Source organism: Perca fluviatilis, chromosome 8 (genome assembly GCF_010015445.1).
Source record: "Perca fluviatilis chromosome 8, GENO_Pfluv_1.0, whole genome shotgun sequence".
NCBI classification, from domain to species: domain Eukaryota; kingdom Metazoa; phylum Chordata; class Actinopteri; order Perciformes; family Percidae; genus Perca; species Perca fluviatilis.
Window position 1 is genome coordinate 39,240,392 of NC_053119.1, and position 144,179 is coordinate 39,384,570.

Sequence of the window (144,179 nt, forward strand, 5' to 3'; positions counted from 1 at the left end):
GACGCTGACACTCTTTTCAGATCACTATCAGAGCATCGGCTTACTAATGGGAGCACCGCTGAGCTGCTTTCACATGGGAACCCCCAGCCCTTGACCTTCATCATCTGTCAGGGAGTTCCAGGTTTCCTCTGCTGAGAAAAGACCACACTGAAGGGTTAGGATGGATGACATGGACTCACTGTCAGTGCCGGCTGAGGGATAAAAGGGAGAGAGATAGCACTGCGTGAAACGCAGGGGGTGTGAACACAGCATTAAAGCAATAAAAATAAAAAATGAAAGATAGGATGAAAGGAATATGTATGAACACACTGTAATCTGGAGTGGTGCTCAGTCATGGAATGATCGCACATTTTATGTTGCATTCAAACTCGGTGAGCATCCAGGATGCAGACAGCCAACATGTGAGTGGAGAGAAAGCGGAGATGGTTGCAGGGTTCCAGCCTGGATGACCCTGTGCTCAGCAGCAGCATATGGTTTCTTCAGTATCAATAAGTGAAGTCCCAATTGTTATGTTGTCATGTTGGAGAAGGCCACATAATACTGAGGCTGTTGACCCTGTGTGTGTGTGTGTGTGTGTGTGTGTGTGTGTGTGTGTGTGTGTGTGTGTGTGTGTGTGTGTGTGTGTGTGTGTGTGTGTGTGTGTGTGTGTCTGTATCACCAGATGTAGCCTTTGAACTTCATTATTGATTTGGCTCTTAAAGTCTCTCTCTCAATCTCTATGACTCCCTCTTTCTCTTACACACAAACACACACACACACACACACGCACACACACAAACAACCACATATACACACACACACACACACACACACACACATAAGACAAGCAGGTTTACTGATGACTTACCTTATAACCTCAGTTTGTAAATTATCCGTATGAATATTTAAGCAGAGCCATGACTGTTAACACTGTGTGTGTGTGTGTGTGTGTGTGTGTGTGCGTGCGTGCGTGCTTGCGTGTGTGGCGAGATATAGTGAGATGCACATAGAGAATATGCATTGGATCTGCTATGAATATCTAGAAAAAGATAATATTTTTCAATCTCATCATTAGATCAGACACATACCTTTATCTATATTCCTACTTTAATATAACTATTAAAGAGAAGGTTGAAAAATGGCAGCAAGGAGGACAGGAGAAGGAAACAAATGGAAATGAGTCAATGTAATACCATCTAATACTTAAAAACTTAACCAGCAACTATTACTCTTGTTTAACCTCTGTGAAGTTATTTAATATCTGCCTGAGGATTATATTAAATTCTCTAGGTTTATACTATTACTTTCACTTTTTTAGAGCAACTTGTAATGACTTAGAGATATTATGCCATTATTTCTCCTCTTTTTTATTGAATTACCAAAACTGCAATATAATGTACAAGTATGAACTGTCACTCACATTTTTAGCCATGCTTTTTTTATACATGATAAGTCATGATGAGTCTCGTTCATACAGAGCATCGGCAGTGTAGCTTTCAAAGTGGTTTTTGTGCAAGGAAGTCTCTTGGGCAAAAGGATTCTACTGCTTTTGCTAAACTTGCACATATAAGGCCTTCTGCACACTGCCTGCGTGGCGTGAGCGTAGCGTTTCTGTAGCGTGTCAGTTGCATGGCGGCTCAAGCAGTAGTATACTTCATGTTAAACATAAATATATACTGATTTGATTACAGCAACGACAACGTCGACAGTATTGACGGCAAAATAGGCTACAGAATATTTCGTTCTGTATTGACAGGTGCTATATTTGAAAATCAATAATTATTATTAATTACAGTTATATCTGCATTTATTTCAAAACCTAGAGACTTTCAAACATCAAAATGTCATTTATTAAATGGATTTGTGTTAAAATGACATAAACATCTAGAAATAGGACGTCGGTCCTATTTCTAGCATACATGCGTTTTCGGCGTGCCTGAGACGTGCGTGTCACGCAAGCAGTGTGTAAGCACTAACCTGTTAACATGCCCAAATAAAAACGGACACGCCACGCAGCTGACACGCTCACGCCACGCAGCCAGCGTGCAGGAGGCCTAAGACAAACAGAAACCCTGCAGACAGGGAAAAGCAAAAAACCTAACTTTGCTGCCAAGCAAACAACGTCTTGGTCAAGGAGGCCGCCATATTTGGGGCCCGCGGGCCGTGTTTGGCCCGTGCACCCTTTATTTTAGCCCGCCATGGCATTCAACATGCTCATGCTTATTCTCCTCTTATTTTGAAAGTGCTGTAAAATCCTAACCATTTATCATACAAACATACATTTTGTGCAGCTAAAAAGTACATCTGAGTTTTATGGCAATGTACAGTGCTGTTAAACTTCACTACTTATATATATATATATATATATATATATATATATATATATATATATATATATATATATATAATCTATATGAAAAAGTTAGGTAATCATTTTGTAATTTTGTAATTCGGATATTCTGTTTTGTTTTTTTCAATACTGTAGAATAACAGAATACTTAAAAATGAATGCCTAATCGAAATGAAATACATGTTGTAGCAGTGTGCACACACACACACACACACACACACACACACACACACACACACACACACACACACACACACACACACACACACACACACACACACACACAGCTGTTCTGTTTCAACAATGTTAAAAAGGTGCATGCCGAAATTCACCGTGATTTTTTTCCGGGATTTATAAATAAATAATCTAAAATAGTGTAGTGATGTGATATATGATCGGGCTTCTGCACAGGGTGTGTATTTGGAAAACTGACCGGGTGCTCTAGCCCTTCCACTTCCTGCCTGGCCTGTGCGTCCCAGCTGGTGGAATCAGAAGCATTGTCTGGTGAGGCTGTGATTGGCCTGAATGCAGCGCAGGCGCGCCTGGGGGAATACAGGGGTTTCTGTATTAGCAATATGATTTCTATGATAGTACAAGCACAATAACATTTGATTGCATTAAAAAACTCCTCTTTACCAAACAGGACAATAATGTACTCGTAGATTGAACAAAGTGACTGAGTTCAGTGTTTTCAATGAAAACTAAAGTCGGCTTGAGAGACCAGCACTTTGTGGAACAGATCTCTCTTGAATAGAGAGGATCCAGAGCCTGGTAAACTCCATGAAGTCAGATAGAAAATCTAAGGAAATCAACAACCCAGGCATGGACTTGAATTCTTATTTCATTCAATACATCTGAATTCAAAATCCATATTTATCATCTTTAGCTTACTTTGAGCGTCTTCTAGGTGCACCCGCGTACACTCTGCAGCCCGCTGTGACCTGCACTCCCGCTTTACAGCCACGTCAGCACTGACTGCCTGCGCTCCGCCTCACAGCTTAATTGTTTCATACTTCATATCCCAAATCAACCCTGAGTTTCACATCGATAGTAGTACACACACTCACACACACACACATGCTTTTTATTTGTGCACATACACACACACACACACACACGGAGTGCACACTCGAGCCCCTGCGCCACATGTATCACTCACTGTAGGCCCTGGAGCTTTGTTACAACTGAACCACTATCCAAACTGTCAAGTGTGTGTGTGTGTGTGTGTGTGTGTGTGTGTGTGTGTGTGTGTGTGTGTGTGTGTGTGTGTGTGTGTGAGTGAGTGTGTGTGTGTGTGTGTGTGTGTGTGTGTGTGTGTTGCAGGGCTTGAGGGGGTCATTCAATTTTAATTTGAAATGGGATTTCTCCCTGTCTGCTCAGCAAAACAAAAGCAACAGAACAGAAAAAAAGGACCTCAACTCAATTATGCTTCCATGGTCTTTATGTGGGGGAGGGGAGGGTTAGAATATGTCTTTGTCTGAATTTCTTTTTGACTTTGACTAAAAACCTCATACAAGTCCTACAGCAGGGCAACAGCAAAGTTACTGTAGCATTCCCAACTGGGGTGTAACTAAGATATTTTTCCTGAAAAACTATTTTTTTCTCAGGCTAAAAATGCGAAAACCAGATATCATCGATATTTCAGATGTCCACTGTACAGCAGAGGAACGGTCCCCAAAATATCTGAAACACTTGTGTGTGTTTTATTTACCTAGTTACGCTACCAGATTTGAAAAAAAACAAACAATTGCAGCGTTCACATGTATCTATGTAGGAAAGCTCCCCTATTATTTAGTTTCTGTAAAACTAAAGGAAATGTGACGTTAGTACACGTTAGTTAGCCTTGTCCCTGCAGAAAAAGTCATTCTGTCAGGTTAACATTCAGCTTGCGCTTAATCTTCCCCAGCTAAATAAATTTAGGTGTGAATGCTGATTATAAAACAAAAACATCAAGGTGTTCTTATATTGAATATTAATCAAAGTAATTTATTGGAGCTAGTCTGCACATTAAGGTAACATTTTGGAATCCCGCTGTACCAGATAGCAGTGCTTACGTCAGCCATCCCGTTACTACGCTAGGAAGGTCCAACCAGTCACGTAAAGGGGCCTTTATTGGTATTATGGAAACAATGTTTGCACACCCTGCCCAAAAATGTACAGCCTTCCTTTATTATAGTGTCTTGAGTTATAGAGGACTGACTTCCGCGTGTTGTACTGTTACTGTTTGTTGACACTGAATGTAGTCTATATCCACGACGTTCCACTTCTGGGATTGCTTCAGCTGCCGCCTGAAATTCCGCCAGATGTCCCTCATTTGGGCCGGATATCTGTCCCCTTCCTCTTTCTTTGTTGGCGTACTCCTCCTCAGATCTCTGCAAGGTAAATCCAGACAGCTAGCTAGACTATCTGTCCAATCTGAGTTTTCTGTTGCACGACTAAAACTACTTTTGAACGTACACACGTTCCACCAAAACAAGTTCCTTCCAGAGACTATTTAGCAGAGGCACCGTGGCTCCGTCCGGCGCTTAGCACCGCCCAAGACAATTGTGATTGGTTTAAAGAAATGCCAATAAACCAGAGCGCTTGTTTCTCCCCTCCAGGAATGCTGTGTGGACTAGCCAGACCTTCCTTCGCAGCGCGGTGGAGGAAGGTTTGGCATTGCAAGACTACACTGAATGCAATGTACTGGAGTCCGCACCCAGTGCCACATGCCCACGCCCACTCCCAACTCCCCGGTCCCCAAATTTCATAATTTGAAAATTTCACTTCACTTCATAATGTTGTAACATCACTATGTCACTTTACTTTGACGAGACTGCACCGGTCTAAGCTGGAATTATGTTCCACCATGAAAGCCATTCAGTTGTTATAGCCTAACTATGGAGATGAAGCAGCCAATGGGACGTCTATATTTCCTGAAGGGGGCGTGACTTGAAAGGGTCTTGCAGGCTGCTGACAGATTGTGTTGTGTAATTTTATTGTTAAAGGAATTATGATTCTTTGAGTTTTGTTAATCATTTGAACATTTTTATATATGCATCGTGTTCAAAAATGCTCACACTGTTCACTGAGCTGTGATATGGAAATGGAACTAGGCATTTCGTAGACCCGACGGAAACACCATGTATGTGTGAACTAATGTATATGTCAAGGTCACCAGTGGGTGAAAAATACTGTTTTCTTATAGGACACAGAGTGTTGCTTGAGGACTTTTGTCCAATGATAATAGAGTATTGTAGAGAGACAATTTCCCATAGGATAAGGAGAGATATGTTTTTGGCTGCATTCCAATCAGAAAGGATTTTGTTCTGTGACAGTATAAAATCAATGTGCACAAACTTCTCTGTGGGAGTTGCTGGGAAGAACCGATCTGTTGAGACCCTGATACTTTTTCTCTGTAACTTCCCTGTAATTAATCACATAAACTTTATGTGATAAACACAATTCATAGGTGTGTTTTGGGCGTAACATGCAATAAACCAATCAGAGATCATCTCCCATTCCCTTTAAAAGCCAGGCGCCTTTGGACCTCGGAGCATTGCTATTATGATGGAGGATTTGCACCGTAATATTTTTATTTGAAATCTGTTGCATGTGTGTGTGCTGCTGCGCTTCCCTGTGTGTGTAACAAGCATAGTGTGCGCGCGCTGTGCACGAGCCTAGGAGCATTTTACTAATTTGCTGTTAAAATAACAATGAAATGCTGCGTTATTGACTTTAGACCAGGTTTTTGTTGGTCAACAGCGCAATCACTTAAACGACGCGGGCGCTGGACGGGAAATTGACAACTGCGTCGGTCTTAAACTAGCAAAGACACTTGCGTCTGGCCTTGCGCTGCGCTGCGCCGGGTGCAAGATAGGGCCCTCGAGGGCCCTATACAAACACAGAAGCACAGAGAACACTGATCAGTGTTTTCTGTGTTTGTATATTGAGTCCTAAAGTGCATCACTGGAGAGGTCAGAAATCTCCATAACATTATCACAGAAATGTTTCCAACTTTCAACACATGGGGTAAGATTTTTGCTGAGGCTTCTTGAAGTATTGCCTCACAGCATGCATTAGATTCATATTTAATATCACTAACACTATTTCAGTTATTTTACTTCCCAGTATCTCTTCTAGTCTATCACGACATATGATGAATATAAGGCTACTGTCTGAGAACAGGAGCTGTTCATCTTACAGCGTGTGAGACATTTATTCATCCCAGGACTCACCTTATTAAGACGTACGAGTATCCTGTCACGCGCTGGCACAAACAGGACCCTGTCAGCCACTGTGGGACTCATCATTTCAGATCCCATCTTATGATACTAAAAAGACAAAGAAAATGGATCTGCCAGTGAATTCGATAAACAAAGGTTTATGGGTACTTAAATGGACAGTGCATCTATCCATCCAGATAAATTGTTACCCTCAGTGGCTTTTGGTTTGTAAGATGGCTGACCCTGTGAGCAGTGAGCAACTGGTAGGCTGGCTCCCTGTGAGTCAGCAGCAGCAGGAAACAGATGAAGGCTGTTTCCTGTGCGGGGGGGATTCTCAACCCTGATTGAGACACAGAGTCTGAATGCGCTGTACATGTTTAAGAATGTTTTTAAAACCAGAATAGTGTAATACCGGCAGATTGTGAATAACTAAGTACATTTACTCCAGTACTGTACTTAAGTCCAACTGTTGAGGTACTTGTACTTTACTACATCTTTTCTTTTCTTTAGTACTTTAACTACATTCTCCTGATTATACTTAACAGACTTTTACTTAAGTTACATTTTAAATGCAGGACTTAAATAAACATTCTACACTCATGACGATTGTGATTGGTTTAAAGAAATGCCAATAAACCAGAACACGTTTTTCAGACCTTCCTCCGCAGCTCTGTGGAGGACCGTCTGGCAATGCAAGACTACTCCGATCTCTCTCTCCCTTGCTCGCTCTACCGCACATTTCCCATTTGAAGCGCTGAGCGTTTCGCTCACGTCATTCACATTCATTCATTTGACTGCGTTGAAGGATCAGTTTGGCGTACGAATGAGTGCGAGAGCGGCGGGGCACAGAGATGAGCAGAGAGGAGGCGATGCTTGCAGCGGAGAGTGGGAGAGCTTCACGCAGCGTGTGCAACTCGGATGAAGGCTACAGGCGAGTTGTGGAGGAGGTCTTGGCTTCCACCGATACAGATTTATCTTTAGACCAAGGCGTTGAACATGCACTGCCCACAGTGTTTCACCACTGATCTGGAGATCTTTTGTGCTGTCGAGGGCTCTATATATTTCTCCTCAAACAAAAATACTAAAAGCTAACCAGAACAGGCAGTGTAGTCCTGAAACAAGTCATCATTGAGTTCTAAGCTCCAAACAGAGAAGTACCAAGCATGCAGTGGACTGGAAGACAGTGATTCTGTCTGATTACATTCTTGCCTGAGCTGTGGATAAAGTCCTTGGTCCTCACCCTAACCCTTTGCTTTTTATCGTATCAGTTGTCGGTATCGGCTGATACGCAAGTTCAGGTATCGGAATCGGTATCGGAATCGGTATCGGAACAGAAAAAACTGTATGGGATCATCTCTAGTCCTCATGGTGGCACTGATGCTGCATCGCTGACCAATCACTGAGGAGCAGCTCAGTGATGCTTCATCTGTGTGCTGCTGCTGCCACAAAGTGGATCCAAACTGGAATCACTCAAAGCTGGGGTAGGCACTTTATCTTTCCTCCTGGCTCTGTTTTCAGGGAGATTTTGGCAAATCACAGGTCACTTCAGATAGAGAGAGCGTTCCTATTGGCTGTAGTGTAACTTCCTACAGCTCAATGAAGATAAGACCGAAGTCCTTGTTGTTGCTCCGGACACTGCAGATTATTCAGCTTTTGCGGTCCTTTTCCTCAGCTGTACAGTCCAAACTGAGAAATCTTGGTGTGGTATTTGATAATAACATGGATTTGGATCAACATATCAAATCACTGACCCGCACATGTTTCTTTCAATTTAGAAACATTACCAAGCTTAGAGCTGTAGAATGCTGTTTCGCATTCTGAGCTTGAGATGATCATTCATGGTTTTATATCATCCCAGCTTGATTACTGCAACTCCATTTTCACCTGTCTCAGCAAGGCGTCCCAGGACCGTCTACAACTGGTCCAGAACTCTGCTGCAAGACTGTTGACCAAGTCCGGCAGGATGTCGCACATCCCTCCAATTTATTGCATTGGCTTCCAAACAAGTACAGGATGAAATTTAAAGTTTCTGGTTCTGCCTTATAAAGCTTTGCATGGTCAGGCCCCTGTTTATATCTTGGACCTGCTCCATCCGTACACTACTAACAGGTCCCTCAGTTCTTCTGACCAGGGATTACTGGTGGTTCCAAGCACTCGTTTAAAAACTAAAGGTGCCTATGGAGCGCTCTTCCTACTGTCTCGTTCTGCAGTCTCTGGTGAAGCTTTTAAAAAGCAGCTGAAGACGCACTTGTTTAAATTAGCATTTGACTTTGTTTGTAACTTTGGGTTTTAGGTTTTAATCTTTAAACAATTAGTTTTAGCCTTTTCAATTATTTTGTCGGATCTTACTGTATTTTTTACAAATGTTTATCATGTGAAGCACTTTGTGACTTTGTCTTTAAAAGGTGCTATATCAAATAAACTTATTATTATTATTATAGTGAGCATGCACTGTCCTGACAGAGACGGCTGCAGGAAGAAATGTGTGAGAATGATTAGTTTTGCTAAAAGTACACCTGACCCAAGACTTCCCCAGCACTTTCCAAACTATTTTTTAGGACAGAGATCTTCAACAGGGGGTCCGGGACCCCTAGGGGGTCCTCAGAGTCACTGCAGGGGGGCCACCAAATTATAGTAAATTTTTGAAGGTTTTTTCCACATTAAAATGTCTTAACATTTTAATTAATCCAATATATATTATTAGCATGATAGGCTTACTGGCCTATAGGTAAGGTAGTCACTAAGGTAGCCATCCTGAGGATTCAATGTGCCACATGTACAGTATGTGCAACATATAAAGATAATTTATAAAATCATGCCCACAATAATTATTTTAATAGCTTAGTATTCTATGCACTAAAAAGGTATGTATAAAGGCTTTAGGTTGCCCTACACTTTATTTTAGGCCCAATTTAATATGCAATTTAATTTTATACAATATACAGCAGGGGTCACCAACCTTTTTGAAACTGAGAGCTACTTCATGGGTACTGAGTCATACGAAGGGCTACCAGTTTGATACACTCTTCTGAAATAATAAATTTGCTCAGTTTGCCTTTAGTTATATATGATTATGTTATGATGTTATAATTAATGATCAATGATACTCATCTATGTGAAGACACTGATCATGTTAATGATTTTTCACAATAATTATCAACAATGACTTAACAAGGTGGGTAACAGATAATATCAATATTCAATTTTCATTTTTAGAACAGACCCGAGGGTTACTCATGTGGTCCTTGGGGGCTACCTGGTGCCCGTGGGCACCGCGTTGGTGACCCCTGATATACAGTATGTAGTAGGGGGTCCCTGCTCCGTCTCTTTTTCAGTTTAGGGGTCCTTGGTTTAAAACACGTTGAAGACCCCTGTTTTAGGAGATTCACTCATACAATACAAGACAATTTAAGGACTTTCATCTCGCATTTTGTCGAATGTCCCTCAACCAATATAAACTGAAATACAGAGAAGTATCCACCAGCATCATTACAATCAACATTTAAAAAGGTCTCTTATCAGTTCACTTTCCGGTTCTTCCCCCCAAAACCCAATTAGACCTTATTCTAGATTTAGAAGGCCTATATTAGTAAACTCTATGACGCAATTAATAAGGGGGGCAAGATACCACTTGAACCTCTTAAAAATCGATGGGAGCGGGATATGGGTGCGTCTATTTCCGAGGAAGATTGGGATCAGGCAATCCGAAGGATACACTCCTCTTCTGTATGCATGAGACATTGTGTTATCCAGTTCAAAGTGGTCCATCGCCTGCATTATACCAAAGAGAGATTGTCGAGAATTTATCCAGAGCTTAATCCAGAATGTGACCGATGTAAACGGGAAACTGCTGACCTATTCCATATGTTCTGGTCCTGCCCGAAATTGACTCCATTTTGGGAATCCATCTTTGACGCTTTGACTACTGTGTTACACTGTTCGCTTATTCCTTCGCCTCTGATTGCCATTTTCGGGGTTGTTCCAGCTGGTGTGCACTTGAGCGCCACCCAGGCAAACCTTGTGGCCTACTCCACTCTGCTAGCCAGAAGGCTAATATTGTTCAAGTGGAAGGAGGCTTCTCCTCCTGCCTTTGCGCACTTGGTTTTGGAGGTTTTGCAATCACTGAGAGTAGAAAAGATCTGTTACACCATGAGAGGATCCACTTCAAAATTTTACTTGACTTGGAGGCCCTTTTTAGACTTTATAGATGGGTTGGATGCTCGGTTACTAACCATAAGGGATGAACATACAATCTGATTTCAGCTGAATATCCTTCATCCTTTTTTGCTTGCATTAGCGTTCTTGCTGCACTTAACTTGATTTTTATTTAATTTTAATTTTTTTAATTTATTTTTTTCATTTCTATTCTTTCTCTTTTTATTGTTGATGTGTGTAACCCTTGGTAATTCATATTACTCTTGACTGCCTGCGACCTGGGGGTGGGACGGGTGGGATGGTGGGAGGGATTTTGTTCAAACCTATGCGACCTGTGATTGCTACATAAATTGTGCTGTTTGTAACTGAAAAATGAATAAATAAACCTTGTTTAAAAAAAAGGTCTCTTATCAACAATGACTTTTAAGATCTTATTGTAATTCATCCCACTGTGTATATATTTGTTTAAATTTTCACTGCTGTGTAACTAGTGTTACTTAAAGGGTTGGTATTATTATCAGGATTGAGAAGCTGATGATGACACTGATGACGATGTTGATGAGAAGCATGTGAGGAGTAAGATGTGATGACAGGCATCGGACCACACTGGCCAGCAGATGTCGCCACAGAACAGTGTGCCAAGCACCTAGAGACAGAGCTGTGGTCCAGTGCATAGACACGGCCCAAACAACAGACACAGTAATGTAAGGACCTGCAACACATTGGGATGTTTGGGGAGTTTGTTGGGCAACCGATTCATTTTATGAATTTTAAGAAATTACGGTCGAATTCAGGTTCTTCGTTGTCTTCTCTGCAAGCAGTAAGGCTTGTTTATTGATCACATCGCAATATATATATATGTACTGTATGAATACATTTTCTTTAATGGTAGCAGCAGCAGTTACACAGCTGGAGTGGAGCATGCAGTGCTGTTAACTGTAATGTGTGTGTGTGTGTGTGTGTGTGTGTGTGTGTGTGTTGTTTTTTTTTTTGTTTGTGTGTGTGTGTGTGTGTGTGTGTGTGTGTGTGTGTGTGTGTGTGTGTGTGTTTTTTATGTACTGACAAGCTGCATGGGTGTTAACAGTCATTATTACCATACTTTATTCTTTTCCATACCGGGTTTGCTTTCAAACAGCCAGAGGATTGTGTTGTTGTAGTGAGACATTTTGACATCATGATGGTGCTGTTTGTCCATGTGTGAGTCACGCTGACATTCTTCAGAACCCCTCATACAAAGACGTCGTATCACATGTCCTGTGTTTAAATATTTGTATACTGTATGTTCATGTCAAGTTTCCCTTAGCAAACGATGAATGAAAATCCACCATTCACGTACACTTTAATAAATCGCAGGTTATTTCTATACATATGTGTGAATATGTGAATGCAAGCAACCTCGGGAAGACATAAAGCAGCGATGATCCAGAAAATCTAAGGTTTGACAAGATGACTGAGGGGGAACAAATCCCATTCTTCTTATTTTACTGTAACAAAGTAAAGTTACTTCCACTGTTGCACTTCACTGTTGTTTTATTCAGGGTATCAGTCATTTTATTTCCATTTTATTATAATTTATTTTCTGTACATGCATGATCATTTATGACCCTGGAGACATCTACTGTAGCAGGAATTACCACAAAGGAGGTTGGAGTACGTGCCAGATTTTGTCCCAGGTGCAAGATGCAGTACAGATGGTTAGTTGAGAGCAAAATGAAGTTGGAAGATGGGTTTGGTCCGAGCAAGGCCGCCTGAAATAGAGGGAGGAAGTAGGCAAGAGGCCTAGAAGACAAAACTATAAAACATGGGTTTTGCATGTATCTTTAGGCTGTCAGTGGGCCCCGCCCCCCTGAACAACCAACACAGCAATCATCCAATCACGTGCTGCAGGCAGACACACTGATATGCAGATCCTATATATATATATATATACATGTTGTGTATGTGTGTGTGTGTGTGTGTGTGTGTGTGTGTGTGTGTGTGTGTGTGTGTGTGTGTGTGTGTGTGTGGGTTTCTTGTTTAACTACATTCGTGGGGTCCAAAAACCGGGAGTCCAGTATACTTGTGGGGTCCCAACAGCCTTGTGGGGCCCAAAATACTGGACCCCACAAGTTTAAAGGGCTGTTTGAGGGTTAAGACTTGGTTGTAGGATTAGGAAGAGAATTAGGTTATGGTTATGGGGGTAAGGGTTAAGGTTAGGCATTTAGTTGTGATGGTTAAGGTTAGGGTAAGGGGCTAGGGATGCATTATGTCAGTGATGGGTCCCCACAAAGATAGTGCCACAAACCTCTGTGTGTGTGTGTGTGTGTGTGTGTGTGTGTGTGTTTGTGTGTGTATGTGTGTGTGTGTGTGTGTGTGTGTGTGTGTGTGTGTGTGTGTGTGTGTGTGTGTGTGTGTGTGTGTGTGTGTGTGTGTGTGTGTGTTTGTGTGTGTGTGTGTGTGTGTGTGTGTTTTTGTGTGTGTGTGTGTGTGTGTGTGTGTGTGTGTGTTTGTGTGTGTGTGTTTGTGTGTGTGTGTGTGTGATCCACCCTGCATTGTTAACCTGGAGGCCAGCCAGCACTGAATGCAGCCACGTGACACAGATGAAACCTGTCCTTTAGCGGTACCACCTGTCACGCACCGACACACAAAACAAGCATCCTCTGGCTGGAGGCCGGGACATACCACACATAACGAACATACGTGAGCCAGACATGACCTAACGCACCTTGCAGTCAGCGTGACTCACAGGACTAAATTAAGTCTTCATAAAGTCTCGCCTCGCTCAGGTATGCCACGTATTGTCTGTATGGAATGGAATCGTGGTTTCTATTTAGAGGAGGGACTGTAAATATCAGTTTCAGTCGGGGGAAGAAGGGTGGCACTGGAATAACAATCAAAACAGGCCCATCAGATGAAGGGTATTGTAGTCAGGTCTATCTCTCTCCCCCAGCGGTGGAAGAAGTATTCAGATCCTTGACTTCAGTAAAAGTATTAAATACCACACTGTAAAAATACTCTGTTACAGTAAAAGTCCTGCATTGAAAATGTTACTTAAGTAAAAGTCTGTAAGTATCATCAGGAAAATGTACTTAAAGTATTAAAAGTAAAAAAATAAAAAATCCTCCCATTTAAGAAGCTGTGAAGGATCCAACCAGTTGTGTGTTTAATGGTCTAATCATCTCAGCTGGACTTGTAGCCGTTATATTGTCGGCTAGTTTACTTTAGAATCAAACATCAGATGTTATAAACTACATGTGTTTTGTGTGCGGAAATCTGAATGTGTAAAGTAACTAGTAACTAAAGCTGGAACAGATGAATGTAGCGGAGTAAAAAGTACAATATTTTTCTCTGAAAGAGACATGAAAGAGAGAGAGAGGAGAGGAGACATGAAAAGGAGAGAGAAGGAATGAGATGAAAAGCAGCAGCAGTAACCGGTCGGCTCGGTACGTTGCCTGATTCACATAGCTGACATTCCTGCTCGCATGCTATCTTTGTCTCCGACGCCCCCAGAGGAAGAAGCAGAACCGCAGGAGGACAGAGTGGAGGTGTGAGTCAGGTTGGAGCTCATTAAGCCTGCATTAGCTGCTTCCTGGGTGTGGCTGCAGGATCCAGTCACACACAGTCCCTCTTTGTCTCATCACACACAGCACAGAGCCACCTACCGCTGCCACACGCTGGCGCAGTATTTGTGTATGAACTGTGCCAGTAAGAATAGTTACTGTATTTCTGTCCAAAACATTTTCTCAGTATCTCATGGGAAACAGAGTGCAGTAAACGGTCCATTCATATACATATTCAGAGCTGTGACAGAGACTGCATAGTTCCAGCTGGATTAACCTGCAAGGGGGGCTAAAACCTAATTTGGCCTGGGGATGAAAACCAGCTGTGGGCCCCTGATCCGCCCGTTCCTCCCACTCTCTATGCACTGTGTATGTGTCCTGGCGCCTTTACAGCCAATTGGACCTGTCAAAGTCAATTTACTGAACTTAGGAAGTCTCTTCTGTGCAACAAGTTCTCTAAACCATTTGGCGATAAAGGTTGTTTGCCCCCCCCCCATCTAGTACGACCCACAGGAGCGTTTCCCATCCTCATATCTAAACCAGAGAACGGTCGCGGTTTTGAGACACGTCATGGTAACACTTTATAGTAAGGGTACATGCATTAACATGAATTCATTCATGTAGTACTTCATGAATTATCAGCAATGTACAAGATAGTATCACATGCTCGACTTAATGCAGAGACACTATGTTAATTAATGCATCAATGAGGGTATTACAATCATCACGATTTCTGATTTCTGAATGATATTCATGTCTTCTTCATAGGTAAATCTGCAGCTAAAGTGACAGCTAAAGAAACGGAACTGTAGTGTTGTAATAACAGCTAACTAAACATGACTTCTTCATTACTTCATCATGTTTGTGGCCCTTAAAATGCTGACCTAAAATTGATAAATAAGATATGATCAATCATCTTTGTGACCCCTCAGAAAAATGTCAGGTGTACAGACACTTAGAAGTTAGTAAAAAGATAAAATGCATCCGTTTTGAACTACTTTAACCACATGTTTGCCAATGATGAAGACATGAACATCATTAATAAATCCCAACTCATGATGACTGTAATACCTTAAATTGATGCATTAAGTCATGCATCAGATCCTTGTACAACAGATAGTTCATGAAGTACTACATGAATGTAAGTCATGCATGAATTCATGATAATTCATGTACCCAAGTTCTGCGTAAGGACACAGGTTGGGTTGAATGTGTCGAACAAACAGGACTTTCACCAAACTTGAACATTTTTGGCATTCTATCTTCAATATCATTTCAGCCATTCTTCAAGTCCAATTATAACCATGCCCCCTACTAGCTATTTTTGGTATTTTTGGCAGGCAGATGTTGTTATCTTTGCTACTCTGCTGGCAAGGCGTAGGGGGCTGTGAGGATTTCAAGGAGAATAGGATAGGATCCTATTCTCCTCGAAATCCTCACAGCCCCCTTCTGTGTCCCTGTGGCTGAAGGACCTTATTTTCTTTCTAAAATTAGAGAAGGTGAAATTCACTCTCAGAGGGAATACTGAGAACTTTTTCAAAATGCTGGAACTCTTTTATTACTTATTTCAATGAGCTACAAACACTTCCTTAATTAGGGTGTGCATTCACCCCCAACCACTTTTTATTCCATTGTTTTTATTTTTTTATTTTTTATTTTAATTTTAAATGATCACTTAATTTGGTTTCTCAGTAAATGTTTGTTTGTGCTCAATGCTTGTGCGCCATGTAAGACCTATATCGGGGGGTGGGTGATATGGGAATGGGGATGGTATGGGCTTGGGAAAAGGAATCTTTATTTTATCCTCATTTATGTTGTATTACTATTGTACAATGTTTGAAACTATTGTCCTGACTTCATATAATAATAAAAAAAAACAGGACTTTCACCCAGGAGACTGGGGTTTATGTCACAGTCACTTTGAAATGAACTGCGTTTTGTCTGAGTTATGCAGACCCCAGTCCATCTTAGGTCACGTCTGTGACGTCCTCATTTTAGTAATATAATAATATATCTTTATTTCAGACTCCAGACTAGGGGTTTCAGACAAGTAGTCCATAGCAGTTTTAGGTGACTCATTTTAAGCCAATCCCTGATGTTTTACTAACCCTGACTAAGTCTTTTTGTTGCCTAAACTTAACTTGTTCTTTTTACAACGTTATATTCTTCACTGTTTCATGTTACTAGATATGACAATCATAACCCGGACTACGACAGAATATTAACTGCTAATTATTAGCCCAACAGCAGCGTGGCTAAGACCAACAACAGAAGCTAAAGTTACCCACAATCCATCAGGTGTATTTCAACTACGGATCTAATAGTAGCCCAAGATACACAACACACAACATACACAACGTTTACTACGTGTTTAAAACTGCCCCTGGTTACGTTAAATAGAACGGTCGTATGTGTCGTTCTGGTAATGGACCTATAATGTTTAGGTATAAGGATGTGTTACAGACTGCACATGTAAGACACATTATATTATTATTATTATTATTATTATTATTATTATTATTATTATTATAATACATTATAACCAGGACCTCAAAACTCAACCAATTCTCCTACTGTATGCTGACAGACTAAGTGCCCTTGCTGTGTTAGTGTGCGGTAATTTCATTCAACATATTTATTAAGTAGTGTGCTAAATGTAAGCACATATCAATTAGATGTAATAAAACCCAGAATTTTGACACAGAATTTTCACCCTACCTGATATTTCAGGATTAGATAACAATGCATGTCCTGCCTTATTATTTCTGTTCATATTGGCAGCAGTCTTTACAGAAGCAACGTTTTATTCTGTATAATCCACAGAACACACTGGATATGGTTTTCATAGGGACCATTTTTTGTCGAAAGTAGTTTTTACTTTTTGGATCGTTAAGAGTGCAAGGGTATTCTTCCTGGAGAAAACAAATACAGCCCCGATGTCGTCCGAGCCTCTGTCCAATCAGCATCACCTGTGCTTACTGACGGGAACCTAAATAACCTGTGGCCAGCCTCGGCCTGAGCAAAACACCAAGTAGACTTAAACACATACAACGTGCATGTACTGCATGTGCAAAAACTACAAATGAGGAGAAACATTCCTTGACATTTCCTTCAGATTTCAGCTGTCAGTCAGAGGAATCCTGAGGCTTTACAGTAAAACACAGTTCACTCAACACTGAGCCTGGGTCATCACACACACACACACACACACACACACACACACACACACACACACACACACACACACACACACACACACACACACACACACACACACACACACACACACACACACACACAAACAAACTGTGTAGCAACAAGGTTCTGGCTGACTATAGATCACCCTGTCAATCCAAGTCCTGCCCTCTCCAACTCTCCTCACATTCCTACAGTCCACCATCAGGTGGGAGGCCGCTGAGAGGCTGAGAGAAAAGGGGGAGGGCATACGAGGAGCAGAGGGATGAGAAGAGTGTGAAGGCAAGGTGAAAAGAGGGGAAAAAGAGGTGAGGACAGAGAGAGAGCAGGGTGAAAGAGGAATAGAGTTCAATAGAAGACATGAAAGTTTAGGCTAAAAACAACATATTTTCATTTTCCGCTCGCTCTCCTTCTCTTTGGAATGCATCCTTATCTGGAAGGCTTACATGTTGTTGGTAATTACAGCCTCTTACGTAAGCATGAAGGGCCTGTCATCACACACACACACACACACACACACACACACTGGCCCCAGTACGGGCTGGTACTGAGAATGATTAGGACGGGTAAGCACACGGTGTAAATCTGGAGGAGGAAAAGAAAGAGGTGAAAAGCTCAAATGCAACACAAACACACACACGCACACACACGCACACACGCACACACGCCAAAAACAGTGTTCAGTCTAAAAGCATTTACGCACGTCACGGTGAATCATCTAAAAGTGTGAATGCAGATAATAGCAGTCTGACGTGTTCTGATGTCTGATGAAGACAATGTTTGATCTTCAGTGTGCTGAACCGAGACACGTCGAGTTATTCAGTGCTAGTTTGTTCAGTTCAATCAGTTGTGATAAATATTTCTATCTAGTTCTATCAGTTGGAGAGAACACTGGAGCATTGTTTGTCATTTCATATTTGGCTCACAGAATAAAGCAGTGTATTTCCCAGCCGACAGATTTGTTTCTGTGTTCTCTCACTGACGAGATCTGAAAGGACAAAAACACAGATAACACGAGCCAAAGCACACAGGCAGCGGCATGTATCCCAGCCTGCCATCAGAAGACAACAGCTGTGTTACACCACGTGGAATACGTACTGTAACTATAGGCCATAGGACAGGGTACTAGAGATAAGCCCTGGTCACTCCTGTGATTGGCTGTGATTGCACAGGTTGTCTGTGCTCACCATGTACATCAGCTGCGGTTCACCTCCGTGGACAGTAAAGGCTGCTGTGCACTCCAATATTACATATATTGTCCCAACTAGAGCCTGGCTTTACTAGTCATGTCCTGCTCAGGTGGCCACCATCACCTGAAACCATGTGTTGAGGCGCTTTAACCCGCAGGGCACAACAAGTATCAAGTCCAGTCATCTTTCTTTCTACAGCACATTAAGAACAACAGAACCGAGTGCTTTCCAGTCGAGGCAGGTGGTTTAAGATCAGCTACATATCAGGTGGTGTGTTTGACAACTGAGCGGTTTCCATTCTCTTCATACCTGACCTGTGTGTCAACTCTAGGATTAAACACTACAATGAGGGGTGACAACTGAACTGTGTGTAGGCTCAGAGGGTTGCTTATGTAGCCAAAGTGACAATCACACACACTCATACACACACGCAAGCACACACACACACACACACACACATGCACACACCAGACAGATACTCAGTGAGAGTCAGAGAGATGAATGTATACATAGATTTTGATGTGAGTTAATGAAATGTATGAGTGTGTAGCAATGGGGATAAATCAGCTCATAATACAAATACAAAGTTATAATATGAGACACTGTCACACTGAATGTTTTCTCTTGGGGAAATTACTGGAATTGTTGGGTCTTTGTAAAATATAGAGTGTGGTCCAGACCTACTCTATCTGTAAAGTGTCTTGAGATAACTCTTGTTATGAATTGATACTATAAATAAATTAAAATTGAAAACAAAATACATCATCCATTCAAATTTGTGTTTAGAAGTTTGAGAGTCTTAATATATTCTTTGAATTTGACATTAAAAGGCAGTAAAGTTGGGCGTAACATTTGCTATTTTGCATTTTTATCAAATGTAGGCCTACCAAACAAAACCAATATGTTTACAATGAACTCAGTGTTAAATTTCTTATGTTCAAAATATCAAAATTATATTTTTACATTCAATTTTGATATTTTGATTAACAATAGCATGGGCTATGTCATGTGCCATTTGAGTCCAAAAAGTAATTGAATGTAGCCTCTATCAAAGATAGATGATGACAGATTTGATTTCAAAATCTAAGAATGTAGAGAAATATATATTTGTAGGAAATATTGTGTATGAAGTTTTAATGTGCACTTCCTAAATCTTATTGGTAATACAGAACTGATATGGTGACAGCCTTGCCCTCTGCTAATCAGTACATTTTACTGTATACGTTTATGTTGAGGTGTAGCCTATAGTGTTAGTGAGTGCTTCAGCAGCAGCAGTGCTCTTTGGCTTAAATGTCGTCAGGCCCCGCCCCCAATGCATTGCCCCGCCCCTCTAGTGTCTTCAGCACCAGGCCCCGCCCCCTCTGCTGTCCACAGTGCCGTCAGCAGCAGCGGGAGGACGGGTTACACCGGCACTTCACATCCCACACTGGATTTACCGGACTCCACCTGTCGCGAGCGCTCTGTTGTTTTTCCTGTCCGTGTCGTAAACGCTCTGACACAGCACGGCACGGCACGAGACACAAACACAGGAACGAGAGCTGGGAAAACCGAAAAGAACATAAACAGGTGAAATAATGAGCGCTGCGGTTCTCTGAAGGATTGTTCCGCTTAACCGAGGACCGAGGAGGAAACAGAAGCATAGCCCCGGTGGATGGGTTTTATCCGCAGTGCCTGAGCCGAGCAGCAGAGCGGCCGAGCGGGGAGCACCATGTCCAGACCGCCGCAGCCGCAGCAGCAGCACCGGACGCCGTTCAAACTCACCGACAGTGTGGTGGAGGTCAAGAGCAAAGTGAGTAGGGGCTAATGGGGGGTGTTCGACTGATAATGTAAGCGGTAGGCTAATAATGAGAGGATACGGTAACGCTCCACAGACTACAGCTACATATTAACCCTCTGCTGTCTCTTTAAACTCACTGCTCGACGCTGCTAATCAGGGGAATATATTCTGTAGCGGATGAAAAGCGATGGGTTTGCTGACATGACAGGCGGCCTACAGGCTACCCCCACCACTGTTTTAATTCCGAAATATTCCGTCTCTTCTCTGTGTCAAAACAGCCTCTCTATACTCTGTCTCGCTGTCCTTTGTCCCGTTCAATTATTCTGCATGTCCCGCCAGCCTGTTACTCTAATGGCCTACTGTAGACTACTTTCAGTGATGTGTAGCTACTGTCTACATATATACCACAGTATACAGACAATATACAGTGGGCCAGGTGTTAAGTGCAGGCTATACTTACTTTGTAAATACACACAGGCCTACGCAGTGTCCGTAGCCTACTGAAGTGGTGCAATTGTTGGGAAGTAATGGTACTTTATCAGAGTATTTTCATTTTGGGAGGCTAATTTTGGAGGAACTAATGGAGGAAATATGTGTGTGACAGCTGTAACTTTGCATATTAAGGTGCATTCATAACATTCAAAACATAGATAAGTTTGTTTGAGTGTGACCGATAGATAAATAGGGCTGTCCTGGATTGAAGAAAGTCTCAGTCGACTTACACTCCTATCAGTTGATTTCATGGACAGATCTAAAACTGAGTTTCTCCACAAATAATCATGCAAAAGCACCACTTTAAATATTGTGTTTTACCAGATATGTGCTCACACGTTTCTTTAATAAATCATTCAGCATGAAAAAGCATAAAAAATGACTAAATGGACTAAAGAAATCTTAGTCGACAAAGACCAAAAGAGGGCAGGCCTAGTGAAAACGGTTTTAATTTTCATATAATTATAATAAATATACACCTAAATCACTATAGGCAAGGGATAATATGCAGTCAGTATTTATTATCCTTATATGAATCTATTCGCAGTTATTCATTGTATTTTCTAATGTATTTGCTAATGCTGGGCCTTACAGTTCCATCAGAGACAGCACAGCCATCGTGTCCCTATGTTCTTTGACTACATTTCCCTTGGTGTGAACACCAGCAGCGGGCTATATAGAGTATTTGGAGCAGCTCCAGCATCAACAGACTTATTACAGAGGAATGCATTAATAATGTGCCACTGTGGAAGGAAGCACGCCTGCTGTCACTTTTGAGTCGACTACAGTTAATGAGCGAGAATAAATATGGTCAGCAGGTATGCAGGATTTGTAGTTAGTTAGTTAAAACTCGCTATTGTGCTGTCACTCTCTATAATCTGAACTGCTAACGAGCATCTCTGCCTCTCTATGTAACACACATCTGGAAGAGAAGAAAATGATGTTCCCAAAACAAAAACGCTTGTTTTTAGGATGTTCTTTTGGCCCCAATCCTGATTCGAGTCCTATCTGCCTAAACCGAGTCTGATCCCAGTCTTATATTTACCTACATATGGATTAAATATCATGTGGAAATAACTGGAGTGCAGACTTCCCCAGGCCATTTGATCCAAACACTATAGGTCCTGACTAAAAGCTATGTTTGTGTATACTGTGAATATTGTGCACACTGTCTGTTGGTGTGTCTCATATGTGAGTCAGCGTGGAGATGACAAACATCTGTCATCTTTGTCATTGCTGCCAGTAAACTATTAATACATATAATTAGCTGCATAAGGCTGAACACAGTGTCATAACTTTACTCAGATGGAGGTGAGTGGTGACTGAAGTAAATATTTTGGAATTAAGCACATTTGTGCTGCATCATTTTCTTAGTGCATCTTGCTGTAGCAGCAGTTTATAGGTACAGGTATACAGGTTTCTAGTGTTTGATTAGTGGAATTCATCCACCACTTTCACATCAAGTCTAAGTTGTGATGAAATGATTTGGAGTCAGAGCCTGTCCAGCCTTCTTCCGGCACATAGTCATACTTAGACTGTTATACTCTAATAATTTGGACCAAAAACGGATTTATTTACACAGTTAGGCAGCAAGTCATCCATTCAGGTGACTGATTACATTTCAACTGCTTGAGGTTGCTGCGTATGTTAATGCTACGTTGTTAAACTGATTAGCAGCATATCACACTAGTGATTCATATTCATGTTTTCATCTTAATCTGAATTATACAGGGTGCTACTGTTCCTTTGTTGCATTAAGAATGGCTTGATTCACTTGTTTAATGCACACCAACACAGTGAGTTTATGCAACAGTCCTGTTAAGCTATTTACATAATTATATAAGCCTGCCTTTTCCTATAATAATCCATTTTACCAGACTAAAGTATTTCCAGGGTTTAAAGGACCAACCGGTATGCATCTCCCAGCCCAAACCAACATGTTTACCGTGAGCTACAATCACACACTTTGTCAAACAATCATACGCATGTGTCTGCACTAACATCACATCATGTTGTTGATCACGTAAGGCCTCGCTCTTAAATTACTAAATGCTGTAATTAAGCAATTCCTGCATCTGATGCATCCCAGCGTCCAGGCATTTTGCCTGAGGAGTGACAAAGTTGGGTAGTCCAGAGAGAGATCAGATATTTAGACTGAAGAAAGTTAGATTGGAGCTGTGTGAGTTACATGTCCAGAATGTACCTTAAAGAAGACTGTGCAAATGTTTAAAAGAGCACGGTGCACAGGAATGGATCAGAGATGAGGCATGTGAGATTGTGCAACACTGTGTGATGTAAAGTGTAGGCGCACACATGCAGTACCTGTCATGCCAGCTCCACACAACAATAGACATGTTGTCCCCTGAAAGGACAGAACAGATGAGCTGAGAACAGGTCCAACCCGACCGCATTTCAGATGCTGGCATTCAGCCTACACAATCTTCTTCTCTGTTACGATGCATTCAGACAAAAAAAAAAGCGATCGGGCGATTTGCTGCAGGGTTGTGTGTTTTGTGTGACGTCCTTTTTGTGTTCTTTAATGTAGCACAAGTACACTTTATATTTCACAATTAGTGTTTTCTATCAGTCCGTTTACAGATGTTGCGTTTCCGACAGCACTTGAAGGCAGCTTCATTTCACAGGAGAGAGAGAAAGAAAAGAGACGAGCGAGACATAGCAAGTTGTTGTTGTTGCAGGAAACATTCAGCTATTACACATACTCAGAGCTTGTGTTTGGTGTTGTTAAAACTTTCTTGTGGCAGCGATAGAGGCAGTGATGTTTCCTGTTTCCTGTACGGGACTCTCACACCTCCTCAAAACACACCCACAAGTCTGATCCCTGGTTACACTTCCTCAAAAGTTAAGTCGGTCTGAAATTTTTGCCCGAGGCCCGCAGTGTTTTTTTGAGTGTACCCCGGCGGCAACCCCCCGCTGGCAGCACTACACGTTCGGACTGCAGGCGCAACGGCGGCTGGACCTGGCTCCACTGTTGCTGTGTCAGAGACGTGACAGACTACACGTTGGTCCCCAATAGAGCTAGCCTGGTCCTACCAGACTGGTACATTTCATATGTAGAGTCTGGCCTCTCTCCATTGACGAGTGTTAACGTCCTTGAAGCGGGACTCTGTTGAAGTTTAAAACTATTGGATCTGCCCAGAGCCACTCTGGATCGGCCATAACCAATCGCTAACGTTTGGTCGTGACGTATGTCATGCGCATGCGCAACAAAAGGGGAGACCGTCAAGGCTATTTGCATTAGCATCGCTAGCGTTAGCCGTAGCCAATTCCTTCACCACTAACAGAGCGAGCTGGAAAATCTAACTTTTCCCGAACCCCGAGGGGAGGAGGGCCACAACATCATGGCCACCAACACAATTCAGCAAAGATCGTTCTTGCTCGGGCTTTAACTTCTGGATATTCGGTGGCGTTGCCACAACAGACCGAATGGCTCGCTCGCATCTTTCTCCGCCGCGACTCTACCGCACGGCCTCAACGTCATCGTTCTCAGCCACTCCCTCTGTTCGCTGATTAAGCGTAAGTACGTAGGAGGGCGGAGCCAGGCTACAATAAAGCCCGACCGAGAAAGGATTTTTAAGGCCGATATTGATACAAATATTTGGTGATTTAAAAATCTGATATATTGGCCAATATATGGGACAAACTATGCAACGCCAACTCTCATAACATGGTTAAAGGGTGTTTTTGTCCGTTTTTATTTAAATTTTAAATATTCATTTATTGGCCATTATAAATGCCGATAGTTTGGAAAATGCCTAATATTGGCCGATAATATCGGCCCGCGGATATATCGGTTGGGCTCTATTCCCCGACCAATCACTGCTTGAATAAAATGTCAAGAAACAAAGGTGTCTGAAGTGGTGTGTATAATGCTGGCTGTCCTCTGTTTAACAGTTTTCCCCACAGCACTAACAGCATCATTGCTCTTTCACTTTGCCATGGTTAGAGTTGTGTGCTAAACATTGCGGAATTTCAGTTTGCATATTTTCAAATGCCAGTGTTTTTCTATCTTCACATCATTTACTCCAGCTGAAAGCCTACTGCAGGCTGCACTGTGACTCTGTAGCAGGACCAGACCGATGCTGAGCAGCTTTAGCTCTCTTTGAACAGAGAATTAGTTCACGCAGAACTTAAAATAATCAATTCTTCAATTAAAATCAATCTTTTTTGAGTAATCTGATACATGAATAAAATAGTCGTTTTGGTGTCTTAACTTAACGGTCGTCGCCATATGATGCTCAACTTTTGTCGGCTAAACTCAACTGTAGTCTGGCTGTCGTCCACAGCTGCAATATATTGTTTTAGTCCTGTTAAGTAAAACATACCTTTCCTAATTCTCAATGTAAACATTAACCTAGTGCTTTGTATAAAAATATTTAATGCATGCATAAATTGGTACTGTAACTGAAATTTACCGAACCTAATTGATACCGAATCGGAAATGTAGTCGAATCGGCACCTTGTGAATCAGAATCTAATTCCCAGCCCTACTGCTGAGCATCAGCTGTTTCCTTCACGCTTCACCATCCGTGGCTCATTTAGCAGCTGCTTGGCTCACCAGCTCACTAATAACATCCAATCACATGTATACAGGTGTAGAGTGTAGCCAGTATATCCTGACACTGCTCAATATCACTCCGCTGAGTCCATTGCCGTTTGCTGCTACAGCCCCTCCCGCTGTGCCCAGCGTTGGGTCATTTAGATTTAACTAAGCAGAACCTTTTCCACCAGAGGTAACTGTGGAGCTACTTGTTATGATCTAATTCCTTAATTTACTGCAAATGCCTTTGACTGAACCTGAACACAAGCACAGTGGCTCAGCCTCAGGATACACATCTGTGTAAGGATTTTTTCTTAGCAATGGGGGCAGGTCTGAACAACAACCCCCCCCCGTCTGCCCTATTTCTGATACCGTGGCGGCAGAAATTTTGCCATGGTGGGCCGCCACTCCAAAATCAACATAGAGGAAACACTGGTGAGTCATGTCCAACTTCTCCCCATCGTGCCCAAAGCTCAGGCCTACAACCCAAAGCAGCACTCCTATCTCTGTATTGATCACGGTAGCTGTAGCGACGCTGCAGGACGGCATCGTGTGCCAAGAGGAGATTTGTTTAAAATGTAAAAACTGTGGGCGTGCTTCAGGCCCTGAAGTCACTGAATGCTGTCACAACAAGTGTTCACCATAATTACATCCACGTGAGGTATGTGACAAGGCTCGCCAACATAATGCTTCTTCTCCTTACTGTTTGGAGAATGCTTTGAGATTCACTGACAGCGGAGTGAAAAACGTCAATACTTTATACAGCAGCAGTGAGTACGGCATGGCTGTACGACAGGGAAAACAAAGAATGGTGATTACACGCTCTGAAGAGGATAGATGGCAAACTGACTGGTTGTTTGTAAAGAGAGGTACCTCGGTGTTAAACTTCCTTACTGATGGAAGCAAACTGACCTCAAATTATAGAGAAGAAGGTGAAACACTTAAGACTACTTACCAGTTCAGATGTGTCACAGGGTTAGGGTGAAAAACAGAGTGTGTGGAAATGTAAGGTTAGGGTTAGCCTTGACACCTAAAGCTTTGTTAGGAGAGAGGACACCTACAGTAAAGTTTCCGTCTTAGTGAAAGACACAACACAAGTTCTTAGAAAACTGTCAAGAAAAACCGAAACTTTGCATCAAATATCTTACGTCTTCTTTGACCTGATTTTAAAGTGCTCATATTATGCTCATTTTCAGGTTCATAATTGTATTTAGAGGTTGTACCAGAATAGGTTTTTGAAGTAAAGGCTGGACTACAATAGAGCTGTTTGGAGCAGTTGGTGAACAGTGTTTTCTGTTGGAGATGGTAAATCCCTTTGGGGTGGACTTTTGGCCTTTTCACTTTGTAAACCTATAACATGCACAAAAATATAACACAAAAAGGGAAAAAGCCAAAAAGCATAATATGAGCACTTTAAATCAACATTTCCAAATGTACACTGGAGCTGTTTGTTTTTTAGTTTTTTAACATTTGGCTTTGTTAAATAAATAAAAAAAGATTTGTAGAAAAAACTGCTTTTTACATTTTCCAAAGTAATGCAAAGGCATTGAAAAAAGGTATTCAGGTCTATTATCGGCTATACCATTTAACATACTCAGCATGTAAAGTAACTATCTATGAGACAGACTGTGTCTGTTTCTGTGTGGGAAGTTGTATTTTACTTTCTATTGAAAATGTGTCATTAGGTAGGCCTATGTGTAATGCCTTACTTACTGTAATGTTATTTCAGGACCAACATGTGCGTGATTTATTATTAGTCAGCCATTAAAATACGTGCTCTCTCAGAAATGTTGTTGAAGAATTGTGCAACCATGAGGCCTGGGGGGTCAGCAGGGTTTCTAACCCCGGCCACATGATCTTACCGCAGTGTTGTCTGACTGTAAGTATCTGAGAGTATTTCCTTCTTTATGTTAGTGGTAGCAGCAAGACACACACATTCAGCACAGCATGTGTGAGTGAAACTGTGACCTGTAAACAGCGATATGATCTAGTGTGTCTCAGCTGACAGTGTGTTAACTTGAGGTCCTTGTCTTCTTCAGTTTGAGGCAGAATACCGCCGCTTTGCCCTGAAGAGGAACGGCCCGGCGGGCTTTCAGGAGTTCTACCGCCTCCTCCAAACCATCCATCGCATCCCCGGTGTGGACGTGCTGCTGGGATACGCCGACGTCCACGGAGACCTCCTTCCCATCAACAATGACGACAACTTCCACAAAGCTGTCTCGTCAGCCAATCCGCTGCTCCGCATTATCATAACCAAGAGAGGTAAGACCGTTAGAGACAGACTGAGGGGCGCAATGGAGAGAAAATGTTTTAGAAAGCTGCAAGCGGCAACACAGAAGGACAAGCAAACAGGCGAGTTTTCAGCAGGCACTGCGCTAGTAAAGAAGAAAAGGTGGGAGAAAGTGGCTTTCAGGATCAGTCTGCTCCGCTTTCTCTTAAAGGTCCCATATTCTGCTCATTTGCAGGTTCATACTTGTATTTTGGGTTTCTCCTACAACATATTTACATGCTTTAATGTTCAAAAACACTTTATTTTCCCCCTACTGTCGGTCTGAATGTACCTTTATTCTTCCTCTGTCTGAAACGCTCCGTTTTAGCGCCTGTCTCTTTAAGACCCCCTCTTGAAAAAGTCCAGTCTGCTCTGATTGGTCAACGTTTCCATGTCTGAGTCTCTGCTCCTTCATTGCAGCTGGGGAATGTAGCAGCACTTTTTACATATATATATATATATATATATATATATATATATATATATATATATATATATATATATATATATATATATAGATAGATAGATAGATAGATAGATAGATAGATAGATAGATTGATTGATAGATAGATAGATTAAATAAATATTGAAGAAAGGAGGAATCGGATTATGCCAGTCTTAGATTTTGGTCAAACCTGAAGTTTCTTTCAGGGTTTAGGCTATCTGTGTATCACCTAAAGAGGCTTTCACAGCGCCGCGCGGTAACTTACCGCCTCCAGTCAAAATGGGGGGGGAAGCGGTTTGGATCACGTCAGTAGGGCTATGCACGTGCACAGACTCTGCTGCTGATCAGAGTTTACCGCGCTGATCTTCTGGCAGGTAATCGCCGGACGGCAGGAACCGCTTTTTTAAAAAACACTTTGCTTTTTGAGACGTTTAAGTCATTTCCACTTGCGGCAGATAAATATGTTAGCTGGCTCTATTATTTATCACTCTGAAATACTGTGAGTTGGATATAATAAAGAATTCATATCCGAGTCAGGAATGATTTCTGTGGCACATGAAGGATGTTTCTGTTGGCTGGGATAAAACAAACTTCTACGCCATCATGTATTATCTGACTGATTATTGTCTACTGACGTGTTGTTGTCTCCCAGCACACCTTCTCATGCTGTGGCTTTGTGTCTTGCATAACCCATGATGTAATGATGCTAATCTGCTGCTTAGCAGGCTGCTATTGTTGCTACCGAATCACAGCCAGCTGCTAGTTTAATCAGATGAACGGAGTGGTCTGAGAGAGAGAGAGAGGGAGGGGAAGATGTTTGGGACAGAGAGAACGAGAGGAAATCAACCAGGTCAAGTTTATTTGCCATATGCAATCGCAACCACATTAGAATTAAACCCTACCGTACTAACCTTAAGAGATCAGACGGACAGCATCAGTATGTTAAAGAACATAGCGTACAAGTTAGAGGACAGTAAAAACAGTATAAATAGGGCCGACAACCGCCTGATTCAGTTAATTCAGTTTTGAAGTGCATGTGCATTAGGGGTGGTACGGTTCAGAAAAAACCCCGAACCGCTCGGTTCGCTAGTCTCGGTTCGGAGCATGTGTGTACCACACGGTTCGTCAGTACACTGTTAAGCTGCACTAACCTCTTACTGCCGTAGTGCCCACTTTATACACCTATGTTAAAACACTTACTGTAAATGACGAGCGGGATGGGCGTGACAAACGCAACCCATGGCAGCTGATTGGACGATCGCGTCACATGGGTCTGGCTGGTCCCTAATTTCAAAACAGACTGTCATGGCGGCTCGTTCAGAATACGATCTCATATTGTACTAAAATAGTTCACTGAAACGTGTTTCTGAAAACATTTTAAGCGAGAAATAGGCCATGCAGTTGCTGAATCTGTCTTCATTTCAGATCGACAAAGGTCAGTTTAAAAGATTTTCGTCAGATTTTGAGAGACACCGAGCCGACCGCTCCTCAAGTGGAGTGGGGTGCCGCTGCACGTCACGTCACATGCAGAAATGTCAAGTGGGAGAGAGGCTGACCGGAGCTGTAGGATGCGCCAGCGTCGTTTATAGTCTGGTGTGTGGGAACATTTTGGATTTCATGGTACCTATGATGAAATAAAACAATATATAGAACTGCCACTGTGTGCATGTATATTCTGGAGTGTTAAAGATTAAAAGAAAAAATAACAAGAACCGTACTGAACCGAAAACCGTGACCCTAAAACCGGGATACGAACCGAACCGTGGGTTTTGTGAACCGTACCACCCCTAATGTGCATAGATGACACCTCTCAGCATGTGAGAAATAACCTAAAAAATAAGTTAACCTGGCAACAACCATGCATTTAACATTTGGAGTTGTTATTGAAGCTGAGCACTGCACTGGGGAAGAAAGAAGGGGTGGAACGGTTTATGAAGCGGTGGTGTCTGCCCGGAGGAAGGAGAGCAAAAACAGAGTGGCTGCCAACGCCAGAGGCACCAAGCCTAGAACATTAGATATCTTCTAGGGGCGGCAGATTGATACCGGTCAGGTTGAATGCTATTCAAAGATTTTCCTTTTGGACAGTACGATTACCAAACCATACTGTCCAGGAGCTGCTAAGGCTACATTTACATTGTTGGTTTAAATTCATTGGTTTAAAATGGAAGATCTTCTGCTACGTTTCCCCCTCTCATTCCCCCTGCTCTGGTGTTTCCCCCTCTCATTCCCCCTGCTCTGGTGTTTCCCCCTCTCATTCCCCCTCTCATTCCCCCTGCTCTGGTGTTTCCCCCTCTCATTCCCCCTGCTCTGGTGTTTCCCCCTCTCATTCCCCCTGCTGTGGTGTTTCCCCCTCTCATTCCCCCTGCTTTGGTGTTTCCCCCTCTCATTCCCCCTGCTCTGGTGTTTCTGAGCCCCTAAACCAGAGACATTTGGAAACACTTCTGACCCGTTTAGGTTTGGAATCTGCTGGGTTGTGTTGCAGTCTCAACGCAAGCGGAGACCTTTGGCAACACCGACGCCAACTTTTCTCCTCCTGATTGGGTCTTATCGGTCACAATGTCTCGTTCTCTGAGACTAAAGCTACTAGTGTTACCATGGCAACTACCAGCAGCGGGCGGAGTCTCCACGCTGCCTCCTGTTTATGTCCAGTATACCAGAATGTTGATGAGATATGAGGTTTGGGCGTGTTAGTTTAAACGGAGATTAGTTCTTCTACTGGAGCTAAAAACACTTGGTGCACGCAGATCGCACTGAGCTTAACAACCGAAACGCAGCGGTTCAAATGTAGCCTGAGAATGCTTTCAATAACTATGGTGGAGTTCCCACAGTTAAAAAGCTAAAAATCTGTTCACAGACCGCATCACACAGGCCGAGTTACTGCAGTCTGACGGAAAGATTATACAGTTTAGCTTTAACATCCTGTTTAGCAGGGCCGTTCATTTAACTGCATCAAATCCAAAACAGTCCATTCTTAAACACACACATGTTGCATTAGGAATGGCGTCATTTAATCTTTGTGTTTCAGAAGCTAGCCTGCACGATATTACAAACCCAATTCCAAAAAAGTTGGGAAAATTGTGAATAAAAACGTGTCAAATTTCAATATTTTATTCAGAATACAACATAGATGACATATCAAATGTTTAAACTGAGAAAATGTATCACTATAAGGGGAAAATAAGTTGATTTTAAATTTCATGGCATCAACAAATCTCAAAAAAGTTGGGACAAGGCCATGTTTACCACTGTGTGGCATCCCCTCTTCTTTTTATAACCGACTGCAAACATCTGGGGACTGAGGAGACAAGTTGCTCAAGTTTATGAATAGGAATTTTGTCCCATTCTTGTCTAATACAGGCTTCTAGTTGCTCAACTGTCTTTGGTCTTCTTTGTCACACCTTCCTCTTTATGATGCGCCAAATGTTTTCTATGGGTGAAAGATCTGGACTGCCGGCTGGCCATTTCAGTACCCGGATCCTTCTTCTATGCAGCCATGACATTGTGATTGATGCAGTATGTGGTCTGGCATTGTCATGTTGGAAAATGCAAGGTCTTCCCTGAAAGAGACGACGTCTGGATGGGAGCATATGTTGTTCTAGAACTTGGATATAACTGTCAGCATTGATGGTGCCTTTCCAGATGTGTAGGCTGCCCATGCCACACGCACTCATGCAACCCCATACCATCAGAGATGCAGGCTTCTGAACTGAGCGCTGATAACAACTTGGGCTGTCCTTGTCCTCTTTAGTCCGGATGACATGGCGTCCCAGTTTTCCAAAATGAACTTTTATATTTTGATTCGTCTGACCACAGAACACTTTTCCACTTTGCCACAGTCCATTTTAAATGATCCTTGGCCCAGAGAAAACGCCTGCGCTTCTGGATCCTGTTTAGGTACGGCTTCTTTTTTGACCTATAGAGTTTTAGCCGGCAACGGCGAATGGCACGTTGGATTGTGTTCACCAACGATGTTTTCTGGAAGTATTCCTGAGCCCATGTTGTGATTTCCATTACAGTATCATTCCTGTATGTGATGCAGTGCCGTCTGAGGGCCCGAAGATCACGGGCATCCAGTATGGTTTTCCGGCCTTGACCCTTACACACAGAGATTGTTCCAGATTCTCTGAATCTTTGGATGATATTATGCACTGTAGATGATGATAACTTCAAACTCTTTGCAATTTTTCTCTGAGAAACTCCTTTCTGATATTGCTTCACTATTTTTCGCCGCAGCATTGGGGGAATTGGTGATCTTCTGCCCATCTTGACTTCTGAGAGACACTGCCACTTTGAGAGGCTCTTTTTATACCCAATCATGTTGCCAATTGACATAATGAGTTGCAAATTGGTCCTCCAGCTGTTCCTTATCTGTACATTTAACTTTTCCGGCCTCTTATTGCTACCTGTCCCAAGTTTTTTGGAATGTGTAGCTCTCATGACATCCAAAATGAGCCAATATTTGGCATGACATTACAAAATGTCTCACTTTCAACATTCAATATGTTATCTATATTCTATTCCATTCCTTTTTTACTCACAATTTGTACAGTGTCCAAACTTTTTTGGAATCTGGTTTGAAGTTGAAACAAAACAATCTACTCACCCAATCCCTTTCTGTTCCATCCCTGCAGTCCTCCTGTTTATAGGCCACATCCCACAGCTGAAGTCATGCAGCAGGACTCTCTGAGGCATTTAGTGGTGACGATGCTGTTCTTTTGAGAGTTGTCAGCTTTTTCTAGATTTAGCTCTAGAAGTTATTGCAAAATATAGTGTCTCTGTTATAATATATTGCACTGCATCAGGACATATTGCTGTGTGAAGTGAATGTGTCACATCTATGAGGTTGTAAATAGGGCTTGGAACCGAACTTAGATACTTTCAGGCACCGACCCAGTTGCCTTCAAAGTATTGTGTGTGTGTGTGTGTGTGTGTGAGGGTGAGAAATTGATGGCAGCCCATCTGGTGTTGTAAACCATTAGCTACTGAGTGGGATTATTTTACTCTAAAAGACTTCATCAATCATATCTGTGTGTGTGTGGATACAGTATGGGAATCACGTCTACCTGCTTCAGGACTGCAGTGGTATCCCAGGTAACCACCTCATCCTGTGTTAGTGTTACTGTACAGCGGTAGCCATGGTAACAGTTTTTTACTACAGTGGTAGTTTTTGCAGGTAGAATCATCCAGAAGGCCACACAGTGCTGTCCTGCTGCTTCCTGACTGAGGACAGTAACTTTAACCATTGTCATGAATGGGTTCGTATGATATCGTAGAAAAACATGTGCACAACAATCTGTAAGATATCTCACGGATATTACAGTGCATAAATACTCATCGCTATATTTATGAATGGTTCATGAGAACAGCCTGCTGCTTGGATCAGAGTCTGTGTGTAATGTTAGCATGAGGCTGAAGATGGATCTGCAAACATAAAACTAGAAGTAGCAGTAATGTTTGGTGTAATAATCAATGACGTCGCTGGGGAAGTATTTTTAGTCAGTTCAGTTCTTGAGCCGACAGCAGATTAGTGCTTCATCCTGTTGGGGAAAGGTACTGTGTGTGTGTGTGTGTGTGTGTGTGTGTGTGTGTGTGTATGTGTGTGTGTGTGTGTGTGTGTATGTGTGTGTGTGTGTGTGTGTGTGTGTGTGAGTGAAAAGTAAAAGAAAAATAGAGAGACAGAAATAGGAAACGAGCAGGTGGAGATACAGAAGGAAAAGCGGGGGGTGGGCAGAGGGTGCCACAGAAATAGGACCAACGCACAGACAAACGAACACACAGCATACGGCTGACATGCTGGTGTCTATAAATGTGTGTAGAGATGTATTTATATGATGTTCCAGCTGTGAGATGCTCCCCCCGGTCCTCTGACTGAAATCTCCAAGTATCTCTCCGCTAGATAGAGAGCTGGCTGAAAATATCTGTGTACAGCACGACGAGAGGACGAGGAAATCAAATATTTATACACAAGCAGCGAGATGCAGGGGCGGAGGGAGGAGGGAGACAGACGGAGAGAATCTGAGAGCAGAGAGGAAGAGGTTTTCTGTCTTGGTACTCTGCCATCACAGTGAGAGGAACTGAGTCAAACTGGAATGAGTTGATACAGTATAGGACATAAGGAAGACAGGAAAGTGTTGGCACTCCTCACACTGACTGGAGAGTATCAATGAGGAGGAGATGTATTGATGCAGAGAAAAAGAGAAACTTTCCTATAGTTAGCTCCTATCCTTCCCTGTTGGTGAATCGTCTGGGGATGATCGTGCTTGTCAGTACAACTCATCCTTTCTAAACGGAGGTGTGTTTTAAAGGTGCAGTAAGTGATGCTGCGTGAAGATGGAGATTTGAATTGACCGGATATTTGTCCACAGTTCGGCTGCTGCTGCCGTGGCACTGAGCGGTTACCAGGTTGGATCAGAGTGCGGTTCCTGACAGGCGTGAACCAGGAAATACTAAACTAGTTGAACTGTAATTAAGTCGGTCACGCAGTAACGACATGATGGTCGCGGTTGCAGAAAACGCCACTAATGAAAATACTTCAATCCTCTTTATGTAAAATTCATCTTTAACACTGTTTATGGTACTTTCAGCATTTCCTACTATAATTTATAGTGTGTGGTGGGCTGATATGTTATATATTCAATATGAATGATGCAATAAAGAACAGCAGCACTCTTCCTGCTGTGTGTTGTAGGCAGGACAGGTTAGTGAGTGTCCACTTGGCCTTCACTATAGCTCCATGCGAATGAAGTAAATATCGTGGAAACGCGGTTCTTTAAGACATTGCGATAGAAATGATACAGGAAAATAAATCCAATCAAAATTTTTCATGTATCATTGTATCACCCAGCTCTCCCTAATTAACTGTAGCCTAATGACACACAGTGGAGAGGCTTTATAACGGTTTGGTAACCTGTGGGGAGAAAAATACACTTTCATCTCTCAAAGGGAAGCGTGAGATTGCATTTCCCAGGTGTTGTTGTTGTTGTTGTTGTTGTTGTTGTGAGTAGGTGGTAAGGGTTAATATCTCCCCCTCTTAGCATGAAGGGTGCTCTTGTGTTTCATGTCGCGCCCTCTCTGTCTCTCTCCATTGTACACCAGCCCATCGTAGACCTGCACTGGATCAGCCATATGGCAGCCTGTTGGGCTCCAGATGGTGGGCACTACAGAGAGAGATCACTGTTACACACACACACACAGGCGCACACACACACGCACGCACTCACTCACACACGCGCGCACGCACACACACATCACACACACACACACACACACACACACACACACACACACAAGCTTATGACAGCTGCAGATCACAGACCCATGATGCATCTGGGACAGACAAACACAGAGGCAGATGATAACATGATGATATCCAAATGATAAATTGTGAATGATTATCTATAACTATTAATCCATCACTGAGTCTTTGTCTCTCTGTGAGCTGCAGGAGTCTACCTAACTTTCTGTCAGGCAGCAGCTATTTATTGTTCTCAGAGTCTGCCAGGGAAGAACGGCCTTCATATCAATAAACTGAGCCCCGACAGTTATAACATATACACCTTTCATTATGTTTACTTTAATATTCTTTGGGCTTATGCAATACAGATCTTTATTGACATAATGAATATACATTGTCAAGCTTTTGGGGTCCACAGTGCAAAAAATACATAACTGAATGTGGCTTTACTCACAGCTTCTAATATGTGTGTCTCTATAGGAGTCTTTCATGGTTAGCATTCATTAGCTATCCTCTAAAGCTAAACACCAACTATACCTTCATAACTTTGACCCTTACTATAACCTAATTTTAAATGTAGGTTTAAAATCAACACAGCAGCTTCTGAAAATGTGAAAACCAGCAAGATTGTCTTGACTTTAATCCTCTGATTGGTTCCCACAGACACACACATGCTAACATGAATACATTCTGATCTAATTGCAGAATCCAGTTTCACATAAAACCCACACGGAGCAGCTTGTGTTGGCTGACTGAAGGCCACACGGACAGACTAATGCAACAGATATCCTCTACTTTATAGCTCGGAAACATTTGGACCACATTTCAATATGAAATCTGTGAAGTCAATTAACAATTATTTGCAAAATTCAGAGAATATAAACACTGTGAAACCATCAAAAATGTGTCTCTTATTCACAGCACTGCTGCGCAATCTCTCTTTTTCACTCAGTCTTTTAAAAATGAGTCTAGAAACCGACAGCAATGCCTAACTTTACTTTTAAAGTTTTCAAACAAAGAGAAATGTTCTCCCTTTGTCTGAATTGGTCTTAAATCGATATCAGAGCACTTCCTTATTTTATGAATGAAGCGGTGGGTGAGTTGAAGCAGCCGGGCTGTGTGTGTTTTTGACCAATCGGCAACGGTCAGCCCTACAAAACCCCACTCTGTAGCTCCCTGTACTTTCAGAAAGTACTACCCTCTGATCAGGGACCTTTTGGGGGTCCCTTTTCCCTCAGGAAAGCAGCTATAGAGACAGACATCCATTTACACCTACAGTAGTTTAGAGTCAGCAGTGAACCTGGCCTGCATCAGTGGAACCTGGTCTTTGGACAGTGGGAGGAAATCCCACGCAACACAAAATACTATCTTTATGTACCTCGCTGTTTTCCAGGCTAAAACCAGTTGTGTATATCAGGACAGTTTACAGAATATTTTGACTTTGGACTTTGCCTTTGTTTTGGATGATGCTGTACTGTAGGATTTACATGGATTATAATGTTAATCAGATTCTGTGTGTGTGTGTGTGTGTGTGTGTGTGTGTGTGTGTGTGTGTGTGTGTGTGTGTGTGTGTGTGTGTGTGTGTGTGTGTGTGTGTGTGTGTGTGTGTGTGTGTGTGTGTGTGTGTGTGTGTGTGTGTGTGTGTGTGTGTGTTTAGAGGGGGGCTCAGCAGTGTCTGTACCTCCAGGCTTTAGTCTGGTCCTTCATGCTGAGCTTCTGTCCGGAAATGCACACACTCTCTATATGCAGACTGTGTGTGTGTGGGGGGGGGTTTGCCCTTACATTAATGGTGGATACTGCTCTCATAGAGTTATAAACATACTCATGCAGTGAGAGAAACAGTGTGTTACACACAGACAGACACAGACAGACAGACAGACAGACAGACAGACAGACAGACAGACAGACAGACAGACAGACAGACAGACAGACAGACAGACAGACAGACAGACAGACAGACAGACAGACAGACAGACAGACAGGAAGAATGTGGTATGAGGAATGCAGCAGGTCAGGTATTTGTCTCCAGCAGGGAGCCGCCTTCACTTTGTCTGCTCTTCTTCCTTTCTAGCTCAACAAAAGCCCAGTATGAGAATGGGCAGTTAATGTGTGACATGCTTCATTGACATGCTTTTTTTGTCATTTTCTCATTCATTGTGACAACAAACTGTGGAGAGAAACATACATACATGCACATGCAAGAACCTGATGCCCACTCCCGTCAGTGAATCTAACAATTTTCATATAAAGACTGCTCCACGACTCTCTCACTGAAAAGAACTGCAGTCCTAGGTCCTTCAACAGGGCCGGAGTCTCCATCCCTACACACCACTGCATTTATTGATGTTGCATATTGTGTCAAAAATGTAAAGTCAAATTTAAACATGCATCTGCAAACTATTCTGTTTGCCAATGCCATCTGTAATGAGTTGATAGTACTTAATTTATATCAAAAGAGAGTTTACAAAGAGGGTCCCAGATAAAACACAAAGGACATAAAGACCAAAATCAGAGTAAATGTTAGCACACAGAAGCCATTGAAAATATAATTTACAATTACCTTTAATTAGCATATTAAAATTGGTCGGTGCATGTGTTGATATGTATAGTCTGATCATTGGTAAACAGATGACGTAATGACATGAAGTTGTTTGTCATATTCCCTTCAGCTTTATGGAATGCGGTTGTACAACGTGCTGATAGAATGTAGTTGTGCTGGCGTGCTGCAGACCATCTGCAGTCTGGCTGCCAGCAGGAGCCAGACTGACTAACTCTCGCTGGTCGGCTCACAGCGTAAATCATTTTGATTCCTGACATACAATACAGCACCACAGAAGGCTGTCTTGTATTTTTATCTTTTGAATCAATATGTGATATGTAAGACTTGTTTTTTGTTTAGGATGTTCTGATCTCTAGGGCTGCCCCCTCTGAGTCCATTAGTCCACTGATGATCATTTTGCTCTTTAGTCAACTAGGATTTCTGTAGTCCATTAGAATCAGAATCAGAAAATAAGTACACGACAAGTAACACGCTCCTGGCTCTCAGGATGTTCTCTCTCTCTCAGCAGTCTGTCTGACTCCCTCAGTGCTCTCCCTGATCAGAAGGTGAGCCACCTGTGCTGTTGGCCCTGCCCTGATCTCTGACATCACAGCAGGTGTTCTCCCTCAGCTGGCAGGCACACGCAGCTTTTACATAAATCGTTTCCAAAGGCTGGCGAGGAGGCTAATGCCTGACATGTTGGTTTGTCTGGCTCAGGATTCCTAGCAACACAGGCATACAGCAGACAGATGTCTGTCTGGGCGGTTTCTGTGCTTTTAACATGCAAGCACAATGACAGAGTGGTAGATGTTTGGCACACAGACTGTGTGAGGTTTTAACAGTTAATTAGTACAATGGTGATAGAAACAAAAAAATAGTTTTGTAAAGCTGTTACAAAGTCTTACTTACTGTATTTGAAGCATGCCGTGTGTGGCTGTCCAGTGTGTGTCAGTATGGCTGTGGATGATGTGAGAACAGATGGCTGTACATAGGGGAGGATGGTAACCCCAGTCTCTATGGCGTTACATGTGTTTGACCTGGATCGATGCAGGAACATGTGGAGGTTGTGATGTGGCCCCACTGCTTAGCCACATCAGAATCTATTCATATATTTCTTTGGGATGGTATCTTATCGTTACAATATAAAGTGTTGTGTTTAAGCTTTACCTATGGAAATGTGAATGAATGTTAAGTATGTATGCCTTATTTCACGTGGAGCAGGTGATTGGTGCAGCCACCTCCTACAAAAGACAGCTTCATAGTATGCAACACCATTTGCCTGACGAAGGTCTCGTACCAAAACGTTGCCAGCTATTATTTTTATATTGCCACTTGTGACCTAATTCTCATGCTATAGATGTGCAAAGTATTTTTCTGTTCGTAGCACTGCTTACAGGAAAACATTGGAAGGTTTGACTACTACCGAAACCAGATACAAAGCATGTAGAAAGATTGGTTTTCACAACAGCAACATAAAGTGAGGTGTAGCACCACTGTCTGGCACAGAGCTTCAGAGGGTGTGAGAGCTGTCACCTAGTCATGTGACGGGCCAGAGAAACAGAAAGGTGTTCCATTTATTATATTAAATGGCTCTGCCCAGTCTGCATGTTCTCAGTGATTAGTGGGTACCTCGGTAGTCCTGTCTCCCCTTCAACATCTGCTTTTCACCCCTGTGTGAGTCAGATGTTATATACGTGTGATGTACCGTATCGTTCGAAGCTTCATTCATAACGTTGACTTTCAAATTTTACATCAATGATTTTTTATTTTTATTTTGCATGTCTATCTACTTAAAGCCGGTTTCTGCACAGTTACACATAAAGATCCAGTTCTGGAGGCGGACTTTTCAAATAACTCCAGAGCGTTGTTTCTGTCGTAGCATAATGTTGCTATAAGCCTCGATTAGGACTAACTCGTTTAATCCGATGAATCACTTTGTTCAAATTGAGGATTTTCTTTTTTTGTGTGTGATGACGTTCTAAAATATCACGACAGACAATTGAAGCTTCATTTTAATAGAAGCTGTGAATGTTTTGAAAAAAATAAGACATTGGATACAGCCAGATATCAGTGGATGATTGGATCACATCCGAGTCACATCTGGAATGGATTAACCCTTTAAACCTTTAGTCTGGCCCCGATCATCCCCGTCAGTAGAGCACACAGCAGTCCCAGAAATCACTCCTGTGTGTGTGTGTGTGTGTGTGTGTGTGTGTGTGTGTGTGTGTGTGTGTGTGTGTGTGTGTGTGTGTGTGTGTGTGTGTGTGTGTGTGTGTGTGTGTGTGTGTGTGTGTGTGTGTGTGTGTGTGTGTGTGTGTGTGTGTGTGTGTGTGTGTGTGTAATCTGCTTCAGAGTCTGAACCTCTCCACGGCTCACTCAAACACGGAGCTTTCTAGTCTTCCACAATTTAGATATTCTTCTTTAATCAATCAGGACAGTTAGTGATCGCTGCAGTCCAAGTCTCGCATTCAGACCGGATGATACAAAAATTACATTCTAATATTGCTGTGAAAATATGATTAAGAGAGTTTGTCATATGATGCATTGAATCCTTACTAAGCCATACAGTGACCTTTATTACCAGACAGGCCTGTTCTATTAGTCATCATTCTATGTTTTTAGATCTGCTCTGTTTTAATTTGCTGTTGATGCAAACTCAACACGTCCACGTCAGCTTGATAAATTCAGTACAATGTACGTTTGCACAACATTAACAAACTAATCAATGTGCTGCTCTGGATTTCTGTTTTACAGAAAAACTGTTTTAGTTCAGTACTTATTTCAAATTGCTTCCACTTTGGCTTTTCTCAGATTGCTGTCAGACAAACCGTACAGATGTTCCAGTGGCTTTTGGAATAGAATACAATACACTTTATTTTCCCCGAGAGAAAATTTGTCTTGGTCATAGTGCTACAATCTGTTGCTTCACAACACGAACATGTAACAGAAAAAAACATTCTAAAATCAAACTTAAATGACGAAGCGAAGCATTTTAGGACATCATAATTAAAGTGTAAAGTGCAAAAAGTGCTGGTGTATTTTTTTTTTAATGTGGAACAGAAAGGAAGGGAGTATTATGCACCAATGCCAGTTGGTTATCAGTAGGGGTGGGAAAAATAATCGATTCTTAGATGCATCGTGATTCTCACTAGAACGATTCAATGCTCGACTCTGATAAGTTAATAATCGAAAAAAAGAATTGTTGATTTTTATTTAACAGTTACTGTCTCCAGACAAGTACAAATCAGAAAACCGAGTGACTGAAAGAGGATGGGACAATGGACAACAACTTAGAGTTTAGGCAAGAGTGCAGAAAAAAAAACTGCAAAAATGGCCAAAAGGGAAAAAAATATTACATTTTGTGTATATATATATATATATATATAATATATATATATATATATACACACACACACACACACACACACACACACACACACACACACACAATAAATCAGAAGTTCACCTTAAAACAATACGTGTCACTTGTGAAGTATTAATGGTAGTAGCAGCATTTGTACAAGTAGAACTAGATTGTGAAGTTTAACTGTCAGTAGTTTGAGAAACAGTTTCTGTTTGAGCAATAACTGTACTAGTAGTACTAAGTGTTGTTGTACTGATAAAACTTTAGCAGTAGCCAGGAAAGTGTTCTTAAGAGATGAAGTAGTGGAGGAAGAAGTGAGGTATATTCATGTATTGACCTCTCTGGTCATCTGATATGTTTTTGGTGAAGTCATCACTGATGAAGCTGCGCAGGGAGAGAGAGATATGGAAAACAAACAAGAGAAAGAAACAAAGCGGAAAGAGATGTGTGCACAGGGTGAAGTGTGGGATTAGAAAAGGATGTGGATACATAAATATCCCCGTGCACATACGCTCAGAGATATGGATCCAGATATGACATTTGATACAGAGAATAATATTTTTGGACTGAACTGTGTTAATGTTCCTCCAAAACAAGAACGAAGGAAAACATTCAAATGTGCTGTTCCACCTGATTTGATTATAGAGAGAAAGGTGTGAGTCTGTCCCACAGCAGATGCAGCTTCCCACAACCTGATCTGATCACTGCATTCAGCGAGGGGCTTGAAAGTCCACTGCCATGGGGCCTGCACTAACAATCAGTTACCAAACTATGTGCATGGTGTATGCTGTGATAGCATTAGAGTTGGACCAGTATCAGAAAAGCCTCCGATACCGCCAAAAACGCTGGTATCGGTATCAGCGAGTATTGGAGTTAATGCAACGATCCAATACCACATAATGTACTCCAGAAGAAGACATATTTAAAGTAGTTTATTTCTGTACTTTTTCCGTTATGACTTGCTGTCAAACTGGATAATAAAAGAAAGTTCTGTGGCATTCACTGTTTGTGTTTTTTCATTTTTCACAAAGAGTTGTGTGCAACTAAGATAGAAATTCTATCGCATCCATACAGGGATAGTAGTATACAGCTGTTGAAACATAATAAAATATATATTTTTAACACGCTGGTATCGGATCAGTACTCTGTATTGACCGATACCCAAGTTCAGGTATGGGAATGGTTATCGGGAAGCAAAAAATGGTTTGGGACCATCTCTAGTTAGTATTGCTGCTGCTAACACCCAACATACATGTAACTTACAGTAAATTTTCACGATGGGGGGTGCGATCACTACTGTACTGTAAGTCCAGGATCTACAGGTACACAAGCAGGATTTTGAAGTTTCTATCATATGTGTACTGTTGAAATATCCCTTTAATGTAAAAGTGTAAATGTTGAAATGTTTTTTATACAAATAACTAACTGTTGCCTCCATCCTTCTGTGTCTTCTTTAAGAGGATGAACCGGTAGTTTTTGCCACCAACTCCCTTCAGAGGCGTAAAAAGGGGCTGGGCTTGACCGGCCTGCGCACCCCCGGCTCAGGCTCCACCCACTCCAAGAACAGACAGGGCCTTATGATAGGCCTGCCGCAGAACTTCCGACAGATCTCCTCCATCATCGACGTGGACATCTTACCCGAGACACATCGGCGGGTACGACTGCACAAGCACGGTACCCACAAACCCCTGGGCTTCTACATCCGGGACGGCGTGAGCATGCGGGTCACACAGCAGGGCGTCGAGAAGGTGAGACAAATGACTCCATTACAGTAAAGAATACAAGATTTACATTTTGAAGTTGTATTAATTGTTAATAAGCATGACAAGTGAATATGAATGTTGGTGTTGTCATACAGGACAATAATTAAAGTAGATAAAACATACAACACAGCATTCAAAGCAATAAATATAAAAAAATGTATAATATACTTTTACAGTAGAAATGTATTGTGAAAAAGGCAACCACTGAAAAATACAGCACAATCAGCGGTGTCACGGTTTTGATTTTAAATCTAAAATCGAACGAAATGAGCTTTTGATTGCCACTATCGAAATCAAAAGCATGATCGGCGATTCCCCCAGCATATTATATCTCTCCACCCCGCCTGAAGAAAACAACAACAGTCACAGCATAGTTTAGTGGCTGGCAGCATGCAGCCATAGACACATGGTTAGCTTAGCGGTAGGCCTCTGCCGGAGTCGGAGGTGACAGAGAAACAACCGAACAGAAAACCCTCCTGCCTCCCTGAAGTCACCGTGTGGCAACTCAGTCACTCAGTTAGTGATTTATAGAAACAAGCGGCCAAAGTAAAACGTGTGGGCTCCGACGAGACTCCATGGTGCATTCAAGTGCACCTTGTTATACTAATGGTGCATTCAACTGCACCTCGTAAACTCTGAGAAACTCATAGTGTTGTTGTAAAGAACCCTTCTGCCATCTAGTGGCTCCTATTGTGACGTTGCCATCCCTGCTCAGAATGGTCAGAATGGTTCCATTTTACCATCCCCCCCCCCCTCTTTCCTGACTACAAACTTCTTCCATCAGGAAGAAGATTCCTTGTGCGGAGATGTAAAACAAACAGACTAAAGTTATCGTTTATTCGTTTGTCTGTCATGCTGTACAGTACTATACGGTAAATCTTAGCACAACAGAGCAAAAGTGCAATAAATACACCAGCACGTTTTGCACTTCGCACTTTAATAATTACAGTCACTATTAAAGATGTCGTATTGTCTGTACAGTCATGTGTGTCCTTCTTTTATGTCCTAAGATGCTTTGTTGATCTTATGTTTTTGTGTTGATTTTATTTTATGTAAAAAAATGTCTGTTGATTTTGAGATTCCTGTTACATGTTTGTGTTGTGAAGCAACATATTGTAGCACTATGCCCAAGACAAATTTCCCCTTGGTGACAACAAAGTGTGTTCTATTCTACTCAATTCTAAAATGTTTAAATCAAAAGTCAAATCAAATCGTGGATTCGGAGAATGGTGCCACCCCTAAACACAACCCTGACTAGACCATCTCATTCCTGGGATCATGTATCAGTATTATCTCTAATGGAAGGACTATGAACACAGTTAGTGTTTCTTCAGTATATTAAACCAATGCAGACAACATGCTTACATAAAAATAAGGTTATTGATATAAAAATATAGCAAATATAAAAATAACATGCTGTATGTGTCATAGATTTCGTGTATAGATGTAATATTCTCTCCATCCTGCTGTAGGTCCCGGGGGTGTTCATATCCCGTCTGGTGCGGGGAGGGCTGGCAGAGAGCACGGGGCTGCTGGGAGTTAATGACGAGATCCTGGAGGTCAACGGCATCGATGTGGCGGGGAAATCTTTGGATCAGGTAAAAGACCTCCTGGAGACCGGCCAACATATTTAAGAGGATTGGTTGTTTTTTCTGCAGGGTTACCAAAAGCTGAGAATTTGTTATTGTGAAACCAGCTCAGCATACTTCATACAGTAACACACAGTGTGACGGGAAGTCTGTCCCATTACTTTAAACTAAAACAATCCATTGTTCCATCTTAATTCAACCGATCTAAAACCTGCAGCATTGATCTAAGGTTACAAAAATGTTGTCTCTAAAATCAGTCAATAATCATGGTAAATGATCGTGATCTGTAAATAGCTTTGGAGCCCTCAGGTACAGCAGGCTGATGAAATGAATGAAACAGATCGAAGATCCAACACGGCATTAACTGATGCTGTTAAGTGCTGTGATCTCAATACAGCATCAAAAGAGGAGAAAAGAGCAGCATGAAGTCAAATATCTAAATAAAATTAATCTAATAAAATCAGTTTTTCAGACTTGAAGGAGAAGGAACTGATATTCTTTTGTCTTTGACATCCTGGGAGTGTTGTTTTCCTCTTTCTTCAGGACTAAGATCATCTATCTGTGATTTCAGGTTACAGACATGATGGTGGCCAACAGCCACAACCTCATAGTGACGGTCAAACCCGCCAACCAGAGGAACAACGTGGTGCATCGTGGGAGCAAAACCTCAATGGGCAACTCGGGTTCTGTGGGCTCAGCCGGATCGAGCGGCTCGGCTCTGTCACATGACTCGCCAAGCCCCGCCTCTCAGAGCAACCCCATCACTGCGAGGTACACACACTCACACACACACACACACACACACACAGCACTTCACTGTAGCACCTAAAGTCAAATGACTGAAGCATTTACAAACTAGTCTAAAGTACTTACAACAACTATTCTTCTATGTCACACCATCAGATTATGCACTGAAGTGCAGACGTGAACACTCTGTTTGATCATAACGTGCATCATGTGGACCGTTCTCCGCTTCAGTAGAAACACTTTGGTAATTTCTGCTGCCTTCGTTCCACACACAGCCGCGCTCACTCAGCGGAGCAGCGGCCTTCAGCGCTGTTGATTGGCTGTGGCTCGTGACATGTGACCAGATAGTGCTGTGTTCAATATCATCAGGACGCATTATTCCCTCCTCAGTATTATGAAATATTGCTACATATGTTTTTCATCAACACATTTTATTCAGTAGGCTAAGTAGTAGCCCAAACCATTGACCTTTAGCTTAACATATGCAGGTAGCTAGCATGCTGCCTTTGATTTACTATGGTTATGGCTGTATGCGTGCTAAGCTAACCATCAATTCTATTATTTCAAGCCTATCAAGAACAAGTGGGTTATACAATTAACACACATAGGTTAATAGCAATGGCTTATGTATTACCCCCCCCCATTTAAAAAAAAAGAAAAAAATACCTCGGGATTTTAAAAACTAAATGTTGGCCAGTATGTAGTAGCCTATGCTGATTTCTGCGTGTCATTGACGAATATAGGTAGGACATTCAACTGTTTTAATCAAGTTTATTCCCATTAATTCCCATGGAAAGTTTCCAACGTTGAAAATTCCCGGAATTTTGCAACCTTATCAGCTGCACACTAAAATAAAAAATTAAATAAAAAACAAACCATTCTTTAATTATTATTTTCCGTGTCGTTTGTTGTTACCACAGCAACAGCATTGCCGAGGGCGACAGTGACGACGACGATGACGACGGCGACCTGATTCTGGAGAATGACTGCCTGACGCCCTACGACGCCCAGCGGGTCGCCAACGGCAACAACACCAACCTTAACAGGGACTCCCCGGGGGTCAGGCCCCTCCCACAGAGCATCTCCTTGCCCAATAGCGTCGGAGCGTCCCTGAGCGACAGCTCGCCGGTGACGTCCAATCAGAACGGAAACCCCGCCCACACACCCAGCAGCAGTCAGGAGAGCATGAGAGAGGACGGCAACATCATCACACTGTGACACGGCTGGGACTATGAGATGGGCTGTCACCATGACAACCGCGGATGGCCGTGGTCCCGTCAGCACGTTTCCTTTTTAAAGACTCGCAGACCGTTCCTGTGGACAGGTGAGGCTCTGTCAGCCCTGGTGCATCATGGGGGTTTCCCAGTCTACACCGTAACAACACTGACTCTTTATGTGGCTGAGGTCAGCTGTCAGGTTCCAAACAAGGATTTATATTCGCCAGAGGATGATTCAAATGCCATCATGTTTGAACTAGTGATGTCCCGACCCCAAACGCAATCTCTTCAGCTGTGACTCAGAATGAAAATCTGCAGAATTTAGCGGACTGTTTTTCTGCTTGGGGTGGAGATGTGTTTTTCTTTTTTTAAAATTTGATTCTGCATCTGCAGATGCCGCGTGGCCCTGCTGATGTGCCAATGAAGCTTCATGATCCATCAGTTTCATGAAGTATCTTCTGAGCCCACTAGGGGGCGCTCTTGGTTTAAAGAAAAAAAGGTTCAACAAATGGCCACTCACTGTGCTTCCCTTTTGTTGAACAGCGAGCGCCGACTAGTGGGCTCAGGAAGTAAAGGGAATGCTTCATCAAGCTTCATGTAGACATCAGAAACTAATCGATGTAGACTTTGGGAGAGCAACACGATTGAGAAATCTAGCCATAAGTCAAGTCTGAGGTCAAGAGATGTTAAAGAGATGATCTCTATCCCAGGGTTGCACCAGTCCCAAACATCCCGTTAACTGCAGGATGGCTGACTCGTTGACTACAACGAGACGAAGAAAGAACAACATCCAGTGAAACATTAATGGCTCTATTTTCTTGGCAGCACAACAGTCAGTGGCAGCAGCACGGCAACAGTTTGCCATTTCCCTGACTCTGAAACTCTCTCTGCTCACGTCTGTTTCTAGGGCTGCTAATCTGGGGATTTCATCAACAGGAGCAAAGTCAATACGGTACTTTTAGCAAATGCTCAGCAATAATGGAGTCATCTTTGAGAATCAAACTAGCTACTACTTGCTTTTTGACAACTCAGTTGTAAAATGAAAGTCTAAATCCCTGCAGACATGTGAAGGCAGCGGGACACATGTTGAGGATGGGATTGGCTGAGAGTGTATTACTATAGACCTGCAGCGCTGCACTGGTTGTTGCAACAGCAGAATAGAGCCCTAATTGTATTATAAATCACATAATATATTGAAGAAGGGGATTTAATAAAGGGATTAAATAATATTTGCAATACTTTTTTCTTCACTAAATCAGATATCAAACAATAATCATGATTCATCTTACTGGTTTAATTCAAGGCTTATATTTGACATAAGGTTTTCTTTCCTTTTTCAAATGTGTATAAATAAAAGAAATGACACACTTTACTTTGAAAAGGTGTCAGATCTTCGGTGTTGGTAGGCTAAGATATAGCTTTAACATTCTGGCATTTCAAAATATGGAAACGCAATGACTGTGAGTCACATTTATTATTATTGTATTAAAATAATTTCATCAACAGTTATTCAGAGGATGGGACAGGGAGGAGATGGCTGATAGAGATATACGGTGTTGTTGCACAGTGGGCCAAACTTTAGGTAACATTTTTGTTAAAAGCGGCTCGGTATTGGAATTTCCCAAAGTCCGGTACTTGTTGTAGGTGAAATGGGTTTCGGCTGTAAGTGATTGAGTAGTCTACTGTATATCCACGATGTTTCACTTCCAAGATTGCGCCGGTGCCACCGGAAATTCTGCCAGATGTACCTTATTTTCGGCTGTATGTCTGTCCCCTTCCTCTTTCTTTGTGTTGGCGTTCTAACCTGCGGCTGATTTGTGAGGACTATGGTTAACTGCTCCTCAGATCTCTGCAGGGTAAATCCAGACAGCTAGCTAGACTATCTGTCCAATCTGAGTTTTCTGTTGCACGACTAAAGCTACTTTTGAACGTACACATGTTCCACCAAAACAAGTTCCTTCCCGAGGCTATTTAGCAGAGGCACCGTGGCTCCATCTGGGGCGAGACTAGTGATGGAGAGGATGCCATGCAGAGTTTGTCTGGATCTCCACTAATAGACAGGCAGACAGAAAGAATACCTCCACGCCCCGTTGGCAGAACCAAGCCTGGGGCCAGAAAACCGTGTGGTGCGAGGGAGGAAACGCTTTGACCCTCGACCAGCGCCGCAGTAACGGACAGACACCGAGCATAGCGCTACATGATACATGGCGCCGTAGTGTCAGCGGCACTCACCCAACTTAAACGTAACTAAAACAAAGTGGGAGTAAGTTTTCAGTAGATATGGCCTGTTGTAGTAAGAAGTATTGATAGAATAATACATGGGCAATGTGCAGGGCGGCTCTATAATACATGATATACTATTGTGATCTGTGAGCTATCCAGGATCCAATCAGTGTCCAGTATCATGATACTAAACTTGGTGTTGGTATCAAAGCCAAAGTGTCTGTATCATAGTACATGGAGAATATTTTTATGGTTTTCACACTACATTTATAAACTAAAGAAGCAGAGACACAAACCCACTGTTAACCATCAGCGGTCAGAATAAGGAAGCTCCTATCATATTTAAACTGTGTGTGCGTGGATAGTCATATAATCCACCCGAATATTTCTGCTTTGACTGTCGAGCTGAATCTATGTTACAATTTTATGTTTTACAGAATATTATCAGCTGACGTGCAACACGAGAGCTCCATAGTCTGCCTGTGTTTAGTGTCCTCTTCCAGAGCCACGTTGGGCCGGTCCAGCTCACAACAGTCCTCAGTCCCAAACCCCTGGTAGCCAACCTTATTTAATACACTCAACTAAAGAACTGAGAGCCCTAACTGGTTAGAAGCAACTATAATCATCACTAGATGTCATTTTTTAAGTAGCATTTTCACCTTTACTGTACGAACTAACTACTCACTACTCACTGATGGCTGTTTGCTCCCATCCACAGAGCATTGACCAATCAGAGCTTTGTAGAAGGGATTACAAATGTGAACATGTACGAGACACTGACAGGAAAATGTAGACAAGCATCGAAGAGATGACGATCAACATATTCCTTTAGTCGTCTGTTAGTGTGTGACGGAGCTTAACCATCAAATGACACAGAATTACATTGATTACCAAAATAAAGGTTTGGATGGCCGTTGTGTTTCCCTGTAGCAGACGGTCCTGATCCCAGTGCTGCACAGCCGGGTGTAACCCCAACCCTAACCCCAACCCTACCAAAAATGTTATTTAACTGTACAGAAGATGTAGCATCTCCAACCAAACCCTGGCTGCTTATTACCCCTCAACACCAACTTAAATCAACTGTGGTCAGTAGGTAATAATAATAATAATAATAATAATAACAATAATAACAAGACACAGTGTCCTGCTGAACATGTTGCGATCCACACGCAAACCGCTGGAGGAAAGCATGACGATTGCTTTTTAATTTATGGTCCAAGTCCACTGCTGCTGACTCTTTTTTTTATGTCAGCAACTCACACACACACACACACTTTTTTTTTTCCATTTTGATGTATGTTACTGTAAAATATAAATGTAAATGTCAGATTATGAAACGGGGGAAATTTTATTGCCTGGGAAACGTTTTTATGTCAGAGAACATTTTATATTCGGTGTAAAATATGGAGAGTATTTTTCTTATTCTTGTACTTTGAAATGGTTTCTGAGTGGAGACGGGCTGGGCTGTGTGTGGAAGCTCGCTGCTGTTTGTCTGTTTGTGTTTAGCAGACGTGCTTCTACGAAATTATTCAAGATCGAGGATGTCTTTTCAGAGACTTGAAGCTTGTTTCCAAGTCTCCAAGTTGAATTTGTAATGAATGCATGCCTAAATGTCCCATGTTAACGGTGGAAGTCCTTGAAATTCTCCAAAATGAAGTACCATCGGTCATTCCACGGTTCATACGTCCGGTGCTCATCGTGGCTTATAACTGTATGGATCATTTCTCCTTGCTGTTGGATGATTAACTTTGGGTGTCCCTGCCAGCACGCACAGGGTTTGAAATAATGGAGTCATGTACCAGCTGGGCTTTCACTAATGCACAAATTTAAAGTGAAATCCCTCACGGCACTATTTTACTTGATATTGTGCTTACATGGAGTTTATTCTTTATTAATCTGTGTGAAATGATCACGAGCTAACTTGGGGAGGTACCCACAGCAGTGTTTCTGCCCCAAGCAGGCTAATTCAAACGGGAGTGTACGCCAGCCTTGAAGATGCAGTCCAATATTCTTACCCAGAGTTCAATGTCTCATATCCTAGCTTAGCACAAAGAACAGAAGCAGGGGGAAACTGTCATATCTCACAGTCATATTTTTAGACATTGTAGTTTGCTGAAAAATAAACCGGATCGTAAAAACAGGAAAAGAGCCGAACCAACCACAGTCATGTGATGCCACGCGCAATAATTACGGTTTTTATACTAACAAACCCTGAATGCGTGATCATTAAAGTGCTCATATTATGCTTTTTGCCTTTTTCTCTTAACTTTATTGTGTTATATATCTTTTTTGTGCACGTTATAGGTTTACAAAGTGAAAAGCCCAAAGTCAAGTCTAGCTACTGTCAGGGCACGCCCTCATACTCTGCTTCTGACTGGTTAGTAGTCCTTACCAAGCTACTGTCAGGGCACGCCCTCATACTCTGCTTCTGACTGGTTAGTAGTCCTTACCTAGCTACTGTCAGGGCACGCCCTCATACTCTGCTTCTGACTGGTTAGTAGTCCTTACCTAGCTACTGTCAGGGCACGCCCTCATACTCTGCTTCTGACTGGCTAGTAGTCCTTACTTAGGTACTGCTCATGTGCGACTCCCAACAAAGATGCAACAGAAGTGAGATGCCTCACTCTGTAGCTAAAACAGAGAGCTCAACACACAGGGTGAAAAGAGGAGCTGCAGCAATGTGCAGTACAACAAAAATATGGTGTTTTTTGAAAATTAAACCATGTAAACCTATTCTGGTACAACCTCTAAATACAATTATGAACCTGAAAATGAGCATAATATGAGCACTTTAAGACACAGTTTCAGCTTGATTTCCTTAAAAAGTGTATGCTTCTGATTTGGATATTACGTCAATAATGTATTGATGGAAACTGACCCTGGATCTGCTGAGATCTCATGGACCAGCCACTGTGACTTTAGTGTCAAACAGTTGTGTTGGGTTCAGAGACACTAAACCTGTTTGCTGAAACACGTGGAAAGTCCAGTCAGTGTGCGAGACTTCTGACTGGATTGAAATGTTCAGCAGTCTGCCTGCTGGTTCAGACGGTCCCAACATGTATGGTTCGCAAACCACTCTTTTAGGGTGTAGGCCCTAAAACAGACCGCTTTGGAGTATTTTGGAAGGTGCATATATTTCACATTTTTGACAGAGCTAGGCCAGCATGTTCCCCCTGCTTTCAGTCTTTGTGCTAAGCTAGGCTAAGCCCTCTCTGTACTGGAGGAGCAGAGACTCGTCCGACTCTTCCTCTGACTGAAGAGGCTCCACGCAGAGCTTTCTTCGTGGCCTGAAGTTTATACGTGTGCGTCGATTTCTTTAAGAGAATAGCAGGGCCTGTGTGTGTGTGTGTGTGTGTGTGTGTGTGTGTGTGTGTGTGTGTGTGTGTGTGTGTGTGTGTGTGTGTGTGTGTGTGTGTGTGTGTTAAAGTGAGTGAGAGAGTGCCAATGATTATCTTCAGAGCGAGTAGCGACTCTAGAGTCCTAGTGAGAGAACCAAAGAGTCTCCCCTGTTCTTTCTGACCACGGTGGGAGATCTGGACCAGGAGAAGTTCACCCTCTCCTTGATCTCATGTTGTTGATGGAGAAGGAGAACCAGGACATGAGTCAGGGGAAATGCAACGCTACCACGCCACGGCCGAGCCACGTGTGTCGCCGCGACGTAGTTAAATTTTTCGAGAGGTGCACGTCAGGCTACGGCGCTGGGTCGGTGTCTCCACATAGCTACGTCCGTAGCAACGGTGTTGATTTAACGCAGAAGCATAACTCAGCCTTAAAGGTCATAAAGCAGCCTGAGCTCCTGTTACCGCGACGATCAGAGTGGTACGAGTTACTGTGATGAAGCACGTGTGACATGTGGGCGTCTTTCTTGGGATGCCAAATGGTACTTTGTGGGAAGAAAGATTGGAGATTGGATTGGATTACTGGAAGTTATCTACATAAGAGTGACATGACACAATGTCATGTGTTCATGACACATGAACCCTAACCCTAACTTGTCATGACGAAAACCGAATTACACTTAATGACAGAAGCGTTATGTCATAAACGTTTATGACTTGTTTATAATGTCTATGACACGTTCATGACAGTGTCATGTCACTCTTATGTAGATACCTTCAAGTAAAGTGTAACCGAAAGATCGAGCCAAAAGGACATCTCCCCATCTGTGTTCATGATGCCAAACCCCTCCATGTCATGTCACTGTTTAACTCTGTGTGTCGCCGCTAACATCATGACGATGATGATGATGAATGATGATGATGATGATGATGATGATGATGATGATGGACACTCGTGTGGCTAAGCGAAACATGAGGAAGTCCTCCCCTGACTGTAGAAAACAAAGGAAGTGCCTTTCCGAGTAAGGATACTCGTGTTTCCGATGATGTCATGTTGTGTGTGATGTCACTGCAGCAGCTGGTGTCAGAGGACGGAGGACCGCAGCACTTCCTGTATCGGCCGGATAGAGGGTTCTCATTGGACGGGTGCCCTGCGCTGAACACACCGCTGTTTCTGTGCGAGTCTGTAACTTTACTGTGAATGTCATTTGGAGATCAAATATGATGATTATCAAAATAAAGTATTATTAAAAGGTTTATATTTATTTCAGTCCCTGTTTCCATTTCACTTAAGCAAAGTCCTCCTCTTTGTTTCTTTCATCCGGTCTCGTTTTCCTTTCCTGCCAGTCTTGGTTTTCTTTCTTTTCCCTCCTTTCTTCCATTCTTTCCACTTCTCATTATTATGACTTTTTATGACACACTATACTATGACTGTTTGTGACTTTCGACATAATATACTGTGACTTTTTTGACATTCTATACTATGACTTTCTTTGGTTACACTTTACTTGAAGGTATCTACATAAGAGTGACATGACACTGTCATGAACGTGTCATAAACATTATAAACAAGTCATAAATGTTGATGACATAATGCTGACATAATGTCATTAAGTATCATTCAGTTTTTGTCATGACCAGTTATGGATAGGGTTAGGATTAGGGTTCATGTGTCATGACTGTGTCATGTCACTCTTATGTAGATACCTTCAAGTAAAGTGTTACCCTTTCTTTTAATGGCAATATTTTCTTTCTTTCTTCTATTTGTACATCTTTTCTCTCTTTCTCTTTTCTTTCCATTCTTTCTTTGGTTCCCTGTATTGGAATCCATGTGAATGTCTGTTTCCTTTGAACGTTCACAGAGAAAGTGTACTCCCTCCCAAACACTGCCCAGTGGTACAGAGTAGCACCAGCGTCTGTGGGTGGGGGGGGAGACATGCGTGTACAGTGAGCAGAGCAGCAACTGTTCCCCCGACATGTTGATGCAGTCGCTCTCTCAGCCTTCCAGCTGAGGAAGAAAGGAAGCTGTGTGCGTGATGAACCGAGGCTGGGCTGGTCTGGTCTGACATGTGATCAGTGTGAGCAGAGCTAATATCCATTACAGGATTAACTAAAGCAAGCAGCGCTGCTGTTTGTCTAACAGAGGCTGAGAGAGAAGTTCATCTGGCTGCAGGAAACAGGGCTCTGAGTGCTGGGGTGGGGGGGGAGAGGACAGAGAGAGACGTCACAAAAAAGTCATAAAAAGTCATAGTATAGTGTGTCGAAGAAAATAAAAAAAAAGGTATAATATGTTGAAAAAAATACAAAAGTCAGTATAGTATGTCGGGAAAAAAATCATTAAAAAGTCATAGTATAGTACGTCAAAAAGAGTAAAAAAAAAAATCATACTATAGTATGTCGAAAAAAGTCTGATTATATAGTATTTCGAAGAAAAAAAGTCTTGGGATAGTATATAAAAAAAAAACTTAAAAAGTCAACGATATGTTGAAAAATGTTAGGATAGTATGTCGAAAAAAAAAGTCATAAAGAAAAAGATTTACCACCATCATTTCTCCTCTCAACATCATGAACGTAATAACAAAGAAATGTTCATAAAATTTAAAATACAATTATTGATTTAAATTTTTATTTTATTTACCCTGTAATTCTTGTCCGTCCCCTTCCTCTGTCTCTGTGTTGGCGTTCTAACCTCCGGTGGATTTGTGAGGACTATGGTTAACTGCTCCTCAGATCTCTGCAGGGTAAATCCAGACAGCTAGCTAGACTATCTGTCCAATCGTCCAAGAGTTTTCTGTTGCACGACTAAAACTACTTCTGAACGTACACATGTTCCACCAAAACAAGTTCCTTGCAGAGACACCGCGGCTATGCCGGCGCTCAGCGCCGCCCAAGAGCCAAGACGATTTTGATTGGTTTAAAGAAGTGCCAATAAACCAGAGCACGTTTTTCTTCCATCCCGTAGTGCTGTGTGAACTAGCCAGTGCGCATATAGCAGTCCCTCCAGAAAAAGGCGATTATGCAATCGCATAATTTCAATGCATAATCAGCCAAAGTCCGCATATTCATGCGGGTACCGCATTTTTTCAAATATGCCGCACTTTCGCCGCATAAATTGCCGATTTCCGTGCAAAATATGCGGTGCTTGCATGATTTCATAATCCCCGCATTTTCGTTGCAAAAAAGTCACATATATCTTAGCAGAAAGTTGAAAAAATGTTGCGTTCACTTCACACAAAAGCGGCCATTTTCCCCCGTTGCCATGGGAACGTTATGAAGTGACGTAATTACGCGACGTGAACATCATCTAAAAGCAGGTGTTGGAGGTGGATGGTGGTGGATGTACTTTGAATCTCTTAAATTGGTATCAGAAAGCTATCTTAATATCTGATGTCTACTCAAATTTCTTTAAGTGCTCCTGCTGTCTATATTATTAACGATTTTTGAAAGTCTGTCTCTTTTGTATCTTTTACTTCCCTCTGTTTAGACTATTACTTTTATTTTTACTTTCATATTATATTATTTGTATATATTTTTGTATCTTATTTGTTTACTTATTGCAATGACTGAATATCTGGAAACTATTTTTGGAAATTAAGTTTAAAAAAAGCAGGGTGTTGGGGGAATCACTTTTTCTTCTCTTTTTCATCAAACCGCAATTTTTGCAAGTTCCCGCAATATCATCGCATAAAATTGCATAAATATCCCGCATACTCCATAGCATTTCTTAAGAAAACGTGCCGCATAATCAAGGATTTTTGCCCGCAACAATCACAAAAAAACTCTGCGTTTTTCTGGAAGGACTGATATAGAAGCGGTAAAGAGGAAACATTATTTTTTCATTCTTATGTCTTTAAAGTCATTGGGCCCTATCTTGCACCCGACACCAGTGTCTTTGCTAGTTTAAGACCGACCCAGTTGTCAGTTTCCTGTCCAGCGCCCGCGTCGTTTAAATAGCAAATGCACCTGCGCCCATCTGAGCGCCCATGGGCGTGCTGGTCTTACAGAGAGGTGTGTTCAGGTGCATTCTGGGCGTATTGCTATCTTGAGGCAGCGGGAAGTGATCGCGCCATTGACCAACAAAAACCTGGTCTGAAGTCAGTAACGCAGCATTTCATTGTTATTTTAACAGAGCATTAGTAAAATGCTCCTAGGCTCGTGCACAGCGCGCGCACACTATGCTTGTTACACACACAGGGACGCACAGCAGCACACACACATGCAGAAGATTACTAATTAATATATTAGGGTGTAAATCCTCAATCATAATAGCAATGCTCCAAGGTCCAAACGCACCTGGCTTTTAAAGGGAATGGGAGATGATCTCTGATTGGTTGATTGCATGTTACGCCCAAAACACACCTCTGATTAATGAAGACACTAAGACCAACCCTTTAGGACCAGGCGCCCGGCGCACACAGAGCCTTTTTTCCGCCGTCAAACTAGTAAAAGTGGATTTGGACACGTTATGTGCTTCACGCCGTGCGCTTAGATCGTTAAAATAGGGCCCATAGTGTAGTATGGCATACAAAGTCATAGTATAGTATGTCAACATTATACTAATGAAACTACTATGCTATGACTTTGTATGACATATTATACTATGACATTTTGTGCTTTTTTAAAGTACTATGACTTTTTATTACTATTTATGGAATACTATGATATGACTTTTATCAACATATTATAGTACAACTTTTTAATGATTTTTTTTCGACACACTATACTATGACTTTTTATGAAATATTCAACGTACTATACCATGATATTTTGTGACTTTTTCAGAAGTACTATATGAACTTTTTTTACAGTACAGGCCAAAAGTTTGGACACACCTCATTCAATGCGTTTCCTTTTATTTTCATGACTATTTACATTGTAGATTCTCAACACCAAGGGTTTGCAGCGCTATCAAAAAAAGCAAAGGGTGGCTACTTTGAGGAATCTAAAATATAAGACATGTTTTCAGTTATTTCACACTTTTTTGTTAAGTACATAATTCCATATGTGTTCATTCATAGTTGAAATGCCTTCAGTGATAATCTACAATGTAAATAGTCATGAAAATAAAGGAAACACATTGAATGAGGTGTGTCCAATCTTTTGGCCTGTACTGTATATATATAGATTAATAACTTTTTATTCAACATACTTTATTTAATAATGTCATAATTCTTTTAAGTTTTCAACATAATATACTACGACCTTTTTCTGACTTTTTTCAACATTCTATTCCTGGTAAATTAAAGGTTAAATACATAAAAACTATATCTTATGATTTACTTCCCTACATCTAATTACAAAATCTGCTCAGTCAGCAGCCACATAGAGGGCTATGAGTATAGACATATTTCATCCAGATGCTCCTCATTAGTTTCCCTAACATCCCTCTATTCCTCACAAATGCCCTTCATCAGAATAGAAGCAATAACTGTGACCTTCTGCCGTTTCCATCCCATCTGAGAGTCAACGCTGCCCTCTGGTGGTCAGGAGGACGACACACAGCAGCCAAAGATCCAGACACACAGCTGTACACACCATCTTCCATCTTTTATTCAGAGCATTTAGTCTTTTTCTGTTGCTTTATATACAGCAAGCAGGACTATGTATAACACACACACGCACACATACACACACGCACTCAAACACGCACGCACACACATACACACGCACGCACGCACCCACACACACACACGCATGCACACGCTCGCACGCACGCACCGACACACACGCACGCATGCACACGCTCGCACGCACGCACCCATGCACATACACACACACACACACACACACACACACACACACACACACACACACACACACACACACACACACATATATATTATTCATGCATGAAAAATACAAACATAACAATTGACTGAGGAAAGTGTGAAACTGAGTGACATATTGAGTTATTTCTAGACTGTAACAACATGACCAGAGGTGAGGGGCTGGTTGGGATGTAGCACCACTTGTGTCCGTCCCACTCCACAGAAAGTGGCCGCTGTGATACCAACGCAGGCGTCTCTGAGGGGAGTTGTTAGTGTGCACACAGTCCCAGTTATCTGTCCTGCTGGACGTAGTGGACCAGGACTTTCTCTGAGCGCACCATGTGACCGGGCTCACTGAAGCCCCGGGACTGCAGCCTCCGGATACCTACACACACACAAGCACACACACACATACACACACAGACACGCACACACACACACACACACACACACAGTAATTTAATTAATTGGTTAAAGAAATACTATAGAGCCCCTACTATAATTTTTCCTTGGGACGGTTTCGTCTCGTCGTGAATCTTTGGTCTGAACTGGGCTTAAAGGAACACTCCGACTTATTGGGACATTGTCTTATTCACCGTACCCCCCCAGAGTTAGATAAGTCCATACATACCCTTCTCATCTCCGTGCGTGTCGTAACTCTGTCAGAGGCAGCCACCGCTAGCCTAGCTTAGCACAGATCCTGGAGGTAACCGGCTCCAGCTAGCCTACTGCTCCCAGTAAGTGACAAAATATCGCTAACATTTTCCTATTTATTCATTGTTGTGATTTGTATAGTCACAGCGTGTACAAGGTCACATGAGACACAGCCGTCTTCTAACCGTATACATACTGGGAACTATATTCTCAGAAGGCGAAGCACTGCTACTTCTGCTAGTTGGGCGGAGTGATTTGCTCGCAGCGCCTGAGAAGCGCCGTGGTGAGGAGCAGAGAGTAACAACGGTGCTTTTCAGGTGTTGTGCTAATCACTCCGCCCAAGTAGCAGTGCTTCGCCTTCTGAGAATATAGTTCCCAGTTTGTATACCTCCAGGATCTGTGCTAAGCTAGGCTAGCGGTGGGTGCGCCAGACAGAGTTACGACACGCACGGAGATGAGAAGTGACTTACTGTATCTAACTCTGGCGGATACGGTGAATAAGCCGAAGTCTGAATAAGTCGGCGTGTTCCTTTAAGGAGCCGATGGCAGCGAAATGAGAGCGTGAGATGAAGCGACGGCGTTGTGTACCTGTGAGCACGGCGTACCAGCCCTGCAGACCTCGCTTCAAAACACCGGCGTTCTCCTCGGACACAAACCTCCGGCCGTCTGCAGTCAACACAGCAGCACACAGGCTGAGACTGGTGCACGGATATTCCTATTGTACTTTTTCTGAAGGATTATTCAGGCAGTGTAAGGTCTAACACAGATGTGTTACCATCTGACTGATTATGAATATATGATATGATATGATGATATACAGTATGATGATGTTTTATCTGAGACTTAGGGGGAATTCTTCAGGTTTCACTGACACATTATAGTTGGATTTCACACATGTTAATTTATTAACCCTCCTGTTGTCCTCGGGTCAAATTTGACCCGTTTTCCAAGTTTCTATATAAGAAATATGTGTTTCTTTTTAACCAAATTGCCCAAAAATAACATGGATAGTTCCAAACATTGCTCTTCACAAGTTAAATTAATGATCAGGAAATGTTGGGAAAAAAGTGTCAAAAACGTTGGGGGAAAAAAGCGACAAATGTCGACAAAAGTGTGAAAAAATTTAGCAAAAGTGATACCAACGATAAAAAGTGCCAAAAGCATCAAAACGTTGAAAAAAAGCTTCAAAAAATGTTGAAAAAAAGTGCCAAAAACAATAAAAAAAATGGGACACAAACGTTGACAAAAGCAGAATTTTTAACTTTTGGACATGGGAGGACAACAACTTGCACAGTCGACGGGTCGACGGGAAGACATCACAAAGGTTAAGGGTTCGAGGGTTCCAGAGAGGACAAATGCCTCATTATAATTTTAGTGTTGCATAATAAATAAAAAGAAAGAAGATAAAGCCCCAACGGTGCTGTACATCTTTTCCAACTATTTCCCATTTGTGTGGTTGTCATAAAACATGGTACACAAACTGCGTGCGTCCCCTGCAGATGTGAACGTCTGCTTTGTGACCAATCAGAGTGGGTCTCCAACAGTAGGACAGAAGAAGTGAGTCGGGCTGTGAATCAGCTCTTCATACGAAGACCACGGAACGGAGTGATTGTTTGGAAACACTTTCGATTTTGGTTGTAAAACGCATTCAAATATAAAACAATGGTTTCAAACAATGTTATCCCTTTGAGTCATCTATTAATGGACTGCACATCGCTCGGTCCAAATAACAAAAAAAAAAACGTTTTTGTCAGGTGTAAGTTTTTTTTTTCCCTTTTCCCAATGTTTTTGTCACTTTTTTCTGCGCTTTTTTGACGGCTTTTTTCTCGGTTTGTTTTTACTTTTTCTGTCATTTTTGTCACTTTTTTCAAAGTTCTTTTATCAATTTTTTTTTTAAATGCTATAAAATTGAATAAAACACCCGAATTCAATGAAAGCAGTGAACCGATCATTTATTTTACTTGTAAAGAGTGTCGTATGGAACCATCCATGTTATTTTTTTGGACATTTTGGTTGATAGAAACCCAAATTTCTAGAAAATGGGTCAAATTTAACCCGAGGACAACAGGATGGTTAAACTTTGTTTAGTTCACAGACTTCTTGTGGAGATTCCAGAGTTTATAAATGCACAAATATGTCAGATAATGGGTATAAAAAATAGAAGTGGACAGATATTTTTCTCAGATTAAGCATCAACGAGCTTTTATGTAATCTACTTCTGACATCTTGAACTAATCTTGAACTAAAAGCTACTTGTGTGGGGGTGTCACCTGATGATCTTCAGTTCCCTTCAGTGTTTAAATATTAAATCAAAGCGACAGCACAGAGTGGGCTTTGTGCTTCAACTCACGTTTGCCCTTCAAGTACATCATGGACTGCGGCCCCCAGTGGACGTTGAGCTGAGTGGAGAGAGAGTGTTAGCTTTGGTTAGGGGGGAGCGATACAGGAAACAATGGAAATGGGAGGAGCCACCGAGTTTTACCTTGTGCGCATGACAGGACTCTAGGAACAGGGAGAAGACTAACGTACACGTCCAGACAGCTGTGGCTTTTATCTTCTGGAACAACAACATGCAAACAACACAAATCATCTCAACATGCTTTTAGTGATCGGGTTAAAAAGGGACACACTTCTACTGCACGTGGTTGGAATACACGTGTCATAAGGACTACGATGTGATTTATAGACATGCATCATCATCAACTCTTAAATCTCTGGACCCAGTCTATCACTCTGCCTTGAGATTCATAATCAGTCAAGACTATGGTACACAGAAAAAAAAGTTCATTAACAGAGCAAGTTCTTTGTGGAATAATGTCCCAAGGAACATACATTTAAAAAAAAAAAGTCAAATCTTACCTTCACTTAAAAAGGGTATTATGCAGTTGTTTAGTTAATAATCGGTGAGGTTATGTTTTTTTCAGGTTGAATGGTGGTCGTCTCGCTCCCCCCTAGCGCCTGTGAGCGGAAAAAAACACCCTCGCAACTTTGGGCCGGTGAGCCGGCGGCCTCAACGTCAGGAAGTATGGCGTGATATCAGATCTCGCCATGTAACGGATTGCTTCACGGTACTGCACACATCCAGGAAGCGGCTAGCTATAAGAACAAGGTAGCGATGGAGTTTTTCACACTATCGCCACGGCTGAGCCGGCGAAAAAGAAGCAGAAAGCTCGGAAAGCATCGTCGGAGGAACAGAGGAAGAGGAAACAGCAGACTGACCGAGAGAGGAGTCAGACACGAGGAAACATAGGAGCTGCCAAATATCTATTCCAAAGCTGTGGGGGGGGGCTCTATAGAGAAACCTGCCAGCAAAAGCGAGAAAACAGCAAAGAAAAGGCCAAAACTGCATAGCACCTCTTTAAATTATTCATCATGAGGTTTTTTATCTTATTGTGTGGTTAAAATATTTGATTTTCTTCTTTGTCTTTCTGAGCTACCTTACTGTTATCCATGTAATATACAGTAATATATAACTTTGTTTTCAAGATATTTCTCTTTGCTTGGTTTGTTATTGTTTAAATTTTTTATTTTTTATTTTTTTGAGTCTTTTTTGTTATTTAGTTCTGTAAGCAGATACTGTTGTATTTCTTTTCTTTTATTTCTTTTCTTTTCTGTATGTGTCATGAAATGTTTTAATATTGTCTGATTAAATGTTGTTTTGGACCCCAGGAAGACTAGCTGGTCTTCTAGGCATCAGCTAATGGGGATCCTTATAATAAGTACAAATAAATAATAAATACAAATACATCATTGTATATTATATGACAGGGTTGGGTGGTCTTCTCTCCAAGAGAGACGTACTAGTCACTGGTATCTCTTTATCTATAAGGCTCTTGTTGGGAAGCCATTTGACCTTATAAAACCTCTCTGTCACTCAGAGAAACTTGATCAGACTCACTCTGCTGACTGGCTTTTGCTTCGTGTTCCACGAGCTCAGTCTGAACTCGGAAACACTGCTTTTAACTTTTTTGGAACAAATTACAGCACTTCCTTAAAGTGCTCATATTATGCTTTTTGGCTTTTTCCCTTTCCTGTATTGTATATATCTTTTTTGTGCACGTAATAGGTTTACAAAGTGAAAAAGCCCAAAGTCCATCCAAAAGGGACTTTCCAACTGAAAACATCCTTACCTAGCTACTGCACATGTACGACTCCCAACAAAGATGGAACAGAAGTGAGATGTCTCACTCTGTAGCTAAAACAGAGAGCTCAACACACAGGGTGAAAAGAGGAGCTGCCGCAATGTGCAGTATGACTAAATATATGTTTTTTTAATTATCTTTCTTATGATGGTGTAGTCTGTGTTGTTGTTCTGTTGCTGTCTTTGTAATTTGACTCGATGTTGTCGTAAACAAGGGCCGCCCCTCAGTGATCTCTCAAGAATAAATTGAAAAAAATTGAATTGAATGAATGAATGAATGAGCTGCTTTGAACATGTTAGCATCATATCATTAGTGTGACAGGGAACAAACATCTTCAGACTGAAACACTGAATAATCACTTCTAATGATCATTTATTGTGAGAACAGATTGCTCTCCACATACATCACATTATAAAGTAGTATGTCTGGATTGTATATCATATCATATTGTGTCCAAACCCATTAATGTAAATATTAGGGCTGGACCGATCTGCTTTTGTCCCAGTTGGGTTCTTTTCCAATATATGAGCGCTGATTGGATTTGTATTGTGATTTTCAGTTATTATGATTCCAGAAGTATTGTGATTTGATAGTGTTGAGATTTTCTACTGTTTTTAACAAAACAACAGTTGAATAATACATTTCTAGAGACAATATGTCATGAGACATTGCTAAAAAAACTGATAGTTTTCTAAGAAGAATGACATCACATGTCAGTCTGACATTTATGTACTTTGTAAAGAAGAACATAAGATGGATTTCTGCTTTCTCTCTGTTCTGCTGAAAACTGATATGATGTAGTCGCCGTCAGCGCTACTGTAGAAACAGAAAACATTTAGCTCAATTACTGGTAAAAATAAATAAATAAAGAATATCTATTTTGAGGAAAATAATCGATTTTAAACATCTTTGCAAAAGAATCACGATACATACGATTTCCGATTCATTTCCACGCCTCTAGTAAATGTACTGCAAGTAGACACAACATTCAACAGTGACCATAACGTTGATTCTAAATTATGATTATCAGATTCTGAAATGTCCACTATACTGCTCACTACAAACTGTCAAGTGTCCATTATATAGGGAGGCTGAATGAGTGATTTGTGCTGAGTCATTGTTTCTGTGGTTCTGGTGTTTGAGAGGGATGTGTAGATGTGTCTGAATCTGACGACAACATTAATAAAGTTAAAAACTGTTATTATCCTGCCGTTTGTTAACACCAAGGACAGCGATGTGTTAGTGGTTATTATTATGATGGCATTATGATTTTATTTGATCTGATTAAACTATTTTACTGCCCGCCTCGTATTCAATATATTTTTTAAATTGCAGCTGTTGTTTAAATTTCTTTTCTTCTTTGCAAAGCATGTACAGCAGCATCCTGTGTACGTAAGTGTTTATTAAATTATTGTTAGATAATTATATGTATATATTACATCAAACTATTATTATATCATATATAACTATAAATTAATATTAATGGTCCCCGGTTGCCTGCTTTGCTTCATGGCATACACTTGTATATTATATGTAATGAATCAATAAAGAAATTGTTAGATTCATTACTACTTAAGTAATTGTGTGTATTGAAGTAAAGTGGAGTATATTAGGAGTATTAGCATCAGTGTGACCGTTAACTACTAATCAGTATACAAATAAATGCAATTATCTTAACTGCAATGATTGCTTAAGAGTAGTTGAACAAATAAATATATTCATCATTTTCTACAGCAAAGTGCTAGATAATACACAAATTCAACCAATAGATTGTTATATAATTGCATGAAAATAACTTTTACAGAGCTACGATAAAAGTTAGAGAAAGCAGACATAAATCTGCACCGGCACAGCTTGGAAAGAGAACACCCAACACATCATACTGAAGGTAAAAGCTGTTTCCACTCACCATGTCTGCCGCGTGAGCAGCCGCTCCAGTCGCAGCATGTGTGTGTGTGTCTGGGCCGGTGTCGGGGCTGCTTATATCAGCAGCAGGTTCGATCCCGCTCCCTGTGAGGCCTGGCGGGACTCCTGTTTACTAGAGGTTCAAAATAACAGCACAAACACACGTCTGACGTCAGGACTGCGATCTGCAGCGAGGAACATCAATAGTATGGACCTGCTGTGTGTGTGTGTGTGTGTGTGTGTGTGTGTGTGTGTGTGATGTTGTCTCAGGAAGTAACAGACAGGTATTTCATGTTGCTGCTGTTTTTTGTTTCCATTAGAGATTTCCCCGTATCAGCTGAGCATCACTGATTGTCTTCCACAGCCTTCATCATCCACTCCATGTAGTTAATAACTGGACTCGGTACAAGCATGGACTATATATAGATAGGAAGGAAAACAAACATATTTGAACACATTCACATGGCTGGATTAGCCTGAAAGTGGGCCGTGGGGGAAAACACTTCCGAGGAATATTCACTGTGTGAGCCGAATGAATCAAATAATTAGGATCTTAAAACTAGATTCCATTCATTAGAGTCCAGCAACACTTACAGTGGATTTACACTGGCCGGTAAAGCACCTGGAAGCGCTACCTGTTCACAGAGCGAGCGTTACACTGCGGAGCTGGTCGTGATCTAAAGAAATCGTTTTGGCGTCTCGTCTATTTCTTCCACGAGTGAATCTTGCCAGAAATATTTGGACGCGCCATACGAGCGTCTCTAAAAGGTGCTTGAAAGAAAAATCCTGTGTTTACTAAGCTAGTATCTACCTTACGCTCCAAGCACTCTTGTAATTAAACGCCATGCCTTCTCTTTTCTGGTTTTGTCCTTAAAAAGGATTATGGTGTCTATCATGTTTTTCCACCTCCAAGATGAATCTCTGGTCGTCCATGATGTTAGGATTTGAGTGTGAATGAAACAAACATCAGCAAATAAAATAATATTGCTGATCTGATGTATATTAAACAGCAGTGGCCCAAGGATTAATCCCTCCACATCATAAGATTACTACTACTTTAAATGCAACAAACTGTAGTCTGTGTTCCTGATAACTAGTGCCTGGTCATCAAGTCCCAAGTGTTTAGGTTTTACTAGTAGAATATGATGGTCAATGGTCAAACGCTTTTGACAAGTCTAAAAAGATTCACACTGTGGATTTTTTTATATCCTTTTCTTTACTTGGTGCATTTAAAAGATGATAATAGCCATGTAAGAAGAGCAACTATCCAAAATTAAATATCTCTTCCTAAAGTACCCTTAAAGACGGTGGCCAATCAAACACAGATCTCTTTAAAATTCATTTTATTTTGGAACCTGTTTAGCCTTTAAATAAAATTGATCTCAAGGCTTATCCAAAAGTAAATCAATAAATAAATAAATAAATATATTTTAAAATCAAAAATGGTACAACACGTAACAACTGCAACAACAAAACTGAATACAAAAGAATAAATAAATGTAATACGTTAAAGATTGGTCAGTGCATTTTTTTGTGTTATTTCTAAAGAACAGAAATGTGACAGTGACGTAAAACAATGTTTTACAATGTTTATAGTATTTATAAACCACTGAAACTGTTCATCCACACTCTACACACTATGAACAGAATTTAAATCAGAGCCAGAACAGCAACATTGCACACACTAATACAAAAATTAAAGGAACAGTTGAGATGTTTGTTCATTCTTGTTGCATGAGCTACAGAATCAGTGTATTAGTTGGCACGCACCTAGTTTGGAGAAGCAGGCAGGAGTACCAACACAGAAGCTAAGCATGTCCTGCTATGGGCAGCAGCTAAAGCATGTTAGACACCTAAAATCTACAGTATATCAGTATATACTGTATATAAGTGGACTCTATATTTAGAATATCATTACAGCTTCACCTTGCTGTCAGACAGCCCTTTCCTTTAGGCACTACATTTTCTCATCTGTAGAACGTCTGCATTCCTGCGCAGAAGCGCGACTGTGCCGAGTATACAGAAGAGAAACTTTGCAGCAGAGGGAGACTGAACGAGCGAATAACAGAAAGGAGAGAAACTTCTGTGAAGGGAAAGGGCTGTCTGACAGCAAGGTGAAGCACTGAAAATATTCTAAATAATAGTGTACACTTAAACTGGTATAGATGTTTTAGGTGTGTAAAATCCATTTAGCTGCTGCCCCCGCCCACAGCAGGACATTTGCTTAGCTTGATGCCGATCGGCATATACACTCACTATGGGGAAGTGCCTCATACAACCACACGTCAACACATCTGATCTATCCCTTTAACAGCACAAATAATACTATATTGAAAATAATACTCCTCTGAACTCAACTTTTTACATAGGTTTGTTCTGTATAGACATCAAAACAATAATATTGGGCATTTCCATCCATCAGGAGCCCACCAATATAAACCTGAATATGACATTACCAGCATGTTGTAAAATTAAGCAATTTTGTAAGCTGTGGTCATTGCTTCGTGTAATGCGGTTGTCACATGACAGCTTGCAAACTACACACATTAAAAAGTAGAAGTAGTCTGTGAAGCCTTCCAAACCCCAATGCATGGGTTCAAATATCCCGGGTGGTCCAGCTGTTTTTCTTGGATGCTAAGCGGGTAGGGTTCTGAAATAAGACCCGGAGATGTCTCCGCAGTGTGACTCAAAAGTGTCATTGTGTGTTGTACTTGAACATGGCCTTGACAATCTGTGCGAGACAGTGTCCAAACTCGTCCAGAACCATGTGCTCAGCCCGGGCGGGGCTATGGGCCTCCCTCTCAGCCTCCTCAGCCTGGGCCAGCAGGCAGCTGCACACAGCCTCCACCACAGCCGGGGTTATCACTGACACAGGCCATCTAAACACAAAAACACACACACACACACACACACACACACACACACACACACACACACATTCTCTAAATATTTAAGCAACTATAACTAAATGTTTTCAATTTTAGACATTTCTTTCTCCATAATGTAAATATTCTAGGACAATCATGTGCAATAGCTACTCAGTGAATTAATAATTAATTAATACCTGACATTATTGTAGTCTTACATGTTTCAGCCACTTGTTCCTGCTCACCAGACTCAAAGACCTCGGTATCGACGGTACTGCACTCAGCTGGCTCCACTCCTACCTTTCCAACAGATCCCATTTCATCTCTCTCCACAACCACACCTCTGCCACAGCCACAGTCACTCAAGGTGTTCCCCAAGGCTCCGTACTTGGCCCCCTCCTCTTCATCATCTACATCCTCCCTCTTGGTCAGATACTCCGCCACTTCAACCTGGACTTCCACTGCTATGCTGACCACACCCAGATCTACCTCAGCACCAAATCCCCCCACAATCCTCCCCTCTCCCACATCAACTCCTGTCTGTCAGCTATTAAAACCTGGATGCAACACAACTTCCTCAAACTCAACAGCGACAAAACAGAATTCCTTCTGATCGGCTCCAAATCCACACTCAGCAAAACCAATAACCCCACTCTCACCATCGACGGCACCATTGTCTCCCCATCTCCCCAGGCCCGCAACCTTGGCGTTATCTTTGATTCCACCCTCTCCCTTGAGCCTCACATCCGTCAAGTCATTAAAACCTCCTTCTTTCACCTCCGCAACATCGCCAAAATCAGACCCTCTCACACCCCCGCTGCTGAAAGACTCATTCACGCCTTCATCTCCTCCGCTGGACTACTGCAACTCACTTCTCCTCGGCATCAGCTCTACCAACATCAACCGACTCCAACTGGTCCAGAACTCAGCCGGCCCCCTCATTACCTGCTCCAAATCCTGGCACCACATCACTCCAGTCCTAAAACAACTCCACTGGCTTCCCATTTCCCACCGGATCACCTACAAAAATCCTGGTCCTCACCTATAAAGCCCTCCACCATCTGGGCCCCTCATACCTCACTGACCTCCTCTCCCCCTACCAACCCTCACGGTCCCTCAGATCCACCTCAGCGGTCTCCTCTCCATCCAAAAGTCCAACCCGCGCTGTTTTGGGGACAGAGCCTTCTCCAGAGCAGCTCCCAGGCTCTGGAACTCCCTCCCCCAAAGAGAGCTCCGCACCTCTGAGTCCCTCACCATCTTCCAGTCCCGCGCTCAAGACCCATCTCTTCACCTCAGCCTACCCATAGTCCACCTGCCCCCCTCCCTTTTTCATCTGTATCTTGTTTTGTTCTACTTGTTTTGTTATGTTTTTATAATCTACCCTGCCCTGTAAAGCGACTTTGAGTCCATGAAAAGCGCTATATAAATTCAATTTATTATTATTATTATTATTATTGTTCACTGCTGCTACCGCACTGTACTCCAATAGCATTTGTACAATCCATTGTTTAAGCAACATCATCTTTTTAACTTACATTTTTTATTTCTTGCACTTTAGCTATGTTTCTTTATTCACTAGTTATTACTTACTCTTTAAATCTGACTGTGAGCAACTGCAACATAGCATTTTCCCTGAGCGGATCAATAACGTATTTTGATTCTGATTACATTGGTATGAAGCTGTATTGCTGACTGTATTACTAAAGCAACCGTGTCAGAGTTGACTGACTCACTTGTTCTTCTCTTCTGAGCCGTCGTCATAGTTTCTACAGTCAACACATTTACAGCTGGAGGTACACATGATGTTGGCCTGCACACAGACAGAACAGTCAAACTCACTCGGGGAAAAACGGGCTGAAATCATTCATTTTGTACAAACAATTGCATGCGATTTGTAGTCACAAGTATTCATTTCAAAATAAATGTATATAAAATAAGCCTTGTGGCTTATTACATAAGTCGCTTCTGACATTACACCGAAGAAAATAAATACAAGCATGTGTAAAAAAGAAAGAAAGAAATGAATTAAACTGATCAGCAGTCGAATCAGGCTCCTTCGATTGAAGCATCGAATATTCGGGGTCACCCCTACACTAAACACCTAGCGACACATTACTGATGAAAAAAGTTAAAAAAACTGGTGCTGCTGGGCTAAAGAGCGGCAAGTGCTGAGTCAGTCAGGGTGGAGTTAGCATTATTAACATTTACGAGAAATGTACTCACATTGTTCTCAGAAAAAGAGGTGGATGTTTTCCACATACTTGAATTGAGTTTTAGCTTAGTTGGTGGCAGCATTAGGAGCCATTAGAAGATGTGTAGCATACAGCCCCTTTCAAATCAACACCAGCATTGCATCCTCATCATTCATTACAAAGTCTGGCAAGAAAGATTCTAGGGGGGGGCAACTAATGATTGTTTTCATCGTGGATTAATGTGTGGATTGTTTTCTGAATGAATGGATTAGTTGTTTGGTGCCTAAAATGTCAGAAAATGGTGAAAAATGTGGATCAGTGTTTCCCAAAGTCCAAGATGACTCTCAAATGTCTTGTTTTGTCCACAACTCAAAGATATTCAGTTAACTGTCACAGAGGAGAGAAGAAACTAAAACAATATTCACATTCAACCAGCTGGAATCAGAGAAGTTTACCTGTTTTCATAAAAAATTACTCAAAATGATTAAACGATTATCAAAATAGCTGGCGATTAATTTAATTCACAACTAATTGTTAATCTTTGCAGCTCTAAATAATTTACAAAAAAACAAATGCCTGAAGGAGCTTCCCGCTTCAACCTCAGTCTGTGTTTTTTTTGGTTTTTTTTTTGTTTGGTTTTGTGTGTGTGTGTGTGTGTGTGTGTGTGTGTGTGTGTGTGTGTGTGTGTGTGTGTGTGTGTGTGTGTGTGTGTGTGCATACCTCATAGCACTCGCAGTAGTTCTTGAGGCAGCCTGAGCGTTTACAGTTGCAGCCTTTGTTATGCCAACCTTTGACCTCTCCGGATTTCCCAGCAGCAATCTTAGACCTGAAGGCATCTGGGTTACGACCTAAGCAGGACTACATCACGACAACACCAGTTATGGTTTACATTTAAGGCAGTTTTAAACCTGGACCCTATTTTCACATGTTTTTGGGTGTCTTAGTGACTAATGGGGAAACTATTTTGCAGCCGGCAGCATGGAAACGGGCTGCTATGTGATCCTTCCGGGCAAATAATGCACCGTCAATGTACGTCCACTAAAAGCGCTGTTTTTGCCATTGGCATGCTCAGATTGTTATTATAAGTGTCTAACAACTTTATGGAAAGGATCCCTACAGAGAAATACGACATTTTGTTTTTACCTTACGTTTCATCTGTTCTGTTTGTTATTGTGTCTAACGTAGTCTTATTCACGGAGAAGTCTCGTCCTGAAATCTCACGAGAAATGATTTGTTGCCATTTGGCCAAAAGAAAAGGGTTTGTTGTGGTAGAGTACAGAAAGCGTTTATAATATTTTACTCATTTCAACAGTGTGGACGAGTCAGGCCACCTCACCTCTGACCCCAGAACCTGACTTCTCCGGGGGTGAGACAATGGGAACTTGTCATCTCAATCACTTTCATCTCCTTCAGAAGCACATTTGTTTCTTTATCCTCGTCGTTGTCCTATCGCTCTGTTGCACATTTGAATTGCATCCCAGCCATTGAGACTTTTTTGTTTGAGAGCTTACATATAGATACATACAGCATGGTATGTAGGTTTGTCAGAGACACACATCTACACCTGCATCTGGCGGCCATCTTTCTTTACTTTCTTCTTACCATGCTCAGCCTTCTAGAAAATAGATGGATGGATTTTTAGAGACGTTTGGGGTTTATTGTCTGAGAAACATGTTGCGCATTGGAATAAATAAGAACCAAACCCTCTGGTTTAGGTTAATCATTAGGGATGCACCGAATATTCGGCCACCGAAAATTGTTGGCCCGAAAATGGCCCAAAAGGGCATTTTCGGTTTTCGGCCGAAATACTTTTATCACCGAAACAATATGGCCGAAAATGTTGTGATGACGCAAACAGAAACCGCGACCTGCACGTGTGTCAGTACCTGATCCACCTGCAAAGCGTCTCCTAAGCAAAGAGGTTGAGACGGACCACGGAGTGAAAACAATGAAAAGTGCTCTTAGAGTCTGTCAGCACACGTTTCAGGGAGATTTATTCGGATCCTCTGCACTTCATCGCGACTGTACTTGATCCGCGTTATAAAGACCATTACTTGGATGCGGAAATAAAGCAGGGCGCACGAGAAATGATCCAGGCCGCCATGGATGCGGAGAACCCGCGTGGAGACGGAGTGCGCACGGAGCAGCGCCCAGCGCAGGAGATCAGAGCGCAGAAAAAAAAGACTCTTCTCTGCACCAGATGAGGGGCATGCACCCTCGTTGTCTGATATGTTCAGTGAAATCCTGCAAGAAAGTGCCTCAAATAATAATAATAATAATAATAATAACAATAGGTAAGCTATTCTGTTCTTAGGCTACTGTATACTGTATGTGACTATCAGATTGTAGCCATATTTCTGCTAGATATTTTTTTAATTAAACTTTAATATTAATTTATACAATTGCAATGCCTTGATTTTAGTAAAGTTAGTACACAGTCATAGCCATAAATGCAATGGTACTAATAATTGGCTTAATTTGTACTAATAATTGGCTTAATTTCTTTCGGTGTTTCGGTTTCGGTCTTGGTTTCCTCTTTTTTCGGTTTTCGGTTTCGGCCAAGAATATTCATTTCGGTGCATCACTATTAATCATGTAGTTTTGGGTTAAAGTGGGATTAGATTCAGGTTAGGGTGATGGTTGTGTTTGTCATGGGGTGCTCATGGTTAAGCCTCCGTGTAGTTAATGTAAGTGGATACACTGTCCCCACAAGTGGCAACAACACAATGTGTGGTTTGGGAGCACGTCTCCAGTAAGACGCTGATGGATCAGATCCGCTGATAGTGTGACACACCTCTCTCTGGCTCAAACACCAATTAGACCAATCGATGCTGCCGGCCGTCCTCAGCACGTCTCTCTGTTTACTGCAGCTCAGCCAGCAGCCAGCAGCGCTCCATACTGAGCCAAGCAGCCACTATCACAAACTGCATGTATGTTTCTTGTCTTTATGTCTGATTTCAATGAAAAATGTACTAGGGGTGGGAAAGAAAATTGTGTGTATTTTTATTTTATTTTTGCTACGATTTTTTGAAATATTGGGAGAAAACAAAAATTAATGATCTTATCTTACAGATGTCTATTTATATGTGGCAGTCTGAAACTAAACACAGGATTAAAGGAAAGTTTGTTAATGATGTTAGTCATAAATGGGGTCTTAGTCTGCCTAATTTCCAATGTTATGATTGGCCATTTTATATATTAGTGTGTTCCGCTTGCGGTTTCATTTGTGTCTATTTCCATTTATTAGTGGCTTCTTTTATTCTATTCAGATATTTTCTGACTTAAGGGCTTACTGTGAAGCACTTCAGTAAACAGACGTACAGTTACATTTGTGAAGTTCGTGAGTTGAACATGTTTACCAAAAAGCATTGCCAACCTTAATTGCCTTGTGACGCTTGGTTTCGTGCTCTGCATTGTTGTGGCAGTTAGAGCAGTCGCAGTCGCTGCACATCACTCCGTTAGCAAAACAATCACAGTAGCTGGAGGAGACAAGCACACACAGGTTCATATATTAAAAACACACAAACATGTTTTTGTCTGCCTCTCTTGTCAATTTGAGACAAAAAGACAAATGGGGACATGTACAGTTAATGTCAATGTAACACAGTGTTAACAAAAACTAAACATGTCAATGAGCCCAGCAGCAGTTCATCTGATTTGCATAAAGTGTCACTAAATAAGATGTGATATCAGGCTGATGCGTGTCATCTGGAGAACAAAGACACAGAAAACAAAGTGTTTGGAACACTGGTTGAAGAGAAGACATTTGTTCAGCTGTCATCATCCCGGAAGAGGAAGGCCCTACATGAGAAAATATTATCCTGATGTTGTCAACAAAAAGGTCAGTGTGGGACATTTTTGGTAAGTGTCTCTCTCTCTCGCTCTGTCTACATCACTGTTTAGACCTGGCTATAGTCTCTCATCCTCTCTGAGTCTGTTAAAACAGTGCCACAATTCTTTACACCTGTTTTCCTTACATGGTAAATATCAGACACACGTTGTTGTGCTGCAGTGGTCGGTCTGTGGTAGTAAATCAGCTATAGCAGCTATTTGATCCTGATCATGGTCCTGTTTACTAGCTGGTGGAAAGCCTCATTTTGAACCATAAATGTGGCAAAAAACAAAAAAAGGGCAATAGATTTTAGAATAAATCCTACTGTCAGCTCTCCTGTCTTAATCAGTGATCAGGTAGTGGAGTGTGTTCAGTCGCATTAATATTTAGGGACCGTCTTGGACGACAAATTGACCTTTGGGTTCCATGTTGACACGAGCCAGCGCTTGTTCTTCTTTTATAAGCTCCGGAACTTTAACGTTGATGTGACACTGACGTGAATATTTTATTGCAGTTTTATTGAATCACTTCTTACTTTTAACTTTGTAAGTCGGTACGGTTTACTGAACCAGAAGGATAAAAACCGACTTCAGGCGATTGTGAAAGTAACCGATCACTCCAAAGCATGTAAAGCGAGAATTTTTAAGAAGGCGGAGTCAATCTTGGCAGATCATATTCACCCTCTGTCCCAGGCGTTGCTGGCACAGACAGTTGCTCCCCTCTGGCCGTAGTTACAGGACTAACAGATTAAGAAACGAATTTGTTGCTGCTATACGTACTCTCAAATGATTAATACTGATGGCATTGTGTTAGCTGCTGGCTGTATCACAAATTGCCCCTGGGGGATATTGAAGACTACCTTGACCTTGACCTAGTCCCATATTTTTGAGCCTCTGAACAGGATCCCGTTAAAAATGCATTCTGTATCAGGCTAAAAAGGAAGTAATAATAAGATGGCATACTCACAGTTTGAGGCACTGGGATCTGGTGCAGTGGCAGGGCTTCCTGGACTTTGACTGACACGTTCCAGCAGTTCTGCAGGCGGTAAAAGGAGAGAATATACTTTTTACATTACATAAAGCTCAATGTACAACACCCGTAAACCACAGTGTGGCCTGCAGGGTGCATTGTTTTCTGATATGTCGGACAATGGACACACATATCGCCAGATCCATTACACTAGTGATGACTGCTGAGTTTTCTCAGCATTTAAGGAAGTAATTGTTGGTTGATTATCAAAAATATGAAAAAAATCCTTTGGCCTTTGTTCCCTGTGTCTTTGGATATGAAATAGGATGTGCAACATACTGCCATATGAATGTAAATGAGTCTAAGTAAATCATCCTGCAGGAGTTTATAAGGGTGTCATGACACCAAGGCTGAGCACATGCTTGGCAAAGCTTAAGACCCTTTGCATATACAGTAGATTTTGTTGTTGTTGTTGTTTTATTAAGTTATTATATATGCTGAGGCAACAATCCCATTTTGGCTTCAGTTCCACAGCTCTTACTGTGCTGGGGGGGCTGGTGGCTGCATGCTGGTTGTCTGATCTCTGGACTCGTACAGGGGACACGCTGTCTGGTGGTACTGGGGAAGCTATATATGAGTGATGATTATATACATGAATAACAATCAAACACACTTAATGAGTCTATGGCTCAGGCATGGTAAAGATGGAGCTGGGATCAATAAACCCAAGTCCGCAAATGGCCCACAGAGAAAGCTGACTTGTGGGTAGAAATGGAACAAACGTTGTTTTCCTACCTGGCTGGGAGTCCTCAACACACTCACATCTGGGAAACACAAAGAAAAAAAGATTAAAACAGAAGCCCAAAATCAATGAACAAATGCAAAAAAACTCCAAACAGTGATACAGTTTGCGTGAGCCATTTATGGGTGACAGCTGTCACAACTCATATTGATAAACAGCAGTGGTGAATCTCAAGACTGCAAAGAATGGAACTTGTGTCCTTGGGGAGAATGTTCTTGCTAGTTGTTCTGGGAAGTTCACAAGCACACAGAACTCTGCTGACAGTATAAGACGATGCATTCTTGCTGTTATTGAGCAACACTCCCAGCACAGAGGCCACCTGTAGTGCTCAACCAACAGTTGGAACAGTGGAAATTATTTACATGGAGTCTGGTGGGTTTGGTGATGGTGATTTCGGGGTTTCATGTTAAACAAAAAGGATCTTACTCTTCAGCTAAAAGGTCTATCTCTGTAGGGATCCTTTCCATAAGGTTGTCAGACACTTAGAATAATAATCGGAGCCTGACGGCGGTAAAAACAGAACCTTTAGTGGAGGGAAATAGAAGGTGCGCAATTTTCAATTCACGTTACATTGCAGCTTGTTTCACGACTGGCGAATGCAGCGGCCTTTCTTAATACTCTACTTATTTTAAAGATTGTTTCCATCAGTCACTTAGACACATAAACCTGGGAAAATAAGGTCCAGGTTGATAAATACCAAAGTTAGCCTTTAATCTTGTGCTAAAGCTTCCCATTTTTGTTTAATCCCCTTGAGCGATGCCGTCATTCCTGTATCACATTTCTGGAGACTGTAGGCAGCTACAGTATACAGCGTGTCTGTGCTACATAAACTCAGACTCATTGAACTATCATCCCCCAGCCTTTTTCTTAATTCCAGGTCAAGATGTAACAATGCATTATCTTCCTGTACTCATCATTTAATCTCAGGTAGGCCTATCTCCTCTGTGACGTTTCTGTTAAAGTGAAGAGTCTCAGGGAAGATCAACAAAATCATGTTATTTATTCTTTTATGACATTTCAAACCTGGCACAAAACCAAAGAGAAATGAGTTTGTAACCTCAGTAAAGGTGTCCTCACCGTTGTCTCTGTGTGTTGGTGCAGAAGTCATGGTCAGGAACATGGGTCCAGGCTCACAGGGGTTAACCACCACGACCTGGCCATCCGTGCTCACATTACACACCACCTACACAGACCACAGTTGGTTTGTTAGAAATCCACATATGAAGTTCCTCTGAAAATCAATCAGCAGCTATGATAATGAAGCTCAGCGCAAATTCTTTCAGGAAGACTTCTAATCACTGCAATCACCATTATCTCTCCCTAAATCTTTTCAACTGTTAAGGTGTTCACTCTTCAGTAAACCAATCAGAATTGGCCACAAATCCATGATCCAATCACAGCTAGACACCCTCCTTTAAATGTCTCTCTCCTTGCTATCAGCTGGCTTCTCAGGCAAATATGCAACCCTCCTCCTCCCCTTCCACCTCCGGGCGTCATCCTCCACTGCAACTGGAGTCCCTTTCCGGCGGATGGGTCCTTCGTTCGGCCTCCTGGTTCCCTCTCCGCCATCACCAGTGTCTAGGCTCCATCGGGGGTGGGGGGCAGGGATATGTCTGTTTCTCTACCCCTTTAAATATTTTAATGATGGAGTCTAATCTCCAAAGACTTTGTACATTTCAAATTATGCTTATCTACAATAAATATTTGCATATCTGCAACAAAGTCTCTCCTGATTGAAATAGATTTACTGTTGAAAGTAAAGCAAAACGTTCGCTGGTTCCAGATTTTCAAATATGACAATCAGCAGTTTTTTTGTCCCATGTATGATAGAAAACTGACTCTTTGGGGTTTTGGACTGTAGCTCGGACAAAATAAGACATTTGAAAAGCTCACCTGTAACAGGCATCTTGTACTTGTTATATTCATAATGTAGGCTTATTCAGTTTATACCCGAGCTAGGTCTGCTTCCCTTTCAGTCTATGCAGTCTACCAAACCAATATCCCTCAAATCACAAACTAGGAGATGGGCAGACATTCTAATTGAAACACATGGAAACAAACAAGATCTATTTTTTCTTTATGTTGAATGCACTGAAATAAGAATGTGTTTTCTCCTGCACTGACAGTGGAACTCACAGGCTGTGGCATGTGGGATGTAAACTCAGTCAGCCCATCCTGAAACGGCTGATGGTCCATGCCAGGGGGTACACAGATGCTGGCTAAAGGGCCATGTAAGTCTCCCTAAGCACACACGAGACACACTCACACAGATAAAAACAAATAAGCAATGAATACGTTCCTTATTTCTCCATGAAAACGGTTGAATGATTGTGAACACTCACCGGCATCATGCTGCAGAGAACGGGTTCGTTAGCAAACCAAGGAGCCGACGCTGAGCTGGGATGGCTGCTGTTTGCTGGAGCAGCCACAGGCCTGAGGAAACAAACTCGCTTTACTTTCATTTCCCTCCCACACAGGTCTGTACATCCCCAGGCCTGGGTCAGACCTCATTGGCAGTAACTCTTACATGCCTGATGCTCCGGCAACACTGGTATCATTCTAATACGGAAAAAATATTTGAGTCTGTTCCTTTACTTGATTTTGACTAAGTTAGTAGAAGGTATCCATATTAAAGAGATTGTGTAGGATTGTGTATGTGATAATAGCATCTTTCAAACTTATTCTGATGGAAATTTAAACACTCCCAGTGAAAAGTGGACATATGCTGCTTTTAGCCCTGTCGTCTCAGTGCCCCTGGGCCCCCCTAATACTGCCACCAGATGGTGCAAAAGTAAAGTAAGTAAGTCAAAGGGCCCTATTTTAACGATCTGAAACGCAAGTATGAAACGCAAAACACAAGTAAGTTTGTGGGCGGATCTCGGGCGCTGTTGCTATTATACCGGCGGGATAAATGAGTCTTGCGCCCGACGCAAATCTAAAATGGGTTGGTCTGAAGTAGCTAGGTGTGGTTTGGGCGTAACATGAAAATAACCAATCAGAGTGTCATCTCACATTCCCTTTAAGAGCAGGCGCGCTTGTTCCGTGGCGGATTGCTATTATGAGGGCGGATTTGCCTGGCGCACGCCACCGGGAGCTGTCCGGGATGCGGCAAAGTAATAAATGCCCGTCTTGGCCGGGTGGCGATGTTGCTGCGGCCTCCCTCCACCCGCTCCATCAGGAGCGCATCGCGCATTGCCACTCCCGGACCAGATTCCGCCGTAGTTCAACATCACGTCTCCTTAAGTCCTCTAATATTTCCTCATTTATGTCATCAACACATCCATGATTCATGGAAATGTGGTGTAAAACACAACAAGCCTCAAAGAGTGCTGGGACTTTTTGAGGACTGTACTGTAAAGTGCCTCCTGATCTATCCAAACACATGAAGCGCATTTTCAGTAATATTTTTCTTTGTAATTATGTTTTCAAAAATGTGAACTGCTGTAGATGAGAGAAGTGTATGCGCGTTGTGCACACGCTACATTATGGCCAAGCATGCGCCCCTAAAATAGCATGTGAATAACGTGCTACTGACTTTAGACTAACGCCACTGACTTTAGACCAGATTTTTCCTGGTCAGTGGTGGAATTGTTTTCTGAAACTGCAAAATAGGACCACGTAACGTTTGCGCCGGAACACGCCTCCTCTTTTCGCTGAACCGCCCCCGGGAGCGCAAATACATTCCCTAATTTACCGACGTGCGTCTGTGGAGGGAAAAGTCCGCTGTGCGTCGGGTGCAAAATAGGAATGATACATGCGTCGTGTACAAAGGCAATTGTGCTGAGTGAAGTAGGGCCCAAAAAGTCAGTAAAGTGTATTTATGAAGCGCTTTTCACAGATAAAATCAAGTGCTTTACAATGACATAAAAAAGACAATACAAGAGAGCTTATTACGTTAAAAAAGATAAGACACAATTAAAATTACATGTTAAAATAAAAAGACAGGTCAGCCAAACGCCTGTCTAAAAAAGTAGGTCTTGATCAGCAGACTGAGTGGAGGCAGAGCAACATCTCAAAAGAAAAATCTCGAGAAAAATAAATGAATGGGGTTCAAAAGTTGCTGATTGACACATTCAGGTTTTAAAATTATCACCAACTACCAGCCAAATGCTGTTAAAATAAACAAGTGGCTAGTGGATTTGCTTCACTCAGCAGCCAAAAAAGAATGTTAATCTATCGAGTGGCTGGTAAAATTTGAACGTTCACTTGCCATTTGGCTGTTTTTTTTTTTTTTAACCCACATTTGATCTTTTGTTGGAGACCACATGTTCACTGGTATGTGCACAGCGTGCTCCAGGGGGAACCCAAGCAGGCGGACTCACCCGCTGAGGAGCTGGTACTGACTGGCCTGGGGCTCCAGCAGGAAGTCTGGGTACGTCAGCTGACACTGAGGGGACTGACATGGACAGTGGAACCTGCAAGGCATTCATTAATATTAGTCTATAGCTGCAGAGATGCATCCATTAGTTGTCCATTAATAAATTAAATTAATCGCTAACTATTTTGATAATCAATTCATTGGTTTAAATTGGTAGTGAGTCAGTAAACACTGATCCACATTTTCACCATTTTCTGACATTTTAGAGACATCCAATGTTAAGTATTTTATAAAAAAATCACAATATGGACTAGTGCAATTTCCAAATTGCGGGGGGTCGCAATATTTGTTAAAGGCAAAATATGTGTCAAACCATTCTGAATGAAGTATTGTGGTGCTGCAAAGACAAAGAAAACATCTATGTTTGGTACACATCCTCGCAGAAATCACACTATAAACATTTTCTTTTTTAATTTTAATATTTTTCAATGAAAATGAGAATAATGATACAAAAATGATCATTCCCTCAAATATCGTGAATCACATCGCAATCACAGTATCAGTCAAAGTAATCCCAAAAAGATATTTTCCTCATATCGTGCAGTCGTGTACCATTCTCTGAAGATTGTATCGTTTCATATAATGAATTTAAAAAGTGTTTAGTGAATGAATGAATGTTACACCTTAGGGTGAGAGAGTCGACCATTCCTGGCTGGTGAGGGTGAGGAACTAGCAGACTGGCATCTGAAGGGGCCCCCCATACAGGAGCCCCTGCAGGGCCAGGGTGGGCGTTACTGTCCTTCTCAAAACCAACACAATCCTTGGAAGAATGGTCATCAGTGTCGATATATTCCAGCTTGTTCTGCACTGTGTCCAGCTCGGCCATAGAGCCACTCATCCTGCCAGCTGCTTCAATCACACACTGGTGAAATATCAGATGTTAGTGAGAATCAGAATCAGAATCAGAATCAGAAAAGGTTTTATTGTCACAATAAGTTACAGTTATGTGGAATTTGCCTTTGTGAAAGCAGCATACATAAACAAACAAGCATATATTCTGAGGGACACAAAGCTCTTTAACTGTCCATCCACTTTTCAATTGAATTATCTGAAGTTCACTAAAACCATGAATACGAATAAAGCACCTGTGTATTTCCATCCAACGGCTTTAAAGCGAATAAAAACCTGTGCATAATAACGTCACATGCTCTTTTGCGGTCAGATTGGTATATGGAAGAGATTTGTATGGTGGCCGACAGACAAACGCACTGCAACTTAATGAAACACAAGCAAATAGACAAAACACAAGCAAATTAAGAAAACATTCTTCATAAATTTGACATCACATGTGCAGCATTTAGCAACCGCGCTGCAAAAACAAACACACAACACAACCAAATACACAAACGCGCTGCAAATACACAAAACACAACCAAATACACACTCTGCAAATACAGAAACGATGCAAAAAAAAGCACACATTTCATTAAGTGTTTGCCCCTACCGTAGATTTAAGACATTTTCATATTGAATCACACAGCATTCAAGCTAATATTTGCGAACAAAGTTTTGCTAGCCAAAATGGAGTACGCCATTTACCTACAAATGATTAATACTGCACAAGCTGTAATAGTGCTTATGAGCCAGCTCATAGCGACATACCAAGCTATTATAAGACAACGATGCTATGATGATGCATATGTACGTAAATGCCAGGCGACAGCGATTTCTGCTAGCCGTTATATTAAGCTCGTAAATTAAATGTAAAAGTCTCTTTGTTGACACCAGTCATGACTGCAAAGAAAGCGGAAATTACCTAAAACTTTTTTCTTCTTATTATAGCGGGATGCAACCATAAAATGTCCTAAAATGTAATCGCATTTCATTATTTATTCGGCAAATAACGTTTCCATCAGCGTTTATCGCATAAGCCGTTAATTAAGAGAAAATCCGATGAGACCGAACGTAAACACTTTGTGTCGATATTCATGAAATTCAATCACATTTTACTGTTTCCATAAGGCATTTTCATTCCATATTACTTAATTTACATAAAAACATTTGGATGGAAACATGGTTGATGAAGTTAATAAAACTTTTCACTGGGGTTAGCTTTTATTGTTGTATCACTGAACCATCTTTGATTGTACATGTTTTTTTTTACTTTAATGGAAGATACATTTGAGTAGGGCTGCACAATTAATCGAATTTTAATCACGATCACGATTTTGGCTTCCCACGATCAAATTTGCGTGATCGAGCGATATTTAAAATGCGTCATTCCGTTCATAGAACAGTTTTTGCAAAGCCAATCTAGCGCTCCATAAACCACTGTCTGATCACATGTCTCCATGAGCCAATCAGAGCTGTTCCCTGCCTGCACCGCGCAGCTTAGTTTCTAGATGTAGACAGTCACAGAGGACAGAGTTACGTGAGGAATATTCCACAACAGGTAGCAGTCGGTCATCATAAGCCGGTCACAATGTTTACCAGTTTACCAGTAAACGCAACGTTTTGTCCCGTCTGTGTTGTTTTTCAGACAACAGCAGTGACCAGTGCTAGTTTGTGTCTTTTAGCTCATAGCTTTAGCAGCAGACTGTTGGACGTCCCGCTGTTGGAAACCTACAGTGAAATACAGTCACACTACACTGTTTAGCAGTCAGCATTTTAGCCGCGTTTAATCCAGTCACTACTGTGGCTAACGGTAGGCTAACGTTAGCTGCTGTGTAACGTGTTATTAGTGTTTACTAGCGTGACATTCAGCGATGTTTATGTTGCCTCTAACGTGGGTTTCGGAGCATCAGAGCGCAACGCAGACATGTAAGTGGCAGTGTAATGAGCCACAGAAATCCGTGTAGCTATTTCGTCTGGTAGATACCGGGCACCACATGCGCCGTTAACGTGAACAGAAAATTGCGTTGCCTGTATCTTTCACGGCAAACGTGCATGTGTGGAAAGCGGTCGCACAACAGCTGAAATGGCATACTCCTTCACAGTATCCTTCAATAAAGAAGGAATGTAGCACAATATGGATGTAAAAGCAGTTATAATTATATAATTATGTGACAATAAAATTTTGTTTTGGCTAAAATCAACAAATAATCGTGATAGTTAATCGTGATCTCAATATTGATCAAAATAATCGTGATTATCATTTTGGCCATAATCGTGCAGTCCTACATTTGAGTCTAGTGAAATCATTCAGTAACTGTGTTAACGAAGTGGTTCCCTATCTTTTTCATGTGAAGAACCCCTAAACTGACACAAATTAGACAACGGAACCGTTTTATTACAGAAAGTGTATGAAACCCATGAACCAAATAGCCATACATTCTGTTGTTGTGTTACTTATGGATGGAGTTATAGTGAAAATTAAAGATTTCCTTGTCGTGCTGGGGACCCCCTGGAACTCCTCAAGGACCCCTGAGGGCCCCCGGACCCCCTCTTTGGGAGTCACTGTGTTAACGTGTAACGTTAACCTGTCATTGTTCTCCTGTGGTAACAAACGTTTCTAATAATTAAACCAGGGCTCTAGAGAGAGAGCGACCAAAATGTGTAAGGGTGCGACTAAGATTTTTCCTAGGTCGCACCGGTGCACCTAACGTCCTCGCATCCGCTGCCTCTCCACGAACGAAGCAATGTCGTTTATATCGAATGTTGCGTTACATGACCCATTCCTTCTGGAAAGCCGTGCCTGTTTTTGGATCTCTCCTCCGCGTAGCCCCGCCCCCATTCACTCACACAGGGCTCCCCTGCAACATGGAGAGACACAGTGCCGGTCCACACTGCTTACATTTGTCTATAGTTTTTGTTATTATCACAGCTGTATATTGTTAATTATGAGAGGTAAACCTGTATTGGTACCAGTGTTTCCGATGGTAGTCTAACTCTTTGTTATTGCGGCCGCCACGGCGAAAAACACATTATAAGTTATTAAATGCATTAACTTGAGTCCATTGAGTAGCGTGTGAGACGGAGCCTCTCTTCCACTGTCGCACTATGTCTTTCTGTCTGTTTTTTTTTTTTTAAGATTTTGGCATTTATTTTGATAGGAAAGCTGAAGACATGAAAGGGGAGCGAGAGGGGGCAATGACATGCAGGAAAGGGCCGCAGGTCGGAGTTGAAACTCTGTATTTACCAACTGAGCAATCCGGGCGTCCTCTTTCTCTTCTGTTATTGTTGTTGAAAACAAGTGAAGGAGCTTTCTCAGATATATATATATATATATATATATATATATATTCAGTATTCAGACCCCTTTAAATTTTTCACTCTTTGTTTCATTGCAGCCATTTGCTAAAATCAAAAAAGTTCTTTTTATTTTTATTTCATTAATGTACACTCAGCACCCCATCTTTACAGAAAAAAGCAGAAATGTAGATTGTTTTGCAAATTTATTAAAAAAGAAAAACTGAAATATCACATGGTCATAAGTATTCAGACCCTTTGCTGTGACACTCATATTTACAAATTTCTACATTTCTGTTATTTTCTGTCAAGATGGGGTGCTGAGTGTACATTAATGAGAAATAAAATGAACTTTTTTGATTTTAGTAAATCTGTCTTTGCATTTTATTTTAATAACAATCTGTTTTAATAAAGAGCTTGTGAAAAGTGGCTTTGACTTAAAACTGAACATTTTGTAAAAAAAAATACAGAGCTGTATATCCTGTATCTCCATTCAGCGTTAACGGCGATTGTTAGGTTGTAAAAAGATAAACCATTGGTGATGTCTGATTAAACAATATACTTTTAGGTAGAAAATGTAACTTAAAAAATGTAAACTGTTGTGTGACTGAGTGAAGGAATGTTTCAATACTGATTAAGCCTAATCAACATTTGTCTGGCTCACACCTTCTCTAGCTTCTAGAGAATCAGAAGAGGTCATATCAGTCATTTAGCATACAGGAGAAAGCTCCTTGTCTCCACACATTTTATCTGTTTTGGGGGAGCCACCCCCTGTTGGGCCAGACTTGTTTAGAACAAAGAAAATGTGTATCTCTGTAAACTTGAATATAATCAGCACTACCAATGTAAATGGACTGTTTTTATATAGCGCTTTTATAGTCTTAATGACTACTCAAAGCGCTTTAACATAGTACAGGAACCATTCACCATTCACACACTGTGGCGCAGCATCGGGGGGCAACTCGGGGTTCAGTGTCTTGCAGGTGACCTCTCTACCACTGAGCCACAGCCGCCCCAAGATAAATGACCTTTGTCTGTGACCTGGAGTTAATCTAATCAGAGGTGTGTCCTTAACCTGAGAGACTTATCATTCAAGGGAAACAGCCACAATTCCAAAGGGATATAATTCTTATCCTGAGAAAGATTCGGGGCTTCAATCTGTGACCCCACAAGGGGAAGCATGTTGAAGTCCGCTGTTTACAGTGTATTGTTTTGTCATGTCGCATGGCTGCTAACTGTGACCCGACAGGGGAAGCATGTTTTGCAGTCTGCTGCTGGCAATGTTTCATGTTTTATGTTTGACTGTGTTTTGACTGTCGTTTTCATCGTGTTGTTTTATTAAACTCTTGCTTAACTTTCAATTCGACCCCAGCCTCTCCTTTCTCCTCAGAAATCGAACGATCACGTCTTTTTAGATTTTCTTACACGATGCGAGGAAAAATGTTGGTGCACGGTGCGCACCAGTGCAACCAAGGCAAAAAGTTAGTCTGGAGCCCTGTAAACACACACTTATTTTCCTAACACCTTGAATTCTTTTCTCCGGAGCGACCCCTTCTGCATTACCTTAGCTAGATAACGTTTACTAACGTAACGTTAGTTAGTTTAATCAATTTAACCGATTTTAATGTGTTATGTTAACTTAACGTTAGCTAACGGAACGTAACGTTAGCCAAATGTCCCGGCTGGCTTGTTGGTGAGTGAATCCATTCAAACGTATTAACTTGAACTAAGGTGAGACTTACGGTACCAGTGGTGCTGTGTGCTGTCTGGAGTAACGCTGAGTTATTAGAACATGAGAGATGCTCGGATAACTAAAGTTAACTCAAATAAACTGCGGTTTCGGATTTATTAGTTAGCTACCAATGCCGCGACGTAAACTAATAACGTTAAACGTTACGTGTTGTTACGTTGGACTAGTATGTCGCTGTCTATGGTCGCTGATCGCAGACTTTGTTGCTAAGCAACACAAACGGACTGGTGCCTTCAAGTACTCTAAAAACTGTCGAAATTATGATACCTTCTAAGTGAATCAAGAAAAGGGAGAGCAGGTGACTCACTTTTTGGTGAACAAGGATTTTTGTTTGACATATGGGCTTTATGAGTTCTGGGACCATAGAAATACATGTCTAATTGTCTATATCTGTCAATGTAATACATCCATGGTTTTACTTGAATATTGTTTTGCAATGTGGGCCATTGTATTTCTAAAAGTCACCTTTCTAGTGTTTGTTCTTTGAATAACCAACACTTCCTCTGATTGAAATGGTCTGAAATGTCTTTTCACAAATTGAGTGAAAAAAGACGTGGAATGAGCAAGCACTCATTCCATCTGTATACTTGCTAATCTAATCTCTGATGTAAGGAGTGGACTTTGCGTGGCTTGGTGTCGTACCGTGACTCCTAGCAAGAGACTTCACAAATTACAACACATCCAAAACAGTGCTGCTAGGATCCTAACTAAGAAATGAAAGTACGAGCATATAACACCCATCCTTCACTCACTCCACTGGCTTCCTGTCTCATACAGGATTGAGTTCATAATATCCCTACTCACCCATCAGTGCATCCATGGTAATGCCCCTCCCTACCTCAAAAGGCTGCATACTCACCCCACAAACTTCTTCACGTAACCTCTGCTCTGGAAACAAAGTTTTTCATCCCATCAGGACCAAGACGATTTTTATGTTTTTTTAAAGAAATGCCCAGAAACCAGATCACGTTTCTCTCCCATCTAGGAATGCTGTGTGGACTAGCCAGACCTTCTGGCAATGCGAGACTACTGTGCAATAAATCCCAACAGCCCCTGTTTTTCCTGAAGAAACTTTCTAAGTTTAATGTGAACATGACCCTCAAGACCATTTTATGTAAATCATATTTAGAGTTTGACTTATCCTTCAGGGGTTCTGGAGAAAGCTGCGAGCAGCAACACCAGGCCGAGCAGTGGCCCATCAATCATGAATCAAAAGTTCCCGTTCAGACCAAAAGACACCTTTACTGACTCTTCCTGGAGGAGGTCAGATGGCCCCTCCCCTCCTAGTCTGTCAAATGCTGACAAATGAACTTTAATGTTGTTACCTCTCCTGGAGAGTCCTTTCTTAAGATTATTTTTAATGTTCAGGCTCCAACTTTGAGATGTATTCAGGAGCTACTTTTTGCAGCTTCATAGAATCTCTCTCCCTCTTCTTCCTCGTTTTTCAGTAAATGTTTCTTCTTATCCTGGAAAATGGAAGACTGCAAACTAAGACTTATCAAGTTGACACAGAGTTAAAGAAGGTAAAGTCAGCTTATGAGACTTTGGAAACATTGTGTAATTATGATAGAAAAAGACAATCTACAAGTTAAACATTTAAAGATTAAAATTCAGTCTGTGTGTGATGTTAACTAGGACAAATATATTTATTGTATTCTCCACATAACATACAAAAACATTTCATTTCACAATGACTAAAATGTACATTCTAACAAACACATGAAGGCACTTTGAATATAATGGAAGTATCTGCTGACGTACTTTTGACAAAATAATGAAATGTGACAAGATACTAAAATAATATCTTGATGGATAAAAAGAAATCATCAGACACGTAATAATAACAAAAAATGCAAAAGAAAAACATTTCCTCCACAACCATCCTTTTAGCCGTACCTTGAGATGTGTTAAAGAGGCTGCCTTCACAACATAATGACATGTAAGAAAACAGGTCATAACTAAACCATGAGACAGGACTAGACCCCCCTGTGATGTGGCCAGACGCACACATTCCCCCTCCCACCCATAAACATTTATACATTCATTCAGCAAGCAATAAATCAAAGTATGTATTACATCTTCTAGTTTCTTTTCTTCTGTTTTTTCAGCTGAAGCAGTGACCCTCGTTGGACATTTGTTTCTAGATGTTAACAGGTCACTTTACTGCAGCGCAAATAACCAGGCTTCAGATTATCTCACACTGAGCTGGAAATGATTTTCACTTGGAAATGATGTGTCCACATGAGCATATTCAGGTTGCTTTTGAGAAGATTTAAATTGTATCAGCAATATATTTATCATCCTTAGTCTTCTGTCTGGTGGGTTTGGTTGCAGAGTTATGGACGGACTTTCATTTCACAGATCCAGTTGAGTGGAATGGAACAGCTTACATCATTCCAGTTGTTTTCTGAATCAAAATAACGTATTTCCACACAGTCTTCACCGTACTCATCGTTAGGCTCCCCGGAAACCCAGTAGCTGAAAAAAAAAGAGCTTTTATCAGAGAACACAACCCAAGAAGCACAAGATAGTGATTTAGTTTGAATGGACCAAATGGTAAAAATGTGTGAACCTTTTGGTCAGTGGAGTCCCATCCACCCATTTCCACGTCCCCTCTGTCTCTGAGTCAGTCAGGCCAATCCACAGTCTCTTCTCAAACTTTATTGTGAAATTCTTGTTTAAAAAAAGAGTTCACAATCTTTAAACAATATAATAGAATCTTTACCACATTCACACCTATTGAACTAATTTCAATGTATCAGCCACCGCATTGACCTTTACATTCATTCAACATTTGTATTCTTTATTCAAAACTATGTCTGACACACACACACACACACACACACACACACACATACCTGTTCTTCTTTGCTGTTGATAATCACCAGGTCTGCACCTTTTTGAAGACAGTCATCTCTACTCTCTTGCCAGGTTTTCTTGACAGAAGAACTGTAGTAGAAACTACCTCTGAAATACTCCCATCCTCCTTGACCTTAGTGAAAACAGAAAGAACCCAAATGAACAATAAAATTGACTAATCTTTTTCAGTGGACTTTCCTTGGGACAACAAAAGGGCAAAATATTATTTGGGGGGAAAATAAAAATGATTGTTAAGTCAACAAATGTAAATGTGACAGTAGTTATAAATGTTGTATGAGGCCAGTTTTATGAATTATATGTGAGCAAAACTGTTTACATCCGAAAAAAAAAGAAAAAAAAAAAAAAAAAAAAAAATTAAAATAAAAGGATTGTTTGAACGGATACATTCTCTTGACATTTACTGCATGATTATACTGAGAAGCACCCTCTGTAATGTGCTGTTGATTTATCATTTGGAACAGACAAATTTTTTTTTTTTTTTTTTTTTATTTTTTTTTTTTTTTTTTCCCAAAAAAAAAAAGTTTTCCGGAAGGGACAAAAACAATCTTTTCATATATCACTGTATCCCATACATATTCAGACCCGCCCAGGTAGATTAAGTCCTAATTTAAAAAAAGTATCCCATTTAACCATCTATTTTCATAATATAATATATATTAATTTCAAACTCACAAGTAGGTCCATAGCAGGAAATACAAAAAAATAAAATAAATATATATAAAAAACGCCCTTCAGCATGTTTATAGAACGTACCGGGGAGAGCAGCATCTGCACAGGGTTTAGCGATAAAATGCGTTATATGACGCTAAAAGAGACTTTTAGCGTCAATAACAACGCCAAAGGCACCTGACCAAGCGTCCGTATTTTACGAGATGGGAGTGAGAATGTGTTGAACGGGTGGTCCAAAAAAAACAGCAGGTCCCAGCATGTAGGAGCTCTTCTCCTGGTCAGTGTTTTAACCCACTGTTGGCCTAGCTAGGTTTCATAAGAAAATCAGAAAAGCACACAGAGCATCCAGTTGGACTCCATCCAAAACGCTTTATAAACACTCCTATTTCTGTCTCTCTCATTTATTTCCCGACTTGGAAAGAAACTTTGGGACAATCATGATGTTTACCGGGAACTTTACATGTAAAATAATCACTTGCATTTGCCTATTATTGGACTTGCACGCTTCTGGATCCAAACTCTGATTATTGAATCACATCCCTCTTACCTAAGTTATTCAGCTTCTTCTTCAGGTCATCTCTCTCCTCAGTCAGGTTTTTGAAACCAGCCTCAACATCTGAAACAGAACTCTCTATTAATGTTAGTGCAGCACAAGTTCTCTTTAGATAACAGAGTATCAGAAACTGCTGAATGTGACTGCTGTAAAGAAACGACAAGTGTGGATTACGACATAGCACTTTGTTACTGTTCATTAAGGAATCTACACTTATAAAAAGGTTTTATTATTTAATCTGTATTGCACTTTATAGTCTAAAGTAGTTGTTTCCTCTTCTTCATCTAAAACTAGGGCTGGGGGATATGGAGAAAATCAAGAATCACAATATTTTTGACCAAATACCTTGATATCAATATTGAAGCAATATTTTGGTACTTTCACAAAATATTTACACAACGAGAGTTTTGAGAAATAATCATCAGTAAGATGGATTTAAAGAGTAAGTGGTTAAAGGCAAATAACAGAACAGCTGTAACAGTCTGGTAAGTTCATCACATTAAGTACATCACTTTACTGTAATGCAGCCTTTAAAACCAGGAAAAGACTACACTTATACCATTTAATGATAACCAAAATCTAAATAACCAAAATCCAAAATGTTTACCGGGAACTTTACATGTAAAAATAATCACTTGCATTTGCCTATTATTGGACTTGCACGCTTCTGGATCCAAACTCTGATTATTGAATCACATCCCTCTTACCTAAGTTATTCAGCTTCTTCTTCAGGTCATCTCTCTCCTCAGTCAGGTTTTTGAAACCAGCCTCAACATCTGAAACAGAATCCTCTATTAATGTTAGCGTAGCACAAGTTCTCTTTAGATAACAGAGTATCAGAAACTGCTGAATGTGACTGCTGTAAAGAAACGACAAGTGTGGATTACGACGTAGCACTTTGTTACTGTTCATTAAGGAATCTACACTTATAAAAAGGTTTTATTATTTAATCTGTATTGCACTTTATAGTCTAAAATTATCTGTTGTTTCCTCTTCTTCATCTAAAACTAGGGCTGGGGGATATGGAGAAAATCAAGAATCACAATATTTTTGACCAAATACCTTGATATCAATATTGCAGCAATATTTTGGTACTTTCACAAAATATTTACACAACGAGAGTTTTGAGAAATAATCATCAGTAAGATGGATTTAAAGATTAAGTGGTTAAAGGCAAATAACAGAACAGCTGTAACAGTCTGGTAAGTTCAGAAAAGTACATCACTTTACTGTAAAGCAGCCTTTAAAACCAGGAAAAGACTACACTTATACCATTTAATGATAACCAAAATCTAAGACGATATCTAGTCTCATATACCATATCAATAAAATATTGATATATTGCCCAGCCCTATCTTATACCGTATCATTAGCTCTCTTATAACTGCATCAGTGATCACTAGTGATCCTCTCGCATTGCCAGACCTATCTCCATGGCACCGCGGGCAAAAATCTGGCCCCTCCACACATACACTACACATAGGAATAAACATGGTCAGGGGTTGTTTTGCATTTCTTTGAACCAATCACAATCGTCTTGTGTGGCGCTGAGATCTGGAGGCAGTGAACGTGGTTCTGAAAAAAATCATCTCAGGAAGGAACTTGTTTTGGTGAAATATTTGCACCCAGCAAAAGAAAATGCCTCATACAATATTAAATGAAGTTAACTGTTCACACAAAGCAGTAACGTGAGCTATTTAAATGAGCTGGATACATGGTTAAACCTCATTAGCTCTTAGCAGTGTATCGCTGTGTGTACTTTGTCCGTAGTTAGAGAGTAAATGTTAAAAGTACTTTCATCATCGTACTTACCAAAGTTGGTTCTCTTCAAGGCGTCTTTCTCTGAAACTGTCATTATGAGAGGAGAGGTTATCATTATTTTCAACAGAATCAGATTAATATTAGTTTGTTTAGTTTCACTTTGGGAAAACAAGAGCCAAGGTGGTGTAAATGACACATCTGGATGTTGGCTGTATCATATGAGGGACCACAGATTTTAGTGTTTAAGGGTTTAATTTAATTTTAACAGCCAAGAACAAAAAGGAACTCCAGAAAATAATAACTGATCTTCTTCTACAGCGTCACAAACAACTTTAATCTTTTGTTATTTAATGTTGCTGACTTGGAAAGAAACTTTAAGACAATGGTATTTAACTAGGAGCTTTAGCTTTATTTGCCCAATATTGGACTCTCAGTCTCTCTTCAGTTGGATTATGTGATTAAAGAGATCAATAAATGTAAAACACAATTTCCAAGACGGCTTTCTTGAATAAAATCTAGTAAATTATTGTTAAAACGGCTTAAGGTTTTGTTTTTTTTAATTAAAAAAATGATATTATGATTATGACATTATATGATGATCAATTTCAGGTCATATTGTCCAACCCTACTGCACAGTGATAATAATATGTTTCTAAATGCTCTTAGAGCAAGTGATCGTCATAACTTGTAAGATAATGACTTCTGAACTGAGGTGGTTTCCGTTTTAACTTTCCTGTTACAGAGCTGAGATGCTAAATTAGTAACAAACTCACAGAATACTCACAGAGAGAAACAACAAGGAAAATGATGAGAGCAGCTTGTAGCACACAAAAGAGTCCAAGGATCACAGCAGCCAGCCTGTACCGTTTTATACCTGTATGTACACACACACACACACACACACACACACACACACACACACACACACACACACACACACACACACACACACACACACACACACACACACACACACACACACACACAATCAGATCAAACTTTTTTCAGTTGTACATAAGTAACCCTAACCTGTGTGGCAGCGCACCGACTCCAGCAGTTCCTCCCAAAGGTGGTGGGCCCTTGGGATGGAGAGGGAGGTGCTACGTTGCTTCTTCGGGCTGTGGACTGTTTTCTATGTTTTATTCTTTTTCTTGTATGTCATATTTTTTATTCTTGATTCTTGCATACCTGCTGGCTGCTGTAAAATGCTATATAAATAAATGTTGATTGATTAATTGGACATTATCCTCATTCATGTTTTAGGACGCTACCAATGAAAAGTCAAAAATTAGAATGGAAGTAGAGAGAGACTCATTGCTATGGAGTAGGGATGGGCGGATCGATACTGTGGTACTGATAGATCCATACTTACAAGCTACTCATTTGGTATCGACTCATGTAAAAAAACTATCTATAATAAAATGACATTAAACAAAGCCGTGGCGCTCATCAAACATGAGAGAGAGCAAAGAAACAACAGTGGAGAAAAGAAGTGTGGAGAAAAGAATGGTGGAGAATGGCAGAAAGGAAACAAGCAGTGTGGTGCTAATTTTCACCTGAAGATAAAAAAACAGCAAGATGCACTATTTTTGACACTTTGAAAGTCATAAGGAGAATGTTAATAGTTTACTTGTTTTTTTCCGTGTAGGCTTAGAAGATTAGAAAATCTTCACGATCAATCAAAATTAGGCAAATAAAAATGTAAAGATCTTTCTGTTTTGATTTCCAAAGAATGAAAGATTGTACTGTATTTATGAGGTCATTTGTATGTAGAAGTTGCTCTGGAAAAACTTGTGGTCTATGTTATAATTATTGTTTTTTTATTATATATATGTCATAGTATTTCTTTAAAATACTGTACTGTACTAAAATAGAAATGTTTGTGCTCATAAAGCACAAACATTTTTATTTAATTGTACTCATATTTGCTTTTTTAATTAATTTGTTTTTAATAGCAAGTATGTGTAATGTGATTTGCCATTACGTGTAATAATCTTTTTCTGCTAAAAAGGCCATTATGAAAAAATATCACATACCCATTTAAAAAATGATATCGATGAGATTGTAATAAAAAGGATTGGTATCATATTGAATTGAAAAAGTTTGGTATCACCCATCCCTACTATGGAGATGATACGTCTCGTCTCATTGGTGTTAACTACAGAACGCTGCAGATGGCTCATTGCAAGTAGCTGCAAGTTTTCACTCGTCTCGTTGTGAATCTTTGGTCTGAACTGGACTCCACAACTCAGTTCAGTACTACAGTTTACTGTGTTTTTACCTGTTTTCAACAAGTATTTTCTTAAATGTAGAATGTGTTCAGAAAAAATAACAGATTTTTTCTTTACCTGGACCTTAAAATAAAAACATTGCACTCCTATGAAAATTAAGTAAAACAAATAGGTAGTATGTTGGTCGTAAAAGGTAACAAAAGATGTTAAAATGCATAAATGGTTAATCAAAAGCAACAGTTAAATTTTTTTTTACAAAGGCTATGTTCACATCTGCACTTAACCCTGAGATTGCTTTGTTACAATTGAATGTAGAAGATAAGATTACTACGGAGCCTCAGAAGATTTCGTGGCCTTGATTTATTATTTTGTGGCCAAGCGTTATTAGTATGGAGGAAATATTTCTTCATAATTCAAATTGAAAGTCCAGAGAGAAAACAAAGCAAGATGAAATTAAAAAAATTATTATTTTTTTTTAAATTTTCCATTTGGCCTTGGCTTTTGAAATTCAATTTATCATTGGCTTTTAATTTTCATTTAATATTTGGCTTTTGAATTTCAATTTAACATTGGCTTTTAATTTTCATTTAATATTCTGCTTTTGATTTTCAATTTAACATTGGCTTTTAATTTTCATTTAATATTTGGCTTTTGAATTTCAATTTAACATTGGCTTTTAATTTTCATTTAATATTTGGCTTTTGAATTTCAAATTAACATTGGATTTTCATTTGGATTTAATATTTGGCTTTTGAATTTCCATTTAACATTGCCTTTTCATTTGGACTTGACACATGTCAATGTAAATGAGGAGGCATGGCCCAAAGGCTGGTGGGAGGGTCTGAAACGAAAGAGGTGCAGAGGCACCTTATGAACAGCAGGGGGAGCTGACTGCTGAGGAGCATCTGTCTGCAGCTTCGCCACTAGGCGGCTTGGCGTCTTATTTCACATGATAGAAACTGATGATGTAGGCTAAACACATACGACATTTCATGCAACAACAGTGAAGTTTTCATGTAGTTACTAATTGTAATTAATTGTTAGTGAGGAATAGATTAGGACTGTATTTAAAGATGATTCTGGTTTCCAACTTCGCCCTAGGTGTGTCTGTTTAAAACACTCTACACAGTTAATTTATCGCATAAAAAAGTCTCAGAAGTGAATTTAGTGGTGAAAAAGCAGATGGAAATTATAAAAAGTTTCCAGTTGTTTGTTGCTGCTAATATGGCAAGCTCCTGATCTAGATTATAGAATCGATATTTTTTTTATATAATTTCCATCTGCTTTTTCACCACTAAATTCACTTCTGAGACTTTTTTATGCGATAAATTAACTGTGTAGAGTTTGAATATGGGCAGTTTTACAAACGTTGATGGCCAACTGCACATTTTCTCCGATGTTGTCAGAAGCTTCAGTCTGACGGGACAGCCAGCTGGTGGCGGCCGGGATCGCCTCCCTGCTGGCCGGCCAGTGATGCTTACAGACACCGCTGTCAGCTGGAAGTTTGAAAAAGTACACGGGCTGTACAAAAGGCCGTCAATCAGGAGTGATTGTTGTGAGTAGGCTACAAGTTGGAGAATAGCGCGGACACTCACCTCACACCGCGTGCACCACCCGGAGAAAAAAGTGAGAGAAAGAAAAAGGAGAGGTCGCAGTTCGGACGATGACTGACTACCTGGTTGTGTGCGTGTGTGTCCTCGAGATCTGACCACACACAAACACATGTACTACTACCCACACCCATGTTTCTACTGTTGCTTAATTAAATAAAACATCAAAAGAGAGAAGTTGTCTGAGTCCTGTTTTAAACAGACACACCTAGGGCGAAGTTGGAAACCAGAATCAGCTTTAAATACAGTCCTAATCTAGTCCTCACTAACACGGGCCCAATTATACATGAAAACTTCACTGTTGTTGCATGAAATGTCGTTTGTGTTTAGCCTACATCATCAGTTTCTATCATGTGAAATAAGAGGCCAAGCCAGCCTGGTTGTGAAGCTGCAGACAGATGCTCCCCAGCAGTAAGCTCCCCCTGCTGCTCATAAGGTGCCTCTGCACCCCTTTCGTTTCAGACCCTCCCACCAGCCTTTGGGCCACGCCTCCTCATTTACATTGACATGTGTCAAGTCCAAACGAAAAGGCAATGTTAAATGGAAATTCAAAAGCCAAATATTAAATGAAAATTAAAATCCAATGTTAAATTGAAATTCAAAAGTCAAATATGAAATGAAAATTAAAAGCCAATGTTAAATTGAAATTCAAAAGCCAAATATTAAATGAAAATGAATAGCCAATGTTAAATTGAAATTCAAAAGCCAAATATTAAATTCAAAAGCCAAAGCCAAATGGAAAAAAATAATAATAATAATAATATTTTTAATTTCATCTCACTTTGTTTCTTTCAATTTCTCTTTGGACTTTCAATTTGAATTATGAATAAATATTTCCTCCATATATTAGGAGTGGGAACGAAAAAAGTGTATATAAAAAGAGCCAGCACAACAGACTTTCTAGCCAATTCGATATATATAACCGCATAAACCCATAGACAATGCTAATTAAGAGTCACTAAATGTTTTAGAAAAGTTTTAAATTTATTTAGGTAATTTATTTTTTATTTTTTAACTTTATTTAGGTAATTTATTTTTTAAACTTTTTTCCTATGTTTTTGTGTGTAAGTGACTGATGGGAACAACAATCTTTGAAATTGGTCCAGTGAGAAGCGATAAAGCTTTTCATTAAAACTTTTGCCACTGACTCAGATTATTATTCTAAGTGTCTGATAACATTATGGAAAGGATCCCTACAGAGATAGGTCTTTGTAAAACCTCTTTAAGAGACCAGAAACAGTTCTTTATTTACATGGAGTCTGTTGGGTTTATTGGACGCAATTTTGTGGATGTTTTTAAAAAAGGATCTTACTCTTTAACAGAAAGGTTAACCTCCTTAGAAATCCTTTCCATAATGTTGTCAGACACTTAGAATAATAATCTGAGTCTGTCAATGGAAAAACGAGCACTTTTGTGAACGTAAAAAAAATTGCCCTCTAACTTTGTAGCTTGTTTGGCTGAAAACAGCTGGCTCCTATCTTTAGCTCTAACGCTGTTATTGAATGAGTTGTGTGCGTCTTTACGCATGGTGGGTAGCCTTTACTTGGAATAAGACATATAGTAGTTGCTGTTGATAGTCTACCTATACCTATCTAGCCACGACTTATTTATCTTGTTCCCAGGCATTAATAATGCGTGGCCACGCAATAATATTTTTTATATCTGTGATCCTTCCAGCTCCGTGGATTACTGTTCACATTGTTGCATTTTAAAACTGAACCTTATAATGGTGAAACCATAAGAATTTTAATTCTCACCGGACTCTGCAGCAGCCACTTTCCTGTTTTCATCAGAGCGGACCTTTGATTCAACACTCCTGGCTGAGGTATCAGGGACGTTTCCATATATACGATCCTCTTTATGGTAAGCCATCGCCATATTTTAGCCACTGGAGAGTGATGAAGGTGTTGGTCAAACTGTTTTCTTTAAATGATGCTGATCTCTGATCAGATTCTTCTTTTATGTTTCTCTCTGCTTATACAGCAATTCTCTCTCTCTCTCTGGAAAAATGAGGAAGAAGAGAGAGATCTCTCTCTTCTTCCTCATTTTTCCAGTTCCTTTATTACTCAACTTATAACTTGACGATAACGAGGCAAAGAGTGTAGCGATTGCGTTTTGACATTTGATAATATATGCCCATTATTAAAGAAAGATATGTTATATGATACTACCCTGTATTCCATGCAGTCGGGCCATCTCCTCCTCCTGCGCTCTGTAGAGGACAATGTGTTGGTGAGACAGCGCCGATTAAATGTTAAGAACGGATTTTGATTTTACATTTAAGTTGGATTTTAAAAGGTGTTTATGGAACAATGATCACTCAGTGCAAGCGCAAATAACACTGCTGGATTTAATCTTCATGATAACGTGGACCATATGGTGTGAAGAAATGTGCATGAGGCATCAATAGTAATCGTTCTTCTCACATTTACTTTCTGCAGTCTGACTTCAGTTCACCACCTCACCATCTGCGTCGCCAGTTCCCATTGTCTCCAACACGTATGCATGGGTCAGAGTTTGCGTGGAGGACCGCACATTCTGCCGTCAAGCTTGTTTTTTTTATAAATCACAGCCTTTGCATGGGAAGTGGCGTACGCACATTTTCAGCCCCGTTTTTGTGCATACGCCACGTTTATAAATGAGACCCCTGCTCTCCTCGTTGGCGTGCGGGTGGGACGAGGTTTGGGCGGAGCCTGGGAAGCACCGCTCTGTCTGTGATCACTTGCCACCATGGTGTAACCTCCTGCTGGCCCTTTGACTCCATGATCACAGTGCGCCCATATGTACGTGCGGTCCAGCCAGCACTACCACTTCAAATGAGCGGTCACAGACTTGTCAGCCACCCCCTTATATTTCCACGCTGCGCGTATACACTTCCTATTACGCTAACACAGTTTTCAACCTGGCTCTTTCCCCGCTCTGTTCCTCCTGTTTTAAATGTCTCAGGTCCCATTTGGAAAAACTCTTTTTGGCACAACTCATTTCACACTCATGAAGAATGTTCAGGAGACTTTAATGACTTACACAAAAGCATTTAATGGAATCTCAATTGAGGAGATAATTAAGGTAGACAGATCAGTTTAACCACAATGTGTAATCATGCAGTGTCATCCCAACTTCTGAAGTTCCTGTCTTCCTGAAGGAGTATTTCAAATCATGCTGGAGGCATTATCTTTAGCTTAGTCTATATACAAGACGTTCCCCTTCCAGGATTGTTCAGGTGCCGGCAGAAATTCCGCCAGATGTCCCTCATTTTCATCCAGATGTCCGTTACCTTCCTCTTTCTATTTTGTGGATTTGTGAGGACTATGGTTAACTGCTCCTCAGATCTCTGCAGGGTAAATCCAGACAGCTAGCTAGACTATCTGTCCAATCTGATTTTTTTGTTGCACGACTAAAACTACTTTTGAACGTAGACATGTTCCAACAAAAAAAGTTCCTTCCTGGCTCCGTCCGGCACTTAGCACCTGACCTGACCTGAATTAGACGTGGCTACCACTGTCTCAACACAGCAGGAGTTTCTAAGCTGGAAATTCCACTATTTGCAATATTTAATTGGATGGGTCAAACAACACAGGACTTTCACCCAGGAGACCGGGGATCGTGTCCCACGTGTCAACTTTCCTAGTTAGCCTAGTTACCACACTGGTAGGTGCAACTATCTGTTGCTGGTGGAGAGCCATGCCCAGGAATAAATACTGCCAGGTAGGAGAGTGGAATTAGAGGTAGCTGTGCAGGTAAGAATCAGCGGAATCGCCCGCAGCTGTACAGAGAGGTGGATCTCCTTGCAGACACCCCCGACACAGTGGGGACAAACACACATACAGACACCCCGGACACAGTGGGGACAAACACATATACAGACACCACGGACACAGTGGGGACAAAATAAAGGGAGAGAACAGCTGCCCACATAACACGTGTGTCATGGAAACGTAAGTCTACACATAACCTTTTCCTAAACTTAAGGGGCCATGTTCATTTCACGGTATTCTTCCGTGGGCCTATCACGGAATTTTAAGGAGCCGTGTTAATTTCACGGGAATTGTTCCGTGGGCCCATCATGGAATTTTCGTCGATTCCGTGAAACTGCCACAGATTTGGAGTTAAGGGGCCGTGTTCATTTCACGGAATTCTGTGAGATCAGGTTGTAGATAGTCAGCAGAAATGATTAAACTTTCTTTATAAAAGAGATTAGTCAGTGTGGCCGAGGTCAAATATATACAATACTTCCTCCTTTACTGTGACACACGCATTCATCAGTCAAAAAGTACATACTATCTGGTGATTGAGTTGGAGATGTTGCACATTTAACGTTAAGGAGTACATGGTAACTGCTGCTTGCCTCAGAGTTCTTCTGCTGACATATTTTCCAAAACGAGAAGTTGACAAAACTGAAAAAGGGTCAACATGTCACACCCTAACTCTGAGGGTGGCTGCTCTGAAACTGTATGTACAGCTTAACTTTTCTGACATGGACAAAATAAAACATTTAACTGTTTTTGTATAAATATTCATACAAATACAGTACGATACAGTATAATGTGAATTTGTGAAACTTCGTTATGCATCACAATCTACCAGCAGAGACTGAATGTGGGTGTGGTGGGTGATAGATAGATAGATAGATAGATAGATAGATAGATAGATAGATAGATAGATAGATAGATAGATAGATAGATAGATGGATGGATGGATGGATGGATGGATGGATGGATGGACTTTCCAAATTGGGAAATTACTCCATTACAAGCAGCAAGTAGCAAGTTATCAAGGACATACACAACACACACACTCACTCACACACAAACCAAAAATACAAGAAATATACTAGAAAAAATAAATAAGATGAAAAATAAGATGACATTTAAAAAAAATGCCAGAACAACTACTGAAAGTATATTTTTACATGAAAATGTACACATGTACATACAAGTGTAGAATAAAATGTACAACCTACATACATCACAACATGAACAAATTATATTAGATATTAAATATGAAGTGACCAGTGTGCAAGTAGCATATTGCATAGTGCAATATTGTTATGTGTGAGGTAATGAGAGAGTTATCTCACACACAGCTGTGATCTGTTGTATTAGAGAAGGTGCTCCTCTGGTGGACCAGTGTGGGGGGAGGGGTGGAGAGGGTTGTCGGGGTTATCCATGGTCAGAGGTGGGGAGTAACGAGTTACATTTACTCCGTTACATTTACTTGAGTAAGTTTTTGAAAAAATTATACTTCTAGGAGTAGTTTTAAATCACTATACTTTTTACTTTTACTTGAGTAGATTTGTGAAGAAGAAACTGTACTCTTACTCCGCTACATTGGGCTACAATGAGCTCATTACTTTTCTTTTTACCTCTTTGGTATTCTACGCGTCATTGTTTGTATTCCCCCCGCGTACGCCTCATTTTAATGTTTTATTTTGAAGAGAAAAAAAAAAAAAAAAAAAAAAAAAAAAAAAAAAAAAAAAAAAGAGAGAGAAAAAAAAAAAAAAAAAAACTTCCGCCAAAGGCTCTACCACGCGTACGTGACTGTTCACCAATCAAACGTAGTTGTGCAGTCTCGTCAGCTGGCAACAAAAAATGGCTGACGAAATCAATGCTGTATATCAACACTATATCAATATCACTTCCCCATCAGTCAGGACCAAGATCTGACCATAATTACACTTGTGCTTTCCATAAACTGCCGTAATTAGCCTATTATTTCAGTTGCAATCCTGCCAGTGGAGGCGAGCAAAATAAAAATATAAAAACATAATTCAAACCGCAGTGCATTGGCTCAAGAAGCAGAGAAATAGCCGATATGTAATTCCCTCCCATTCAAATCTATATATTTCATAAATATACCCATCAGGGGAATGTTTACGGCGTTGTCGGTCTCTAAATGTTTTAACTTTTATGGCGCACTCTTCCCCGCTCTCTCTTTTTTTCCCCCCCCCTCTCTCCCCGACCGAACGCCCTGATCTTCTATAAGAACGGTGATGCCGTTATCAATCGAGTATTGATTGGTCAGTAATCGGTGCTTTTAACCGGTTGATCTCTGATCTCCAACATAACCTGCTCCCGACCAGGTTAGGCGTCCAGCATGAGTTACCACGGCGATTTGAACCCGGTATCAAGTGATCCACCCGTCGTGATAAAGAAAACCCGGGGGTAAACTGAAGTTCAGCTCGTTAACCCCAAATCTTGCTTCATAGTACAGGCATCTGGCCTCATAATGAAAGCATGTTTACCTTAGTAAAAGTGCCAAACAGCAGCTCCATTACCTTGTTCTAGTTCTGCCTGCAGAGCCTGGTAAACAAAAGTAGGTTTGGAAATTTGTGTTACTTGTGCTTATTTATTTTTATGTATTATTATTTTATGTATTTTATTTGTTAAGTACTTGAATTTACCTGGATTATTTTAATGTAAGCTATTTTGTAATTAATTAATTTGTATTTATTTTATTGATTGGATGAACTATAATTTGCCTAAAGATGATTATTTAGTATTTTTGTCCGTCTGATTGAATGCTTATGTTAAAAAATAAATCAGACGTTACTCAACAGTTACTCAGTACTTGAGTTTGTTCAGTGACCTCCTCTCCACCACAGCTTCAAATGTCTCCTGTTTGCAGGTAATAACGGAGCCAGCCTTCCTGATCAGTTTGTTCAGTCTGTTTGTATCGCTGGCTCCGATGCTGCTGCCCCAGCAGATGGCAGAACAGAGCAGAGCGCTGGCCACAACAGACTGGTAGAACAACTCCAACATTCTGCTGTACATGTTGAAGGATCTCAGCTTCCTCAGGAAATAGAGTCTGCTCATCCCCTTCTGGTATACAGCTGTGCTGTTGGTCTTCCAGTTCAGCCTGTTGTCGATGTTAACTTGTGATTCTCACAGTGCCGCGACCACCGTCCAGGCACAAATGAGCTCGCTGCAGCAGATAGATGACAGCATCGTCCACTCCCAGACGAGGTTGGTAGGCAAACTGTAGAGGGTCCAGAGAAGATCTCCCCTGCGGCCTCAGGTAGGCCAAGACCAGCCTCTCCAGCACCTTCATCACATGGGATGTGAGAGCTACTGGGCGGTAGTCCTTGAGGCCAGATGGAGTCGACTTCTTGGGGACCGGGACAAGGCAGGACATCTTCCATGGCGGTGGCACCCTCTGCAGGCTCAGGCTCAGGTTGAAGAGATGCTGGAGAACAGCAGACAGCTGGCTGGCGCAGGTCTTCAGGAACCTGGGGCTGATCCTGATTGCCTTGAGTTCAAATGCTTCACACATAACACTTGACATATTGTTTTATCATACAGATGACATATACTTACAATAAAGAACAACATAAACAAAGTGAAATGTAGCCAGACTGAAGCACATCACACAGCCACAATCTATTGCTCATCTTTCACAAACCGTGACAAGAGCAACTTCACACAACCCTATATGCATCATATCATGAAGTTATGGCACAACCCCTGCAGCTTCAAGCAACATTATTTAAAGTTTTAATTGAGGTAAATCCAAATTAGGCCTATAGTTTAGACATATTTAGTTTACATTGGGGTACCCTATTTCTTCTGCTGGAGGATAAGAGCCAGAGGTGGGTAGAGTAGCCAAAAATTGTACTCAAGTAAAAGTACTGTTACTTAGTTTTCTTTATCACGAAGGTGGATCACTTGATACCGGGTTCAATCGCCGTGGTAACTCATGCTGGACGCCTAACCTGGTCGGGAGCAGGTTATGTTGGAGATCAGAGATCAACCGGTGTAAAAGCACCGCCTACTGACCAATCAATAGGCCTACTCGATTGATAACGGCATCACCGTTCTTATAGAAGATCAGTCGGAGCTCGGTGCGGAGAGGGAGAGAGAGAGAGAGAGAGAGAGAGAGAGAGAGAGAGAGAGATAGAGAGAGAGAGAGAGAGAGAGAGAGAGAGAGAGAGACGGGGAAGAGTGCGCTCATAAAAGTTAAAACATTTAGAGACCGACAACGCCGTAAACATTCCCTGATGGGTATATTTATGAAATATATAGATTTGAATGGGAGGGAATTACATATCGGCTATTTCTCTGCTTCTTGAGCCAATGCGCACAGCGGTTTGAATTATGTTTTTTATATTTTTTATTTGCTCGCTTCCACTGGCAGGATTGCAACTGAAATAATAGGCTAATTACGGCAGTTTATGGAAAGCACAAGTGTAATTATGGTCAGATCTTGGTCCTGACTGATGGGGAAGTGATATTGATAAGTGTTGATTTACGCATCAGCGTCGCGCCATTTTTGTTGCCAGCTGACGAGACTGCACAACTACGTTTGATTGGTGAACAGTCACGTACGGGTATGAGCCTTTGGGCGGAAGTCTCTTCTCTCTCTCTCTCTCTCTCTCTCTCTCTCTCTTTCAAAAATAAAACATTAAAATGAGGCGCACGCGGGGGAATACAAACAATGACGCGAGAATACCAAAGAGGTAAAAAGAAAAGTAACAAGCTCATTGTAGCCCAATGTAGCGGAGTAAGAGTACAGTTTCTTCTTCACAAATCTACTCAAGTAAAAGTAAAAAGTATAGTGATTTAAAACTACTCCTAGAAGTATAATTTTTTCAAAAACTTACTCAAGTAAATGTAACGGAGTAAATGTAACTCGTTACTACCCACCTCTGATAAGAGCTCATACTTGGCATGGAGAATAAAGACAGATCAGACCATATTCTCTGTGCTTGCCTGGAGAGACTGCTTTCTATTCCTCTACACAACCTTCATGACAGTCATCTGACAAGCAGGCTTTAAATGAGATGTTTTTAGATATTGCCATGCTTTTTGACATATGAATATGCTCTGTAATGCAGCCTTGTATAACATAAACCCTCTGATTCACCGTGAGTGTCTGCTCTAAATAAGAACACACACTTTCAACACGGGCCTTCCAGCCAAAGGTGTTATCCATATCAACACCAAGGTGCCTATAGGAGCAGAGCTGATTTGATTGGTTCATCATTTATGACCTCTGATACCCTCTGACCCATGTCACAACCCTTTCCTCAGTTTGTGAAATGGTTGAATGAGATTGTTGGCATGGCACCACTGTACACAGGTCTCTGTTTCAGCAGAATAGGCAAAAGTACTTGTGTCTGTATGCAGTATAGGCTGAGGTAGAAGTTTGTAGAAGATGTTGTATATGTACACATACCCATACAAAAATATCGTACATCTTACTCTGTGAACAAAAACCTCGGCAACAATCTGCTTATCCTTTTAATTTCCTGAAAATGCTTCCTAAAACTGGTCCCTTCTTAATTTTGAAAAGGTAGTCTCTCAGTAAAGGCTACAAAGGTTAGCATGGCTACAAGCTGTAACCACGGCGTTTGATATGAGCATCATCTTCTGAATATAATAATTAATATGTTAGGCCTACCATAAATTGTTATTTTAAAAAAAGTCATTCATTTAAAACAACTTATAATGCAGTGTGATTTTAAATCAAACAAAGTCCCACACATAAATATGCTCGTTTTTTCCCTTTAGTCTTTGCTATTAACATTCATCAACCGCAAAATTAGAAAATTGGGTTTTTAAATAACTATGCATGGAAAATAAAATAAAAAATGCTTCTCTTTGTAAATAGTTTATTTTTTGTTTTTCACAAAAGTACAAGTCAAAACAAATGCAAATTAGTCAAACAAGCCATTAGGCTGTATTTCTAAACACTCAACTGTAGGTGTTTTTGCGACAAGGCAAATCAAAGTGCTTAACATTAAACATTATTTAGTATTTTTTATTGTATAAATTCTCATGTACAATGTGCCCCAATCAAAGAACGGTAATTACTACGTCACTTCCGGAGTATTCCGTTCATTTTACATTATTGCAGTGGATAACTTACCGGAATAAAATGCTTTTTTTTCTTGTAAATTTAAATATGTAATAGATGTGCTGGTTAATAGATTAGCTGATACGCTGTCCAATTCTCTTATATGAATGCCCGCATTGCATTGTGGGATACTCGGCACGGTGCACCCAGCCCCGGCCCATATCGCAGTGTTCGGTCTTAGAGCATACTGTAATATTTCACTGTAATATTATTAAAATAAAGAATTGAATACCATGATAAATAAATGTTGATAGATGTACCATTATTGTTTTAAAAATATCAATAAACAACAAAGCATCCAGCTTCCCTGGCAATAAGACCGAAATAATAACATTAAAAGAAATACATATAAACCATGATAAGATCACGTGAATAAATGTTGATTACAACAGCGGTAATAGGGCTAAAATCTGTGTCCTAGTGGAAGATGCAGATGTGGCAGATCAAACATGATCTGTGTCATATGTCATGGCCTGAGTTGGACAGGACTTTCCCCATTGGCTACGCTAATTAAATATAATTATATTTATTATTATAAATTAAAGCTAATTAAAATAGCCCCACATCATCACATGCCCTTCACCATACCTAGAGATTGGCATGGAGAACTTTCCATAAAATCATCTCTCAATGCAAATCAAACTAGCTATTAGGCTAACCAACATAAAACCATGCCAATCTCTAGGTATGGTGAAGGGCATGTGATGATGTGGGGGGGCTATTTTAATTCCAAAAGCCAAGGGAACTTTATCAGGATACATAGTATCCTGGATCCATGAAATAACTGGCCTTTAAAAATAAAAATCTGGCGCGCCTCTATGGGAATTTAACATAGGGTGGACTGACTTTGTTGCCAGCGGTTTAGACATTAATGGCTGTGTGTTGAGTTATTTTGAGGGGACAGCACATTTACACTGTTATACAAGCTGTAAACTTAATACTTTACATTGTAGCAAAGTGTCATTTCTTCAGTGTTGTCCCATTAAAATATATAATGAAATATTTACTAAAATGTGAGTGGTGTACTCACTTTTGTGAGATACTATATATATATATATATATATATATATATATTATATATTATATACTATACCATTATATATATATATATATATATATATATATATATATATATATGTATATCTTTCTAAAGGACTGAGAGACGCAACCATGGTGGAGGAAGGGGCCAAATGTTCACCGGGGTACAGGAAGATACCATTGTAAACTTGGTTTTGGAAAATAATGAAATCAGATTACAAGAAATTCAAAGCCACATCATCCAAGACAAAACCATATTCAACAACATTCAACGAGTCAGTCTGTCCACATTGACTCGCATTCTTAAGCGAAACCAAATCAGAATAAAACAACTTTATAAGGTGCCGTTTGAGAGAAACTCTCAAAGAAACAAAGAGCTCAGACGAGCATATGTAGATGTAAGTACAATATTGACTGCAGTAAACTACATGCAACGTTGTTTCTCAGTGTACTGGATAACACCATATTGACTCATTTTTGTTCTTTGTTTTCAGGGAGTACTGGAAATGGATGCTCATGCAATCCCACATGAGTTCATCTTTATAGATGAGGCTGGGTTCAACCTAGCAAAGACCAGAAGAAGGGGAGAAACGTCATTGGCCACAGAGCCATTATAGATGTTCCTGGCCAACGTGGTGGGAACATCACAATGTGCGCTGCTATCTCCAATACACATGGTGTCCTCCATCGACATGCCAACCTTGGACCATACAACACAGCCCATATTCTCACATTTTCTGGACATACTCCACAACATTCTCATACCACCAGAGTATATGAATGATGCAGACCATCAAAGAAACCAGTATGTTGTAGTATGGGACAACGTGAGCTTTCATCGTGCCGCCCCAGTCCAGAACTGGCTTGCTGACCACCCACCATTTCTCGTGCAATACCTCCCACCACACTCACCATTTCTGAACCCCATAGAAGAGTTCTTTTCAGCATGGCGGTGGAAGGTATACGACCAGCAGCCGTTTGTGCGCATGCCTCTTTTGCAGGCCATGGAAAAGGTATGTGATGAGATTGATGTGGGTGTGATTCAGGGATGGATAAGGCACTCAAGACGTTTCTTCCCTCGATATCTGGCAAGGGAAGATATTGCCTGTGATGTGGATGAGGCGTTGTGGCCAGACCCAGCTGTGCAGCAAGATGCTGCCTAATTATTCAGCAAGTGTGTTCAATACTTTTTCCCTGTGTCATTTCACTTTATTACAAACAACTTAATTTATGGACTTATTTGTTCTGATATCTTTGTATGTGTGGATTGCTTCAGTTGTTACTGACATCTGGTGAAAATGTCATGCCGATAGCCCCATCAGAAATATCTTTACTGAGAAAAATGTTGACGAGTTCAATACTTATTTTCCCCGCTGTATATATACACTTTTGTAAGATTCTTTTTTGGGCATTTTAGATCTTTATTATACAGGACAGCTGAATATTGAAAGGGAAAAGAGAGGGGGAATGACATGCAGCAAAGGGCTGCAGGCCAGAGTGTCTACTGCATCAAGGTCTGAGCCTTAGTACATGGGGTGCACACTCAACCAGGTGAGCTATCCAAATGCCCCACAAATAACATATTTTTAAACCATAAATGTATCTTTTAATTTGTTTTACAATAGAAATCTAAAGTTTTTGCGAACAATAACTCTGTTTCCCTGGTTACGCCTCAGGGTTTGACCAATACCTGGAACAATCATTCCCATCCCATAAGGTTCTTATGCAATGCAAACGATCACCATAGATACGACTTGCCACCCTTAGCAATGGGAGATAGTTACAGTCCGCTCAGCTCAGACAAGCCAGACAGCTAACACTATGCTAGAAAGATTCAAAGTCAATAACATCGTGCATGGTTGGCAATCAGTAAATATAATTTGACAGTATATTTAACAATAAGACAAGCTAACTAGATGCCATGTCATTGTCCCAAAAACAATATAATGATTTTCAGGAACAATTATCCGCCATGTGTACTGTTGGTCGCAGCCTGAAGTAGCGACCTGAACAGGGAACGGGATGTGAGATAACGTTTTTCGCTGTGAAACAAAGTCAGTTCAGAGTGTAACTGACTTCCTGCAGCTGTGGGTTAGCGCCATCCTGTGGTGTTCAGAGGACGCTCTTTTCGCTTGGATGTCCGTCCCCTTCCTCTTTCTTTGTATTGCCGTTCTAAACTCTGGTGGATTTGTGAGGACTATGGTTAACTGCTCCTCAGCTTATTTCCTCAAATATGAACACAAAGAAAACAACTGACAGCACCAACGGAACGCTAACGTTTGCTAGCTTGTAACGGTAACGTTAACATTACGACCGAAAACAAACAAGAAGACACGAAGCACCGGACACTAATCAACGTTACAAGGATCAACCGGTAACATCAACCGGTAACGTTAACTACAGGAGGAAAAAAACTACCGACGGTCCGAGTGAATGGCTGCCGCGATGAAGGACGGCTCCGTTATCAGCCATCTAACGTTTCCGGTAAAAGATTCAGATCTGCCACTTTTGCCACCGGACACTGACGGATACGAGATCCAGTATCCTGACCATGTGACTTCCCTAAAAGATAGTAAGTCCTTCAAAATAAAAGCCCTCCAGGACTCATCTGAGAGGATCGTTGCAGATTTTACAATGAAAGGAAACTGTAGGATCAAAAGCAACCTGCTTTTCTTCACCCATCATCCTCCTGCCTGGCATGCAGCCTTTTGTGAAATCTTCACCCAGGTTACGAAGAATGGAATCAGCAAAGGAAGACAAAATACAGTCGGTGAGGAAGACCCCACCTGTCCCACCCTGATTATCAACATCTATCACAATGGCACAATCATGATCCAGGGATCAGAAAATAGCCTGGATAATTTTTACAAACACTTCCAGTCGATGAAAAACGTAGCAGAAAAGAAGAAGAAAGGAAATAGACAACAGCCAGAGACCCCAGAGAGATCAGCCATCCCCAGCAGCAGTCATGTGACCTCTCCTCACTGCAGTCCCAAACTCTCCACCAGTGTGAAGGTACTGAGAGAGGGACTCTCCATCCTGGAGAGGGAGTTTGTGGACTTCAAAGAAAAGACCTTGACCTGCCTTCACAACAACAGTGAGAAACAACATCCAACAGTGAGTGAGCCAAGCAGTATTGTCCTACAACAGAAGGCTGAAATCCACAAGCTGTACCAGGCCATGAAGGAGCTGGAGGAAGACAACCAGGCCCTGAGGTTAGCCCTGCGCAAAGTGATGGAGGATCTCACCCAACACTCCACCACCCAGAGCAACCAGCTGCAGACTCTACAGGCTCTACAGGCTGAGGTCCACACCCTGAGAGAAGAGCTGAGAGACCATCGCCCCCCTCCCATCAACCCTACACAAAAAAACCTCAAACACACATACTGACTACAGACACTGACACACACACTGACCACAGTACTGATAAACCCAATCACACACACAGCACACACTTCTCAGATCATATTAATGTGCGACTCAAACGGGAAACACATTGACTTAAAACGCCTCTTCTCAGGCCGAGAAGCAGTGAAACTCTGGAGCCCCACCACGAAGAAGGCTAGTGAGCAACTATCCAAACAGAGGTATCAAGATGTGGAGCACATTTTAATCCACACAGGGACCAACGACCTGACTGCAAGGATCAGCGACTTACCAAAAGCACTGTGGCAGGTGGCAAGGAAAGCGAGAGAGAAATACCCCAGAGCACGAATAACTATATCATCTTTACTCCCAAAGACTGACACACCCCAACACAAAATTAACACAATCAACGCTGAGATTAGAAAGAAAGTGCAGAACGTCCATGTAGCCCTCCACAGAGACATACTTCAGCAGCACTTATGTGACCACATCCACCTCAGTGAGAGAGCTGTGGGGCTATTTGCAAAGAGCCTCAAAGACACAGTCCTAGGCCGAGGCACATCCACACCCACCCCTGACCGCAGAAGAAACTCCACTCAATCAGGAAACTCTCTTCACCCACGCAGACGTCACCCTACCCAGCAGATGTCCCCTCAGCAGCCCCCCTACACAAAACAACCACAACAACAGTACAACCAAACAAACCAAGAAATCTACCTGACACAACCCACTATCCAAAGAGAGAGTGCTACCTACCTGCCACAGCCCCCCCCCCCCTCCCAGAGAGACTTAGCTACCTAACGAAGTCACAGCCCACCATCCACCGAGGGAGCTACCTACCTACATGCCTCAGCACCCCAGCCAGAGAGAGAGCTACGCCATAGCTGCCAGAGCACCAATACCACCATCTGCCCCCTGGAACTCAAACCAGATAAGAGTCCTATAGTCACCTTGCTGTGCTCAAAACTGTTAAATTAACATGGGCTTTCAAGATTATTAGAAACCAAAGATACCTATACATGGATAGAAAAATATATATATATATATAACCGGTACATAGCAATTATAGTACTACTTAATATCGTTGGAGTTGGAGTTGGATTTCTTTTTTTTTTCTTTTTTTTTAATTGAATATTTCTATGTGAAACACAGATTCTGTACCTAGACAAATGTCATTCTCAATTAGTAGTTGGAATATCCAGGGTTTGTAAAACTACAGATCCTGAATTTGTAAAAAGTGTAAATAATTTAGATATCATCATTCTACATGAAACATGGAACCATTCGTATTTACTATCTGACTGTCCTAATAATTACATTGAATTTTCTGTACCTTCTGTATAAAAACTAAATGTTAAAAATGGAAGAGATTCAGGGGGAACATTAATTTGGCATAAAGCACAATATAAAAATGATATCTCACCAGTGAAAAAAGGAAAAACTCACCTTTGGATAAAAATCAACAGAAGTATAGTTAATAGCACCAGAGATATATATGTATGTGCAATCTATATCCCACCCTCAACTCCACCTATTACACTTAGGAGATTTTTCAAGAACTTCAAAAGGAGATAATTAATTTCCAGTCATTGGGTCACATCTTAATATGTGGAGATCTCAAAGTTTTGATAATATTATAAACAAAAACGGAAGTTCTCCAGATACGCAAAAGCCGGGCTTATACATAAATTTGGCTACACAGCATTTAAACAATATATTTGATGAATTAGCTACAAAATCAAATCTCAAAATAATTAACTATAGTAAATAAATAACAAAACACAAACCTTCAAAAGAAAAATGGTACGATAATAAATGTGTTTATGCTTGAAAACAACTAAGACTATTATCTAACCAAAAACACAGAGAACCCCATGAGAGTCAAATACGGGTCCAATACCATCAGGCAATATTACAAAATACTAATCAATAAGAAAAAAGAGCTTTACAGATCTGAAGAACTTAGAAGACAACAACAAAATAGAAGAAGCCATTGACCAAAACGTCTCCTGGAATTTGTGGAATAAACTCAGTCCAAAACAAAATAAAGATAAATTAACAATACAAAATGGTTTGATCTGGAAAAATCACTTTGAATTTTTGTATAAGAATATTGATTATAGTGCAATCACCCCCCCAACAACACTCAGTCGTTGAAAATCTTCACCAGTTAGAGGAAAATGTGAAAGACTACCAAAACCCCCTAGATACAGAAATAACACTTATAGAAATACAAAGCCAACTGAAGGCTCTGAAGGCTGGAAAGACTTGTGGAGTGGACAGCATCTGCCCTGAGATGCTAAAGCACATTAGCCCTACACTGCAGGCAACCCTCCACAAGCTGTTCAACCTTGTTCTGGAGTCTGGTTATTTCCCTGAGATCTGGAACCATGGACTCATCACCCCTATTTTCAAAAATGGCGAAAGATTGGACCCTAACAATTACAGAGGCATTTGTGTGAACAGTAGCCTGGGGAAGGTTTTCTGCAGTATTATCAATGAAATTGAAATTGAATCTCCGACTCAGCGTTCACATCCCATTCCAGCAGTTGTTAAACTCCTCGCTACATTACAAATATTGGCATCAGGATCATTTCAAACAGTCATAGCATCAGCAGTGGGAATATCGCAGTCTGCACTCAGTCGTATCATAGCACATGTACCGCTTTGCTACAGCGCAATTTACGGTATAGTGGGCGGAGAAAGACGCTGATTGCCTGATGGGTGTCAGGGTTGATAAATACTACGCAAAATGTGGAAGCATAGCGTGCGCTATTACCGAACTCGCATAAACAGACGCAGCGCAAACTGCGCTAGTTTTAGTAAATTAGGCCCACTGTGTAATAAAGCTCGGAAAGCTTTGTATGCAATCAAATGCAAATTTGGAAAAACAAATATCCCCGCAAGAATTTGGCTAAAAATCTACAATTTTCTGATAACACCAATAATAATGCTTTACGGAAGCGAAGTTTGGGGCCCGATTTCGAAACCAGAATTAAAAAATTGGGATAAAACTCCCACTGAAAAATTACAATTGGAATTCTGTAAAATGATTCTAAAAGTTCGCCCAAACAATACATGCAGAGCAGAACTCGGTATATTCCCTCTGAAAATTCAAATCCAAAAAAGGTCAATTAAATTTTGGCAGCATTTAAATCAAGCTGATAAAAATTCCATTGCATACAAAGCTCTCCTGAGCAACCAACAGTGTTCAGATGTCCACCCCCTCGACCAGCTGGCTCGGAGGTACACTGAGCTAAACACAGTCAGTAATAGACAGACAGCTAGAGAGAGAGACAGGTACACTGAGCCTCAGAGCCGCCAGAGACAGAATCCTCAGTCTTCAATCAAAAGATTTGAAATAAAAATAAAAGACGAGTATACAGAACAATGGCAAAATGAAAATAAGATACAACACAAACTCCTCTGTTATCAATCCCTGAACAGAGATATCCAATTGGCCGAATATCTCAAAACAAAAAATCCAAAAGAAATACGAATTTTAACAAAATACAGAGTCAGTGACCATGAGCTGGAAATTGAAAGAGGTCGACATTTAAAAGTGTGGAGACCAAGAGAGGAACGAGTCTGTACACACTGCCACCAGGATATCGAAACAGAATTACATTTCCTATGTACATGTCCCAAATATGAAGGCTTAAGAACCAAATATTTCCAAAAATTTGAAAAACATATACCAGGCTTCACTACCTACACTGAGGACAAAAAGCTTCCTTTTCTATTAGGGGAAGATAAAAATACGTCATGGCTAGCAGCTAAATATGTCCTCTCCTGCCACAATACAAGGCAAAATAAATAGAAAATTGTATATATAATAATTTAAATTTTTTCTATTCTTTTGTTAATTTGTGTTCTTTAATATATATGTGTGTATATATATATGTATGTATGTGTGTATATGTATATATATATGTATGTATATATATATATATATATATATATATATATATATATATATATATGTGTGTGTGTGTGTGTGTATATGTGTGTATGTATGTATGTATATATATATATATATACACACTGCCCCCCCCCAAAAAAATAAAATAAAATGGGTTGTCTCAGTTTGTTTTTAACACTAACGGTCGCAAAGATATTCAAGCAGTTTAGCACCATGGATTTCAGAGTTAAAGAAGGTAAAGTCAGCTGTTGAGATTTTGGAAACATTGTGTAATTATGATAGAAAAGACAATATTCAAGTTAAACATTTAACTTGTGTGATGTTAACTAGGACAAATAAATTTATTGTATTCTCCACATAACATACAAAAATATTTCATTTCACAATGACCAAAATGTACATCCTAACAAACACATGAAGGCCTTTTGAATATAATGGAAGTATCTGCTGACGTACTTGTTGACAAAATAATGAAATGTGACAAGATACTAAAATAATATCTTGATGGATAAAAAGAAATCATCAGAGATGTAATAATAACAAAAAATGCTCAAAAGTCAATGTGAAAACAGAAAATAAACAAATAAATTACCCATTTTCTAGTATAGACATTCTCCTGAATTAAACAGCACCCCTTTTTTCCTCCACAATCATCCTTTTAACCGTACCTTGAGATGTGTTAAAGAGGCTGCCTTCACAACATAATGTCAAAAAAAACAGGTCATAACTAAACCAATGAGACGGGACTAGACCCCCCTGTGATGTGGCCAGACGCACACATTCCCCCCCTCCCACCCATAAACATTTATACATTCATTCAGCAAGCAATAAATCAAAGCATGTATAACATCTTGTAGTTTTTAATTTTTTTCAGGCAAAGCAGTGACCCTCGTTGGACATTTGTTTCTAGATGTTAACAGGTCACTTTACTGCAGCGCAAATAACCAGGCTTCAGATTATCTCACACTGAGCTGGAAATGATTTTCACTTGGAAATGATGTGTCCACATGAGCATATTCAGGTTGCTTTTGTGAAGATTTAAATTGTATCAGCAATATATTTATCATCCTTAGTTTTCTGTCTGGTGGGTTTAGTTGTAGAGTTATGGACGGACTTTCATTTCACAGATCCAAGGGTGTGAAGCAGAACAGCTTACATCATTCCAGCTGTTTTCATAATGAAAATTCTGTGTTTCCACACAGTTCTCCCATTTCCCACCGTTAGGCTCCTCGGAATTCCAGTAGCTGAAAAAAAAAGAGCTTTTATCAGAGAACACAACCCAAGAAGCACAAGATAGTGATTTAGTTTGAATGGACCAAATGGTAAAAATGTGTGAACCTTTTGGTCAGTGGAGTCCCATCCACCCATTTCCACGTCCCCTCTGTCTCTAAGTCAGTCAGGCCAATCCACAGTCTCTTCTCAAACTTTCTTGTGAATTCCTTGTTTAAAAAAGAGAGTCACAAACTCTAAACAATATAACAGAATCTTTACAACTTTCACACCTATTGAACTAATTTCAATGTATCAGCCACTGCATTGACCTTTACATTCATTCAACATTTGTATTCTTTATTCTAAACTACGTCACACACACACACACACACACACACGTACCTCTTCTTCTTTGCTGTTGATAATCACCAGGTCTGCACCTTTTTGAAGACAGTCAGCTCTACTCTTTGGCCAGGTTTTCTCGACAGAAGAAATGTAGTAGAAACTACCGCTGAAATACTCCCATCCTTTTTGAGTTTAGTGAAAACAGAAAAAACCCAAACGAACAACAAAATTAACAAATCTTTTTAATTGGACTTTCATCGGGACAACAACAGGGCAATATATTATTTGGGGGAAAAATAAAAATGATTGTAAAGTCAAAAAATATAAATGTGACAGTAGTTATAAATATTGCATGAGGCAAGTATTATGAATTATATGTGAAATTTGTGGATTTGCATCCACAAAGCCAATATATAAATTCTTAAAAACAATTGCACCATTCATTCTGTAGCTCCTAGTCTTCTTACTTTTGGACTTATGCTATAACTTGGAAAGAAACTTTGGGACAATAATAATATTTAACGGGAACCTGACATGGAAAATAATCACTTGCATATTACCCACTATTGGAATTGCACGCTTCTAGTTCCAAAACAAGTTCCAAACTCTGATTATTGAATTCATCATCATACTTACCTAAGTTAGTCAGCTTCCTCTTCAGGTCATCTCTCTCCTCAGTCAGGTTTTTGAAACGAGCCTCAACATCTGAAACAGAATTCCCATTGTCTGTTGCATTAATCTATAGATGACAAGGTGTTTCTTTCCTCTTCTTCATCTAATACCGTATCATTAGCTTTCTTGTAACTGCATCAGTGATCACTAGTGATCCTGAGATGATTTGGTTTTGGATCCCATCCTCTCCACGAATGTAGGAACACAGAACTGAAACTGCTGTGTCATTGAATGTTACTGAATAGTAAAAAGAAGTGTGGATTATGATGCGGCACTTTGTTACCATTCATTAAGTGATCGACACCTAATACACTTATTTAATCTGCGTAGTAGCCAGTTGCACTTCATAGTCTAAAATGATCTGATCAAGTCAAACCACCAACAGTGGATTATCATATCAATCCTAGTCTCGCATTGCCAGATCTATCTCCACAGCGCTGTGGAGGAAGGTCTGGCCCCTCCACACATACACTACACATAGGAAAAAACATGGTCAGGGGTTGTTTGCATTTCTTTAAACCAATCACAATCATCTTGGGCGGCGCTAAACTCTGGAGGCAGCGAACGTGGCTCTCCAAAATCATCTCGGGAAGGAACTTGTTTTGGTGAAACATTTGCACCCAACAAAAGAAAACGCCTCATACAGTATTATATTAAGGTAACTGTTGACATGAAGCAGTGGCAAATCCCCGCCAATCGGTCCCAAAACGTCCCATTTAGAAAGAAATGCCCAGTCCATGACTAAAGAGACAGTTCACTTTAACACATCATTCACATAGTTCATTCTGGCCAGTGGTGGCCTAAAGGTTGAAGGACCGGGAGGTCGCCAGTTCAATCCCCAGACCAACATGATAAAATCTGGGTGGGGAAAGTGAAAGAGCAGCGCTTGCCCCTCCCTCATTACCACCACTGAGATGCCCTTGAGCAAGGCCCTTAACCCCAAACCGCTCCAGTGGAGCTGCTCAGTGGCCGGCAGATCAGACTGTGGTTGTACTGGGCAGCTTCCAGGTATGAATGTAACTGTGTGAATGTGTTTAGGGCGTTCCTGCAAAAGAGAGGCTTCCTCTCAGTGACCTTCCTTGAATAAATAAAGGTTAATAAAATACAGTATTATATTAAGGTAACTGTTGACATGAAGCAGTGGCAAATCCCTGTCAATCGGTCCCAAAACATCCCAGTTAGAGAGTAAATCCTCTGTCCATGACTAAAGAGACAGTTCACTTTAACACATCATTTACATAGTTCATTCATATATCAATTATAGGTAGTTAGTTTAATACTTGTAAACAGTTACATTTTACTGGTTCAAAGCCCTATGTCATCTAGCATCCTGGGACCTAATGTGTGCTGGACTCAAAGTTTACTGGCTGATAAATGTGACTGGTTAATTTATAAATTTCCCTTTATTCATTTTCTGGCCACTTGGGGGCAGAATACTTCTGGAACATGATAACACACACAATCATGACTTTGTGAAGTTGTTATTGGCTGATGAGTAGATAAGCAACAGACCCAGAGCAGCATTAACATTGATTTAGAGTAATGTATTTGTCCACAAGACGAATCAAAGTCCCTGTTATCCGCTCTTCTTTTAGCTTTTTTCTGCTCCTGTTAGTCACTTCAGTGTTCTGCCTGAGAAATCATCTCATCAGTCCTCACTGACAGGATTTAACTGGGATATTTCACATTATATTTAACACCCATAACACCTATATTTACCTTGCTTGGACTTACTGTACACCCCTTAAGATCTAAACCCTGATTATTGGAGTAGTTTCATCATCATACTTACCAACGTTGGTTCTCTTAAACTCGTCTCTCTCTGAAGCTGTCATTATGAGAGGAGAGGTTATCATTATTTTCAATAGAATCAGATTAATAGTAGTTTGTTTAGTTTAAATTTGGGAAGACGAACATCTTGTATTTTACAGTCGTATGAAAAAGTTTGGGCACCCCTGACAATTTCCATGATTTTCATTTATAAATAATTGGGTGTTTGAATCAGGAATTTCATTTTGATCTATCAAATAACTGCTGGACACAGTAATATTTCAGTAGTGAAATGAGGTTAATTGGATTAACAGAAAATGTGAAATATGCATAAAAAAAAAAAAATGTGGGCACCCCAACAGAAAATCACATTAATATTTAGTAGAGCCTCCTTTTGCAAAAATAACAGCCTCTAGATGCTTTCTATAGCCTCTAATAGGGGTGGTACGGTTCATTAAAAAACAGCCGAACTGCTCGGTTCGCTTGTCTCGGTTCGGAGCGTGTGTGGGCCGCACGGTTCGTCAGTACACTGTTAATGTGCACTAACCACGAGAAATAGACAATGTAGATGCTGAATCTGTCTTCATTTCAGATCAACAAAGGTCAGTTTAAAAGATTTTCATCAGATTTATATATATATATATATATATATATTATATATATATATATATTGTCAGGTTTACATGGACTTTTCAGTTGGTTTTCATGGACTTTATAGGTTTTCATGGATTTTCAGTTTGTGTTTCCCATTCACATTCCCCAGCACTCACTCCTCTCAGCCGTTCACTACTGATTACACGCACCTGCACTGCATTACGCCTCATCAGTTCACCACCTGCATCTCATCAGTGACCACCTTCTTAAGCAGCACAGGCACACTCACTCTTTGTCGAGTCTTACGTTTGTTCACAACACTCTGACTTGCTCTTATATTTCTAGTTTATTCTCAGTACTTATTTACCTGTTGTTGGCATCCTGTTGTCTGCTGCTGATCTGAGCATTACCTCGTCTCCTGCTGGTATTCTGCCTGTTCACACTACTCTCTGTTGGATCATTGTGAATAAAGCTCACTGCACTAACTCCAGTCTGACTCCTGCTCCTTCCGTTATATATATATATATATATATATATATATATATATATATATATATATATATATATATATATATATATAACAACCAGAACCGAAAACCGTGATACAAAACGAACCATGGGTTTTGTGAACCGTACAGCCTCTAATGAGTGTCTGGATGAAGGTATTTTGGACCATTCTTCCTTACAAAACCTCTCTAGTTCAGCTAGGTTTGATGGTTGCCGAGCATGGACAGTCTGCTTCAAATCATCCCACAGATAACTTGATGATGGATGATATATTGATGACGTGTGCGACCCTCAACTTTAACAAGATTCCCAGTACCGGCACTGGCCACACAGCCCCACAGCATGATGGAACCTCCACCAAATTTTACTGTGGGTAGCAAGTGTTTTTCTTGGAATGCTGTGTTCTTTTACTGCCATGCATAACGCCCCTTGTTATGACCAAATAACTCAATCTTTGTTTCATCAGTCCACATCACCTTATTCCAAAATGAAGCTCCCTTGTGCAAAAGTGTGTTTGCATACCTCAAGCGACTCTTTGTGGCGTGTGTGCAGAAAAGCCTTTTTCCGCATCATCTACCGTACAGCTTGTCATTGTGCAAAGTGCAATGAATTGTTGAACGATGCACAGTGACATCATCTGCTGCATGTTGTAGGTCTTTGGAAGTGGTCTGTGGTCAAGGGTGCCCACATTTTTACATAGCCTATTTTTCACATCTGATTTAATTTCATTCAACTTAATATTGCTACACTAAAAATCTTTGTCTGGAAAATACCCCAGTACTCAGCTTTTATTAGAAAATTAAGGGCATGCCACTGTGATCATTTTCTGTGACGACAGAGTAAATTATTATGCAGCCTCAGAGGGGTACCTAAACTTTTTCATACGACTGACTGTAAATTAAAAAAAAAAATTATGATTATGACATATGATTATCAATTTCAGGTTATATTTTCCAACCCTACTGCACAGTGATAATAATGTGTTCCTAAATGCTCTTAGAGCAAGTGATCATCATAACTTGTAAGATAATGACTTTTCTGGAACTGAGGTGGTTTCCTGTTACGGAAGTGAGATGCTAAATTAGTAACAAATTCAAAATACTCGCAGAAAGAAACAAGAAGGAAAATGATGAGAGCAGCTTGTAGCACACACAGGAGTCCAAGGATCACAGCAGCCAGCTTGTACCATTTTATACCTGTATGTAGAACACACACACACACACACACATCAGATCAAACATTTTTCAGTTACATAACTTATCCTAACCCTAACCCTGACATTCATTTTATCAAGCCACTTTACTAGTGGTTCTGTTATAATCATATGACTTAAAGTCTCTAAACATCTGATTAATATAGCAAACAAAATTAGGCAAATAAAAATGTAAAGATCTTTCTGTTTCGATTTCTGAAGAATGTAAAATTGTACTGTATTTATGAGGTCATTTGTATGTAGAAGTTGCTCTGGAAAAAGTTGTGGTTTATGTTATAATTATGTTTTTTTATTAGTTCATCTGAGTATTTCTTTAAAATACTGTACTATTGTTTACACTTATGAGCACAAAGTTTTATTTAATTGTACTCATATTTGCTTTTTTAATGAATTTGTTTTTAATAGCAAGTATGTGTAATGTGATTTGCCATTAAGTGTAATAATCTTTTTCTTCTAAAAAGGCCATTATGAAAAACAAATCACGTACTCATTTAAGAAATGATACATCTCGTCTCATTGGTGTACACTGCAGACGGCTCATTGCAAGTAGACTCCAGATTCTTTGAGTATAAGCAAAGCTCTCTAAGAGCTGTTGCTATTGGGTTTATTCCTCGTGCATGCGCAGTCCTGACGATTTCTTTCGCGTCCTTGTGCCCTGCACGTGCCTCTCTTACGTCAGCAGTTACTGTATATTACAGCTGCGAGACCAGAGATCTGCTCCCATCATCAGCATTTTTCTTCAGCCAATGTTGGTGAAGCAGGTGGCCTGAATCTTAGAGGGCTAAGCCTATACTTAACTATCGTTCTATTTCATATAGGCTTCGAGGCGTTTACTCCACTTCTCTGTTATGAGGCAGAAAGAAGAAAACCTCAAGGTAAGAAACACTCGGCCGAAAAAAGATCATTTTGACTTTCAGCATGAATGAAGGATTTTGTAGCCATGCTCCCGTCCTGTCTAATAGAAAAACAGGACGGTGAGACCGACAACGCGCATAAGTCCCTCACTCTCCTAGCCGACGTCAAGGCTATAAGGAGCGCTGTTGTCAGGAACAACATTCTGAGAGAGATTGTGCCAGAGGCTTAAAAAAGGGAACCCCCGAGCCCGGAGCACTGGGATTAAAACCCATGAAGGTGCTAGAGAACGCACAACAGATTTTTGTCCTTAGCTTCACTAAGGAATGCACAAAAAACCATCTCTCTCCACAGTCCTTGTGGCATGACGAACAAAGGCCGCCACATACGCTTTAAAGCGTAGCCAAATCATTATCCAGCAGTGTCTGAGGGTAGGTAACACGAGAGGCAGAGGACACGAGGTGGTGTCCAAGCCTTGCTCCACACACCAGCGCTGGAAAGCGGACCGCCGTCAAGGGTAAACACGCTGAGTGAATAAGGCCGCTAGTCCTTCTGTGACTTAAGATCCGTGTATTCACATACAGTAGGGTTACCAAAGGTCCTCTTTTGCCCAGACATGTCCACTTTTTACCTACTGTCCGGGGAGTTTTATAAATTCATGAAAATGTCCGGTTTTCACTGTTTTTCATGGGACCAGTAAGCGTGTACTTAAATTTACTGGCGCTTTGCACACAATACTACGGTACTTTGTTGTGTAACGTAATTCCCGAGAGGCTGCCTTGTGGGCGGCTCTGCGACGCGCACATACACACAGGGAACCAGAGCAGACAGGGACCAGAGCAGACAGGGACCAGAGCAGAAAGGGACCAGAGCAGAAAGGGACCAGAGCAGAGAGGGACCAGAGCAGACAGGGACCAGAGCAGACAGCGGAGCAGCATGGCACACAAAATGCCGAAGCGTTTCCTGCTAAAGATTTCCCACCGTGGTCAGAAAACACAGGGGAGACACTTTGTTTCTCTCACTATGACACTAGAGTCGTACTCGCTCTATATCACCCACTCCCCCCACCCACACACACGCCGGCTCGACGCACACACCAGCACACAAAACATCAGCCCACTTACAACCATGAAACAAGACTAGTGCAGCTTCACAGTTGTACTGCAAAAAAAAATGTCCCACGTAGCGTCCCGGTCGGGACCGGACAAGTGGGAGGCGGAGTGCACCGTGTGCAAAGCTGGCACATATGTTTCAGTGTCTTTATTATTTATCTTATTACATTAAAAAGGTATTAAGAGATATTTTGTTGAAGCTGGATTTTCTAACACAGAAGAGGTCATATTTAGAACATTATTTCATATTATTTATTTATTTTAAAAGAGAGCTATTTTTTTGTAACAGGTTGTTACAGATTTTATTTTAGTTTATTAAGTTATTTTTGCACCATTGAGGCATTATAAAGCTGTTCATTAACCTCTGAGAAGCCTGTCTGGATTTGTCTCGAGGCCGGGCCGAGTGTTCTCTTTTTTGGAAATCAAAATATGGTCACCCTAACATACAGCATATTGGCTCACACGAGCTATCAAGCTCCAGTTCTCCTAACGGGGAGGAGGGAGAGCCGGCAAGAGAACCATCTTCAGGGGGATTGAGTGAGCGGACTCGTGCCCGCCAAAGAGATCCCCTTCCGGAATGTAGAGAGCGAAGCCTATATGAAATAGAACTGCAAGTTTTCATTCGTCTTGTCGTGAATCTTTGGTCTGAACTGGACTCCACAATTCAGTTCAGTACTACAGTTTACTGTGTCTTTTCACATGTTTTCAACAAGTATTTTCTTAAATGTAGAATGTGTTCAGAAAAATGTATTTAAAATTTAAAAAAGATTCTTTACCTGGACCTTAAAAAAGAAACATCGCACTCCTATGAAACTGAAGCGAGAAGACGAGAAAGCAGTGACCAGCAGCCACAGACCGGGCTGCAATGTAACCCTATGGGGCAAATGTGCACTGTCAAGTCCTTTCATTAAAAGTTTTGCCACTGATTTTGGATTATTCTAAGTGTCGGACAACATTATGGAAAGGATCCCTACAGAGATAGGCCTTTGTAAAACCTCTTTAAGAAACCAGAAACAGTTCTTTATTTACACTGAGTCTGGGTTTAGCAGATGCAATTTTGCGGATGTTTTTATGTTTAAAAAAGGATCTTACTCTTTAACAGAAAGGTCGACCTCCTTAGAAATCCTTTCCATAATGAATATAAGAAGGTACAATTGCGCTATAACTTTGTAGCTTGTTTCGCTAATAACAGCTGGCTCCTATCCTCTCCTATCCTATTTGGTGCTTTCTGGCTCCCACGTAATTCGAACACTGCTATCTACCCACGACTTATTTATCTCGTTCCCAGGCATTAATAACGCGTGGCCAAGCAATAATATCTTTTCTATCTATGATCCTTCCGGGGCTCCGTAGATTACTGTTACTGTTAACCTTATAATCTTATAATGGTGAAACCATAAGAATTTCTTTCTCACCGGACTCTGCAGCAGCCACTTTCCTGTTTTCATCAGAGCGGATCTTTGATTCAACACTCCTGGCTGAGGTATCATAATCATGTAAGTTATCCAATTCATGGTAAACCATCTCCATATTTTAGCCACTGGAGAGTGATGAAGGTGTTGGTCCAAGTGTTTTCTTTAAATGATGCTGATCTCTGATCAGATTCTTCTTTTATGTTTCGATCTGCTTTCACAGCAACACACTCTCTCTCTCTCTCTCTCTCTCTCTCTCTCTCTCTCTCTCTCTCGCTTCTTCCTCATTTTTTCAGTTCCTTTATTACTCAACTTATAACTTGAACTTGTGATTGCCATGGGCAGGGCTAGAAGGCGGCATGGGTTGGCACCGGCCCTCCCTGAAATATGATTTTTACTGTTAAATATCTTTGCATATACTTTACATGTTTCATTAGTGTTGCGTGATGTCCATGATTTGGAAGAATTTACTTTTCTATTAACACAACAGTATCCCAACTGGCAGTAGCATGGCCATTTTAGCTCCCCCATTAAAGGCTCTGTTACATCTTGAAAACGATGCATTCTTCTGCACACAGTGGCTTTGCTGGATTGTAATTATGTTAAATCAGAAACCACAGTGGCGAGGAAGGTTGCCTCCGCTGAAGTTCAAAAATACCTGACAATGGACAGGGCGTTAACCAGCTTAAACCATGGTAACTTGCCAAATAACATATATTTATATACATATATTTCTAAGATAATTTTTTGGGCATTTTATACCTTTATTATACAGGACAGCTGAATATTGAAAGGGAAAAGAGAGGGGGAATGACATGCAGCAAAGGGCCGCAGGACGGAATCGAAGCTGCGACTGCTGCATCAAGGTCTGAGCCTTCGTACATGGGGTGCATGCTCAACCAGGTGAGCCATCCAGGCACCCCACAAATAACATTTTTAAACCATAAATGTATCTTTTAATTTGTTATACAATCGAAATCTAAAGTTTTTCCAAACAATAACTCTGTTTCCCTGGTTACGCCTCAGGGTTTGACCAATACCTGGAACAATAATTCCCATCCCATAAGGTTCTTACGCAATGCAAATGTTCACCATAAGCCGCTTTCCGACCGGAGGGACTTTTGCAGTTCCTAGAACATAAAATTCCTAAAACCCTTTTTTTCTCGTGTTCCAACTCAACCAATTTGGGGATTTTTAAGTTCCTCTGGCTGCAGTTCCTGTAACTCTTTCAGCTCCTATTTCAGGGCAGGGGCTTTTCGCTGTTCCCTTTTCAGCAGAGGGACCTAGGTCAACGAGGGTCGGGTTTCTGGTACAGACAGACCAACAACGGGACAATTTTAACTATTTTCGCCATCTTATTCATCACTTAATTCACCTCTGACAACGTTTTAGACGAGAAATGAACGATTTAGATTTTGAATATAGGCAGTTTTGCTCAAATTGATGCCGCTAGCTTGTCGCTCGGCCAGTCATGCTCAGAGACCCCGCTGTAAACCGTCGTTGTTGTCCTGCGTCCCGTTATTGTTTTCCTAAACTCAACCGTCCGTTCTTCTTTTCCTAAACCCAACCGTCACTTTGTTGTCCCGCGTGTCATGGAAACGTAAACCTACCCACAACCTTTTCCTTAACTTAAGGGGCCATGTTCATTTCACGGTATTCATGGGCCTATCATGGAATTTTAAGGAGCCGTGTTAATTTTACGGAATTGTTCCGTGGGCCCATCATAGAATTTTCGGCGATTCCGTGAAACTGCCACAGATTTGGAGTTAAGGGGCCGTGTTCATTTTATGGAATTCTGTGAGATCAGGTTGTAGATAGTCAGCAGAAATGATTAAACTTTCTTTAGAAAAGAGAAGAATTAGTCAGTGTGGCCAATGTCAAATATATACTTCCTCCTTTACTGTGACACACGCATTCATCAGTCAAAAAGTACATACTATCTGTTGATTGAGTTGGAGATGTTGCACATTTAAAGTAAAGGAGTACATGGTAACTGCTGTCTCCTGCTTGCCGTAGAGTTCTTCTGCTGGCATATTTTACAAAACGAGAAGTTGACAAAGCTGAAAAAGGTGTTGTGGTTATGGACATTTCAACCCTCTCAGCGGCATTGGTTGTCGGAGAGACCTTGGGTGAGTCACTTTGACACCATATTCTCGACGAGAAGCTCGGGTTCGGGGGAACCTGACTGCCCTGCCGGGACGTTCGCAGCCGGCTACACGATGGACGCGTGGGAGAGGTGGCGGGTCGTGTGTCTGGCGGTTCTTTCCGTGGAGGACATTGAAGATATCTACCTATTCGGAACCATGATAACAGGTCTTTTGCTGATTGGCTCAGGCATTGCCCTGGTTTATCGAGAAATTAAAGTGAAGACGGGAACAGAGCAAAATACCAGGCTGGCCGTCATGGTTGAAGCTGTGGGCAGAGCTGTCGGAACTCAAATTGTGACTCTGAATTCCATGAGCCACAAATTGGATACTGTGATTATCATGGGCCCAAAATTGGATACCATCTTGGAGAGACAGTCAGCTCTGGAAAAGCTGGACAACATCTTGGGGAAACTCACGGTTTTGGCAAGGAAATTTGATCGTTACGGAGACCAGAGGGGACATTTCAGAGAAGTCGGGGTGACTAACTGCCGGCGCTTCTAGACCCAAGACAAAACAAATTCCAACCTTATCTTTTCGGTCCTGAACCAGCGCTGGCCTTAGGCCGAGGCCGGTGTTGAATACTCACTCCCCCTGGAGCACTACGCGAAGCGCACACTCTTCATTTCCCCAACCGACTCCCACAGACACCTGTTGATTGTTGACTCGTACTGGGTCCTGTTTCAGGGCTGACTCCATGGCAACCGGCTGTGTATCGCAATGACAATCGTGCGGACTGAGTAAACCAGATTACGGGGGCCAGACGTAGCTTGACTTAACAGGCCTACACATACACAAACTTTGACATACATACAGATTTGCAACCACACCCCAGCCCCCTATCCAGCGCCTTCACCGCTTCTTCCCCCAGTCAGGCGGGCAGGTCTGGGGCCAGCGCCTTTGTTTGGCTGCAGGACAGTCTGTTTGCCTGTCCTGGACTACCTCTACTCCATGCACCCATCATCCCAGCCCCACTGCGTGTCATGTTATATTGTTATGTTGTGTTATGTGCAGCAGTGCAAATGTACTGTTATGTGGTGTGCAGCAGTGCAAATGTATTGCTTGTGTGCTTATGTGCTGAGGTGTTTTTTTCCTGTTCCCACACTGTACCCCTATTCAGGGGCATAGTCTGGGAGTTGCCTTTTTCTCCTCGTCTCTCCTCATGTCATGCTGTATTTTCTTCCCACTTATATGTGTATGTACCTTGTAAAGCGCTTTGTGATTTATATCTGTGAAATGCGCTCTATAAATAAATTTTACTTACTTACTTACTTACTTACTTACTTTGTTCCCCAGCTAGAGGTATTTAAGAAGTGGCAAGAGCATTTCTGACAAGCCACTTCCAGTGACTCACCCACCAGCCTGCCTGTTAACACCCATGCAACCTGCTCAGTATACGCCCCCAACCAGCAGTCCCTTGAGGATATCCACCCGGCCGAACCCACTGGCACCCATAGAGGTCGAGGGCGTGGAAAAGGACGCCATGGCTCCCGTCGCCATGGCTCCCGTCGCCATGCCCCGCTCTTCACCTCGAGTCCTCTCTCCCCAGTGTCCCCGGGCTCCCCACTGTCCCCGGGCCTAGCAGCCCCCCAGGACCCCGGCTGGCTAGCAGCCTCCCAGAATCTCTACCTCCTGCCCCTCATGTCCTGTCGGCTGTCAGACCGACTCCTGCCCCTCTTGTCCTGTCGGCGGTCAGACCCACTCCTGCCCCTTGTGTCCTGTCAGCACCCCTGTCAACCTCTGTTCCTGTTGACCCGCCGTCTGGCTCCAGCCCAGCTGCCCCATCGCCTGCTTGGCCTCCAAAGGGGCTCCGCCTTGGCCAACCTGCTTGGCCTCCGGAGGGGCACTGCCCTCGTCATCCTGTTTGGCCACCAGAAGGGATTCTCCTTCGCCGACGGCCGCCCAAGAGCCCTCGATGTCCTGCCTGGCCGCCCGAGTGCCCTCGACGTCCAGTTCGGCCGCCTGAGGGGTTTTTCCTTCGCCGCCGGCCGCCAGAAGGGTTCTGCCTTCGCCGCCAGTCACCAGAAGGGTTCTGCCTTCGGCGCCGACCACCAGAAGGTTCCTGCTTTTGCGGCCGGCCGCCAGAAAGATTCTGCCTTCACCACCGGCCGCAGGGGGGGGGGGGTTCATTAACTCTCTGCCTCCCTCGGACTCTCCCCGCCCTCCATGGGTCGTTTTTGGTTCCCTGGACACTTTTTGTTTTTGAACCTTTTTGATTATTTCCCCTTCGGTCCCTCTCTGCCCTCCCAGAATTGACTTTTGTTTTTTTGGGACGTCTGGGATCTGTTCCTTGTGGAGGGGGTACTGAGGGGTTTCGCCTTCGCCAATCCCTGGAAAACACAACAAAAGGGTCAACATGTCACACCCTAACTCTGAGGGTGGCTGCTCTGAAACGGTATGTACAGCTTAGCTTTTCTGACATGGAAAAAATAAAATCTGTCACTGTTTTTTATAAATATTCATACAAATACAGTACGATACAGTATGTGAATTTGTGAAACTTTATGCATCACAATCTACCAGCAGAGACTGAATGTGGGTGTGGTGATGGATGGATGGATGGATGGACTTTATTAATCCCAAATTGGGAAATTACTCCATTACAAGCAGCAAGTTACCAAGAACATACACAACACACATACTCACTCACACACAAACCAAAAATACTTACTACAGAAATATACTAGAAAAAATAAATAAGATGACATTTAAAAAAAATGCCAGAACTACTGAAAAATATACTTGGATGAAAGAACAAGAATGCACATGTATATACAAGTGTAGAATAAAATGTACAACCTACATACATAGTATATATATCACAAGATGAAAAAATGATATTAGATCTTAAATATGAAGTGACCAGTGTGCAAGTAGCATAATAGTGCAATATTGTTATGTGTGAGGTAATGAGAGAGTTATCTCGCACACAGCTGTGATCAGTTTTAAGGAATGAGGCAGGAATGATTCTTTTTTAGCGGTCCGTGTGACATCGAAGCTGTCGGAGCCTATTAGAGAAGGTGCTCCTCTGGTGGACTCGGGGTTATCCATGGTAGATAATAGTTTGTTCAGTGACCTCCTCTCCACCACAGCTTCAAATGTCTCCTGTTTGCAGGTAATAACGGAGCCAGCCTTCCTGATCAGTTTGTTCAGTCTGTTTGTATCGCTGGCTCCGATGCTGCTGCCCCAGCAGATGGCAGAACAGAGCAGAGCGCTGGCCACAACAGACTGGTAGAACAACTCCAACTCTGCTGCACACGCTGAAGGATCTCAGCTTCCTCAGGAAATAGAGTCTGCTCATCCCCTTCTGGTATACAGCTGTGCTGTTGGTCTTCCAGTTCAGCCTGTTGTCGATGTTGACTTGTGATTCTCACAGTGCCGCCACCACCGTCCAGGCACAAATGAGCTCGCTGCAGCAGATAGATGACAGCATTGTCCACTCCCAGACGAGGTTGGTAGGCAAACTGTAGAGGGTCCAGAGAAGATCTCCCCTGCGGCCTCAGGTAGGCCAGGACCAGCCTCTCCAGCACCTTCATCACATGGGATGTGAGAGTTACTGGGTGGTAGTCCTTGAGGCCAGATGGAGTCGACTTCTTGGGGACCGGGACAAGGCAGGACATCTTCCATAGTGGCGGCACCCTCTGCAGGCTCAGGCTCAGGTTGAAGAGATACTGGAGAACAGCAGACAGCTGGCTGGCGCAGGTCTTCAGGAACCTGGGGCTGATGCCTGATTGCCTTGAGTTCAAATGCTTCACACATAACACTTGACATATTGTTTTATCATACAGATGACATATACTTACAATAAAGAACAACATAAACAAAGTGAAATGTAGCCAGACTGAAGCACATCACACAGCCACAATCTATTGCTCATCTTTCACAAACCGTGACAAGAGCAACTTCACACAACCCTATATGCATCATATCATGAAGCTATTGCACAACCCCTGCAGCTTCAAGCAACATTATTTAAAGTTTTAATTGAGGTAAATCCAAATTAGGCCTATAGTTTAGACATATTTAGTTTACATTGGGATACCCTATTTCTTCTGCCGGAGGATAAGAGCTCATACTTGGCATGGAGAATAAAGACAGATCAGACCATATTCTCTGTGCTTGCCTGGAGAGACTGCTTTCTATTCCTCTACACAACCTTCATGACAGTCACCTAACAAGCAGGCTTTAAATGAGATGTTGTTAGATATTGCCATGCTTTCTGACATATGAATATGCTCTGTAATGCAGCCTCGTATAACATAAACCCTCTGATTCACCGTGAGTGTCTGCTCTAAATAATAACACACACTTTCAACACAGGCCTTCCAGCCAAAGGTGTTATCCATATCAACACCAAGGTGCCTATAGGAGCAGAGCCGATTTGATTGGTTCATCATTTATGACCTCTGATACCCTCTGACCCATGTCACACCCCTTTCCTCAGTTTGTGAAATGGTTGAATGAGATTGTTGGCATGGCACCACTGCACACAGGTCTCTGTTTCAGCAGAATAGGCAAAAGTACTTGTGTCTGTATGCAGTATAGGCTCAGGTAGAAGTTTGTAGAAGATGTTGTATATGTACACATACCCATACAAAGCTATGTACATCTTACTCTGTGGACAAAAACCTCGGCAACAATCTGCTTATCCTTTTAATTTCCTGAAAATGGTTCCTAAAACTGGTCCCTTCTTAATTTTGAAAAGGTAGTCTCTCAGTAAAGGCTACAAAGGTTAGCATGGCTACAAGCTGTAACCACAGCGTTTGATATGAGCATCATCTTCTGAATATAATAATTAATATGTTAGGCCTACCATAAATTGTTATTTTAAAAAAATCATTCATTTAAAACAACTAATAATGCAGTGTGATTTTAAATCAAACAAAGTCCCACACATAAATATGCTTGTTTTTTCCCTTTAGTCTTTGCTATTAACATTCATCAACCGCCAAATTAGAAAATTGGGTTTTTAAATAACTATGCATGGAAAATAAAATAAAAAATGCTTCTCTTTGTAAATAGTTTATTTTTTGTTTTTCACAACGGTACACGTCAAAACAAATGCAAATTAGTCAAACAAGCCATTAGGCTGTATTTCTAAACACTCAACTGTAGGTTTTTTTGCGACAAGGCAAATCAAAGTGCTTAGCATTAAACATTATTTAGTATTTTTTATTGTATAAATTGTCATGTACAATGTGCCCCAATCAAATAACGGTAATTACTACGTCACTTCTGGAGTATTCCGTTCATTTTTACATTATTGCAGTGGATAACTTACCGGAATAAAGCTGAGCAACGTGTTGTTGCTGATGACAAAACCACTGATTAAAAATGTACATAGAAGTGATCGCTGTCCGATTCTCTGATATGAATGCCCGCATTGCATTGTGGGATATCGGCTTTGAATGCACCCAGCCCCGGCCCATATCGCAGTGTTCGGTCTTACAGCATACTGTAATATTTCACTGTAATATTATTGAAATAAAGAATTTAATACCATTATAAATAAATGTTGATAGATGTACCATTATAGTTTTTAAAATATCAATAAACAACAAAGCATCCAGCTTCCCTGGAAATAAGACCGAAATAATAACATTGAAAGAAATACATATAAACCATGATAAGATCTCGTGAATAAATGTTGAGTACAACAGCGGTAATAGGGCTAAAATCTGTGTCCTAGTGGAAGATGCAGATGTGGCAGATCAAACATGATCTGTGTCATATGTCATGGCCTGAGTTGGACAGGACTTTCCCCATTGGCTACGCTAATTAAATATAATTATATTTATTATTATAAATTAAAGCTAATTAAAATAGCCCCACATCATCACATGCCCTTCACCATACCTAGAGATTGGCATGGGGTACTTTCCATAAAATCATCTCTCAATGCAAATCAAACTAGCTATTAGGCTAACCAACATAAAACCATGCCAATCTCTAGGTATGGTGAAGGGCATGTGATGATGTGGGGGGGTTATTTTAATTCCAAAGGCCAAGGGAACTTTATCAGGATACATAGTATCCTGGATCCATGAAATAACTGGCCTTTAAAAATAAAAATCTGCCTGCCTCTATGGGAATTTAACATAGGGGTGTACTGACTTTTGTTGCCAGCGGTTTAGACATTAATGGCTGTATGTTGAGTTATTTTGAGGGGACAGCACATTCAGACTGTTATACAAGCTGTAAACTTAATACTTTACATTGTAGCAAAGTGTCATTTCTTCAGTGTTGTCCCATTAAAATATTTAATGAAATATTTACTAAAATGTGAGTGGTGTACTCATTTTTGTTCTTTGTTTTCAGGGAGTACTGGAAATGGATGCTCATGCAATCCCACATGAGTTCATCTTTATAGATGAGGCTGGGTTCAACCTAGCAAAGACCAGAAGAAGAGGGAGAAATGTCATTGGCCACAGAGCCATTATAGATGTTCCTGGCCAACGTGGTGGGAACATCACAATGTGCGCTGCTATCTCCAATACACATGGTGTCCTCCATCGACATGCCAACCTTGGACCATACAACACAGCCCATATTCTCACATTTCTGGACATACTCCACAACATTCTCATACCACCAGAGTATATGAATGATGCAGACCATCAAAGAAACCAGTATGTTGTAGTATGGGACAACGTGAGCTTTCATCGTGCCGCCCCAGTCCAAAACTGTCTTGCTGACCACCCACCATTTCTCGTGCAATACCTCCCACCACACTCACCATTTCTGAACCCCATAGAAGAGTTCTTTTCAGCATGGCGGTGGAAGGTATACGACCAGCAGCCGTTTGTGCGCATGCCTCTTTTGCAGGCCATGGAAAAGGTATGTGATGAGATTGATGTGGGTGTGATTCAGGGATGGATAAGGCACTCAAGACGTTTCTTCCCTCGATATCTGGCAAGGGAAGATATTGCCTGTGATGTGGATGAGGCGTTGTGGCCAGACCCAGCTGTGCGGCAAGATGCTGCCTAATTATTTTTCTTGCCTCTTTTTTATACATTTTTTTCTGCACATTCTTTCCGCAATTCTCTCTCTCTCTCTCTCTCTCTCTGTGTCTCTCTCTCTCTTCTTCCTCCTCAGTTCCTTTATTAATCAATTTTTAACTTGAAGTTTTGACTGCCAGGGGCGGGGCTAGAAGGGGGCCCTCCCTGAAATATGATTGCCCCCCCCCCCCAATCCATTGGGCTGGAGTTTTGTCAATCTGACAATTGTGAATTCTATTGTGGTAGTATTGAGTACTGTCTCTTGGCTGCCAATGAAAACGAGTGAAACTAATTATGAATGTCATGTTTTATTTATCAGAATTACAGGTTGGTCTGTCCTATCCAATATTTCCTATATTTCTTTCTTCTGAACTGGAATTGCCCCTGTTGACTGCTGCTCTAGTTAGAGTTAGAGTTAGTTAGAATGTTTGTACTACCACCGTGCTTAGTTTTGAATCATTTTCTTCCTTGGGTGAGATGTTTTAAGCTTTTACTTTTAAATACATTTGCATATACATGTTTTATTAGTGTTGCGTGATGTCCATCATTTGGAAGAATTTACTTTGTATTAACACAACAGTATCCCAACTGGCAGTAGCATGGCCATTTGTAGCTCCCCCATTAAAGGCTCTGTTACATCTTAAACAATGCTGTATTCACATGCACATAGTGGTTTTGCGGGATTGAAATTATGTTAAATCAGAAACCACGGCGGCGAGGAAGGTTGCCTCCGCTGAAGTTCATAAATACCTGACAATGGACAGGGCATTAACCAGCTTAATCATGGTAACTTACATATATACAGCAGGGAAAATGAGTATTGAACGCGTCAACATTTTTCCCAGTAAATATATTTCCGATGGAGCTATTGGAATGAAATTTTCCCCAGATGTCAGTAACAACCCAAGTAATCCACACATACAAAGAAATCAAAACATGTATAAGTTATGTGTAATAAAGTGGAATGATAATGGGAATAAATATTGAACACATGAAGAAAAGGGGGTGTAAAAATGCATGGGATGCCAATAAACCAGCTGAAATCTGTCAGTATGTAGGAAGCAATCCTGCGCCCTATTAGTGCAAATTAATATCAGCTGGATTAGTCCTAATTGATGGCCTATAAAAAGGTCTCTCATTACCAAGGTGTCACTCAAGAAGCATTTCATGATGGGTAAAAGCAAAGCGCTGTCTCAAGACCTTCGCAAGCTTATTGTAGAAAAACATACGGATGGCACTGGTTACAGACAAATATCTAAACTTCTGAAAGTTCCAGTGAGCACTGTTGGGGCCATTATCCTGAAGTGGAAAGAACATAATTTCACCATTAACTGGCCATGACCAGGTGCTCCTCACAAGATTTCTGACAAAGGATTCCATAGAATTCTTAGAAGAGTTGTCAAAGAACCAAGGACCACTCGCAGAAATCTTCAGAAAGACCTGGAAGAAGTAGGTACAGTTGTTTCAAAGAAAAAAATATAGGTTAATGCATCTCCACGGCATGATTAACCTGATTTATCAGTACATCACAGCACTCACTGCTGCAGAAAGGCATGTATATAATCGAAGAAAGTATGAACATCTGCACAAGCACACAAGCGCCAATGACATACTGGGAGAATATAATCTGGTCGGATGAGACCAAAATCCAACTCTTTGGCTGTCATAGCATACTCCGAAATAGCACTGCACATCACCCTAAAAACACCATACCAACAGTGAAGTTTGGAAGTGGGAGCATCATGGTGTAGGGCTATTTTTTAGCATCTGGCACTGGCAGACTCCATATAATTGAAGGAAGGATGAATGGAGAAATGTACCGTGACATTCTTAATAAGAATCTGCTGCCATCACCCAGGATGCTGAAGATGAAACAAGGGTGGACATTTCAGCAAATCAATGATCCCAAACATACAGCCAAGGAAAATCTCAATTGGTTTCAGAGAAAGAAAAATAAATTGGTCCAGTCAATCACCCGACTTGATTCCAATTGAAAACCTCTGGAAAGAACTGAAGATCAGAGTTCATAGAAGATGTCCCTGGAAACTTCAAGGTTTGAAGACAGTTTGTGTGGAAGAATGGGCAAAAATCACAGCTGAGCAATGTGTGCGACTAGTTTCTTCATGCAGGATTTGTCTTGAAGCTCTCAAAGGCTTTTCTAAGTATTAAATCAATTTCAGCAAGTGTGTTCAATACTTTTTCCCTGTGTCATTTCACTTTATTACAAACAACTTAATTTATGGACTTATTTGTTTTGATATCTTTGTATGTGTGGATTGCTTTGGTTGTTACTGACATCTGGTGAAATTGTCATGCCGCTATCCCCATCAGAAATATCTTTACTGAGAAAAATGTTGACGCGTTCAATACTTATTTTCCCTGCTGTATATATACACTTTTCTAAGATTCTTTTTTGGGCATTTTAGGTCTTTATTATACAGGACAGCTGAATATTGAAAGGGAAAAGAGAGGGGGAATGACATGCAGCAAACGGCTGCAGGCCAGAATCAAACCTGTGACTGCTGCATCAAGGTTTGAGCCTTAGTACATGGGGTGCACACTCAACCAGGTGAGCTATCCAAGTGCCCCACAAATAACATATTTTTAAACCATAAATGTATCTTTTAATTTGTTTTACAATAGAAATCTAAAGTTTTTGCAAACAATAACTCTGTTTCCCTGGTTACGCCTCAGGGTTTGACCAATACCTGGAACAATCATTCCCATCCCATAAGGTTCTTATGCAATGCAAACGTTCACCATAGATACGACTTGCCACCCTTAGCAATGGGAGATAGTTACAGTCCGCTCCGCTCGGACGAGCCAGACAGCTAACACTATGCTAGAAAGATTCAAAGTCAATAACATTGTGCATGGTTGGCAATCAGTAAATATAATTTGACAGTATATTTAACAATAAGACAAGCTAACTAGATGCCATGTCATTGTCCCAAAAACAATATAATGATTTTCAGGAACAATTATCCGCCATGTGTACTGTTGGTCGCAGCCTGAAGTAGCGACCTGAACAGGGAACGGGATGTGAGATAATGTTTTTCGCTGTGAAACCAAGTCAGTGCAGAGTGTAGCTGACTTCCTGCATCTGTGTGTTAGCGCCATCCTGTGGTGTTCAGAGGATGCTTGGATGTCCGTTACCTTCCTCTTTCTTTGTGTTGCCGTTCTAACCTCCGGTGGATTTGTGAGGACTATGGTTAACTGCTCCTCAGATCTCTGCAGCGTAAATCCACAAGACACTTGATTACACTGTAAAAAGCAACCTATAGAATCTACTCAATAAATGTGAGGTAACAATTTGCACTCTGTCTGTTTGGGTAGATTTCACCAAATGTTTTGAGTGAAGCATATCTACATTTAACTGCTATGATACACTAAAAGAAATTAGGTAAAGTCTACCTAATATTTCTCAATACATTACACAACTGATTACTTATAAAAAGTAAGTAACATTACCTCTTGATTGTAAGCACTTAATACATAATAATTGTTATTAATAATTGAACAATATGAGTAATTAATCATTACTTATTCAGGGAAGGTAAACTTTACTTTAAGAAAAATATTGTCAGACACAGGAGATAATTGATCATGTCAATTTCTTTTAATTAATGAAATGTTCAAAAAAATAAGGACAGGAGGAGGTACAAAAGAACCCTCTCCACTCTGCATATTCAACTGAAACAAGTTTCCTAAACTCTTCATATGTGGATTCCAGTTTGTTTGTTATACCAAACATGAACATCTTACATTTTTTTATGTTTGAGGAACATATGCAGATATTTGCAAAGCCTTGTGAGATTGTTGAAGATAACCAGTCTGTGCCTGAACAAAAAACAGCATTTTCAACATCTCAACACCGTGTCCCTTTGGTTAAATGAATTGACAGCCTAGTACCAGTCAGAAACACACTGAGTTCAGTCCTTGCTTAACCAATTTGTATCTTTTGAATAACATTGATCCATGAGATGATATGCATTATTTGAATGTAGTGAATTTCAATGTGACACTGCTCTTTGGGAGATGAAATTGTCTGATTGCATTGTACAGTGAGCATTCTTCAGCACCAACAGTAGGTTCCCAGGAAACAGTCTGTGCCTTAACACGGTGACAAATAGTTCATCATTAGCTTACTTTTGAGGCTCTGGACCTTCTTGAGCAGTTTTGCTCTGTCGAGCACCAAAAGAGTTTCTGAAATACTTTAAGTATACTCAAGCTTCTTGGAATACTCAAGTTTGAGAGCGTAGATCAATCCCATCAACAGCACACATGCCTTGGTTCGGTTTCAACACACGTTCAGCACTTTGTACAGTATTTCGTGTCACGTGAGGAGGTGTAAGGTGAGCGTATTGTGTCACTTCCGGTGTTCCCGTGTTACAAACGCTAGTTTGCTGCTCCAGCAAAAACTTACGCAACTCTGCTTTACTGTTTAAATTAGCGGCTATTTGCCTGGATTGCATTTGAATTACAATTGTTCTACTGAAGCACTTATACTTAGCTTCACTTACAGCGACTGACTCGCTGAATTTACAATTGTTAAAACGCTGTTAGCTACTTTAGCTTAGCCATTAGCAATGGCTAATTCCTCTCCCTCTCCTGCTCTTTCTTGCTCTGTGTGTATCACGCACACAGATGTATGGACACACAGATGCACAACTCAGGTACGTAAAATGTCACAAAAAACAGTTTATTGGAGACTCACTAAACTCACAAGCAGAAGTTTCCAAATCGGCAGGCAAACGGGGTAATCCAAAAAACAGGCAGAGGTCAAAATCCAGGGAAACAACTAATTCACAAACAGGACACTAGGAAAACGCTTGAAGGCTGAACACAAAGGAAGCAGACGATCTCGCACTGGGGTAAGGGAAAGACTGACCTGAAATACACAAAACAGGAGAGACAATGAGACACAGGTGTAGCACATTAGGGCGGGGACATGGAATCACAATGGAGGGAAAAAAAAGACAAACAGGAAGTAACTAAGAACACTAACAGAAACCTTCAAAATAAAACCGGACATGGAAAGAATCTACAACAATGAGAACCAAAACGTAAAACAATAACTTGACACAGGAGCAGGCATGACAGTACCCCTCCCTCAAGAGCCGACACCCGACGGCCCAGGATCCGCAGGATGGAGGTGATGAAAGTCAAGGGTCCAAGATGTTGCTGGACGACACCCATGATCTCTCTTCTGGTCCATAGCCCTCCCAGTCCACAAGGTACTGACGACCCCTGCCGCGCTTCCTGACGGCCAGAAGTTTCTTAACCGTATACACGGGACCCCCATCGATGATGCGAGGAGGAGGAGGGGCCGGAGCCTCAGGAACCAGCGGACTCGCCAGAACCGGCTTGATTCGGCTCACATAGAGGGTGGGATGCACCTTCATGGTCCTAGGAAGTGTTAGCCTCACAGAAACAGGATTAATAACTTTCCTCACAGGAAATGGACCAACAAAACGGGGTGCCAACTTACGGCTCTCGATGCGGAGGGGAAGGTCCCGGGTACTAAGCCAAACTTTCTGACCTTGAGTGTAGGTAGGAGCCTTGGATCTCCGACGATCCGCAGCCGCCTTGTACTCGGAAGACTTGTGAAGCAAAACTTGGCGCGCCCTGGTCCACGTCCTCTGACAACGGCGAACCACGGCTTGGGCTGCCGGAACCCCCCCTCACGTTCCAGCGCCAGAAAAGATGGGGGTTGGTATCCGTAGACACACTGGAACGGAGTAAGACCGGTAGAGGAGCAGGGCAGGGTGTTGTGGGCGTATTCCACCCAAATCAGTTGCTTGCTCCAGCTAGCTGGATTCCTGGAGGACAGGCGCGAAGACCCACCTCCAACTCCTGGTTCAGCCGTTCAGTCTGTCCGTTGGACTGTGGATGATAGCCAGATGAGAAAACCGCAGGCACTCGCGGGGCCCCAATGAGACAGCAGAATGCCTTCCAGAATCGGTAGGACGAACTGGGGTCCCCGATCTGACACCACGTCCTTGGGAAGTCCATGTAGCCTGAACACATTGGAAAGCATTATCTCCGCCAACTCTTTGGCGAAGGTAGTTGCAGGCAACGGAACAAAATGAACCATCTTGGAGAACCTATCTACAATGGTGAGGATAGTGGTGTTACCCTCAGAGAGAGGCAAACCTGTGACGAAGTCCAGCGTTATGTAACCACGGTCGAGAGGGAACAGGAGGCGGATGGAGCAATCCGGCGGGGGTCGGTGAGAAGACTTGTTCTGGGCACACACTGGACAAGCTGCCACGTACTCCTTCACAGTATCCACAACCCCAGGCCACCAGAACCGGTTGACGCACCACATAAACGGTTCTCTTCACTCCAGGATGACCGCAACATACCTGGAGTGGGCCCAATGGACCACTGTAGACCTGAGCTCAGGAGGGACAAACAAGCGGTTCGCGGGCAACCGACGGGACAGGTAAGTTAACAGTAGCACCTTTGACTCTCTCTTCCACCTCCCATGAAACAGCACCAATAACGCGCAGGATGCAGGAAGGATTGTCTCCTCCGACTTGGGGACTGAACCAGGGTCAAACAAGCGGAGACAAGGCATCGGGCTTGGCGTTCTTGGAACCAGGACGATAAGACAGAGTAAAGTTGAATCTAGCGAAGAACAACGCCCACCTGGCTTGCCGAGAGTTCAGCCGTCTTGCAGACTGTAGATACTCCAGGTTCTTGTGGTCAGTCCAGACCAGGAAAGGGCTACGCCCCCCCCAACCAATGTCGCCACTCCTCCAATGCCACTTTCACGGCCAGCAACTCCCGGTTGCCAACATCGTAATTCCTCTCTGCAGGAGACAGTTTATGGGACAGGAAAGCACAGGGATGCAGCTTACCATCCGAGGGAAGGCGTTGGGAGAGGACCGCCCCCAGCCCAACATTGGATGCATCCACCTCCACCACAAACTGTCGGCAGGGATCAGGCATGGTCAGAACCGGAGCCGTCACAAAACGTTCTTTCAGGGACTGGAAGGCAGAGTCGGCTTGAGGAGTCCACTCGAACCTAGTCTTGGAAGAGGTCAGTTTATGCAATGGTGCAGCAACAGAACTGAAGTTTCTCACAAATTTCCGATAGAAATTAGCAAACCCCAAAAACCGTTGAACCTCCTTGCGAGTAGCGGGGACAGGCCACTCCTTAACTGCCTTGACCTTCTCGGGATCCATGCGCATCACCCCCTCCTCCACAACATATCCCAGAAAGGACACCCTGGAAACATGGAACTCACACTTTTCTGCTTTAACAAACAGTTCATGGTCAAGCAGTCTTTGCAGAACAGCACGGACATGTTGGACATGGTCATCAGGGTTACGGGAGAAAATCAGAATGTCATCAAGATACACAAACACAGAAACATTCAGCATATCTCTGAGGACGTCGTTAACAAAAGCCTGAAAAACAGCAGGAGCATTAGTCAAACCAAACGGCATAACTAAATATTCGTAATGTCCACTAGGAGTGTTAAAGGCAGTCTTCCACTCGTCCCCCTCCCTAATCCTAACCAAGTGATAAGCATTTCTCAAATCAAGCTTGGTAAAGATAGCAGCACCTTGCAAAAGTTCAAAAGCAGAAGAAATCAACGGGAGGGGGTACCTGTTCTTCACTGTAATGTCATTGAGTCCACGATAGTCAATGCAGGGGCCGTAGCGACCGTCCTTCTTTCCCACGAAGAAGAATCCAGCGCCGGCTGGTGAAGACGAGGGCCTGATGATACCGGCCTCCAGAGCCGAGTCGATATAATCCTTCATGGCCCGTGTCTCAGGTGAAGACAAGGAGTATAGACGTCCTTTCGGCGGTGCGGACCCAGGAAGCAAGTCAATGGGACAGTCATATGGTCTGTGTGGCGGTAAGGCAGAAGCCCGAGACTTATTGAATACCTCCCTCAAATCCATGTAACAGGAAGGAACAGAGGAAAGGTCAGGAAAATCTCCCTCCGCAGCAACCTCTGCGGTCACCGAGGGAACAACAGGAATCACCTCCACGGGGCCGGCGGGAGAGTACAGGTCCATAGCCACCCTGGCCAGAGTAGGCACAGAAACGCCCCCCACCGACGCACCTGCTGGTCTGGACTGGAAACACCTACTGGAACACTCCGTCCCCCACCCAGTAACAACCCCCGAAGTCCAGTCGATGTGAGGGTTGTGTACACGGAGCCAGGGAAACCAGAGAATAACTGGGGACAGAGAGGAATCAACCAACAAAAACGAAAGAGTCTCCGAATGCAGGTCAGGAAAAACCAGAGCCACAGGAGGTGTGCGATGAGTTACCTGCCAGAGTAACCGGCCGTCCAGCGCTGTAGCCTTCAACGGTGTGGGTAGTGGAATCGAAACCAGTCTCAACTCCTTCACCAGGGAAATGTCCATGAGACTGGCATCGGCCCCGGAATCCACCATAACCTCCAGAGACCTGGAAATCTCCGTGGAGGAAACAGTCACAGAAAACAATGGACGAGAGGGGACGTTAGTAACAGTATGGCTCACCAGGATCCTCTCCCGCCCTGGTGAGCCTCTCTTTACTGGACACCGCCCGATGAAATGACCCAGCTGTCCACCAGATGCAGGCTCCCTCTCTGGTCTCCTCTGTCTCTCCTCAGGAGTGAGACGAGCCCTTCCCAGCTGCATGGGCTCCTCCCTCCCAGCCGGCTGCGGGAGAGAAGCCACCGGTTGAGGCGGTAGTGAAGGAGAGCCTGTCTTGCCCGAGAAGCCCCCACCGGGAAATCTCCGCGATGAACTCTTGAAGGCGCCCCTCTCCCTCTCACGCTCCATTAACCGTTTGTCAATTTTAATGGCCAGAGCAATGAGAGCGTCGAGGTCCTCTGGCAGATCCAAAGCCGCCAGGTGATCCTTTAAAGCACTAGACAGGCCACACAGGAAGGCATCCAAAAGAGCAGTCTGATTCCATCCACTCTCAGCTGCCACCGTGCGGAATTCAATGGCGTAGTCCCCCACCCTCCGCCTGCCTTGACGGAGATTCACCAGCACCCGGGCCGCTTCTCTGCCTGGAGTGACATGCTGGAAGATCTGAGTAAATGCCTGGGTAAAGTCGGCAAAAGAGTTGCACAGGTGAGAATCCCTGTTCCACTCCGCCGTAGCCCATGCCTCTGCCCGACCAGACAGATGAGAAATCAGGTAAGCTACTTTAGCTCTGTCTGTGGGATAATGGACCGACTGGAGCTCATAATGCAATCCACACTGTGTTAAAAAGGCTCGACAGTCACCAGACTCACCGGAGAACCGTTCCGGCCGGGACAGATGAGGCAAAGCAGAGTGACTGGCAGGCGGCTGGACCGATGAAACAGCAGAACCAGCAACCACCGTGGGCCCAGCAGTAGAAACCGGACCCATGGAGCCTTGAGAAGCAGATGACGTGGATGCAGACTGGATGGCTTGGAACTGCGTAGTCAGAAGGGAAACTTGATCGCCAACGGCTTTCTGGAATCCCAGCTGACGCTCCGCCATACCACTCAACTCCCGTTGAATGGTGGACAGCACTTCCTCAAACTGGTGAAGCCGCTGCCCTTGAGATCGCAGCGCATTCTGTACCTTGTTTGAGTCGGCGGAGTCCATATTGTGGCGAGATCGTACTATCACGCACACAGATGTATGGACACACAGATGCACAACTCAGGTACGTAAAATGTCACAAAAAACAGTTTATTGGAGACTCACTAAACTCACAAGCAGAAGTTTCCAAATCGGCAGGCAAACGGGGTAATCCAAAAAAACAGGCAGAGGTCAAAATCCAGGGAAACAACTAATTCACAAACAGGACACTAGGAAAACGCTTGAAGGCTGAACACAAAGGAAGCAGACGATCTCGCACTGGGGTAAGGGAAAGACTGACCTTAAATACACAAAACAGGAGAGACAATGAGACACAGGTGTAGCACATTAGGGCGGGGACATGTAATCACAATGGAGGGAAAAAAAAGACAAACAGGAAGTAACTAAGAACACTAACAGAAACCTTCAAAATAAAACCGGACATGGAAAGAATCTACAACAATGAGAACCAAAACGTAAAACAATAACTTGACACAGGAGCAGGCATGACAGTGTGTCAAATGTTTAGCTATTCCTCTGCCTCCTTTAGTGATAACGATACATGTAATAAATGTAGTATATTCGCTGCTCTGGAGGCAAGGCTTAGTGAGTTTGAGGCTCGGCTTCGCACCATGGAATCAGAATCATATGCTTCCGTAGCTAGCCAGCGCCATGTAGTTAATACGGGCGAATACTTTAGCTTCTGTAGCTTCTGCTAGCTGTCCCCCGACAGACCCCGAGCAGCCGGGCGAGTGGGTGACTGTCCGAGGGAAGTGTAGCGTTGGACCTAAACCAGGGAGTGCACATGATGACGGTCGCTCTAAACCGGAGCGTCTTCGCCTCTCTAACAGTTTCTCCCTACTCAGTGATACACCTGCTGATAAGCCAATTCTGGTTATTGGGAGCTCTATACTGCGATATGTGAAGCCGGCGGCCCCAGCAGCTACAGCCCCTACGGTCATATGTGTCCCGGGGCTAGAGCGGGCGATATAGAATCCCATCTAAAGCTGTTGGCTAAAAAGAAACATAAATACAGTAAGATCATACTTCACGTAGGGGGTAATGGTCGTAAATCGGAGATCACTAAAATGAATGTTGAGTCACTTTGTGCATACGCAAAGACAATGTCGGACTCAGGAGTTTTCTCTGGACCCCTGCCAAACCTGACCAATGATGAAATGTACAGCCGTACGTCATCCTTTCACCGCTGGTTGTCGGGGATGAATGAAGCCACTCCTCCCAGTCATATTAATACTCAAATTCCTAGAGACTCAGGCCGAGGAGGGGGAGTTGCAGCCATCTTTGATTCAAGCCTGTTAATTACTCCTAAACCTAAATTAAATTATAACTCGTTTGAAAGTCTTGTTCTTAATCTTCAACATCCAAAATGGAAAACATTACAGCCAATTATATTTGTTGTTATTTACAGGGCTCCAGGTCCGTATTCTGAATTTTTATCTGAATTCTCAGAGTTTCTATCATGTTTAGTCCTTAAATCAGACAAAGTACTTATTGTAGGTGATTTTAATATCCATGTGGACGTTGACAATGATAGCCTTAGTACTGCTTTCAACTCATTATTGGATTCAATCGGTTTCAGTCAGAGTGTGCACAAGGCGACGCACTGTTTTAACCACACCCTCGACCTTGTTCTGGCATATGGTATTGAAATTGAGGATTTAATAATATTTCGGTATTATCAGATCATTCTTTAATTACTTTCAAATTCTTGCTACCTGACTATACTAAATTAGATAAAAGCTTCTACACTAGATGCCTATCTGAGTGCTATAGCTAAATTTAAGGAAGTCTCGCGAAACCTCGAAAGTAAGTGGCGTTCCACAAAAGTGGAAGAATCCCGTTTGGATTGGCAATAAAGTCTCAAAACCTATAGGAAGGCCCTAAGAAAGGCCAGATCAGACTATTACTCATCACTAATAGAAGAAAATAAGCACTTTTCAGCACTGTAGCCAGGCTGACGGATAGTCACAGCTCTACTGAGCCATCTATTCCTCTAGCTCTGAGTAGTGATGACTTCATGAGCTTCTTTAATGATAAAATTACAACAATTAGAGATAAAATTCATCAACTTCTGCCCTCAACTTTTAACGGTTCACCTTTAAACGCAGAGTCGCTAGAAATAACGACTAGTCTCGACATAGACTGCTTTTATCCTATAGACCTTCAACAATTAATGTTAAAGATATCCTCAGCTAAGCCATCTACCTGTCTCTTAGACCCCATCCCAACGAGACTACTCAAAGAAGCGTTACCCGTGGTTAACACTTCATTACTAGATATGATCAATATGTCCTTATTAACAGGTTATGTACAGCAGTCA

At 41.5% G+C, this 144,179-nt stretch overlaps 5 protein-coding genes across 8 annotated transcripts; 1 reads left to right on the forward strand and 4 right to left on the reverse strand.

Moving 5' to 3' along the window:
• The first annotated feature begins 19,997 nt into the window (after positions 1 to 19,997).
• pard6a (par-6 family cell polarity regulator alpha) lies at positions 19,998 to 47,836 on the forward strand. The gene is made up of 6 exons (XM_039809314.1): positions 19,998 to 20,402; positions 27,480 to 27,702; positions 42,750 to 43,039; positions 44,527 to 44,652; positions 45,215 to 45,414; positions 46,311 to 47,836. The coding sequence occupies exons 1-6, from the start codon at positions 20,322 to 20,324 to the stop codon at positions 46,606 to 46,608; spliced, it is 1,218 nt and encodes a 405-aa protein (XP_039665248.1). The 5' UTR covers positions 19,998 to 20,321; the 3' UTR covers positions 46,609 to 47,836.
• A 10,141-nt stretch (positions 47,837 to 57,977) lies between these two features.
• LOC120564782 (spexin prohormone 2-like) lies at positions 57,978 to 65,031 on the reverse strand. Of its 4 annotated transcripts, XM_039810037.1 has the most exons (6): positions 64,920 to 64,935; positions 64,642 to 64,770; positions 61,073 to 61,147; positions 60,941 to 60,989; positions 59,179 to 59,256; positions 57,978 to 58,321 (listed from the first exon to the last, which is right to left on the reverse strand). In XM_039810037.1, the coding sequence occupies exons 2-6, from the start codon at positions 64,642 to 64,644 to the stop codon at positions 58,227 to 58,229; spliced, it is 300 nt and encodes a 99-aa protein (XP_039665971.1). In that variant the 5' UTR covers positions 64,645 to 64,770; positions 64,920 to 64,935; the 3' UTR covers positions 57,978 to 58,226. The 4 variants fall into 4 exon arrangements, with proteins under 4 accessions (XP_039665971.1, XP_039665970.1, XP_039665969.1 ...); XM_039810036.1 differs by having other exon boundaries at positions 64,642 to 65,031; XM_039810035.1 differs by lacking the exons at positions 64,642 to 64,770; positions 64,920 to 64,935 and having other exon boundaries at positions 61,073 to 61,391.
• Positions 65,032 to 66,091: 1,060 nt separating this feature from the next.
• tesmin (testis expressed metallothionein like protein) lies at positions 66,092 to 85,726 on the reverse strand. The gene is made up of 13 exons (XM_039810039.1): positions 85,548 to 85,726; positions 80,301 to 80,539; positions 79,622 to 79,714; positions 77,642 to 77,732; positions 77,436 to 77,540; positions 76,377 to 76,482; positions 75,293 to 75,321; positions 75,039 to 75,124; positions 74,495 to 74,563; positions 73,073 to 73,175; positions 70,417 to 70,554; positions 69,238 to 69,314; positions 66,092 to 67,516 (listed from the first exon to the last, which is right to left on the reverse strand). Exons 2-13 carry the CDS (start codon positions 80,513 to 80,515, stop codon positions 67,333 to 67,335), a joined length of 1,296 nt encoding a protein of 431 aa, XP_039665973.1. The 5' UTR covers positions 80,516 to 80,539; positions 85,548 to 85,726; the 3' UTR covers positions 66,092 to 67,332.
• A 1,883-nt stretch (positions 85,727 to 87,609) lies between these two features.
• LOC120564311 (CD209 antigen-like protein C) lies at positions 87,610 to 97,137 on the reverse strand. Its single transcript, XM_039809161.1, has 8 exons — positions 97,017 to 97,137; positions 92,203 to 92,292; positions 91,470 to 91,505; positions 90,365 to 90,433; positions 89,652 to 89,720; positions 88,414 to 88,547; positions 88,128 to 88,228; positions 87,610 to 88,033 (listed from the first exon to the last, which is right to left on the reverse strand). Exons 1-8 carry the CDS (start codon positions 97,135 to 97,137, stop codon positions 87,892 to 87,894), a joined length of 762 nt encoding a protein of 253 aa, XP_039665095.1. The 3' UTR covers positions 87,610 to 87,891.
• Positions 97,138 to 114,263: 17,126 nt separating this feature from the next.
• On the reverse strand, positions 114,264 to 117,694 carry LOC120564092 (CD209 antigen-like protein E). Its single transcript, XM_039808784.1, has 5 exons — positions 117,459 to 117,694; positions 115,631 to 115,699; positions 115,052 to 115,176; positions 114,776 to 114,876; positions 114,264 to 114,681 (listed from the first exon to the last, which is right to left on the reverse strand). The coding sequence occupies exons 1-5, from the start codon at positions 117,520 to 117,522 to the stop codon at positions 114,540 to 114,542; spliced, it is 501 nt and encodes a 166-aa protein (XP_039664718.1). The 5' UTR covers positions 117,523 to 117,694; the 3' UTR covers positions 114,264 to 114,539.
• Positions 117,695 to 144,179: the final 26,485 nt, after the last annotated feature.

What these genes read in the sequence shown, in the direction of transcription:
- LOC120564782 (XM_039810035.1), bottom strand. Translation starts at nt 61,180, where the DNA reads ATGATTTGTGTTGTTTGCATGTTGTTGTTCCAGAAGATAAAAGCCACA. An exon ending in AGTCCTGTCATGCGCACAAG is followed by an intron (nt 60,990 to 61,072) that starts GTAAAACTCGGT and finishes CTCTCCACTCAG; the next exon opens with CTCAACGTCCACTGGGGGCC. An exon ending in GATGTACTTGAAGGGCAAAC is followed by an intron (nt 59,257 to 60,940) that starts GTGAGTTGAAGC and finishes TGTTGACTGCAG; the next exon opens with ACGGCCGGAGGTTTGTGTCC.
- LOC120564092 (XM_039808784.1), bottom strand. Translation starts at nt 117,522, where the DNA reads ATGATAACCTCTCCTCTCATAATGACAGCTTCAGAGAGAGACGAGTTT. An exon ending in GAGGAAGCTGACTAACTTAG is followed by an intron (nt 115,177 to 115,630) that starts GTAAGTATGATG and finishes AAACTCAAAAAG; the next exon opens with GATGGGAGTATTTCAGCGGT. An exon ending in GGGACTCCACTGACCAAAAG is followed by an intron (nt 114,682 to 114,775) that starts GTTCACACATTT and finishes TTTTTTTTTCAG; the next exon opens with CTACTGGAATTCCGAGGAGC.
- tesmin (XM_039810039.1), bottom strand. Translation starts at nt 80,515, where the DNA reads ATGAGTGGCTCTATGGCCGAGCTGGACACAGTGCAGAACAAGCTGGAA. An exon ending in GTCGACTCTCTCACCCTAAG is followed by an intron (nt 79,715 to 80,300) that starts GTGTAACATTCA and finishes AATGCCTTGCAG; the next exon opens with GTTCCACTGTCCATGTCAGT. An exon ending in CCACCAGCCCCCCCAGCACA is followed by an intron (nt 74,564 to 75,038) that starts GTAAGAGCTGTG and finishes TACCGCCTGCAG; the next exon opens with AACTGCTGGAACGTGTCAGT.
- pard6a (XM_039809314.1), top strand. Translation starts at nt 20,322, where the DNA reads ATGTCCAGACCGCCGCAGCCGCAGCAGCAGCACCGGACGCCGTTCAAA. An exon ending in TGGTGGAGGTCAAGAGCAAA is followed by an intron (nt 20,403 to 27,479) that starts GTGAGTAGGGGC and finishes TGTCTTCTTCAG; the next exon opens with TTTGAGGCAGAATACCGCCG. An exon ending in AGCAACCCCATCACTGCGAG is followed by an intron (nt 45,415 to 46,310) that starts GTACACACACTC and finishes TTGTTACCACAG; the next exon opens with CAACAGCATTGCCGAGGGCG.
- LOC120564311 (XM_039809161.1), bottom strand. Translation starts at nt 97,137, where the DNA reads ATGGCGATGGCTTACCATAAAGAGGATCGTATATATGGAAACGTCCCT. An exon ending in CTTGAAGAGAACCAACTTTG is followed by an intron (nt 90,434 to 91,469) that starts GTAAGTACGATG and finishes ATTCTGTTTCAG; the next exon opens with ATGTTGAGGCTGGTTTCAAA. An exon ending in TCAACAGCAAAGAAGAACAG is followed by an intron (nt 88,229 to 88,413) that starts GTATGTGTGTGT and finishes TTTTTAAACAAG; the next exon opens with AATTTCACAATAAAGTTTGA.